Source organism: Pectinophora gossypiella, chromosome 22, assembly GCF_024362695.1.
Source record: "Pectinophora gossypiella chromosome 22, ilPecGoss1.1, whole genome shotgun sequence".
NCBI lineage: Eukaryota > Metazoa > Arthropoda > Insecta > Lepidoptera > Gelechiidae > Pectinophora > Pectinophora gossypiella.
The window spans coordinates 3,958,000-4,085,188 of record NC_065425.1 but is presented as its reverse complement, the minus strand read 5'-3'; the positions used below and the strand labels follow the sequence as shown (position 1 = coordinate 4,085,188).

Genomic DNA, 127,189 nt, shown 5'->3' with positions numbered 1-127,189 from the left:
TAACTCATTGGCGATTTCAACTTTCTACATTTTTTTTCTTAAACATTAACTCTACTTTTGTACTTACTAAAAATATGACTGACGCTTCGTTACCTTTTTTATAAATACTTCCTGACTCCAATTTAAAGTACATATATTTACAATAATTGCATACGAGATGTTGATTTCATTACGTTTGTATTGAAGCCTTATGCTTACTTAGAAGTAATTATTCCCTATTCAGTGCATATTGGAAAGTTAATTAGATGAATTTTGACACACTTTGAAATGTTACGAGATTGAAAGTGAACGGAAAATCATGTAGAATTGGTAGGTACTTGACTAAGTGTATTTTTGGTTTCGAGTAGTTTGATAAAGGGTTGTGTAACATGTGTTTTGGTGGAGTAAGCAATAAGCAACCAGAAGAGAACTTGCCGCCATATTTGATACGAAGTTCTAAGGCGGTTGTGAAGAATCGAGCATTCGATCGAGGGACAGAATACAACGGATCTTCTTCTAAACGGATAATAATGATGAACCGACAATTCAATCGATCATATGGCCACATTAAAGCAATTCATCTAAAAAGCTTGCTTCGATGTGGCCTTCAAACCCCCCAGACCATCGATAATCATGAGATCATTATGTCACTAGGACACCACATGGTTGCGCCACCACCGTCATGTCACATAGACGTCAGGCGTATTTTATCGGCTGTATACCTACAGGGTGCTAGTGACATCGTAAGGAATACTCAGGGGGATGATTCAGACCATGATTCTGAGTTGATATTAAGTTAAATTTTAATTTTTGAACTGATTACAATGGAATGTTCCGTCGCAAAAAAAAAAATGGAACTGAAAATAATTAAAAAAAATACTTTCATTTTAATGAATTTTCCGACAAGAAAATTCGCTTGATGTCAACTCAGAATTATCCCCCTCAGTATTTGTTGTTGTCACCAACACCCATACATATGTACTTGTAAGGGGTCGTTACTAGATGTCACTAACACCCTGTATAATAAAAATAATAAATAATAAAAAAAAAATTGATAAAACCTACGACACATATATACATTTACAACATTAAAATATACACACATCAATATTTAGGTAGAATTAACACATAAAGGTATATGGGTGCTGCAGCTCAAAAAAGGCCAGGGTTCAGTGAAAATTTACCCAGAGGGCAACACTGATTTTTGTTTCTTAAACGCTACGCCGCATACGTGGGCGGCGCGACCGCGGTTTCGATACCATGGTTTCCTAGTGAGATAGGGCCCTAATGGTGCAAAATAACCCTACCCTATGTATAAACCACAAGAGTCTCAAGGGCAGAAAACACCATTGATTTGTAATTATAATAATTATAATTATAGTTAATGATTTAATCGCATTTCTATAGAAATAGAAGTTGTGTTCGTTCTAAGACATGTCTCGGCTTCTACCCACCCGGTTTAAGCTATTAATCAACCATCTTCGTCAAATACAAGTACTAATTAATACTTTGGAATAATTACAAGGTTCTATAGGAAACTATTGGTTGATTTGGCCAAGAGCGATAGAGTTGTGGATGTGTCTTGAAATACTTGCCTATTGATACAATTTTCCCCTGATTGAGAATTAAGATTCTTCTTCTTATCGCGTGGAATGTGAGGTGGAATACCAACCCCATCAATCCTGGTGTCAGGGTTACTATTGAGCCGCCAAAGGCCCCTGACATGGCTCATGTAACGACTACATACTTACGTCAGTAAGTAGTAACCGGGACCAACGGCTTTACGTGCCTTTAGAAGCCAGGGTCATCTTACTTTCGGACAATCAGGTGGTCAGCCTGTAATGTCCTAACCAAACCAGGGATCACAACGTGATTTTTGCGATATGTCCAAATTGGGATTCGAACCGGACCTCCGGATCGTGAGCCCAACGCTCAACCGCTAGACCATGGAGGCCGTTAGGATTAAGATTTATTCTTTTGTACATGTCCAATGGGCGGAAGGCAAGAAAGAAACCACTGTCCTGATAATAATGAGCTGAATCATCTTCCTGAGTATTCGTTACGATGTCACTTACACCCCGTACAAGTCAGGTAGCGGTACAAGTACGTATGTGTGTGGGACACTGTATCGAATATTGAGGGGGGTGATTCTGAGTTATGTTAGGGTTCGTAATATTTATTTTATTATTTAATTATTATTAGATTATATAACTTAATAACAGACGGAATTAAGTCGTGAATCTGTGTCACGACTTTATTATTTTTAATTTGGAACTGGCATAATATTTCTTTTGTTTTTATGTTTGATTTCTTCTCTTTCTTCTCTTTCTTTTTCGAACGGGTTTGTTTTCCCGCCTTTTTAAAAGGCGGTGACGGGAATTTTGTTCGGTTGCGGGAATCTGCTATGAAGAGTTGGAGAGTTAACATTGTTTATGTAAATATAACATTATTCAAGAGAATTGCTGAATTTTTTGATTACGACGAGCACCTCCCTACCTGAGAGAAGTAGTATTATCACAGTTAAAATATCAAGTGGAATGCCTAAAAAGTAGCATGGAGAATGCTATACCGACAAGAGCTTAGCTCTTTAATTAATGATCATGACATATCCAAAGTTTATGGTTTTGTGCAATAAACAATTTTTAATTGATTGATTGAGAAGTAATAGTAAAGAAAAAATAAAGAATGCTTTCAGCTTCTCGATACTCCGGCCATGACGGCCTCTGTGGCTTAGTGGTTCACGTTGATCTCTCGATCTAGTCACGGGTTTGATGCCCGCTACATACATCACAAAAACACTATGGTGAACTCTAGTTTGGCTAATGCAGCATGCTGTTAAGTACCTATGTCCGAAAGTAAGATCGGTCCCGGCTATTAATGTAAATGAAAAGAGTACCTTTTTGAGGGTTTTGGGTAGGTAGGTATTCTTAATAAATTAGCTCATAACCCTTACAGGTTTTGCTAGCTTTTTTATAGCTTTTTTTCATATATGTTTTCCTTTTAACTTTTTTAGTAACTTTTTCATACGTAAGGTTCTTTGTAGGTTATATAAGGTTTTGTAATATGTTCTTTGCTTCTTTTTGAGTTAAGAATTTTAAAAAAAAAACATAGAGAACACGTCGCCACTTGCTGAGAGTCTCTTAAAAGTCGGTTGATCAATTATGTTCTCACCAACATGGCGGAATGATCGTAGTTGAACGATGTCGTATTTAGTAATACCTTTATCATTATATCTTTGTTCTATTAAAATGAAATATCAGATCACGACCATTGATGTGCCTTCCCGGGAAAGTTCCCAAAGTGGGAATGTTCCCGTTATAAAAACTCTTTAATAGTAAAAACTCTTTCTTGTTCTTAGGTCCTACCTGCATTTTAGATACGTTTTTCGCCTTTTTACTGCCGGGAACGTTTCCAAAGTGGGAACATTCCGTCACTGATCACGACTAGATACAAGTTGTAACTTGTAATGGTCGAAGTAAGTAGGTATACTATATTTTGTATAACTATTAAGCTACATTTTATATAACGCTATCGATATGATTCCTTTGAATGTTTTCTGTATTTTTTATATACTTTTTTTCTGTTTTAATGCGACGAATGGGTGCCGAGACAAACCTCTGTGGTTTAACGGCATCACTCATACCATGTATTTAGATTAAGGATATAATGAAAAAAAAAATGGTGATTATCAAAACCTTGCAATTAGGCAAGTATACAGTTAAGTGCTCTAACTAATATATCATTTGGTTGGTAAGTTTGTTTTTTCCTCACATGCGTGTGCCACGTGATTTTGTTCGTATTTTGACAGAACGACATGACGTATTTGGGTTCACGTATTAGCACCAATCGACAAAACGACATAATTATATCGTCAGAATCGATAAAATGTCCGTGACAAAATTTTATCACGTAGAGCATGTTAGCCCTACTGACCTTCCTTATTACTTTTCATTTAAATTATAATATTATATTTATTTATTCAGAGTAACAATATTAAAATTTTCACAATGAAAATACTGTGTCTCATAAACCTATCGACAGGTCGTCGTCTATCGTTACATTTTGTAGGTGTTAAATGTTTTTATACATAAATGATTAAACATAAATGATTTTATTATACCGACATAAATGATTTTATTATTTTTGTATTTTTTTTTCTTAATAATTCAAAGTAAACCGTTCTAAAATTGAAATTAACATTGGTCGCCCAATGTTATTGTTATTTTAATCTTAAAAGGTCCAAATTCGCTTTGACTTAACGTTGTCAAGAAAATTGTATGACAATACCTGGGAGAAGGTGGTTTATTTTGAATGTTTTATGTTATCTTCTGTCTATTTTGTATCTCATCTGTATTTAAAAAGTTTCTGTTGACTGGAGTCTAAACATTATAATACATAACGCCACACGCCTATTTCCCACCAAGGTAAGCAATGGCTAAACATTTCTAAAATCAAACCGTATGTAACATACTTATCAAGTAAATACAAGCAAACTCTTAAGTAAAAGCTAGTAATATCTCTCTCTCTATTTAAGAGCTGCGCTCTTGTCAGTGGAGTAATCGCCATTTCTCTCTTCTTCCCGCCTTCACCTCCCGATACGACACGACCTGCACCTTCTCTTTTATTTGTTTCATAAATGTTATCCTAGGTCTACCTCTTCCTCTCTTCCCTTCAATTTTCCCTTCTATAGTGTTTGTTATAAATGAATCGTGTCGTATCAGGTGGCCAATCATATTTCCTCTCCGGTTCTCTATGGTCTTCAATATGGTTCTCTTTTCTCCAACTCTTTCCAGCACTTCTTCATTTGACACCATTTCAGTCCAGCTTATACCCTCCATCCTTCGCCAACACCACATCTCAAACGCTTCCAATCTCTCTCTGTCCCTCTGTGTCATAGTCCACGTTTCACGTTCCACGTTTCGTGTAGTAATATGTCAAAAGCTATATTTGAAATGTGCGAAATAAGCTATTTCATTTAATAATAATAATAATATCCAACATTGGTCGAGCAGGCGCCATAGTCCCCCATAGCTCCAGTATCCCGGTCCACTAACCCCCAACCCAATAGCCCAGTTCCCTTTGTTCCCATAATCTGCAATAGTCCTACACGAACCGGGGATTGTCTTTGGGTGCACTCCCATAGTGCATACAGGGATAATCGCCGGTTGGTGTCACACCACATTTAGATTAAACTGTCTTAAGGGGCCTCTACGTGTTGGCTTCGGCCCCACGCACGCCTTCCAAAAGTCCGGGCCTCCATAGGCCCGAGATATGAAAAAGACATACAATAATAATAATAATCTTTATTGAACATAGTATTACAATTTTACATTAATAAAAATACAGACAACTATAATATGACCAATTACTTTAGTTATTTGATACCAAACATAATATCATTAAATAATACGTCGTCCTCAGTTTATATCCTCTAGAGGGCGCCACATAGAATTTAGAGTGACGTCACATAGCCCATAACCACCGGACAATCAAGACGCTTCTAGTGACACCTAATTTGTTAAATTCTGACAGGTGGTTTACAAGTTGGGTTGGAACAGACGTGCATACTCATTACATACATAGCGGTCAAACACATAACCCTCCTCTTTGCTTCGCCGCAGTCGGGTAAAAAATAACCAACCTAATAAAATAGACGAAAATGGAATAGTACTACCGTCTATGTTGCTTTTAGAATGGAATTTCCCCCAAAAATCAGAGGATTATATACCGTAAATGTGAAACCTTAAAATAACGATTACAACTAAGTAACTGATACTGTTGGGAAGTATTTCAAAGAAGGATGGCGGCTATTATATTGGGGCAGGTACTATTTACACTTGTAAATAAATAATACACACAGATTTGTCTAACTGGTGTTTACGTACTTACTTACTAAATTTGTCTCTGACTTGGTCATCCACCCAGTTTTTACTAAAAGTACTTAAGTAATTCATAATATTTTGTCTAGATAGTAATGATTGTTTTCATAACGTGTAGGGTAACGTAATTTTTAAATGAATGTGTCCCAAGGGTCCGTCAGACAATGAACCTACGTCTCAGTTTAGTAGACTCCCTTGAGGTCCCACCTTGGACTTGGCATTGTTTTAATAGGGCTTCATTATAATATATTACCCATTTATACATACGTATACATACCTAAACTCACGCCTTCGGAGTAAGCCGAGATGGAATTCCATTTGCTTCGATCGTGTCGTCCGCAGAGGTCCGTGTTGCTCTATGATCCTGACCCATCTGACGGCTTTGTAGTGGTCTTAGTAAGTAACCATACTTACCGTAAGCTAGCACCTTGCTCATTACATATGTCATCCGACATCTCTAAGTAATATTTTGCTATCTGTCATTCTTGGACTCGGATAAGAATCGAATGTAGTACGAAAACGCCTTCAATGTTTTACAGGGTGTTAGTGATATCGAAACGAATACTGAGGGGGATGAGTCAGGCCATGATTCTCAGTTGATATCTATTTTCCGTCGCAAAAGTTTGGAACTGAAAATACTTACAAAAATATGCTCAAATTTTCATGTACATGCAGAATCATGGTTTGAATAATTTCTCTCATTGTTCGTTACGGGTGTCACTGACACGTACTTGTACAGGGTGTAAGTGACATTGTAACGAATACTGAGGGGGGTGATTCAGTTCATTATTCTGAGTTACTATCAAGTGAAATTTTCCATCGTAAAAGTAATTAACACTCTTTTGTGTTTCATGAAAAAAATCCACTTTTTAAACTTTTGTAAACTTTTCACATTTTTAAGTACTATATACATACTTACTTATTATTGCTATCCTTGCTAGGCCCCCCACCATGTTGGAAATTATATTTTTATGTATGGCAACTCAGCCGTAAAAATATCTCTTCCACCGATTTTATACGTGTGCTCTTTTGCAATACATTAATTTAAGTGGATTCGCCGTATTTTTATTGTGAAGAAGCAATACAAACCTCTTCATACTCTATATACGTACACGCACAAGTGTTGTAATAGGCCCTTACTCTCCTCTAGTCTCATCTCATAGTAGGTAAAGTACCTGAATTCTATAACAGTGTGTATCGTGAGAAGATATCACTGAAACCTACTCTAACAAGATCGTTATTTTGTTTTTCTACACATGTAGGTATTGTAGATAGGTATGTGTCAGGTTTCATAAGAATATTGTTGTATATTGAATGAGGGACTTTCCAGGCTACGTTCCTCAAAAAATTAAGTCATCATCATCATCAGCCCATTAACGTCCCCACTGCTGGGGCACGGGCCTTCCCTATGGATGGATAGGGAGATCGGGCCTTAAACCATCAGGCTGGCCCAGTGCGGATTGATGGTTATTAACGACTGCTAATGCAGCCGGGACCAACGGCTTAACGTGCCTTCCGAAGCACGGAGGAGCTCGAGATGAAAACTTTTTTTTGTGGTCACCCATCCTATGACCGGCCTTAGCGAAAGTTGTTTATAATTATTTATTTATTTATTTATTTATTTATTTGTACAAAATAAAACAGATACAAGGAACATACAAAGAAAACAGATAGTACAGGTAAGCTTATCTCTAAACAAAGAGATTTCTGAGATTTTTCTTAATTTTGTTTTTGGGTAACCCAGACACAACATAATATCTTCAATCCATTATTATTCTGATCGAAATAAAGAGAAGCAATATACGTAGCAACATAATTTATACATATCTTTCCAATGATCCAAATATCAATCAAAAAATATTTTTTATTTTTGCTACATTACATTTTTGAATAATTATGTACCCGAGAAATAAAAATATAGATTTTTTTAAATAATAAAAATATGTTTATTACTCTCACATCAACACGATAATTGGTAATTAACAATAAAACAAGATTAAGATGCAGTTGTTGGTGAGAGAGACTGGGGTCTGTGAGAAGCGTGAGCTTGTAGTACAGAACCCGTTATCACTTTAATCTGCACAGCGCCATCTATATTAGAGTATTGGGTAACGTGAACTGGAGATTGTTATGTGTATTGACTACTTCCGTAAGTGACCTAATTCCTATTTTTATAGTAAACTTGTTTACTACTGCTCGCGTTTTAGTATGTGTGGACTCCGGTAAGCTGTCTTGTATCTCTGCGCACCTCATTAGGGATCACGCGCGTGAGGATGACCGCAATTATAAATGTGTCTCTAATAATAATGCAACAAAATACATTGTACAGTTTTCACGTAGTTATTTTATGATACTGGCTTTTAATAACGTCATGTAAAATGAATTTTCATTGTATGTAAGTCGTTATGAGAATAAACAAAGCAGCACTGTAGGGGTCAATAACAAACTCAGAACGTCAGAAACAGTGGCGCTATCTTATCATTTTTATTTTCGGTCTCTCTCTACTAAACGATAACTTAAATACGTCAAAAGAGATAAGTATAAAATGATTTTAGTTCCATATTTTTGCTGTTATCCATTATAAAATAGTCGTGTTATATTACATTCGTTCTTTTAGAATTCGGATACAATTGGGATACAATGACAAAATGCTATTTATTATTCTACTGGGAAACCATTTGAATTAGCCATTGCGTAGATGATATACAAGACATTTATAATAACATCCACGTTTTCTAGTGAACAGTTGTACACTTTCAATCATTAAAAGATTTTTATACGTTAATTTCAAATTAATAATTAATTTAAAAGTCCTCCCGAAACAGACTGCTAACTATAATACTTCTGTATTCGGGCGTACTAATAAATCGTTCTTCATTCACCTGAAGTTAGCTACGACATGGTAAAATGCACGATCACTCATTCATCTCATTCGATCACAAATCGTGAACGCGATTGTAGAAACATGTCTGCCGTTTGTGTTATTTGACGTAAATATTGGCGAAATCCGTATTGTGTTTGCATCTGCCTTGGTGATTTTCGGTGCTAATCGAAGTTTATGATGTGTGTGATAGTGCAGTGATCTGTTCATATGCGGCTGTTATACAAAACTGGTCCAATGGAGTCTCTCAGAAAGTGGTTCTACAAACCAAAGGTATGTCACAACAATTTGTTTTGTAATTTCCTTGGTTGGCCACTTGGCCTCCACTTTACGTATTCTTTCCGTTTTTATTTGTAATCATTGTCGTTTAAGGCGTTATTTGGGGTCAGGTTTGGTTGTTTCTAGGTTTGTAGGACGTATTATTTGAACAGGTTTCGAAGTCTTTGTTGGCATAGATTGTTACTATTCATTCGCTGTTTTCCATTAAGATTTTCCTCGACTGTCCTTTTCCTCGTCGCAGTTGCGTCTGTGGGTGTGTTAAGCAGGAATTAAAATTTATAAAAATGTTGTTTTGATTTGATGGGTGGTTGTACGGGGACGGGACTTACGTGATTCGTGGTCGTTTGTTATTGTTGAGTACGCTTTAGTATTGTCTCATTTCCTCGGGCGTACGTACTCTGATAATTGTATAAATTACTAAGATAAGATACACCTTGTATATTTAACTAGTAACAAGCTGAATTCAAGTAAATTATACTTCATTGCTATTCATTAAGGTGATTCGTTTTCCATACAAAAGTTGATGCAGTGCTACAGAAAAACGGATAGAGGAATATTGTTATAAAACCGATAAATAGTAATATTTTGGTGTATTATATTCGCAAACTAACAAAAATTTAGGGTCCGAATACGAGAAGTACCATATTTCAGACCCTCAATTTTGATCAATTCTACATTTGTAGTGGTGCAGATTATAGTGTATTTGCTGAGCGTGTAGTGGTGTCAATGTTAGTTTGTGTGCGTGATAGTTTTTTTTTTTTCTCTAAAGGCTTTGACGACTTGACAAGTGTAATAGAATGTCAGTGACAATTTATAAAGAGATTTTGTATGAATAAATAAAAAACTAAAAATACTACAATCTGAGAAAAGGAATATTGGAAAAATATTTTTGTTTTAACGCATATTATTTAAACATTTTTAAATAATGGGTAAGTACCGTGTTTTAAAAGAGGACATATATTATAATAAAAAATCAATACATAAAATGAAATGGCTGTATGGGCATAGTTCCCTTTGCCTTACCCTTCGGGGAAAACCAAATCAAAAAAAAAGTTGTTGCATTTGCCGGCCTAAATAGTAGTCATTTATAATTAATTGTTTTTCCATCCAACATACAGATTTATTTATATTCTCTTTGCCGCGGACTTTTTGGTGGGACCGGGAACGGGAAGGTTGCTTTCTTCATTGAATAATCTAAATAATCAATACGAAGTGGTGTTTTGTGTGATCACATTAAGTTAGTCGGAAAACATTCCCGATAGTATTATTAAATCGGAATATTCAATAAACAAAGTGTACCTATCTATTTTCGCTTTGCGCCAACAAGCCGCTTACTTCGTTTGGGGTTCGGAGTAGGAGTCTGTATGGGGGCTTAGGTTTCATCATTTCATTAATCATCATCAAGAAAAAAAAACACAAGACATGGCTGTATGGGCATAGTTCCCTTTGCCTTGCCCTTTGGGAAAAAAAAAAAAGATAAATTTTGAAATTCTTATGTATAATAAACAAACATCACAGACATCACGACAGATCTAAAACTAACGAAAATCTTTTTTCTTTTTTCTATTTGACTTATTTATGAATTTTAATCAAGAAAACGTGATAATAAGTTCGACAGCAACCAGTTCAGGTCCCCGAAACAGCCCATTTCAGGCCGCGTATATATGGAAATACTACTTCAATACGTCCCAGCCTCGTCTTTTTTTAACGTCCTCGTTAAAAAAAGACGTCCTAACATGAACTAACTAACCTAACAATAAACACCACGCGTAAATATAAGTCCAGAAATGCGCTGCAAGTCGTCTGGACTGGGCGCGAAAACAACATAGAATTCGATTAGCTGCTAAGTGTCCCGCATGCTATCACCAGCTGTCACTGACATACGTATGAAGTCCCGCGGATTTTATTGGAACTAAATGACAAGTCATAATAATTATATGCGGATACTGCGACATCAGCGCCGTGCTTGCGGGACGTCCTGAAGCGCTATTACATCTTACAAACGCGATGCGTCAAAGTTTGAACCGACGCAATTTAGGAAAAATCTACCTTATTATTACTGTACTGTGATCGTTATTTGTAAAATCATACAATACATATACACAATTCTTTATACACAATATAATTATTATGACATATTGTGGACTTTTCGGTAGACCTACAAAAAAGAAACAATTCAACCATACGTTGTTTTGTTATATCTCAATGGGCTCAGGCAGCGTTTTCGCCGAAAGCTCCAAGACGGCTATATTTGTAACGATAATTATGTTTGACATTCATCATCATTTTTGAACCATTTTATACAAAAAAAAATACTCGTATAAATTATATACCCTAAAGCACGCCCATGAATCACTCTACTCATTGGTGAAAACCGTATGCAAATCCGTTCAGTAGTTTTTCAGTTAGCCGCATGTTCACTGATGCGATTAATGCCTGTTAGAATTTTACAAAATAAAAAATACGGAAATTACGGAAGGTACTTTAGTGCAAAGCACATTATAGTATAATTATAATATTATTGGTAAAAGTGATACTTTTTGAAAATTCCGTAACAAATAGACGGGTTCGCCAAATTCAATTGTAAAAAAAATACAAAAAGTAAAAACAATTAAAACATGCACTTGGGTTTGAACCGTGAAACTTAAGAATGGCGGCGACTGCTTTACCAAATGCGCCATTTAGAAGTTAGAAGTAGACTTCAAATTATGCATCTCTTTTAATAGCTAACCTAGTTCGCATGTGTGTGTGACAGCTTCGTGTTTGTACACAAATTGAAATGACACCAACTTTTGATGCAATGTTTTAATATTATATCTGCAGTAAATACTTCAAAATTGTAGCTTAACTTAAAGATAATGTATGTAAGATTTCGCCACCTAACATTTCACTGGGTCAGAACTCAACACTAAACGAATAAATGGAAAAAAATACGAAAACTGCAGAAGTAACGCCATCTGCTGACGCAGCGTTACCTAGCTGACTGAAACGCATCACCTTAAAGTTATTATTCTTGCTTATTAAGCTGTATACTTGATGTAGAGCCAGGTTATAGTTAAAATTCATAACTTAGAGCTAGACTTCTTCTAATCCAGTTTCATGTAATAGGTACACTAGACTGCACAAACATATTGTAAAGGGATTAAAAAAGAATTTGGATTGGAACAAACAAAATTGATAACTAAATTGAAACATTAAAGATTAAGCACAACATCGGGCATAATTGCTATAAAGCACACAACCAGTCAAATAGATTGATGTGATGCATTTCCCAAAACACATCATAATAGGTATATTTGGTATAAAATCACAGTAAAAAAGTTAGGTACATACATCTATATTTATGTTGTAATTTAATCTTACTAAGACTTTATCTTTAGTGTAGGTATATATTATTTTATGTTACAGTTGTTTATTTTTTATTATTCATACAAAGTTGATGATTAAATTGGAAGAGATAACTTAGTGTATACAGTCACGAAATCTTTATATAAATAAAGGAATATTAAAATCAGGATTTATATTTTTCAGAAACATTTTAATGAATAGGAAAAAATACTATAACATATTGTAGCCTGTATGTAGTGATGTCATTATTTTATTACTCATTATTCTACTTCTACAGGTAATGATTGCAAAATAAGAGAATATTTTCCTGCACTAGGTAGGTACTTACATATTTTATGAAATTTTATAGTCTGGGAATTTGAAGACATTGAAAACAACATGTTTTACCTATTAAGAGCCGAATGAAGTTATTAAATTATTAATTGATGTTAGTATTTTTTCATGATGGTAATAATATGACTGAAATAATATTGAAGAAATTACACTGTCATACAATTATTATTGATTTCAGAAATTTCTGTTGAAACCATGTAGTAACGATCTCTCATAATCTTTATATATAAAAATAAATTGTTGTTCATTTGTCTCGCTAAAACTTGAGAACGGGTCAATTTGACTGAGTTTGGTTTTGAAATGTCCAGGGAAGGTTTACACGGTGAGAAAATATGGAGAATAGTGATATACGAAGTTAGTTGAGTCATCTAATTAATTTAAGTTTCAAAACTATTGCCTACAATACAAAATTCAATTTGTAGATATATTGTAAACAAAAAAGTCTGTTTTATGCTTGTTTATAAATAAAACATACCATTTATGCTAATGTGGTGCTTACGAATATAGGTAGAATGCTGTGAACTGGCTAAACTGGTTTACATTGGGCTACATTCACATTTTCCTTTTTAATAAATGTAAGGCTCAAAACATGGGATTTTCTACATGTTACTGCATTTTATCTGCTTAAGTATACATAATAGTCGCGCACGTATCCCTTTTGGGGCGGGCAGAGCTACAAACCATCACAGACAACCCTCCTGATATTCATTGTTATTGGATTTCCATTTAATAACACATGAGATAAGCTCAAGACTATATCCCAATTGGGGTAGTCAGAGGAACATCAATCACAAGATGAACTAAGTACCCACAACTCACCGAGCTTTCTCTTTTCAGCTAAAAATAGGCCGTATCGCAGTCTATAATGGTTATAACTAATAATAATGAAATAGACATAGGTTGCTACTGTTTCCAATGTCATCTATGTATAATAACTATTCCATAAAGCTATTGAGGAAAGTTATAGAACAGTAATAGTGGTGGCTCAGTGAGCATTTAAACTTTAAGCAATTCATAAAACTGTTTGACCGAGCTGACCCAATTGTTTATTTATTTCCATTGAAGGGCAGAAGTCCTCTTAGAAGATCACAGCAACATTTAGATATTTTAAGTTCTTGTTCATCGCATGCTAAACTAAAAAAAAAATAATCTTAGTGAATCAAGAAGAAGAATGAATAATTCCATTTTTAATATTATATTTTTTGTGGTTTTTTGGCCTGGCCTAGTAGCAATATGGCAATTGCCTAAAGGTCTACGCCACCAGGCAAGGCCAAAAAACCACAAGGAAAAAAGAAAAGACAAAAATGGCAACAATATTCTGAAAATAAAAAATAAATTATCAAATGAGTGACTACAATTGTTACTTCTTTCCTTTCTTTTTATACCTAAATAGTTGTATAAAAAGTTTTTTGTTGTTGTAAAGTTCTTTTAAGTACAAACAATTCAATAAACAAATTGATAATGGGTATTTGATAATTAATTACTTACAAATTGTGATAAAGATTTCCTGCTAGTTATCACATTTGTGTTATTATTATCTTATCACAAACTGTTATCAGTGACTCATGTCGTATTTGAATCATTATCAGTTTATTTTCATTGATATTTCTTTTTATATATCATGTGACTTGTTCAATTATGTACAATATTTATTTTATCTGTATTTATTTATTTTACGTGCTTACTGGTGAAAAAATAGGTATTGAGAAGAACCTAACAAACATTTCCGAGAAATGCATTTATGAAGTAGTGATCTAACCTGTATTGGGCTGGTTTTCTCTTCACGGGTTGTAAAGTGAGACAGGTTGAGGCATTTGTAAAAAACCGGACCTGTCAAATCATAGGTTATGTAAGTTGACCCTGTATAACGCCCGGGATATTGCTATTAATATCTCCAATGTTTGTTTGTATGTTTATCAGTCACAGCACAGGTCCATAATTAGGTACCTATTTAACAAGAAGATATTCATAGGTTGACGACATTACAGCATTTCTCATACAATTTTTGTTATAGCTGTCTTTCATAAGACAACTACTCCACCTACTCTACTACTCTACTTTCTTTCTTTCTAGTTCTGTGCAATAAAGTATATTTGATTTGATTTGATTTGATAAGACCCCGATACCGACGCCGCCGGCGTGGTTGCCGATTTCCCCCACTCAGCGCCTATTGCTATCGACAACTAGGCTCTGTTAATTCTTCCAATTGTAATCCTCTGAGACGATGCCCTAAGCCGACGTTCGCACCCAACTGGACACCCTCAGGCATGTTGTCTTAAATTTTGCACCAGATGAGAGTCCTGAGCACTCCCCATTTGTCCGGCCAAGCACAGTCAATAAGCCACGTCAAAAAAAATTAAGATATTACGTATCTTCGTTATTCTTCGATATTAACTTTCAAAGTTCGATGCCGAAACCGCATGCTGCGAAATTCCAAAGTTTCTCTATCGACCGATTGCTAAAATATTCCTTTGACATTCGCATTATCGACTTATGACGTCACTCGCTCCGTCCTTTGCCGGCGTCTGCGCCGGTCGAAGCTCTCGCTCGCACACTTTCACTTTTTTTTTCACCGCTTTCCCAATCGCGTCGAAACCCGTTCTGCCAAATGTTGGCGAATTCGAAATTTATTGTTTTACGCTTGCGGTTCTGTGTTGCCATTGTTTACGTTTTTTATAAAGACCTACATAACATATTTACATAAATTCTTGCTAGTAATCTCTTCTGAGATAAGTTACACTTCTAAGTAAATATAAGTGTTTAATAGACAAACTCACTATGAAATGAAAATAAATAAAATTTATTCTAGATTGGTACAAAAGATCTTAAATCATATATTGTAACAAAAAAGTCCAGCGTGCGATATTAAAAAATATATTTAATTAAAGGAACATGCTTTAAATATAATTAAGAAATCACCCAAATACCTAATATTTTCTCTCATCTTTCATTTAATCGAATTACAACACATATAGTATAAACTATCTTATAATTCATGGTAATAAATAAGGTATTTGACTGAGTCAAAGATAAAATAAAACGCTAATCTAGAAATATATATTTTTTTTTGACGTGACTTATTGTAGATTTGCCGCAGATGGCATTAACTACTTGGCTGGACAAATGGGGAGCGCTGAAGGCTCTCACCCGGTAATCTAGAAATAGAAGCCAGTCTAAGATGAGCAAAAATCAATCTCATTTTATTTTTCGACTTATTTTCGAACTTTATGAATTAAGTAACATTGAATACGACGTTTGACCCCTTTTATTAACGACGTCACAGGACAGTATTTCCATACAAACTACAAAGAGAACTTTCGTTATGACGTTTTGGTATATGTATCTCATTTGACTAGGTGGTCAATAAGCCTTTTACTCTTAGCAATAAGGTCGCAGATTGTCCCTCTTCTGTGTCTTATGTGTTGTTTACCTTTGGGTCATAAAGTGTTTTTGAACTTGAATCATTTGTATATTTGTTATATCATTATAATATATATCTCTCTCTTTATTTAAGAGCGGCGTTCTTGTCGGTGGAGTAATCGCCTCCATTTTCCCCTTCTGTTCCGCAGTACACCGACCAATATCATCATAAAAAGAAAAACATTTTTTTTATCATTATATATTTGTTATTTAATCGAATTACATAATTATCGGCCTGTGATTTAGTAAGGCAACCTAATACGGTTGGATTGGAAAAAAATAAGCTTTCATTTGATAATTACCCATAACACCCATACGTACCCTTCCGGTTCATATAGACTAAATGCCATTACAACAATTTCCTATACATGTCTGAAGTCTGAATCTTAATTTACCTCAGTCCCAAAATGACTGAAATCCTAAATGACTGAAACATAAATTCCCTCTTGCCTTCCGCCCATTGGAATAAATCTTAATCCTAATGGCCACTGTGGTCCAATGGTTGTGCGTTGGACTTACGATCCGGAGGCCCCAAGTTCGAATCCCGGTGGGCACATATCGCAAAAATCACTTTGTGATCCCTAGTTTGGTTAGGACATTACAGGCTGATCACCTGATTGTCCAAAAAGTAAGATGATCCGTGCTTCGGAAGGCACGTTAAGCCGTTGGTCCCGGTTACTACTTACTGATGTAAGTAAGTAATCGTTACATGAGCCATGTCAGGGGCCTCTGGCGGCTCAATAATAACCCTGACACCAACCAACCCTGGGGTTGATGAGGTTGGTAATTCGCCTCACAACCCACATGAAGTGACTTCTGAGTCACTGTGTGACTTAGAAGAAGACTTTTGACTCTGTCCACCTCTGAGTTTATGTATTAAATGTAAAATATCACGTCATCAACCTGCATCATCTTTACACATGCACGAGTAAATCATCTTTAAATATACAATATTTGCTTTCTAACGACTATGTTAATATTTACCGCATCCATTGTTTACTGCGCTCAATTACACGGAAACCCTCTGTTTGACAGTGTAATCCTTTATTACTAGTAGGAAAATTTATAATTTACTTCTATTAGAGGGATTAAATATAATCAAATGTATTTCCTCTCGGTGTGTGATGCCGTAAGCCGCTAAGGAGTTAGGGGGAGCACGGAAACAGATATATTATAAGGTTTTATATTTACACCATTATATTAGAAGATAGTACATATTAAGACATTGTAAGAAAAAGGAGAATATAAAATAAAGAATTAAAAATAAAACAAAACAGATTAAAAATAAAAATTAAGCATAGCTCTTGTCAAAAACCCATAATAAACATTTGCGGGCTTAGCACCGTAAGCTATCATGCTAGCTTCATTTCCAGTTCTGCTCATCTAAGTAGCAATAAAAGGCGTGAGGTTATGTAGATAACTAATTAAGTGTGTTATAATAATTTAGAAAGGCGCCGAGCTATCGTATCGTTAACTATTCTGTTTGTGATTCATTATCTAATGACGGCAAAGAAATGTGTTACGATAACAAAGGTCTATAGGAGGGAGACGGGGGCATTTGACATTTGAAATAGGAACATGCAACTTGTGATTTTTTAATATTAGTAAAGACTTTTTTTTAATAAAACGTGTAGGGCCTTGTTCCGAGGTTTTTTGGCGAATTATGGTGGAATGAGGATAAAACCTAGAAGCTCAAATGTTGATACTGAGGAGTGTTCCTAAATTTTGACAGTTCTTCATACTGTTCAGCTATATAAAGTAGAGCAACGTGGAGTGTATACCGTCTGAAGGATGAGTTAAGAAAAAGAAAAGCAGCCAGTTAGAAAAAAGCACATTTGATTGATCTAAATGCACGGTAAACTATATTTTTCTGTAACATCTGTCACACTGCATTTATGGCAAATAAAGAATCTTATCTTATCTTAATATTTTTTTCTAAGTTTTCTTTCCGATCTTTAGGAAATAAATATAACACTATATTTTTGCAGTTAAACGCTGCGCAAAGGGTTATAAATTATAATGTAAAACTAAAAATATGACCAAAACAATACCTATGCTTGTTTAAAAATGTCCGCCATTATGTTTCTTTTTTAAAGGACTGGACCATAGAGTTTTGGCCAAAGGAGTATTTACTTCCATCGACGGCAACGTCCTAGTTAGCGGCATAGCTCAGACACTCCATACAAAATTCTCGTTCTTACCGGGTGCGAGTGAATAAGAATAATAGGTACTTACTTTCACTCTTATTGATTTGACTTATTGATGATTGTGATTGTAGGTACTATGAACAAGTGGCGGAAATAGGTCAAATAGTTGTGGTTAATGGTCACTTACATTGGTTCTGATAAGAACTTTCTTGGTCCTGATATGATTGTTTGTACAATAAGCAATTAATAATAATGTTACATTGTAAATATTTAGTTCATTGAACGGTTTGGGACAAAAGGAAAACTTAGGATGTAGGTACTACGATTGCCATTTCAATTCTTAATAACAGTTTCTGTTAAACACTCTGATAACATATCTGCTGGATAAGTGTCTACAGCAGTGGCACTCTGGCAGCATATCTGCTGGAGTGTGTACAGTCATGAGCAATATAATGTACCCACTTTAGGACTCTGTCGCATTAAAATATTTGACATTTAGTGAGACTTACAGTTCAATTTGTCAAAAAAGTAAATGTGACATTGTACCAAAGTGTATACATATTATTGCTCGTGACCGTACTACACTGCACCGTCAGGTGGGGGTGAAACAGCCCATAATAATTCGGAATATTACCATAAAATAATGGTAAATTGTTGCCAACAGTCACTGTGGTCCTGTGGTGCACCAGCTTGCTTCTCAAACGAGGAACACCGGTACCGGACTTTCATCAATGAGTAATTAATTTATTTTAAGCGCATTTTCAGTAAGACAGTTGGCTCGGCCATTATAGACGGCGATACGGCTCACCACGTATCACGTCGGTCTAACAGAAATCTCGGTGAAGCATAGGTAAACAGGTCATCCTGCGAAGGTGACACCTCTGGCTAGAGAATGCATTCCCGATCTCACACGATTTCGACTAATTTCGGGATCAATCCCGAAGCATAATATGACGAGATCCCAATCGAGGTTGACGGGATAGGACGAATCTCCTTGAGTTATACTTTTTGTTTTGGCTGATTTCCAAATCTCTCTCTCTCTATTTAAGAGCTGCGCTCTTGTCGGTGGAGTAACCGCCATTCCTCTCTTCTTCCCGCCAAAACCTTCACCTCCCGATACGAAACGACCTGCACCTTCTCTTTTATTTGTTCTTTTGTTTGTTGTAAATTTCCAAATAAAACTTAATTATTAAAACTTAGTTAGTAATATTGAAGAATAAGGGTCTTTGTTCTCTTTTAAAAAAAATATAATTAACCTCCAGTTTTCATCGTTTCGATCCTGAACATTTCGTCATGTCGCGCGATTAATATTTCCAATCCCGCCGGATCTCGAATTTGTGATCTCTAGTCAGGAATGCATTCCCTACCTCTTACTATCACTGTAGTTGTGAGCTTATGTTATGGAAACCTACATTTATAAATTCACAAACAACCTATAAATACAAGTTTGCGTATTTGAGTATTTTGACAAATGGGTTCGCAGCTTAGTAACGAGTACTAAGCCTAACTAGGAGTAGCTATAATTATTGAATTTTCTATGAATCAAACAAACAGTCATAGTGCCAAAGGTAACGATGTATTCTAATAACTAAGTATTCGTCTTACGCTATTAAATTGAGCCTACGTTGAATTCTAATAACTATTCGCCGCCAACATTGAATTGAAACAATATTTTATCTTATGTGTTCAATGTTCTTAGAACAAAACAATGATAATATTTTGCATTCATTGCATGTATATCATTTGTACTTTAATGCTGTTATGCATAACAAGTAAGAAAGTTAGTTGGCTAGTAAATATTTAATAGGTAGAGTAGGTATAGAACAAAGAAACCCACATATATTATCGCAGTAAGTACAGTATTTAGATGGGTTTTACTCTTAAATATAACTTGAATAATTAAATTAGACAGCCTATACTGTGACAAGCCATGGTAGCCCAGTTGGTAGAACGTTCGTAGACTTTGAGGTCGCAGGTTCGTATCCAGCATAATGCCTAAACCAATGATTGTCGAATTTGTTTTCGATATCACGTTTGAATCATAAATGATTATCACGTGCTCAGCGGTGAAGGAAAACATCGTGAGGAAACCCACATTCCCGAAAAATGTATTTTCGGAGGTAAGTGACCTAACCTGTATTGGGCTGGTTTTCCCTACGCGGGTTGTATGCTCCAACAAGCAGATTCAGTCGCTTCTGTAAAAAAGCGGACCTGTCAAATCTTCAGGTTAAGTAAGCGGACCCTGTGAAAAAAGAATAATACTACGTAAAGAATGGTAATCTCCGCCCCGCACTAATTCGTATCGATCTCACCCCCTCTGAATCTTACTTTAGTCTTAAATGACGCTAATAACTAAGGGGATAGCGTGGACTGTTTGTCTCTCGACTGACGTTCTCGAGTTATCATCATAATACCAAGAAAAGAAGGGTTTTATATACTTATCTAGACTTACTCTTTATCCCTGGCGAGATAGATAAGACACCCACACAACCAAAATATCTATTCTTGGTACGAATATTTGTTAGATCTTTACATCATCCAATAGATTTAACTTTCACGTAACTTTTAAGTGAAATTCCCAACCAAAAATGTTATTTGAGCTCGAACGTAATCGTTTCGTAATAAATAGCAGATTTATGTTCTAAGTCTACATTCTGAAGTATACGAGTCGACTATCCATACTGATACTTATTGATAATACTGTCTGTTAGCTTTTCACGATTAAACTGCTAAACCGAAAATTTGAGACCCGGGGAATATCATAGCGTGGTTTTTATCCCGGAAATCGATCTTCTTCTCTCGTGTGAGACATCAACCCCTGGTTACTTAAGTAAATAATGGTACGGGATCAACTGCTTAACGTAGAGATCAGCTGAAAATGTGAGTAAAAAAACATCATGTCGCGGGCGATAACCGAAATCCACAGACAGAGTCGCGGCCGGTAAGCTAGTTGATCATAAAATCCAGACCAGCTTTCCTTTCAACTGATGAATCATCATCGTGGTCGTTCGATAATGGTCGTAAAAAACTAATCTCTATTTCAATTGCTACCAATGTCGAGGTCAATTTTACTTGTAGATTGTATTGGTGATTGTAGGTTTCGCTAGCTTTATTGTATCCTTAATACATAAAAAATGTTGTAGCAATAGGTTTTAAGATATATATCTTAAAACCTATTGAATAACAATTCAACAGTCCTTGATTACTGTTTGTGACACCTTTCTTTCGTATATTGCGTAGAAGTCTTCTGTGGGTTGAGAAATCCTTTCACTGAAATAGTAAGACAAACTTCCAAGGGATCCATGTATTTGAATTTGATTCTCTGTTGGTTTTGCATCAGGGGCTCTATTACATCTATCAATCTATCGTCAATCATGTCATTCATGATTCATACTGCAAAGAAAGGTCGGCCTTAGTAGAACTGCTTGATTGACGAAAGATTGATAGATGTAATAGGGCCCAAAAGAAACAAAAACATAAAATGCGGCCAGTTGCTTGTTACCGAGCATGTTGTTACAGTCGTTAGAAGGATTGTGTATTATATCTTCGACGCGAAGTGAGACGTTATAGGGGTCGTAAAATCCAATAAAAAAAAACAAAATTATGGACGAAATCTGCAGAATGTAAACCGGCTTGCGTTTGAGGAAAATGGATTGGATTCTCCTTGAAACACTGACGTCATACGGACATTATTTTTACACGAGTGACAATTTGTATTGATCTCATTATTGGGGTTTTTTTGCTGTTGAGTATTATTTCGCAACGGGCATGTCTGAGATAAAAATGATAGTACTTAAAATGAGTAGATAACACAGGTATTATTTGCCACAAAATGACTCGAACACTTCAATTATGTACAACATATAGAATGTAGTACCGCTCGCTATCATAATAATTACATCTATTAACTGTGTCATGTTAATATTCCACTGTTTTAATTGGTTGTCGACATGTATCGAATTATTTATCATTTGTATTTGAACATTATGAACAAATGGGTTTTCGGTAAATACGGTACTGTCAATTACTGTTACCGTTTTAGTTTTAAATGGATCATTTTGTCCTGCTTTGATTCTTCTAGGTTATTTTATGATTCTTTCAGAATCATTTAATTAAGGTTCCTAATTAACACGGATAAAGTAGTTAAAGGACAATTTTACATTTCGGAAGGTGTTATGGCCGAGGAGAAGATATGATCAGAAATTGCAACAGCAACACATCTTTTAAATCAAATACAAATATACTTTATTGCACCAAAATAAAAGGAAATATTTACAAAAGACTCTTAACTAAGTACATGGCAAATGGCCTTATCGCTTAAAGCGATTTCTTCCAGACAACCATAAGGCGAGGAAATATGTAAAAATTAAAAGTTTGCGGGTGCAAACTGTAAGTACAACTTACCAATAAATACCTACAACGTTACAAGTTATTTAATACTTAGATATTTAAGCACGGCGCTTTTATAATTAAAATTTATGTCTTCCTCTATCGTCTGAGTTCTGAGCACATTGTAACCTTCAAAAGTAAAAATCCCCAAGCAAAACATGTTTCCATTTTCATTTCTTGTTTCACCTTTGTCAGATTTGTTTATGTTTCGATATCCTCCTCGGCTATTGAGACTTCGCTCTTGAGAATCGCCCTTCCTTCACTTTCAATCTGATTGTTTACTTTCAATCACGAGAGATATAAAAAAAAAAACATAGAACATGTTCAGCTTCTTGTCTTCCCGGGCATATTGTAAAATCCGACCGAGGGATTGCGTCTTTTCCAGCATGATGGACTAATATTATGGGTAATATGCTGATCCTTTGTCACCATAACATCCATCATATCCATCTTAAGACTTCGTACCAACAGTCATCATCATCTCCCTAGCGTTATCCCGTTTTTTACAGGGTCCGCTTACCTAACCTGAACATTTGACAGGTCCGGTTTTTGACTGACCTTCCAACCCGCGAAGGGAAAACCAGCCTAGTACAGGTTAGGTCACATATCTCCGAAAATGCATCTCTCGGGAATGTGGGTTTCTTCACGATGTTTTCCTTCACGGCAGAGCACGTGATAATCACAATAAAACAAAACCACTAAGACTTCGTATCAACAGTGGCTGCATTTATTACTTGTGGCTCTGCCCACCTCTATTCGAGATTACGGGCGTGAATTTTTGTTTACTGACATGGTTTGGTAGTTTGAACTTGCTAAGTACTGTACTACTTTAATTACCTAATGGATAATGAATGGAATATTATGATGTTTTTAAACACTTAGGTGATGATACTGACAGTAGGACGCTATTTGTTATTGTCTCTTTCACACAAGGCTGTATTTAGAATTCAGATTATATTTTCTGTCCTTGTTATTTATTTATCGTAGTATAAAATACGACAAGACAGAAAAAAGATTGATTTACAGTACAGCTCAGGAACGTGTGTTTACAAACGAATTTCATGTATGTATTGCCACCAAAACCGTCCTCATTCAACCTTGAATGTGATAATAGATGTTATCAAATCTTTTGTTTTAAAATTACTTATTATCAATCTCCGTGACCTCCAACATGTCGCGTTTGTTATCGCAAATTGAATTGAGCATTGTTTTGTTTTAATGCATCTATAACTGGTTTATTATTTTTTTTCATTTATTTTTTTACTAGCGACCCGCCCCGGCTTCCCACGGGTGCAATGCTGAGGAAAAAATGTAATTATTTACGACGTCACATTAAAAACCTCAAAAATAACAGTATTTCTCCACTATTTAATGGATGTTATTATACATATAAACCTTCCTCTTGAATCACTCTATCTATTAAAAAAACCCGCATCAAAATCCGTTGCGTAGTTTTAAAGATTTAAGCGTACATAGGTATATAGGGACAGAAAAAGCGATTTTGTTTTATACTATGTAGTGTTGATTATTGTAAGAATTTGAACAGTGGTAGCCCTGTTCGGACGAGTGACTTACATCGTAGTATTACAAGTTCGAATCCCAATGAATTCATGTTTGGATCATAGATAATTGATATCACGTGGTTTCGAGGATTTGTGCCCGGTTAATGGAAATAGACTCCTCGCGTGTACTAAACTCCTCTGCTTATCCTTTCGGAGTTACAGGCGTGATGCTATGCTGTGTTATGTTGTAAGAAATTGCATGTCTGTAGATTTTCACTAAATTACGTATTTATAATTTGCACACTCGTGGTAATCGGGTAAGAAAGAACACAAGATTTTTGTACGAAGTTTCAGAGCTGTGCCAGAATGAGATCAGTTTTCGTTGAGATCAGAAGAATTCTTATTATAAAGAGATGCCGCGGGAGCATACTCGGTGGCACCGAAATATGCACAAAACGGGCATATTACATGAGGCGTCGATCGTATTATAAAGTTTTTATTGCATCGCGCAACCTCAACTAGCGCTTGTGTTACTACGCAATGAACGGCGGGTAAGTCGATGTAGCGGTTCAGCCAGAAATGTCTTGGTGCGGCCGCTTCACACGCCGACGTGAGTTAACAGGCGACATGCGGACTCGTGTGATTTAGTGCTGAGGGCATATCTCCCTTGTTTCTATGATCTGCGGTTGAGATCATCGCATTATATTTGTGAAGGTCTATGTATCATCGTAGTTTCAGATCTGCAAGAAAAAGAATGCTCATAGATATTTTTCGCATTTATAAAATTCTACGTGTTATAAATGCGAAGGTAAAACTAATACGTCGGTTTTGAAGAATTCCTGGGAAGGAACAGATAGTTTTTTTATTATTATTTAGAGATTAAATAAACAGTCCCGCGCGCGAGAATCGAAGTCCTCGCAAACGTGTTTTCTACTATCGTGTGGGTTGTGAGGTGGATTAACCTTATCCATTCTGGTCTGATTATTAAACCACCAAAGGCCCTTAACATGACTCTTTTAAAGACATACTCGCGGATGGTAATCTAGTATTACATAATACGTTTCATAATAAATTCGAAACTGTTTTATTTATTTTATATAGAATGAATATAAGTGGAGCCATTGAAGTATATTCTGCAGATATTGGCATTCATCCAAGAAAGAAGGCTTGAAAAGGCAAGGTTGAATCTTATCGAAATGTACGAGGACATATTGTACAAAAATGACGTCAATATGTGATTTATAATCTGAATTATGAATATTCTCTTAATATACCGTTTTTTATGTACCTACTTATCTTTATCTTTATTTAAACCATATTCGAGAATGACAAGTAAGTAAACATGGGTGAAGTTTTCCTCAACAACAATTTTCTTTACGCGAAGCAGTTTTCTTGTCTATAAATTCGTATGAATTTATACATTACTTACTTATATACATAAGCTAACGGTTACATCCCAATTGGCGTAGTCAGAAGTACATTCCATTACATTACATTACAGTCCATTGCAAGATGAAGTAAGTACCCACACCTCATCGAGCTTTCTGTTAGACGCACGTGATGGGAATTTATAAACAATAATAATTGGGTCGTGTACTAAGTTCAAGATAAATTAAAAAAAAAATCTGATTATTAAATAAAGACAGGTCTAAAACTAAGGAAAAACATTTTCGTTTTTCTATTTATTATTTATGAATTTTAATCAATAAAAACGTAATAATAAGTCCGACATTTTATCACGTTTTCCAAGACGTGTGATTTTTCATACAAATTCCATAGTAATTTTATGTTTTGATGTGTAGTAAAAAGTAACTAATTTCACAAGTTGGAAACTAGCCTATTATTATTATTTATTTTATTTTCAGACATTTGACCATAGTTTGTTAGTAACAATTTTCTTACTCTCTAATGTATTAACGACTTCGTAGGTATTAATAATTATTTAATCATAATTTCAAGAGCGTTGGACAAAATTCGTGATCTCAGAATTAGAGACTTGTTATTAAACATAATTGTTTATGTTAAGCGTTTTGATATTTTATGTTTATTGAATCTCTGGGGTGCAAAAAAGAATGTGTTGTCTTGGCAACGTGGAATTTTACCGAATAATACATCACGAAATCTTGAACATAAATAAACAGATTTTGGAAGACTCGTCATAGATCAATTTAATACTTATTTTTTTTTTTTAATTCTCGATGAAAGGTTTTTGTATGATCACATTTCTGCCAATGGCAGTCTTCTGGATCTCAGCATTTGAAATGTTTTAAGAATACGTGTCATCATTATGCACGTGGCGGAAAAACAAAATTAGTTTCTCAAAACATCCGTTCGTCATTGTTAGTCACGAACAAATGCCGTGAAAAATTGGCTTAACATTTTTTTTCTCTGATGATGCATTTTCCTTATGTTTCTAGAATATTGTGTACTTTGTTTCTATGCTCCAAAAAGAAACGTAATAGGTAGTCTAGAAACTTACTACACGGTTGATGAGGTCGATCATTTACTTCACAACATACACGAGAGAACCTTCTCTCGTGTACGGTCACGAGTACTAATATGTATACACTTTGAAACCGTGTCACATTAACTTTTTTGATAAATTAAACCATAAGTCTCATTAAATGTAAAATAAATGCGACAAGGTTCTAAAGTGGGTACATGATATTGCTCATGACTGTAGGTTGTGATCGCAATAATGGTATAAGAAGACCAGGTATGCTCAAAACATTGACAAGCCGCCATTTCTAGCCCTTGATGGCGAAGTGTTACCATTAAATTGGTATCTCCAACATTCCAAGGACGTAAATTTTATTATTGAAAATTAAGTGAATTACTGACTAATGTATTTAATTACTATTATTTGTCACATATATAAAAATCATCAAACCGCGTTAATATTTTACTAAAAGTTCAAAATTTCCTTGCAAGGTAATTTAAAAACATTGGACGTGGGTAATTATTTTGGCAACATCGGGTGGGATGACGTCAGCTGGGCTAACCTTGAAATGCTACCTGTCACTTTCACGGTTGTCACGGTTTTATTATACAATGAGCACAATAACCGATCTCATCTCACTCAGGGTTACTATTAGGTACGCTGCGAAAGGCTCCTAACATGCTCACTTTGCCCTTTGTAGAGTATGCGTAATTGTGTTGCCCAAAAAATGTCTACTGAGTAGTGTAAATGTACCACTAACAATAATAATCGATTATGACTAAAACTCAGCACAAAACCAATTCAAAACTCAGCTCAAAATCGGTATTCTTAAACGGCGTCTCAACCGTAACTCCAGTTTACTCTAGTATGGCATGACGTCACTATTTTGCGTATTATTGTGTTGGTAGTATGATATGCTCGACTCCAGTGAGTAAAGTCCTTAAGACGAAGACGTATATCAACTTATAATAGCAAAATGCTCAGCTGAGGCCGAGTAGAGTGGAGGAAGAGTCGAGTGAATGTCTTAAGGTGGGTACTGACCAATGTTACGAGGTGTAATGTAACATTACACAGCGAGCATTCGTGCTGGTAGTACAGGGAAATAAGACGCTCGTAGCGAGCATCAACACCGATTTAAAGCACATGACGTAACATATCATGCTCGCTTCGAATGGTACAGTCATGAGCAATATAATGTACCCACTTTAGGACTCTGTCGCACTAATATACTTGACATTTAGTGAGACTTACAGTTCAATTTGTCAAAAAAGTTAATGTGATATGGTACCAAAGTGTATACATATTAATGCTCGTGACCGTACAATACGCCTCGTAACACCGGCCAGTACCCACCTTTAGAATGCGGGTGTTAGGATACGGGTGTGAGAGAAAACTGTGTTTGGAGACAATAATTATTCCACTCCTCTAATAATCTTCTCTATTTGTTACAGAGGGACGACCGCTCGCTTCTAGCGCAGTTCTTCTTTGCTGATGATGCGCTCAACATGGTCGCGGCTGAGTTGGACTCGTTCGATGGCCGCAAGGACCCTGAACGGTGCTCCACACTGGTCAACCAACTGCGGCATGCCCAGGTAAGGGTTGTTTATAACTGCCTCTGCTACGCGCCCAGGTAAGGGTTGTTTATAACTGCCTCTGCTACGCGCCCAGGTAAGGGTTGTTTATAACGGCCTCTGCTACGCGCCCAGGTAAGGGTTGTTTATAACGGCCTCTGCTACGCGTTTTGTGTAGCCTTTTTTGGAGCCCCAGTTCGTCTTGCGATGGATAGCTCAATTAGGAATATAATTGTGAAAGTGTTTTTTCTTGCGATGTATTAGGTCCGTATTAAGACTAATAATAGATTTTCCGTTCCGATCAGAATAAGCAAAGGCGTTACAACATCATGACTGGCATTATGTACACATTTATCATGTATTATCCTATCCTCATAACTATAATTTATATCATTATTCGTAAAGTGTATGGAAGATTTCTCAAGAGTATAAATAAATCGTCTGTTGTTATGTTACATATGAAGTAAATTATGCATGTTATATATACGCTTCTTAGATTTAGTAATATGTCTTTCTGAACGTCTGCATAGGTACTGTGTTTTTAAATAATATTTGCCTTTTTTGAAGGGGATTAACGAGTGTGAGTATCTATGCACATTTATTATGTGTGCTTATATAACCATGGGATCAGGAAATTTATAATAAACGGGTTTTAAAACTGCTCAAGCCAGTCGATTTTCTTGATGTCGTAGGGTTGCCATTTCGAAATTTGAAAAGACCTGGCAAAAGGGTTTTACTTAAATAGTGGGTTTTACCACGACAAGCGAACTTTTTACAGAGATAGCGGGCGGGAAATATGGTGTCATATTTTTCCCACATTTAAAATTATATATTTTTTCCCACATGAAAAGAATATACAAATTAAAATGCTTAAATATTTTCAAAAATGTGACACCTAAAGATTAATTGAATGAAGTAAACTGGTCAGTTTTGTACTGTATAAACTAATATTACAAGTTCTTTAATTTATAATTGTATTAATGTTTAATTTGTAATTTAAATAAATTATATTAGTGTGTTTAAAAAAAGTTCTTTAATAGGTATATAATTAATGCAAAAATAAGCAAAGAAGTCAACAACAAGTTCTAACGAAGCTTGTCATAAAAGGTACCCTTTTATTGCTTAAATAAAATAAAAAAAAGCTAACTAATTACATATACCAAAATTATTATATTACTTGTGTATAAATTAAAATTTTGAGGTAGTCAACTCGGGCGGCATGAGATACAAGTCGCGCGCGGCGCGGATTATATCGAGGGTACATGTTCGACTTTGTCGCGGGTGCTGATTACCGCTGTGTGCGAATGTATAGCTAAACAAGCGCCAAGTTTTCGCCGCATTTTTGAATCAAGCGCTGTATCTACGGTAGTGATAAATCAATGAAGAACTGTCACACTGTTGAGGGCAGTCTCGAAGCTGAGATTAGTTTATTAATATCACCCTAAGATATATTTACTAAGGAGATAAAGCCGCCTTTGTCCACTTTTAGTTTTTCCTTGACCTTTTCATGCTTTAATTCCCACACTTTGTACGTTTACTAAATGTTTGAGTATTTACAATTAAGTACATACACACGAAAACTCACACCTATAGTCACAAATGGGATGGCAGACCTATAAACACACAGGGGTATTCGTACACAGCGTATATTATAGGTCTGCCATCCCATTTGTGACTATAGGTGTGAGTTTTCGTGTGTATGTACTTAATTGTAAATACTCAAACATTTTTTAAACGTACAAAGTGTGGGAATCGAAAAGTAGGTATCTCGCTGGTATGCAAAACGTTTGACGTGTGCTGTCAACTTAATTCTGTCGGGTTATTGGCCGATGTAAAATGTTTAGACGGTTGTTTTAGATTTATGCTTGAAATTGACGTGTATTCCATAAATTTTATGCTTGTCGATTACCCGTCCCTTTCCTTTCCGGCGGATAAGAAAATTACAGATATAACTTAAAATAAAATTTATGGTATTTATAGGAATTAGCACCAATACCACCCTATATGACCGTAAGCCTTTAAGGAGTGAGGGAGCGCGCGCAGACTGTCTCGCTCACACTTACGCGTTAGGTGGCACACGGTAAGAACTAGATATTTGTATCTCGATACACACTCTTGTCCGGGCTGTTCCACGATGTAATATGTTGACGATAACATCATCTGATTATGAAACGTTTCACGCTCCGTCTGTTCGCCGGCTGAATTTCATTATTGTGTCGGAAACGAGAAGAAATAAATACATACTTATGAGTTGTGATCTTGATCAGATTAGTTATCTACAAAGGATGCATAATGAATAATTTAATACATACATAAACTTGGCCCTCAATTCTTTTTTGGGTGGGCAGAACAGAAAATAAACTTCTTTTCTTCTTCTATCGTGTGGATTGTGAGGTGGATTACCAACTCCATCAACCCTGGTGTCAGGGTTACAGAAAATAATAAGAAGGTAATTTGCAGCCACTCTTTTGATACTTCTTCTATCGCGTGGGTTGTGAGGTGAATTACCAACCTCAACAACCCGTCTTTTCTAAAACTTAGAGTCAAATTTACTCAAAATTGCTTATCTTTGGTAAATACACAAATACAATAGCATATTGTGAATCAGATCAAGTTATAATTGAATGAGTCATGTGAATCGTAACCTTTGTGCGCTTGTTTGGATTCGATCGTGAGAATTACCTCAGATTTGCGAGTTTTAGACTTTTAGTGTCATTAGTCATAACGGGTCTAGGCCAGAGTTTGATAACTTTTATTTGATGTCTTTTGAATTTAGATATTTAGGTGTTCGAGCCTACGCTTGAACCACTTTGTCACTTTGTGAGATAACACCCTTGTAATCCAGCCTTATTGACTGTCAAATACGTTTCTACTAATGCCACCTGGCGGCAATCGTGTGAATAACTTTCCACCCGACCTCAGCGCCAGGCTGTTGTTTCCTCAGTACGCTTTCGTAATCCAGCCGAGTAACAAGTACACAACGGAACTCTCAAATCTCGCAAGTAAGTTTGTGTACCTACCTACCTTTTATTACGTATTATGTCTACAATAATTCCGCCCGGCGCCCATGGCCCGGCGACGAGACGCAGTTACCTCAATAGGTACCGTCATAACATAATAAGTAATAAGACGTCGTGTCGACTCGGAGAGAACGACATGACGTTTCACGACGTCACCTCGTATGACGTCGCTCCGATTGAGACGACATTGATTCGTAGCGTCGTCTCATTAAAACGACACTGATACGTCGTCTCAAATAACACGACATGAATACGAGTTCTTCAAAATAAATAAAAATAAATGTCATGACTTTAAAATTGAGCTCAAAGTCTTTCGTTTACTTACAGACATGGCATCGTCATCGTCTATGACGACCATGGGTGAGCTGGCGCAGTTTATTCCAGAAGAGAACGTTGAAGCCTTCGGAGCCATAGTAAGAACGATTGATGATAACTTCCCAAACGGTTGGGTCGAGTAGAAAGTAATCAACTACTCATTTGAAGATCTATTCGGTGAAGAACTGTCTCCCAAGACAGACGGCAAACTAAGATTCGGGATCCCAACAATAGATTTAGCGCGGGCTTTTAATCCGAAGGCGACCGATCTTTCAGAAAGAAGCTACCGGGCAATAAGAAGAATCCTACTGGGGTGGCCTTTAGGAAGAGCTCTGCTTTACTCCCCTCACAGCATAATGGAGAAGATTCATGCTCCTTCATACAATGAATTTATGGGCACTATTAGGGGCTTGAAACCGACCCTCCGCAACCGCGAGGCAACAGCTAGACTACTAAAGAGTCAAGGCGAAGGCAGCACTTCATCGTCGTCTAGTAAGAGACGTAAGGAGTCAAGTAGAGACACCACACCCCAAAAGCGCCAAGCTCTCGGCCAAGGCAGTAATGACCATCTGCTAGCGTCTGTATTCCAACAACAGCTAGAGCTATTTAATAAATTACTGGCAGTTTCTAGTGATCAAAGCAAGAGGATTGCCGACCTAGAAGAAAGGCATCATGCAAGCAGCGAAAGTAGAATGGACTTAAATGCGTCGTTTGACTCCATGCCAGACAGTACTCAAGAGGAGGACGAAGACCATCATCCACCACCATCGGCACCGCCTTCATCGGAATGTTCATCCCTGGAACAAGCAATAAAGGCGGAAATAGCAGATGCTGAACGACGTCTATGCGCTTTACAAGCCGCCAAGGACGCAGATAAAAATTCAGCTACTGAGGCTGCTACAATTTGTTACGACTTCACCCCAAATACTACCGAAGTTGAGGCAAAGTTTACTAAAGCAGATCCTGGTTTAGTCAGGCAAGGGGTAAACTGTCAAAGACTAGGTACCGAGAGCTGGAAAAACATTCGATACGCGGATGTTCAAAAACAGTTTCAGGCATCTCCTGTGTTCTGTTCCCTAAAGGTCAATAATCATCTTGCTGGCATCACTCCTAGCTGGAGTTCCGTCTCTCTTTTGGAAAGATTCGATCTCACACTGGGAGCTATATCCAATGGTCTATTGCAACAGCGAAAACATTTCCAGGACCTTTGCGACAAGCTTCCGCAAGATCTGAAACAAAAGGTGGGAGAAGAGTTCCTGGCAAATAACTCCAAGTTTCGTAAGAACTCTGATGCTCTGCTGCAATACGTGTGCGGCCGTCGAGCTGAAGTTATTCAGCAAAGAAGAGACATTTATAAGATGAAAAATAAGGTATTACACGAAGTTATTCATAGCATTCCTCCATGAGAGACGCACCTTTTTATGGAACCGGACCTGTCCCAAGCAGTTAAGGACCAAGGTGGTATACATAAGTTTTTTCCATTCAAGAAAACTTTTACTAAGCCAAAGACAGACTACAAGAGAGACAGAAGGAATATCAAAAAGGAGCCCTACAAGAAGCGTTATAATACCTCCCATAATATGCCAAACACGTCAAACAATAAGCGGACTCCGGCAACAAATGACCGACAAGACAAGAATATCTCCCAAGGGCAGAAATGGAAGGGAAACAAACGATTGTGACTCGAATGCTTTCGAAGCAGGACAATTAAAGTATCACCTGGAAGATTGGTCGCTAATTGGGGCCCCACCATCAATTCTAAAAATAATATCAGGATACAGAATCCCATTTTGGAAAAAACCATTGTTAATAAACCTTGCAATGAACTTGGAAAGATTTCAAACGCGAACTTCGAAACAGATGAAAATGGAAATAGACAACATGCTGGCCTCGGGTGCGCTCATAAAAAGCAAACACGAGACAGGGTTTTTGTCAACAATGTTTCTAAGAATGAAGACCGACGGATCAAGCAGGCCAATCTTCAATTTAAAAAGACTGAATCATTTTGTTTACACTCCCAAATTTCGCCTATTAAACCACTTTCGAATCCCATCAGTTCTGAGCCAAAAAGACTGGTTGGTGAAAATCGACATTTCGCAAGCATATTACCACATACCAATAGTCCCTTCGCATCGCAGATTCCTCTCTCTAGCTTACGAAGGCAAGGTGTTCGAAATGAGCTGCCTGCCGTTCGGCCTATCCAGTGCACCGTCAGCGTTCGCAAAAGTAACCAGCTGGTTAGCACACTGGTTTCGGCAAAACGATGTAAAAATTGTAGTCTACTTGGACGACTTTTTGATGATGCATCAAGATCCAGAAACGCTCAAAAACCAAGCAAGATTTGTTTTGGACAAGCTAGAACAACTAGGATGGTCTGTCAATCGAAAGAAGTCATCACTGGAACCAACAGGATGCCTAGAATACTTAGGTATTATTTGGGACACAATCAACAATCAAAAGATGTTATCGCATGCAAAATGCCAACAGATCGTAAATCTATGCCAAAACTGTCTGAGGCGAAAGTTCTGGAGCTGGCACGACGCAAAAGTCATTTTGGGGAAACTCAATTTCGCAGCATTCGTAATTCCCCTGGGAAGATTACATTGTCGAATCTTGCAAATGGACGCGAACAAACTTCCTCGAGCCAATCCTCACAGAAAAATGCCTATTCCCGGAAGAAGTTTAGAGGAACTGAATTGGTGGTCAAAAAACGCTCGCATGCACTCCTCCATTCATCAACCAGACCCTACAATTTTTATTACTACCGATGCTGCAGATCTCGGTTGGGGAGCCATAGCGAACAGTCAAAAGTTGTGGGGGCAGTGGACCAGTGTTCAGAAAAAATGGCACTCCAACCAAAAGGAACTTTGGGCTGTGTTCGAAACTCTCAAACAACTAAGTCCGCAACTGCATGGGCAGTCGGTAGCCTATATAACAAAACAAGGCGGCACAAGATCCCTGAGACTTCTACGCACTGTAAGGCTGATCCTCGAACTATGCCAGCGTCACGGTTGTCAGATGACGGCTCGTTATATCCCCGGAACATGCAACGGTTTGGCGGACGGTCTATCGAGGGCCAAGAAACTTCCGGAGTGGCATCTGACCAAATCTATTACAAACGCCATATTCGCCAAATTAGGTCGACCAGAGATAGATCTATTTGCATCAGATCGTTCAGCTGTAGTCCAGAAATATGTCAGCGAAGACGCAGCGGATCCCGTCAGTCAGTTCACGGATGCTCTCAGCAGAGCTTGGCATTTCAACCTAGGTTGGATATTTCCCCCTCCAGCTTTAATACCGCGGATACTTCGGCACCTGGACACATCCACAGGGCTTTACCTTCTCATTGTTCCCAATTGGAGCCAGGCGTTCTGGATGCCAGAAGTCAAGAGGCGCGCGATCGAACAACCGTGGATTATACCACACCTCCGAGCGAACTTGATAGATCTGCAGACAAATCTCCCACCACCAGGAGTGGACCAACTCAATTTGCAGGTCTGGAAGGTACGGGCTGGGCCATTGAAACCACAGGATGGAGCGCGTCAGAAGTGAAAATATTAGAAGCTTCTTGGAGAAGTTCAACACTCCGAACATATCGTCCAGCTTGGAAAAGGTGGTGTAATTGGGCAACCAAACTGAATATCGCAATTGATAACCCCAATCCAAACGACTTAGCAAAATATCTTTGTCACCTTTTTGAAGTCCAACGTTTGGCTCCGAGAACAATATTATTACACAAATCAGTAGTGACTACGTTTGCGAACCCGCACAAGTCTTCTTCGTTGGCGTCTCATCCTATTGTTGTTCGTACGCTAAAGGGCATACTTACTCAGAAACCTCCAGCCAAGAAACCATTAAGTTGGAGAATGGAAGAGCTAATATCGTTTCTTCAAGAATATGCCATCAATGAGAACAGTCTTTTCGCTATTTCTCGTCATACCTGCATATTACTATTATTAGCATCAGGCAGAAGAGTTCACGATTTAACTCTTCTCAGCATTGACTCTAATCACTTTGAAGAAAGAGATGAGGAGTTAATCTTTTGGCCAAAATTTGGGTCTAAAACAGATAATTCCAATCATAGGCAATCTGGATGGTGTTTAAGAAACATTTCTGTGAACAGGTTAGATCCAGTATATTGGACGAAAAAACTTATTTCCCTAACTCAAGATCGGCGGAAGGCGAAAAATTTGAAAAGCCTGTTCATTACAACTAGAGGGACTGTTCGAGAAGCATCTCGATCTGTAATCGCAGGATGGGTGAGAATCCTCTTTAAAGAAGCAACTATCTCATCTTCCGCAGGCAGCATCCGAGCCGCCGTTGCTACGGACAATTTGATAAACGCGCGAATAGACATCGACGACGTGGTGAAACGCGGTAATTGGAAATCAAAAAATACTCTTTTTAATCACTACTACCGAGACATCCCACCTAATCCGACTTCACTTGCTCCATCCATGATGACAAATTGTTTCATACCTGTTGATTAATGTTTTCAATTCCATAAATTATGTAACAAATCCCAGAAGGTTTACGAAATAGTGTTTTGTTTTGTTTTTTTTTTTAATTATTATTAAATCAAAATTACATTTGGTACATTCTTGTTTCTTTTAATACCCGACTCAGCGCCGGCAGAAGTCAAACACGTCTCACAAAGTGGTTCAAGCGTAGGCTCGAACACCTAAATAGAACCGTTTTTCCCCCGAAGGGTAAAAAACGGATATTTAGGTTTCAGCCGTAGCTTGAACCACGCCTGAAGGCCTTGCCGGCACTGGTACTGAGGAAACAACAGCCTGGCGCTGAGGTCGGGTGGAAAGTTATTCACACGATTGCCGCCAGGTGGCATTAGTAGAAACGTATTTGACAGTCAATAAGGCTGGATTACAAGGGTGTTATCTCACAAAGTGACAAAGTGGTTCAAGCTACGGCTGAAACCTAAATATCCGTTTTTTACCCTTCGGGGGAAAAACGGTTCTATTTAATAATGTCATACTCACTTCAGAAATGTACCTCTTTAATAATATAAATTGTAAGCATTTTTAGATCTAATATTTCAAATACTTGTCGGTGCAGTATTTTCCATGCTACTTTTTTAGGGAAAAATAGGGCAGTGGTTTCCCTCTTGCCTTCCGCCCCGCAGTACTCTGTCTGAAGCAAGTGGGATGGCGCCCAGAGTAGTCTATTACAAAGCCATACTAGGACTCCTGTCCTCCGCCTCTGAATAGTACTGACAGTTACTGCTGCCCTCTGTCAGGTTCCAGGTTACAATAATAAAAATAATAAACTATATTAAGGACCGTTGCTTCTATGCTGTTCTGGGAGCAAATAAAAAACATAGAACACGTTCAGCTGCTTGTCTTCCCGGGCATGTCGTAAAAACCGACAGAGGGATTGCGTCCTCTAACATGATGGACTAATGTTATGGGCGATAGGCTGATCCCTTATCACCATAAGGTTCATCATATCCATCTTAGGACTTCGTATCAACAGTGGCTGCAAGTTGTCTTTGATTACTTGTGGCTCTGCCCACCCCATTTGGGATTACGGGCGTGAGTTTATGTATGTATGTATGTACCGCTGGGGAGAAGGGCTATTTTCCACCCCGCACCAATACCTGTCCTCTCTCTCTCTCTCTCCCTCCCCCCCATTAAGTTTCGTATGGTGTGTGTGGGCTGTGCCTGTGTTTAGTGGGGAGAGTCCTTAGCACTCTACTTTTGTAAGTAGTAACCGGGACCAACGGCTTAACGTGCCTTCCGAAGCATGGATTATCTTACTTTTTGGACAATCAGGTCTCAAAAGAAGCCAATCAGGTGATCATCGGGGGAGCCTGTAATGTCCTAACCAAACTAGGGATCACAAAGTCATTTTTTTTTCCCACCGGGATTTGAACACGGGACCTCGGGATCGTGGGCCCAACGCTTAACCACTGGACCACGGAGGCCGATGTTCTGTCTCTCTATAAGTTCTTGTGTATAATGGTCTTGTATTTAACCAAAACCATAGGCTAAGGCGAGGCAAATCTACCTATATCAAATTAAAAATAAAATATAACTAATAGTTGCGAAATCAGTAATGTAATTTAAGAAATGCGCTAAGGTTATCGTCTGAGATTAAGATTTTTCCAATGACAATAATCTTACCTCGCCCCGAGGCCGTCGTCACACCGTCACAAGCAAATGAATATTCTTTCGCTTTAATTTGTTTGAGCTTCCTTGAAACGTAACGTAAATGTATGGGTGGAATTGCGCATCTGCTTTGTTTGGTAATTGTCTACTTGTGAAATTGGCCTTGTGTGTTACCTAGTACACATACATGCATAAACTCACGCCTATTTCCCACCGGGGTAAGCAGAGACTATAGTATTCTATTTGCTTCGATCCTGACACACTTCTCTTGCTTCCTCCACATTCGTCAATCGCTTCATACACGCACGCCGGTTATCTAGTCTAGGTACCTTTATTAACCGACGTCAAAAAAAAGGAGGTTATCAATTTGATCCGTATGTAATATTGTTGGGATTGCATAATATTCGTTTATGTATGTTATTTTCGACTTGTTAACGGATAATCCCGCAGGTTCATGAAGCTTGTTAATATAATATAACATGCCTGTATCCTCAAAGACTTAGGCAGAGGTGTGTAGTAATACGTTCACTCCTCGCCAGCTATGTTTATGTTTAAATCCCGTGTAATAGGGGGCTAGGATATTTGGTAAATGTATTTCATTGTTAATTGGGTATTTGACTTGGTCAAAGATAAATTATAAAATGCTAATCCATAAATAGAAATCAGTCTAAGATAATCAAAAATCAAATCTCATTTTATTTTTCGACTTATTTTCGAATTTTATTCATGAATTAAGTAACAATGAGTACGACGTTTGACAGCTTTTATTGATGACGTCACAGGACAGTATTTCCATAAAAACTACAAAGAAAACTTTCGTTTTATCGTTGCGTAAAAAGTATCTCATTTGACTAGGTTGTCAAGTAGCATATTACTACCTAAGTAAAGTTCTCGTACTAACACTGCATATCGAGCAAAGTACACCATTTGTTATTTAATTAAGCTCACTCCAAAACCGGACCTGTCAAATGTTCAGGTTAGGTAAGCGGACCCTATGGAAAACGGGGTTACGCTAGAGAGATACTACAAAATGTGACCCAAATACTTACATTAGGCCCAAGTGACACATTTAAATCGTTTGACTCGGGACCTTGATTGACACCAAATCATTATGATCGATCGGTCAATATAATCGGCTATAGGAGCGATGGTAGCCCAGATGGTAGCTTGCTTCTCACATTGAGGTCGCAGGTTCGAATCCAGCACAGGCCTAAACCAATGATTGTCGAATTTGTTTTCGAATTCATGTTTGGATCATAAATGCCGTCAAAGTCTTCATGCGTGCTCGCTGGTTTAGAGTACTATTGACTTGTTTTTTTTTTTAAATAATAAATGACTTGTAATAAACAAAAACTATTCCAGTAACTGCAGATTATTTTCTGAGTACCATTGGGGTCGCGGGCGTAAAGTTTGTAATGCATGCTGTGAAAAAGAATATGGAACAAAAAAATATCGCCTAAACTGTCCACATATCGATATCTAGTAACGGCCTCCGAGGTCCCGGGTATGATTCCCGGTGGAGATATATCACAAAAATTACTTTGTGGCCCCTGGTTTGGTTAGGACATTACAGGCTGATCACCTGATTGTCCGAAAGTAAGATGATCCGTGCTTCGGAAGGCACGTTAAGCCGTTTGTCCCGGTTACTACTTAATGTTGTAAGTGAGTAGTCGTTACATGAGCCGTGTCAGGAGCCTTTGGCGGCTCAATAGTAACTCTGACACCAGGGTTGATGAGGTTGGTACTCCACCTCACAATCCACACGATAGAAGGAGATTGGGGTCACGGGCGTAACGTTTGTGATGCATGCTGTGAAAAAGAATTTGGAATAAAAAAAAATCGCCTAGGAGGCTGTTCACATATGGACATATCTATTTAAATAATGCCTTCATAAAAACAGTTCTCCGAGGACACAGGTAATCGTTGCACCTTGAACGATATAGTTATAAAATGTTTTGCGTAGTTCTGCGCACAACACAATGAGTCATGCGTAAGGTCGCACGCGCAACGTCACAAATAGTAATAATCCATGTCTGCCAGGTACCGCCTTCAATAAAAAATAAACAAGCGGTGAACGTCTGTTTAAGTATTTTACAGCCAAGCGAAATTGAATCCAATTATCAAATAATTTGATTGAACTTTGTTTGGCACTCTAATATTTACCGCTTATTTTTTTTTTTGTAAGGTGGTGTCTATAAACTTTGACAGTGTCACTACAAAACAAAGACTAAAAGATAAACTAATCCGTATACGAAAGAAGTCCCGAACGCCGCGGCGCTACTGTCGCAGATTCTGCATAGAATTATTATGACTTGCCAAGTTAGTTTCATTAAAATCCGCCGACTTCTTTCGTGGCGCGAAATACTATTTCAAACCTAGTTTTAGTTTGTGTTTTGTAGTAATAGTGAGTTTCTTTTTTGTTTGTTTTAGGTTTTGACTTGTAAGTAATCACCATACATAAAGTTAGCACAGGTCGTACGAAGCTCCTCACTCACTAGTCACTGTGGTCCTGTAAAAAAAAAACCGGCTTGCTTCTCAAACGGGGAACTCCGGTTCGAACCCCTGTTCCGGACTTGCACCAATGAGTTATTAATTTAATCTTAAGTGCAGTTGTCACTAACATGGCTCGACCATTATAGATACGGCTAACCACCTATCACGTTGGTCTAACAGAAAGCTCGGTGAGGTTTGTGGGCACTTAGTTCATCTTACGATGGATGTACCTCGAAATCGTTCGAACTTGTGTGTTACTATTTATTATTGGCATTTGGTATCCATTCCCGTAGCCATAGCCGTGGTAGTCCAGTTGGTAGAACGCTTGCCTCTCACTTTGTGGTCGCAGGTTCGAATCCAGTACAGGCTTAAACTAATGATTGTCGAATTTGTTTTCGAATTCATGTTTGGATCATAAATTACTATCACGTGCTCAACGGTGAAGGAAAACAGCGTGAGGAAACCCGCTTTCCCGAGAAATGCATTTTCGGAGGTATGTGACTTAACCTGTATTACCTGTATTGGGCTGGTATTCCCTTCGCGAGTTGGAAGGTCAGACAGGCAGTCGTTTCTGTAAAAAACCGGACCTGTCAAATCTTCAGGTTAGGCAAGCGGACCCTGTGAAAAACGGGATAATGCTAGGGAGATGATGATTTTGTATCCATGCCAATAACATCCACTTAAGTTGTTGTACCGGGTGAGAACTCTTAGCGCTCCCCATTTGTCCGGCCAAGTAGTTAATGCCATCCAAGGCGAACCTAACAATAAAATACGTCGACAAAAAACCGACGACATCCGTGCATTTTTTGCGATCTAACGCGATTTGCTGGCGGTGATTGGCGTAATGTGGCTTCATGGCTTCATGCCTTTATGGGTATGGTACTAAGTGTAATCTGGTCGTACTTACTGTATGTAGGTATAGTTGTAGCTAGGTGTGTGTCATATCCTATAGTTTGCTTTGTTCTGTGTCTGTGTATATAAAGTATAAAACCATAACAGCAGTGATGTGGGGTTCCGGGGAATGTTCCCAAAGTGGGAAATAGTAAGAACACTGGCTGCTTTTCTTTTTTCAAATTCCCGACCAAGTAAATCGGCAAATCTACAATAAGTCACGTCAAAAAAAAAAACTTTTTTCAAATTGTTCTTTTTTGTACTCTGGTGTTATCTGCATAAAATTTAGGTAGTAAAGCTCTTTTAACATAAGTTTTGCGCCTTTTTCTGCCAAACAGGGAATAGTCCTGGGAATGGCACATGGCTGATCACGCTTGTATCCCCAAAGGGGTAGGCAGTGGTGTATAGTGTGAGCTACGGTGATAGCTGAGATATGAACTCATCTCCCTAGTATTGTCCCGTTTTTCACAGGGGCCGCTTACCTAACCTGAAGATTTGACAGAACCGGTTTTTTACAGAAGCGGTTGCCTGTTTGACCTCCCAACCCGCAAAGGGAAAACCAGCTCAATACAGGTTAGGTCACATACCTCAGAAAATGAATTTCTCTGGAATGTTGGTTTCCTCACGATCACGAAGTATATAAAAACCAACCAAAATACAAAGCGTTGTTAAAAAGAGAAAATATGAAAACATTTAAAAAGGCTATAAATGTCCTGCGAGGAGTTCGCAAATAAATAAACATCTAGTATACAGCTATACACCCTTCGCCAGCTACATAAGTCCCATGTTATACGGCGCCAGCCTATTGCCATTAACCGGGCACAAATCCTAGAAACCACGTGATATTAATTATCTATGATCCAAATATGAAAAAAAAAAATGAAAAATAAAATAAAAAAATAGAAAATAAAATAAAATAAAAAAAATAAAATAATGAAATATGAAATATGTTTTGAGTTTGTTGGGTCGGGTCTTGACTCTAAACTTTAGAGTCCGAACCAGTGACACTACTTCTTTAATTTATGTACAGTTATGAGCAATATCATGTACCCACCTTAGAATCCTGTCGCACTATCATATTTGTCATTTAATGAGACTTACGGGTTTAATTTGTCAAAAAAGTTAATTTGACGTGGTTTCAAAGTGTGTACATATTAGTACTCGTGACCGTACAGATAAGTCTCGAAACCATCTTGCTACTGTACTACTTTCGTGAATAGCTTAGTTCGCTTCTAATACAGGTTTCGAACAAGCACATTTCTTACTATCTCTGATATAGAAAGTTCATTATTTGATAGAAATTGCTCTGTAGAGAAACTCTGTACTGTTGCTATTAAAACGATTTTAATATACAAGATGAAAAGCGAAATTGACTTCAGTTATTGTTTTTTTTTAAACCTAATAATATAAGAGAAAATGAAATCGAAAACCTTTCTAACTCAGTTGGGACTTGGACCCGCAGCAGATCGAAATAATTTCGTATGGACAGGAGGAGGACCCGGTGGTGTAATGGTTAACACGACCCGCCTTGACAAGAGCTGCGGGTTCAAGTCTCGTCCGAGTCAGTTTTTTTTTCGATTTAATCTTCTTATTGTGAGTTTCCCTAAGCACGGGTTACTGCTATAAAAAAAAAACTCAATTAAGAATATACGATTTGACAAGTCCGGGTTTTTACAGAAGCGCTGCCTGTTTGAGCTTCCAACCCACGAAGGAAAACCCAGCCCAATACAGGTTAGGTCACATAGGTACCTCCGAACCGCATTTCTCGGGAAGTGGGTTTCCTCACGATGTTTTCCTTTACCGCTAATATTATAATGTAATTTATTTATTTCGATTAACAGTATGAGACGTATACCTAATATGTATGTAATAAGGTATAGGTGTATGTGGTAAGGTTTTATGTCGGTATCCGTGATTGATATACTTACCATTATGCGTGAAAAAAATCGACCTTATTATCTGCGGATGATAATAAGTATATTATATAAAATGGACCGGCGTTAAGGCGTAGTGTTTTCGCAGCTATAGAGGTCACTTTAATACGCCATTCGATATTTCTATAAAACATTTGACCTATGTTTATAGAGGTAATCGCACTGTCGACCCGACTTCGACCTTCAGACATCGGCTAGATATTTCAATTTTGCGTGACTTGGTGAAAAATGCTGAGTGCTGAGTAGTATCTTCTCTAAGATCTTGTATAAAAGATTTTTCGTGTAATAAATGAGTGATAATACTTCAAGTGTCATAAATTCTGTTTAGGAAAGGCGTCTTTGTCTAACGTGGTATTAAATTGTGAGACAGAAACAAAATATAGCATTTTTGTATAATGCAAGAGTGAGATAAACATTGAATCAGATTTGCCACACTACAGGAGCGCTGCTGTCGCTCGACTGTCGCACGACTTAGTTCTCGATCGAACTATCGATAGTGTCAATAGTTTTTCATTTTTTAACTATCGATAGTATCGTTACTTATCAATAGTATCGCTTAAAAAATAGCAATCGATATTATCGATACTATCGTTGCTTATCAATAGTATCGCCAAAAAAGAGCTATCGATAGGCCTATCGGTTGGGTACATGATTTTGGCTGTTTACTATCGATAGTAAAACTATCGATTTTTGGGCAACACTACTCCATACCTCCTTCGGTTGATTGAGGGATTCCTGTGCCCTGCAGTGGGACATATATAAGCTGTTTATGTTATGTTAGTACTTAGTTTTGCAGGCCAGTGTAATGTTACAGTGTAGTGCAGCCATAAATATATTCCAAGTTCTTTAACCCTGTTGAAACACTAACACAAGTTATCGGCCCGTAACATCTAGGTACGAATAAATTATAAATATCAGAAGTTTCAGGCCAATAGAATGAGTACTTAATTACTCCCATATAATAATAGCATGTTGAACCGAGTCAGTAGGTGACATTTAACCACTGAACCGTAACGGCCTCTGTGGTTGAGCACTGGGCTCACGATCGGAAGGTCCCGGGCTCGAATCCCGGTGGGGACATATCACAAAAATTACTTAGTCAGCCCTAGTTTGGTTAGGACATTACAGGCTGATCACGTGTTTTCAACATCCGTGCCTCGGATGGCATGTAAGTATGTAGTCGTTACATGAGCCATGTCAGGGGCCTTTGACTCAGTAATAACCCTGACACCAGGGTTGATCGTGTTGGTAAATCACCTCATAACCCACACGATTGAAGAAGAATGATATATATCACAAGTTTCAGGCCTATAGAATGAGTAATTACATATATACATACATACATGAACTTTTTTTCCAACTGGGGTAGGCAGAGACTAAGGGATTCCCCATTTTATGAGTAATTACTACCATATAATAATAGCATGCTGAATCGAGTCAGTAGGTGACATGTAACCACTGAACCGTAACCGAACTAAACATGTGACTAGCTCATTACTCATATACAATAGAATAACACAGTATAAATAATGGCTGAGGAACAGGGTCTAGAGTTGCCGTACAGTACGTACATATATGTGGAAAAAGAAAAATACAACAAGGAAAAACATATTCCACACAGAAATAAAACAACCAAAAATATAAAAAGTAAAATAAAAAATTAAAATAATGTTTATTTCTCTCACTAGCTTAGAACTTAAATACAATATCCAATGTATACGGGTACAGATTAATGAAGCAGGCGAAAGACTGGTGTCTGTGATAGGCTTAGGCCTGTGTTACAGATCACCAGATACACATACAGAACAACAGTATTTTTTTAATTTATCAAAACATGTCAATAATCTGGACTTGTCAAATCTTCGGGTTAATGTAATGTTGAAACGTGGAGATAAAGTAGGTTATGTAGATAACATTTCCAGCATTTTTTTGACGTGACTTATTTTAGCCCGACAAATGGGGAGCACTGAGGGCTCTCACCCAGTGCTTAGGGGTCGTCCATTAATCATGTGATGTTTTTTGGCATTTTATCCCCCCCTCCCCCTTTGTGATACATGGTGAGATTCAAGACTACACCCCCCCCCCACTAGCCTATACCACGTGTATTTTTTAGTACCTACCAAAATAATTGCACGAAACGCCGCTTTTCGGTTCAGTACCGCGCGTATGCCGAAAAAATAAATACTCGTGATACTCGGCTCAGGGCGTCGTCTGAGATGTATTTATATTGATGATAGAGAGAAGCGCAGAATGAGGGAAGTCTGCCTTTAGTGATAAAGGCGTAATTGTACGTTATGTTGTTTTAACAATTAATACAGGCTACCTCACAAGTTTAGCTACAAATCTATTAATAAATATATGTGGGCATAAGACAAACATTCTGCGTAAACCATTAGGACGTAGGGTTTACGCATAATAAACGCTTCTTGATGAGCCCTTTACTGTTACTACCCACATACGTACATAAGCAAGTATGTCGACCTGTTAGGTTATTTTTGTTCGAGCTCAGTTGTACAGGACAACGCCTTAGGGCATTTAGTCTTCTTCTATCGTGTGGGTTGTGTGGGTTGTGAAAAGCCCCTGACATGGCTCATATAACGAGACGTACTTACAACAGTAAGTAGTAACCGGGATCAACAGCTTAATGTGTCTTCCGAAGCACGGATCATCTTACTTTCAGAGAATCAGGTGATCATTATGTAATATTCTAACGAAACTAGGGATCACTGGGATTCGAACTCGGGTCCTCCGAATCGTGAGCCTAACGCTCAACCACTGGACTACGGAGGCCGTTTGGGGGGCATTTAGAGAGGCCTGTTTGTATATTATGTAGAATCAGGTATTTTTAATCTTATGCGCATATACTCAATCTAATGGGAGAAGAGCCAACTTGTACAGTCATGAGCAATATCATGTACCCACCTTAGAACCCTGTCGTACTATCATATTTGACATTTAATGAGGCTTACGGTTTAAATTGTCAAAAAAGTTAAAGTGACATGGTTGCAAAGTGTATACATTAGTACTCGTGACCGTACCCACTGTTGATGAGAAGTCCTAAGATAGATATGATGATTCTTGTGGTGACAAGGGATCAGGATATAGAAAGGACACAAACTGTACACTTTATCTTTTAAACTTAGGTAAATACTTCATCTTAATACCTATTCAGACAGAGTACTGCGTGGCGGAAGGCAAGAGAGAAACCACTGCTCTATTTTTCCCTAAAAAGGTAGCATGGAGAATGCTACACCGATAAGAGCGTGGCTTTTAAATGAGTCATGATGTATATTAGTCTTAAATAGTCAGATTCATTATATATGTCTCCTTTGATAGGCGAAGGTCCGGCGAACAAGTACTAAACAATAGAATATAATACATCGTGGTAGAACTCAAATAACGGACAATCATAAAGTCATCTTGTCAATATAACGTCATGTGAATACCATGACAATTCATCGTAATATTCTCTTTGTTTACGGAACTTGAGTGTCTAACCTATAGAATCAGAATCAGAATCAGAATCATTTATTCAACGTAATTATCATGGATAAACTTGTTGAAGGTCAATGTAACATTTTTGAATTTACGTCATTTCGCAAGGTGTTATGGCTGAGGAGAAGAAATGACAAGAAACTGCAACAGCAACACATCTTTTAAATCAATGAGGGTACATTACAAGTTATTTAATAACTAGAGGAACACATTCAATACCAGACATTTTTATCATTTAGGTAATCATTAATCTTATAATAGGCTTTTTTACATAAAGTAAGCTTCACGTGAGCTTTAAATTTGTTCTCTGACAAATTTAAAATATTATCTGGTATTTTATTGTAAAAACGTATACATAACCCCAAAAAAGATGAATTTAATTTACTTAATCTAGAATTTTGAACAACAATTTTATTTTTATTCCTTGTATTGTAAGTATGCCTTTCACAGTTTCTCGGAAGGAGAGATACATTTTTACGCACATACATAATGTTTTCATAAATATATTGACTTGCGACCGTCAGTATATTTATTTCTTTAAACAGCTCCCTTAAAGAGTCCCGACAACGCAGATTATAAATAGCGCGAACTGCCATTTTTTGAATAATGAAAATAGTTTCTACATCAGCGGCTCGACCCCACAATAAAATACCGTAAGACATTATGCTGTGGAAGTAGCTGAAGTAGACAAGTCTAGCAGTGGGTACATCTGTGAGTTGTCGGATTCTTCTGACGGCATATGCTGCTGAACTTAGCTTGCCCGCTAGTGATACAATATGTGGGCCCCATTGAAGTTTTGAATCTACAGTAATTCCTAAGAAAACGGTGTGTTCAACAAAATCTAGTTTCTCGTCGTTAATTTTAATGTTATTATTTACTTTCTTTACGTTTGGTAGAACAAATTTAATACACTTCGTTTTCTTAGCATTTAGAACTAGGTTATTTACTGTAAACCAGCTTAGAACCTGCGACACAGCGCTGTTTGCTTCGTCAAGTTCCTCTAACTTTCTATCGATTTTAAATATAAGAGAAGTATCATCCGCGAACAGTACAATGTCAGCTTGGTTCTGTACTACATAAGGTAAATCATTTATGTACACTAAAAAAAGGAACGGCCCCAAAATGGATCCTTGAGGAACTCCCATTTGAACATGAGAGCCCGAAGAAGTCGTACTATTAATTTGTACCTTTTGTATCCTATCACCTAGATATGAATTTAACAAACTGAGAGCTCCATTATTTAATCCATAGTGCCTCAATTTCAAAAGCAAGGTCTCGTGATCCACGCAGTCGAATGCCTTAGACAAGTCACAGAATACTCCTACGGCATTCTGCAACTTCTCCCAAGCATCGAAAATGTGTCGAACAAATGTGACACTCGCGTCTGTTGTAGACCGACCCTTAGTAAAACCAAACTGCTGGCTGTGAAGTAAGTTATTTAGATTAAAATGACATAGCAGTTGGTCGAGAATAATTTTCTCGAAAATTTTACTAAGTACTGGTAGAATAGAAACCGGTCTATAATTCGTGGGGTCTGATTTTGTGCCCGATTTAAAAAGAGGTATAACTTTACTGATTTTCATTAAACTTGGAAAAGTGCTATTTTCAACACTCATATTAAAAATGTAAGCTAGATATGGTGCTAAGATATCAATAACAGAGCTCATCAATTTGACAGACAATCCCCATAAATCTTTCGAGGTTTTAAGTTTCAGCTGTTTGAATACTTTAACAATACGACTCGGATCAACGCGTTTAAAATCAAATAATTCAGTGCAAGCAGTAACATTACTTTTCAACAATATATCAGCTTGAACAGGAGAGGACCTGAGAGATTCTGTAGTTTTTACAGGGATGTTCGTAAAGAATTTATCAAACACTTCAGCTACATCTTTATCTTGTTTAACTAACCCAGTGCTCGATTCTATATTATATTCTAATTCACGCGGTTTCGAAGCCTTTGTTTCGCTATTTATTACTTGCCAAACTGCCTTTATTTTATTATCCGCGGTCTTTATTTTACTACTAATATGCATCTGTTTGGCTGTATAACACACTCTTCGAAATATTTTAGAATAATTTTTGACGTAGCTTTTAAAACTATCAGTGTGTGTATACGTTTTTTCCTCATATAAAGAATAAAGAGTATTTCTACTTTTGCGAATGCCTACGGTAGCCCAGTCACTGAACTTGAATGATTGACTGTTGGTAACTACCTTTTGAGGAAAATTATTTTCAAATTCTTTATGGATAATAGTAAAGAAATCCCTGTAAAAATCGTCAGGATTGTCTGTATCAAAGTTTGGACAAGGTAAGTTACTTATAAGACTATTTCGATATTTCTCTATCCGAGTATCAGTGATGGGTCGTGTACGAAATTTAATTTTCTGAACATTTTTAAGTACTGGAAAACTGACCAGCTGCCCACTGTGATCTGACTTAAAACAGTTAAGGATACTGTTGTCTTGAAAGTCGCAATTGCAAAAAACGTTATCTAAACATGAGGCAGTTGTTTCTGTAATTCTAGTTGGCTCCATAAATATATTAACAAGGTTAAAAGATGTAAACAAACTTAGAAATCTAGTTGTAATTGAATCTACTTCATATAAATCAACGTTAAAATCTCCACACACTATAATGGCTTTATTACTTTTAGATATGACCTTCAGTACATTTTCCATCACTGATTCAAAAACTGTGAAGTTAGCACTGTATGGGGGTCTGTATACGGCTACAACAATATGTTTCTCTGTTTCTATACATGAAATCTCCATAGTGCCCTCTATCGAAAGTCCAGTAATATCTTTGCGTTCTTTATATTTTAAACTATTTCTGATAAAAATAAGGGAGCCACCACGTAATTTGATCTTTCGACAGAAAGCGCTAGCGAAATGATAATTTTTAAAACCGAATAACAATTCATAATCCTTTAACCAATGCTCTGTAATACATAAAATGTCAATAAAAAATGTCTCTAAAAATAATTCTACGTCTAATTCTTTGCCAGAGAAGCCTTGAATATTTTGGTGAACTAGTTTTAATATTCCAAGCTTCTCTTTTGTCTTATTGTCTAGTTTAAAGATGAAGTACCATTCGTGGTACATGGCTGACTACCGTCAATAAAAAGTTTTGTACTGTAAAAGACAGTACAGTCAATAAGTTTACTGCCTGGTCTGGCAGAAGTGTCTGTAATATACTTAAAACATACATAAAGATACATACTTATATAAGGTCGTAAATTAGCGCTTTTATTGAACGTATGTTAGAGGCCTTTAGCGGCTCAGTCCTCTCAAGTGGGTTGCTGAGATCATATTCAAAAATATCTTTATTCAGTTGGTAACATAGTTATACTTTGAATCGTCATCTACCGAAAGTCTCATCCGCCTAAAACTACTGAAACTTCTCACAACCTGTATAGCCGGGGAAAAGAAACTGCAGGAAAACCTCGACACAGGGCCCTAGGCGTTATTTAAAAAAAAATAGACAACCTCATCAGCCCTGGCGTCGGGGTTACTATTGCGCCGTGATTATGACCCCCAGATATGGCTCATGTAACGACTACATACTTAGTATTGACCCTTAGAAGGAGAATATTGGACGTATTGCAACCACCCTCGATGTTGACCTTTGTAAATGGGTCGTTCTTCTTTTTTATCGACAATGATCTGTCCTTCGTTCTGCTTCTGATAAGTTATGTTTTAGAATTTTGTTTCATGTTTCCATTGTCCAAAAATATAGTTATCTTATTATACTCAAAATACAAGCAAAATACTAATCGGTTCCTCAATTAGTCCTTAAAGCAGCTTGATTGTTTTTCACAAAATTCTGTGACAGAGTGGTAAATTAAAATGCTGTCTCCGATGAAAAGGACCACTCTGTCACAATATTTTTTGGAATGTGTCTACAAAGAAAAGTATGTTACCAAGATAAAGAGAACCTCTAAATGGTCCTCTACAGACACATCTTTATATGATGTTTTAAAATATTTAATGCCGTTATAATTTTAAAGATGTTAAATCCGATAAATTGAGAAAATGTCTTTTTATTGTCGATAAAAAAGAAGAACGACCCATATATAATAATCATGACGAGTAACAACAAAATAAATATATACAAGCGACAAATGTAATGTAATAAGAAAGCATGAAAGAATAAATTGCGTTGCAAAAGAATCACCCGCATAACATAATGATCGTAATTAATTTCATAACTTTTAAAATGTTATTCTCTTGTGGCGCGTTGATGCCTCGTTTACACGCACTATGTAAGTAAATTACACCTGCCTGTTGAGTGACAGCTGTCGACAGGACAACGCCCGGCTAGACTGGTTGCATGTGCTTGCAAGTTCACCAGAGATGAGTTCTCAAGGCTACGTGGTAACAATTTATTATATATTTTTTATTTTATTTTTTATTTATTTACTTAATTAAACTTTGAGTATACAGTTTTGACGCATATCATCGCTAAACCAGGAATGGTTTGTCTCGATGCTAGGTTTCCTGTCATCAATCAATTTATACAACGTTCAAAAACATTATATACATCAAGAACAATTAAAGTACAGAACATAATCAAATAAAAATAATGTTGTGGGTAGTAGGACATTGCAGCTCACCCGGTAGACACGGCAGTACATCGCTCTTACCTATGTGTACCGTGCGCCCCTCCCCGAAACTCCAAACAATACACCAGTCGTACATGTATTTAAAGAGGACAGAACCAGTTCCAGTCCATGTACAATAATAAATAAACTTGTAAATATTCTTTAAGAAACTGGACCTGTCACAACTTCAAGTTAGGTCAGTAACTCTAGGGAGATGTCAATAGGTACAATAAACTTACGCCTGAAATCTTAATAGCAGAGCTAAAGTAATCAAACAACAACTTGTAGCCACTTTTGTTATGATATTCTAAGATGATGGCGATGGATGGTGAACCAAGTCCAGTCTCTGTCGATGTTTAAGACACGCCCGAGAAGACAATGCAATACAAATTAGAATCAGTACTTATACATAAAATACAGGGTGTTAGTGTCATGGTAACGTATACTGAGGGCGATGATTCAGACCATGATTCTCAGTTGATTTCATCTGGAACTTTCTGTCGGAAAATTATTGAAAATTTTAATGTTTATTGTAATTATTTTCAGTTTCATACTATTGCGACGGAAAATTCCACACAAAGTTTTCGTTACGGTGTCACCAACACCCTGTATACTGGAATAAACGGCGGCCCAGCGGCTAAGGCTTCGTATTCATTAAAAACTACGTTAAAGTAGCAAATAACTGTACGTGGATGTACTTTATTGTCAATAGTGATGTGCAGTCAGCTATTTTATTTAAAAACTTATTTATCAATACTTCATCATCATATCCAGCTTACGACATCGTATCAACAGTGGCTGCAAGTTGTCTTTGATTACTTGTGGCTCTGCCCACCCCATTAGGGATTACGGGCGTGTGTTTATGTATGTATGTGTGTTATCAATACTACTTGCAATACTAGTTCTAAATCCAAATGTCAGGTGCAAGTCGCGTTTGATTGTATTTTTCGATAAATAATTCGTCATTTTACTTCCGTATTTTTGTATTCATGTGTCAAACCGCTATCATAGCGGCATAGCTGCAGTACTTAACGTGTTAAATATAGTTTCTGTTATTACCAAGCCTGTCTCTCTATATACCTACTAAAATATAGAACATTATGAATAGTTACAGCTTGCTCGCACTTTCCACCTGCCAGTTTGTTAATTAATATTGATGTGTACCTAATGAAACAATGACAGATGTTCGGAACATAAGTTACTCGAAAACACATTGCTAACTCTTACGGATATACGAATACAGACACCCGATGTGCTAGGTTTTAGTATAAAGTTTTTTTCTATAACGTGTCTGTTTAGTTTTAATGTTGTTTAGTAGTAGATGTATGATTATGGTTGGATTGGATCTATTAATTATAGTTTTGATTATACTACATAATATAAGCTCACAACTCACGCTCACGCTGCGTACCTACACTCAACTAATTGTTGATCTTGGTTAATAATACTTCTTTGTACGTCACGCCAGTGATGATGGCTAGTCCACGTTCAAATGGCCCTCCATTTTGGTGGACAGTAAATTGTATTAGATTAAGGTTGTTATTTTTATTTAATAAAAGAAAAAAAAAAAAAAAAAACTATATGCCGATTGGGGTAATCTGAGATAGATAGATAGATAAAATTCTTTATTGAGCACAATGGACACAAAATACAGAGATAAGGACAACATATACAGAAAAGCACAACAGGCGGCCTTATTGCTCATGCAGCAATTTCTTCCAAGCAACCATTGGGTACAGGAAAATTTTGTACAACATAATAAATAATTAAAAGAACTACCTACACAAAATAAGTACATCACGCCTATTCCCGTCGGCGTAGGCAGAGAGAACGGAATTCCACTTACTATGTATCTGGGTAAACATGTACTAATACAAAGTAAATTAAGTATATTGTACATACATAAACTCACGCCCGTAATCCCAAATGGGGTGGGCAGAGCCACAAGTAATCAAAGACAACTTGCAGCCACTGTTGATACGAAGTCCTAAGATGGATATGATGAACCTTATGGTGATAAGGGATCAGCCTATCGCCCATAACATTAGTCCATCATGTTAGAGGACGCAATCCCTCTGTCGGTTAAGTATATTGTAGCGTGAGTAAAATAATAAGAAACCACTCGTCACGTGATCACAGCAAATATATTTTTTATTGTAGCAAGGTGGCTTAGCAGTTAAGCCATTGACCTGCTTAAGGTTGCGGTAAAGGTTTAAATACCGCGAAGGCAACTTAAATTAGAACCGTCAGGGTTATTTTCGGACACTAGTCTGATACCTGCTTCTTGGATAAATCGGCAAAAGGTATTTTAATAAGGTTGAAATTACCTCAATTGATTAACTAAGTATTTGTGTGAATACGGCCACTTTTAATACGAAGTCCTAAGAAGAATATTTCGCAAGTCAAAAGTCACTCGGTGTGCTATGGAAAGAGCTATGCTCCGAGTTTCTCTCAGTGATAAAATCCAAAATGAAGTGATCCGTATCCGTGGTAGCCCAGTTGGTAGAACGCTTGCCTCTCACTTTGAGGTCGCAGGTTCGAATCCAGCACAGGCCTTAACCAATGATTGTCGAATTTGTTTTCGAATTCATATTTGGATCATAAATGATTATCACGTGCTCAGCGGTGAACGAAAACATCGTGAGGTAACCCACATTCCCGAGAAATTCAATGGAAGGTCAGACAGGCAGTCGCTTCTGTAAAAAACCGGACCTGTCAAATCTTCAGGTTAGGTAAGCGGACCATGTGAAAAACGGGATACCTAATGCTGGGGATGAAGTGATCCGACAGAGAACCAAAGTTATCGACATAGCTTTGGAAGTTAGCAAACTGAAGTGGCAGTGGGTTGTCCACGTTTGTCCCGGTACCGACACGTTACAGATACATTAGTTTATAGTCCTTTATGGTAACTGAAGCGCGGCTGGTTTACGGCGGAAGGCAAGAGGGAAACCACTAGGCTGTTTTTTACTAAAAAGTAGCATGGATAATGCTATACCGACAAGAGCGTGGTTCTTAAATTAGTGGTGATGTTGGTAACTGAAGGCGTCTTATGTCTTTTCTTCACACTCAGTCTCCTCTAAGTTTAATAAGCTGGACTTGTAAATTCTGTTTTATAAACGTATATAATGTTTTATTAATGCATTTTCCAGTTAGATACATACTATTAACTTTACAACACCAATACCCTTTTGCCCTTAAAATGCTAATTGCACATTTACAACTTTACCACTAGGTATCTACATAATATTTACATAATAAGATTTCCTAGTTCTCGCATCGAGGTATGAACATTGTGAAGCAATCAGTTACAATGTACCAAGGCATGTTTATATGACGGTTCTTGGTGTCTTAACCAGAGATCTATGCTTCATAGGCTTTGTAAGGGTACCTGACCCTTGGATGTCTAGCTAGCTAACTAATAACCAAAAGGTCTAACTACCATAGCTTTTGTATCAAAACTTGATCCTCGATAGTGTCCAGGTTGGGTTAGGTTAGAGAGAAGACCGTGGAAGAATGCGAAACCGTACCCATAGTTTTGGTATAACGGTGGTGATACGGATCTCGAGGGGTTTTGGTAACCGTACCGTAGTCTATCTTCAATATAATTTGTATGGTAATTGGGTCTTTGACGACCTTGAATAACAGTAAGGAGCGCGTAGTCTGCCTCGCTCGCACTTACGTGTTAAGAATGAGATTTTTGATTGATAGCTGATAATTTTAAGAAGAATGAGTAAATTAATGTATCTCGCTGGTATGCAAACCGTTTGACGTGTGCTGTCAACTTAATTTTGTCGGGTTATTGGCCAATGTAAAATTGTATAGGGTTGTTTTTTTGTGATTTGTTATAAATTTTATGCTTGTCGATTACCTGTCCCTTTCTTTTTCGTCGGATAAGAAAATAGGTAACTTAAAATAAAATTAGATGGTGTCTACAGGAATTAGCACTATTATCTACATTATTATGTGTAAATAATTACACGTAGGTAATAAGAAAAAAACGCCCGTCCTTTGCAATGTTACTAACACGTACCTATTTATCAGAGCTGTTTATATAAGGAAACTAACACATTCCTGTATTTATAATAGTAAACGCGCTCGTAATCCCTATTGAGGTGGACAGAGCGACTCGTCATCAGAAGACATGTTAACTGTCACAATAGAGCGCCCGCGCACACGCTCTATTGTTAGGCTTTTTCAAAAAAAATCAAATACACACGAGTCTAAAACGAATATCTATCGTTCATGTAACAAACAGATTACCCGTTCGTAATAGTTCACCTATTTGGATACCAAACATAATTATGAACAATCGGTTCGCTAATGAACACATCGTGATTCGGCGTTGCAAATTAAACATGTGTTTAATTATATTGATTACAGTTTCAGTGCCAAATCGGGTCGTTAACCGAGGTATAGTTTTGAGCACAGAGTACTTATTATAGAGAGATGCCGCGAAAGCATAGCCAGTAGGAACGAAATATGCACAAAACGAGCATATTATATGAGACGTCGATCGTGTTATAAAACTATCCATATCATTCATTGCTTCTTTGGTATCGTTACGCGCTTGTGTTAGTACGTAATCTTCTCTTCTATCGTGTGGGTTAGGAGGTGGAGTAACCAACCTCATCAACCCTGGTGTCAGGGTTACTATTGAGCCGCCAAAGGCCCCTGACATGGCTCATGTAACGACTACTTACTTACATCAGTAAGTAGTAACCGGGACCAACGGCTTAACGTGCCTTCCGAAGCACGGATCATTTTACTTTCGGACAATCAGGTAATCAGCCAGTAATGGCCTAACGAAACTAGGGCCCACAAAGTAATTTTTGTGATATGTTCCCACCGGGAATCGAACTCGGGACCTCCGGATCGTGAGCCCAACGCTCAACCACTGGACCACGGAAGTCGTTAGTCGTTAGTAGAGCAGGTAAGTCGATGTAGCGGTCCAGCCAGAAATGTCTTGGTGCGGCCGCTTCCCACGCCGACATGAGTTAACAGGCGACATGCGGACTCGTGTGATTTAGTGCTGAGGGCATATCTCCCTTTTATTCTATGATCTGTGGTTTTTAACTATTTTTGTTCAGTGTACTTATCTAGTGTTAGAAATTGTAACTGACCTAGGTAATAAAATAAAGTGACCTATAAAACTTGGCCACTGCGTCTTATTTTTCTATACATCAACGCAAGGGCTAACAGACAGTCGCCTCGGATGCAGAAGAAACTGCCTCCCATGTAATCTTGGTCTGCACGGGAGCGACAGCAGAACAGGTACAAATCCTCAAAAGAATTAGGTCGCTTCTGGAAGGAGTTAGGTTGGCTTTCATAGTCTACAACAGCACGTACCTATAATGGACCATCTTAAGAGCCTAAATGCGGAAAACTGAGCCCACTAACATAAGGGTGAACACGAACTCAGACAAAGTAAAAAACTGCTACCCAGCTCATTAAAACGTCTTTTTCATTCTTTCCAGGACCGAGTGCTGAACATCACGAGCCAGATAATGGACCAGCTATTGGGCGACGAACGGGTGGCGCGAGGTTTCCGTGTCAAGTTTCCAGAAGACGTGCTGCAGGATAACTTGGCTGGGCAGCTTTGGTTTGGTGCTGAGGTTGGTGCATCATTTACTTATAGAAAGAGTCACTCTCGAAGTCTATTAGGTGTGCGTTCCAAAATACACTAATATTTCTAATCAATTCGAATCGAAATTCGTTGTAAAATGAAATAGTTACAGCCATCCGAAGTCAAGGAGTTAAGACAAAAGGAACGCATGACGTCACATGATCCTAGTGTTGCACAATGATGTTTAAAATAAGAATATAAAAGCCGTTATAAACAATCACTATATAAACGTACCTACTTGTTCAAAGAGTCACCCCTGAAGCCTATTCGGTGGGCGTAAGGATCACAATAGGGTAGTCAACTTTAGTAAGTGATTATTTAGAAGATATGAATGCATGGGATTAACTGTCTGAGAACTGATATTAGGCAGCTAATTTACTCAATTGTATACCAATATTTTGTTTTTTTTTTAAAGAACGTCTAGGGCCCTGTGCCGAGGTTTTTCTTGCAGCTTCTTTTCCCCGGCTATACAGGTTGTGAGAAGCTGCAGTAGTTTTAGGCGGATGAGTGTGTAACTGAAAGTGTAACTATGTTATCTACTGTATAAAGATATTTTTGAATTTGAATTAACAAGTATCAAGAACTAAAAGGTTTTCAATTACGGCCAATCGAAATCAAGGAATTAGAAAGGCAATAGGAACGCGTGACGTCATGTTCCTAGTGCCGAACAATGTTTAAAATAAGAATAAATAGCCGTTCTAAACTTAACACGTTGCGCACCAAACATGTGCAGTTATCTAACAGGTCGCATTCGGCCCAGGTGTCTTATTCAAGTATAATCACGCGTCCACGCACGCACGATACAGACTCGACACTCGTTTATCAATATTTGGACGCACGTGACCGTTCGGCTAGCTTTATCATGTGAGTGTGTGAGCTGTCTTTATAGAACGGTACTGTTGTTGATATATTTGTACCGCCTATACTGACACAACTTCTTCAGATTCGATTTGTGGTTTACAGTAAAACGGTTATTGATATCCGAGTCAATGCCCTGTCCTAAATCGTAGTTACGCGGTTTCGAATCCTAAAATACTGACACTAAGGACTTAACTTTGTGACTGTCAGTTTTGGTGGGGACACTGTAGGCTGGAAGCACCACAAGATTCTGTGTTTCGTAGACTATGTTAAGTATTCTATGATTTCCGACTTTATTATTTACTTCAGTGGGTTTTCAAGACCCAATAATACCTAACCCTGACACCACTTCATACAAGACACCTCGTTTTACACTGACACTACACATTGACGTTATCGTACGTCGGCGTGACGTCTGACGCTCAAACTATTAAATACTAAAGTAAGACCGAGGGGGTGAGGTAAACCTAGTTACGCTGCTGGTGGGAAGCGGAGTGTTTCCGTTTTATACGTACCTTATTCTATGGTTACCGTCTGTCAGGGCGTTTCCTGTTGTTGTTGTGTGTGTGTGTATGAAACACGCAAACATTCAAACCATTTTCAATACTATTCTATGATGACAGCTTACTATGATTGTACAATGCTTTATCGTTACACCACATGTAGATAGGCGATGTATTTACAAATAATGAATGAGTATGACATAACGCCCCTCGTATACGATATCTTGTTTAGATGTTTATGTTTGTCGCGTATTCGTAATGAAGTAAGAGAAAGTGGGAGTGGACAACCGACTAGTAATAATAATATAGTATACACGTGGGAGGGAGGTGGAACAAAAATCACCTTAAACTTCACATGAACCACTACATTTCCTTTTAATGACTTACGGGTTTTACCGGGATCAACTGTTTAACCTGTCTTTCGAAGCAAGGAGTCATCTTACTTTTTCGGGCAAACAGGTGATTCGATTCAAGCCTACAATGTTTTTAGCAAACAAAGACAATGTCCCTGTTGGGAATCGAACCTGGACCTCCAGATCATGAGCCCAACACTCTAACCACATGGATGGCTGATTTTTACAAATCTATAAAAAGACTTATTCCCCAGACTAATCCATTCATGCACTAAGCCTGCATCTTCTCACTATTGGGTGTAAGCCGCTTACATTTTGCCGCATCCTTTTCAGTCCTGCGCTAACCTCATCCACAACTTTCCCGCCGTTGCAACAATGTCTCCTAACCACCGGGCCGCTGATCTCTCCAATGACCTTTTTCCTTACCGAGGACACTGTTATGTGACGGCCTTTGTCCACCGATTTTGACTTCAAGCCTAGTGTCCGACCCATATCCACTTACCCCTGGTTGATATTAATTAAAAGACGAAAGTCTCAGATGTGGGTTGGAGAATCACGAGTGTCATGTAGACCAGACTAATAATTTAATAAGTAAAATCAACTCACGTTTTTTATACGGGATGTAAGTGTAAGTAACGAATACTCAGGGGGATGATTCAGACCATGATTCTGAGCTGATATCAAGTGTTTTTTTTTTTTATTATTTTCCGTTCTATACTTTTGCGGTGGTAAATTCCACTTGATATCATGGCCTGAATCATCCCTTAAAGTTTTCGTTACGATGTCGCTAACACTCTGTATATATTTTTTTGCGAAGGCAAATGCCTGCCGCATACATTCCAGGGGGCAGCGAGAAGGTTATGTCGGGCTCGCATCGACTAAAACCCCTCAGTGTCCGTATCACCGCCATGGTGGTAAAGCCGCGGGTACGCTGTCGCACTTGTCCGCGACTTAAAAAAACCAGCTAACCTAACCTAACTCTCTTCCAGTGCCTCGCAGCCGGTTCATCAATCATGAACCGCGAGGAAGAGTCCGCCGCCATGCGGCCTCTAGCTAAAGCCCTGACCAGAAGCCTGGAGACCGTCAGGTCTTTGCTGAGGGAGCAATGCCTTCGACCACGAGGCCTCGCCTTGTCGCACCGGGATGATATGCTGCACGAGAGCTTGAGGATATTTGACAGGTATGTTTAATTAAACGAACTCGTTTTTTTTATAATGGCCAAGCATTTTGGCTCGACTATGAATCAATTTCGTATCAGTTGCGATTACCATGCTGGCCTCCTTAGTGCTTCTTCACGCTTCGCTTGAAGGACCCCATGTTGTAAGAAGACACAAGGAAGTACACCTGAGCCGGCAACCCTTTCAAGGTCATGTAGCTTAAGTACAATTTTTACATAGGCAACTCGAAATTAAGAGAGCTTGTTGTACTTTTCTAACGTAGTGCCGTCTCATTCTAACACAAGAGAGTCTGTCCCTAATTTGACTAGGATAGTGGATGATGCTGATTGACCGAAAAATATAATAATCATAAGGTACTACTAGTGATTACTTATGATTCCACAACACGACAATCTCATCAACCCTCGTTGCGGGGTTACGAAAAAGAGAGACAGAGAGAGATATATATATATATGATTAGTAGTTATAACAGGAACCAGATTAGGAGACTGGCTGCTCAATACTGATACCAGGGTTGTTGAAGCGAGTCCATAAACCTTGCCAGTAGAAAGAATTTATGCTTTTGTCTTTCATAATAAAATTTCTAGCACTTATGCGGTTTCTAACAATAATATCATAGGAATGAAAGACAGGACACCGAAAGGAGGTTACCGTCACGGCAAGATGCATTCCTATGATATTGTCGCCAAGAAATAACTATTTTGGACATGTTATCATAATTTCTGTTTGCTCATTTGACAATATTTCGTTTTCAGACTATTTGCGGAGTTCGAGCTGTGTTACGTCAGCGCGATGGTGAACGTGAAGACACCACACGAGTTTGAAGCGCAACAGCTGATCTGTGTGCTGTTCTCCGAGAGCCTGCGGAGAGCCCTCAAACAGAATCTATTGACTCAGGAACAGGTAAAATCTACATACATACAAAAACCGACGCGCATTTCCCATCAGGATAAGCAGAGGTTACCTCTCACTTTGTGGTCGCAGGTTCGAATCCAGCATAGGCCTAAACCAATGATTGTCGAATTTGTTTTCGAATTCATGTTTGGATCATAAATGATTATCACGTGCTCAGCGGTGAAGGAAAACATCGTGAGGTAACCCACATTCCCGAGAAATTCAATGGAAGGTCAGATAGGCAGTCGCTTCTGTAAAAAACCGGACCTGTCAAATCTTCAGGTTAGGTAAGCGGACCCTGTGAAAAACGGGATACCTAATGCTGGGGATGAAGTGATCCGACAGAGAACCAAAGTTATCGACATAGCTTTGGAAGTTAGCAAACTGAAGTGGCAGTGGGTTGTCCACGTTTGTCCCGGTACCGACACGTTACAGATACATTAGTTTATAGTCCTTTATGGTAACTGAAGCGCGGCTGGTTTACGGCGGAAGGCAAGAGGGAAACCACTAGGCTGTTTTTTACTAAAAAGTAGCATGGATAATGCTATACCGACAAGAGCGTGGTTCTTAAATTAGTGGTGATGTTGGTAACTGAAGGCGTCTTATGTCTTTTCTTCACACTCAGTCTCCTCTAAGTTTAATAAGCTGGACTTGTAAATTCTGTTTTATAAACGTATATAATGTTTTATTAATGCATTTTCCAGTTAGATACATACTATTAACTTTACAACACCAATACCCTTTTGCCCTTAAAATGCTAATTGCACATTTACAACTTTACCACTAGGTATCTACATAATATTTACATAATAAGATTTCCTAGTTCTCGCATCGAGGTATGAACATTGTGAAGCAATCAGTTACAATGTACCAAGGCATGTTTATATGACGGTTCTTGGTGTCTTAACCAGAGATCTATGCTTCATAGGCTTTGTAAGGGTACCTGACCCTTGGATGTCTAGCTAGCTAACTCATAACCAAAAGGTCTAACTACCATAGCTTTTGTACGAAAACTTGATCCTGAGCTTGAGCCTAATCTGTCGATACCATACACGATAGTGTCTGGTCGAGAGCGTTCTGGCAGACGAGAAAACTTAAATTGTAGGTGGAAGATGGTCATGATGGTTCAAGAACTAAAGATGCACTTAATTTTCCAGGTGGATTCCTACGACCCAGCGCTAATGTTCGCAGTACCCCGCCTGGCCATCGTAAGCGGGCTCCTTATATACTCCTCAGGGCCTCTTAGCATAGACAAGCCTCCAGAAGAGATGTCAGACATGTTCCGTCCCTTTCGCACGTTGTTGCACAAGATACGCTCGCTGCTCTGGACGTTGGACCGGCGGGAGCTCATGGCCCTGGAACGACTGCTTTGCACGAATGAGGATATATCCAGCTTGGCCGGGTTAGATTTGCCGAGTGGTAAGTAAATGGTTTTGACAAAAGTTTTATTCCCTTCTCAAATCAAAATCATATATCGCCGTTGACGTCGCCAACTGACGTAACTGAATTTTTTAGCGAATCTGATTTGCACCCTTTGCTATTGTCAATAAGACACATATTATTTTAGCAAAATAATGCAGTTACGTCAGTTTGCAAAGTCACCCACGATATGATCATAATAATATGATTTTATGCTTTAATGGATGCAAACCCGTCAGATGGATTGCGTCTGTTCTAACATGAAGGATCACTGTGTAGACGATTGGTTGATCCATCTTCGGTTTGCCTAGTGGTTATTTTTGTTAAAAGTTTTAAACTTATTAACCGACTTCAAAAAAGGAGGAGGTTCTCAATTAGTCGGGATCTTTTTTAGGGTTCCGAACCATGAAAGGAAAAACGGAACCCTTATAGGATCACTTTCTTGTTTTTATGTATGTTCCTCGATTACTCAGAGACGCCTGGGGGGTTAAAAAGGCCTCTTGAAAGCAATTCATCTCAGAAAGCAGTATTGCAATTTGACATTTGCGCATATAAAATTAAGTGCGCAATGCACACAAATATCAAATAGCGATATTGCTTTTTTAGATGAATTGCTTCGATGTTGCCTTTTAACCCCCCAGGACTGATTTGGAAAATTATTTTTTTATGTAAGTAATTAAAAAGTTACGGTGTAGAGGAAGGCCAAGACGACGTTAAATTAGATCACTCATATCGGCTTAAAAAGATAAGCAGCTTGGTGATTTATACATACATAAACTCACGCCTATTTCCCACCGGGGTAAGCAGAGACTATAGAATTCCATTTGCTTCGATCCTGACACACTTTTCTTGCTTCCTCCACATTCATCAATCGCTTCATACACGCACGCCGGTTCAGAGTAGATCGTATTGAACCTTTTCTAAGGACATCTCCAATTTGGTCATCGTAAGTCCTTCTCGGTTTTTGGTGATTTATATATTCGCTTACAGTCTAACATTGAAGCGAGGAAAATAGCCTCCACCAAAAATATTTGTAAAAAAATAGACTTTTTAAAAGGAAAGAGCGACGAACGGAATTGGTGATATACACAGATACACTCATTAATTTATTTTCCTTCTACATTTCCTCGGATGTGTTAAGACATATAGACATTTTATACGAAATTTTTCCTTTATAACTTCCAGTGACGGAGCATCCGAGCGACTACCAATATCCTGATATTGGGGAGTTCGTGACTAGGTTCTACGCTGATCACGCGCATTGCCGCGACCTGTATACTCAGCCGAGGTAAGGCAAAGAAATGTAAAAGTTTATTTCCTCCACAAAAGCTTTTGACATACAAAAACACTACTCGTTTGTTTTCCAAGTCGTTGTAATCTGGGAGTCTTCAAGGCTAGAGTGAATAGGAATGTACTAGGTAAGCGTGATCCACCCTAGACCACAACGTCACTTACCATCGGGTGAGATTCTGGTCAAACGCGAGCCTATTTTATTTAAAGAAAAAAGAAACACTCATTTTGAACATACAATTTGTCAAGCCTAAAGTGCCCATCAAGAGTTCATCGACGGGCGTTACGATCCTACCCGCTGTTTATTAATAAATTCGTGTTTTGTTAAGTGTCCAATCATCTGGCCTCTTCTATCCTCAATAACTCTCAATATTTGCCTCTTTTCCCATACTCTCACTAGCACTTCCTCATTAGTAAGACCCTTTCAGTCCAACTTATTCTTTCCATCCTCCTTGGACACAACATTTTAAAATTGGTCTCCTATTAAAAATAAAATAAATAATTGGTAGTAATCTCATGAAAATAAATAAATAAATAAGGTGATAGCAGGTATGAAGTTACTTAAGAGAAGCTTTTTTATCAGATACTCTGTTTCTTTTTCCAGTTCAAGCGAACCAACGATAACAGACAGCGACTACCTCCCTGACAACATCGAAGTGATGACTCCGATCATCGACGGCCTGAGACGTTTGAGCGAAGACACTGAGACTGAGTCCGAGCCTGAGCCTCGCGAGACCCCTGAGACATTCCACGAAGAACGACGCAAGACTAGCAGGGCGGAAGACTTAGCGTCCCTGAGGAACCTCTCCACAAACGGCCTTAACATGTTCGATCCTCTAGTAATCAACGCCGCCGCTTCAACCTCAGACGCTAGACAACTCCCAGACCACGATTTAGTCACGTCTTTAAACGAACAAGTCACGGAAATAGCCGACCGTCTCTCTTCCATAGCCACAAGCGAAGTCGACATAGTAGAACACAGAGATTCCCTACATTCGTTCTCGACTAATGATGTCCCTACTTTGATTTCTACAGAAGACGAAGCGTTCGGCTTCAACGGACCCAGAAACGAACAGCTCAGCTGCATACCTTCCACTAGTCACGGATACCTAATACCAAACGCAATAAGCCAAGAGCCCGTAGTGCTATCCCTCTCACACAACAACTCTGCCGTATTCAACCAAGAGGAAGAGAATATAAACGGCGCGATACTAAACGCTGATCTCCCACTAATAATACCAGACAATATCGATTCGGAAATTGTAAATACTAATATATCTATAGCTAACGCTAATTTAAGTTCTTTACTGCTAACCAATGAGGAATATAGGCATAACTTTGTAGATAATGACGGTGACAATACCAGTTTCCATTCTGCCGCTATGACGATAGACAGAAGTGAGGAGGACAGGGTGAAATTCATGCTTGGTTATGAGAGCGAGCATGAATCGCCGGTCGACTCGGGGGTCAGTACTGAAAACGCTAGCTTAGATAGATCGCCCGATACAGACCAAAGCAAAGACATACAATCTACTCACTATATGGAACAGAACAGGGTACTAAATAGTCCGGACGTCGATAGAAAAGACACGGCACTAGAAGGGTCATTCTCTGTAAATAATGAAAGTGTAAATATTAATTATGTTGAAGAAGATCATCAGAAGAATGAGGCCGGGTCGTCTGTGAGCGAAGCCGCGTCTTCTAGATTGCAAGATTGGGGTGCGAATACCCCAGAACAGGAGTACAGGAGTATAGACGAAGTGATAACAGAATTGAGAAGACAGAGAGAGAGTGATAAGAAATTGAGTTCGTTAGTAGAAGAAGATACTCCAGAGCCGTCGCAGAGTAGTTCTAAGAAGAAGAGTAGGAAGAGCAGTAAGAGTAAGAAAAAGAAGAAATGGTCGCCGGGTATTGTAATATTGGATAACAGGACGCAAACTCAAACCCCGTTGAAGTTGAATTTGGATCATTTTGTTGACGAAAGGTACGAAAACTTTTATATAGTAATTAAATTCAAACTCAAAACATCACGATTTAAAATATCCTATTATTTTTTTTACATACATTAAATTTTCGTAGATATATTGTGATGGCCTACTGTCGCGAGTACGCTATCGTCTGTTGTTAATTGCTTCCATCTTGCGTAAAAAGAATCGAAACTGTGTGCACGGAACGGCAACGTAGCGTTTGCCAATCGCCATGCGCTCGTCTTGCGACGTTGCCGCCGCGTGGACACAGTTTTGTTTCTTTCTACGCAATATGTAAGCAATCAACAACCTCCATCAGCCTCCGTGGTCTAGTGGTTAGAGCGTCAGGCTCACGATCTGGAGGTCCGGGTTCGATTCCCGATGGGGACATTGTCGAAATCACTTTGTGAGACTGTCCTTTGTTAGGTAAGCACTTTTCAGGCGTGAATCACCTGATTTTCCGAAAAAGTGAGATGATTCCGTGCTTCGGAGGGCACGTTAAGTTGTTGGTCCCGGCTATTAGCCGTAAAAACACCTCCACCAACCCGCATTGGAGCAGCGTGGTGGAGTATGCTCCATACCCCCTCCGGTTGATTGAGGGGAGGCCTGTGCCCAGTAGTGGGACGTATATAGGCTGTTTATGTTCTTATGTATGTTAGGAATCGACAATAGAGCAGTTTCCAACTAGTCAAATCAGTTACTTTTTACTAAACGTCAAAACACGAAATTTCTATGGAATTTCTATGAAAAAGCAGCCTTTTTATGTCATAGATCTGTCTTTATTTAGTTATCAGAATTTCATAATTTATCTTTGATGTAGGAAACTGCCCAATTGACGATAAGCAGTCGGCCACCGTTACTACTTATTTACTTAAGTATGTAGTTATTACATGAGGCATGTCAGGCGCCTATGGCGGCTATTTAGATGAAATGCTTAGATGTGATCTTGTTAACCTCCATCTGTATATCTCTGTACTAAACGCTTACGGCATTGTCAGTAGCTTCGTGAAGGTGTGCGTGGTGTGAATAGTGTTATAGGTGTTAGGGCACTTCTTCTATCGTGTGGGTTGTAAGGTGAATTACCAACCTCATCAACCCTGGTGTCAGAGTTATTATTGAGCCGCCAAAGGCCCCTGACATGGCACATGTAACGACTACTTCACACATCAGTAAGTAGTAATCAGGACCAACGGCATAACGTGCCTTCCGAAGCACGGATCATTTACTTTCGGACAATCAGGTGATCAGCCTGTAATGTCCTAACCAAACTAGGGATGACAAAGTGAGGGCACTTAAGACAGCACAAAAGGTGAGCCATAGTTTGTGGTGATACTCCACACTCGCACTCATCGCAATCATCAACCAGGTATCCCCTGCAGAGATTATCCTTGCAGCGGCTAACCTGTGTCCGGGGCCTATTTAAGGACTTCCATGTCGGCCACGGTAGATTGCTTCCAGGCGGGAGGCTTCCCGATGGAGCGATAAAAGGGGTGGGATAACACTTCTGCCGCCAAAGACTTATAATAATGTGTGTACGTGTTTGTATACATCAGCGGCGCGACGTGCGGCGAGGGGTGCGCGGAGGACGAGCAGATCGCGCTGGCGCTGCAGGCGCAGGAGCTGGCGGCGCGGCAGCAGGCGCGGGGGAAGTTCAAGTAAGTGCCGCACGCTTATACCACGCGCCGGATAGTCCATACTAAAATCACGTCCTTACCGTGTTACACTCCGGACATTGCATACGAAGTTTTTTTTTCTAATAATTTTTATTCTTAGTGTTATTTTTTATATTATTTTTCGTGTGGTTTCAGTCCTGTGTTAAATGTAATGTACGTTTCTGTGTCTGTGGTGTCCGAAAATAATAAATGTTTTTTCTTTTAAAATATAATTTATTCTATCACGTTGCTCCATTATTGGGTGCGCTTCATAGCACGATGCAACAACACTCAATTAAAATATACCTATTTTAAAAATCGAAGCAATTCTAAATTTTCGTTCAACAAATCACGAGTTCAAATTTTAAATTTGAATTTGGAACATCAATATTGCTACTAATACCCACTGTGAATTTATTGTCATTTATTTATCGATATTATATATCAAAACAAACTTGCGAGATTGCTAAGTTTTTTTAATAGACGTGTGTTTTTTTAAATTTGCAGATCGAGTGAAGACCTGATCCACAGACTATTCGTCTGCATAGCGGGCGTGGCGGACCAGCTGCAGACCAACTTCGCAGCTGACCTGCGCAACATCCTTAAATCCGTGTTCGTAATGAATCAGACGCCCGAAGCGCCAGACACACCTGACCCGCCGCCCGATGTGTCGCCCGACAAGCCGCAGACCATTGAGTATGAGCCGACCGAGGATCAGGTCATACAGAACGGTAAGATAACATAATATAAGCTCACGACTATATCTCACATAACATAAACTGCCTATATACGTCCCACTGCTGGGCACAGGCCTCCCCTCAATCAACCGGAGGGGGTATGCAGAGGGTGGCATACTCCACCACGCTGCTCCACTGCGGGTTGGTGGAGGTGTTTTTACGGCTAATAGCCGGGACCAACGGCTTAACATCTTACTTTTTCGGACAATCAGGTGATTCAAGCCTGAAAAGTCCTTACCAAACAAAGGACAGTCTCACAAAGTGATTTCGACTATATCTCAATGCGGTCTATCTACTAGAAAGAAAGAAGAAAGAAAAAATATTTATTCGGCATACTTAATACTAATTACAGCCGCCAGAGGCCCCTGACAGGGCTCAAGTAACGAGTACATATTTACTTAGGTAAATTATCACGGATCATCTTACGGACAATCACCCGATTAAAGTGAAATATCAAAATTAAACTTGGAATCACAAAGTGATTTGATCCTCACCGGGATTTGTACCTGGGACCTCCGAATCGTAAGCTCAACGGTCAAGATGACGTTAGTAAGATGATTAATCCACCTTCTCCTTCCAGGAAGCTCATACGACAGCGTGTATTCGGCAGAAGAGGTCTACGCTGACAGCACATCAGACTCGACACCTTCGGAGACGAACACCCGTCTGGTCAGGAGAAACACAGTCAATGCCACCACTATAGAACAACCAGCTCAGAGCGAAGCCAGGAGGAAATCAGTTGATACGAATCTTCAAGCTTCGGTCTCCACTGGGGATCTTACTTTTAGGTAAATATTAGTGTATATTCGGGCTATCACCAACTTAATTTATATAAACAAAAATGAACATAAATATCCAATGTAGGTACGGTCACGAGCATTAATATGTCTACACTTTGGTACCATGTCACATTAACTTTTTGACAAATTGAACTGTAAGTCTCACTAAATGTCAAATAATGTTAGTGCGACAGAGTCCTAAAGTGGGTACATTATGTTGCTCATAACTGGACTGGGCACAGGCCTCCCCTCAATAAACCGGACGGGGTATGGAGCATGCTCCACTACGCTGCTCCAATGCGAGTTGGTGGAGGTGTTTTAACGGCTAACAGGTGGGACCAACGGCTTAACGTGCCCTCCGAAGCACGGAATCATCTTATTTTTCAGACTCAGGTGATTCAAGCCTGTAAAGTCCTTACCAAACAAAGGAAAGAAAAAAATATCACTGACTAATAATTAAGTATGTTGTCCTCTCTATCAGTTGCAATGCCCTTACCGTGTCCAAGTTGATACTAGAATACTAAGTACTTCTATATTTTTATAATTTATAACACCACATTTTGTACGAATACATGGTCTCAATTAAACATTTCTATTTCAAAACGGTCTTCAATCGTGTGGGTTGTGAGGTGCATTACCAACCACATCAACCCTGGTGTCAGGGTTACTATTGAGCCGCCAAAGGTATCTGACATGGCTCATGTAACGATTACTAACTTGCATCAGTATAACCGGGACCAACGGCTTAACGTGCCTTCCGAAGCACGGATAATCTTACTTTCGGACAATCAGGTGATCAGCCTGTAATGTCCTAACCAAACTGGGGATCACAAAGTGATTTTCGTGATATGTCCCCACCGGGATTTGAACCGGGGACCTCCGGATCGTGAGCCGAACGCTCATACCACTGGACCACGGAGGCCGTTATTTTCAAAACGGTTTGTGGTGTTTGCAGACAGGAGCGGTCCCGCTCGTCGTCCCCGGTGGAGCGCGCCCCGGAGTGGGTGCCCGACATCGCGGCGCCCGCCTGCATGCGCTGCGCCGCCGCCTTCACAGCCTTCCGGCGCCGGCACCACTGCAGAAACTGCGGTATGTATACTGTAACGAATAATACTGCGTGTACAATACAATACCTATGGATGGATAGGGAGATCGGGCCTTAAACCATCACGCGGGCCCAGTGCGGATTGATGGTTATTAACGACTGCTACTGCAGCCGGGACCAACGGCTTAACGTGACTTCCGAAGCACGGAGGAGCTCGAGATGAAAGCTTTTTTTTGTGGTCACCCATCCTATGACCCGCCTTTGCGAAAGCCGCAACAATCGCAGACCGAGCGCGTTTACCGCTGCGCCACCGAGCTCCACATTTGTACAATACAATACAATATAATGTACGCTCTATTGCATTGCACATGTACTAAACTTTACAAAAACATTTACAGAGTGACAAGAGGAACTAGGTATTGCTAAATGGAAATTTCCTCCAGGCAACCTTAGGGTAGGACGAAGTCGCGGGCGGCCGCTAGTACGTTCATGATTCCAAGTTCATCTCTCTTTCCAGGCAAGGTCTTCTGCGCGTCGTGCAGTTCAAACTCCCTCCCCCTCCCGCGCTACGGGCAACTGAAGCCAGTACGAGTCTGCGAGGAATGCTTCCAGAGCATCGCGCACCACTGCCGGCGCCCACAACCCTCGCATCACCACCGGTGAAACTTGACCTGTGGGTCCTACTGTACTCCTTTGGCGACTGGGCTCTTCTTAGTCCGGCCTCGACCACCGGTGAAATTTGACCTGTATGTTCTACTGAGTATTGTTCGTGAAAGGGCTCTTCTTAGTTTGGCCATTCAGTAATGTCTTCCACCTCCACGTACTGGACGTCGTCGTCTCTCTAGCGTTGTCCAGTTTTTACGGGGTCCGGTTAACTAACCTGAAGATTTGATAGGTCCGGTTTTTTACAAAAGCGACTGCCTGTCTGCACAATCTCCGAAAGGAAATCTAGACCAATTTCTCGGGAAAATGTGGACGATATTTTCCTTCACCGCTGATCACATGATAATCTCTATGCATTAGATAAATAAGAAAATCTCCTTTGGTCAAAGAAATTACTAATATCATGACATATTAATTTTCCACTGACCACACAACTAACCTATAAATGACGTTATTAACAAAGACTTTATTTGACTTTCTTTATAGACAATAATATTATGTGTGCCCAAAAAATATCTAATCAAAAACTAAGACTGGTTTAGAAAAAGAACTAGAAACTTGACAATTTGTTGGTACAAATTATGGTTCAAGTGCACTAAAGTCCTCCCGTCACAATACACGCATATTATGGCTTTATCTAATGAAGACAACGGTATTCTAAACACTTTGTTTCTTAATAATTATGCCGAAAGTATGCGAAAGATCAATACATGTTCTATTATATTTTATAAGCTACGCGTCCTTGAATGGAATCTGAGCGGATAGGCTATAACCACACCCCGGACACTAATAAATCTCATTGTTACCGTGTGGCGTCTCGCGTAAGTGCGAGCAAGACACTGTCCGCGCTCTCTCTCTTATTACTTAGCAGCCATTTTAGACTAAAGTAAGACCCAGAGGGGAAAAGGTCCGCGCCCGATATGAATGGGTGCGGGCCAGAGAGTTACCATTCTATACGCTGTATTCTTTTTCTGTGAGCATACGGAGCTGTGGCATTTAACCTTTCGTCAGCCGAAGCACGGAACCGTGCTACCTGCCTCGAATGTCTAAGCACGGATCCGATACTCGTCTACCTAAGCCTCTGTTTACTCAATTTTGGACTATTAAAGTTCCCATAGCTACGTCTGGCGCGGATTGGACGATCTAGGAAACACGGTTCTATTGATTACTGAACCAATGAAAAGTAAGAAATTCTGATACTCCGTTCGCTCCGATTCTATTCAAGACGAGTAGTTTTTAAAAGACAAAATCTCGTGGTGCATGTCGTACTAAGAAGAGTCCTACAAGTGTGCTCGGTTTCGAAGTAATATTTCTCTCATAGTCTGCCTAGAGTTTACGTCCAATATATCCTTGTAATTTTCAATTTAAAATTACCCACGTGATATTCGACATGTTATTCCAATTTTACTAGCCCTCCTTAGATTGTTGACTTTAAGATGTTGCTAAATAAATAAAAATATTTTTTCCATTTTGACTGAGTTAGTTTTTTGGGTGGTTCCTCAAGGAATTAGGAAAGAAAGCTTTATGATGTAAGATGTTCCTTCATTTTGATTAAAAGTACCAAATCAATATCTAAAGCAGACCTGAAGGGTTAAAAAGTCTACATGAATCCACATTCAATTGACATTTGCGCATATAAGATTAAGTGTGCAATGCCAACTTTCAAAAGGCAATATTGCTTTTTAGATGAATTGCTTCGATGTGTTTTTTTAACTTCCCTGAAACGCGCTAACGAAGTTTTCTCAAAAAGTTGTATTAAGGCAACTTTGTAGCGATATCATCTAGAAAACTAACATCAGTCGAGAGTTATTTGTTGAAGTTCAGTTTTGATAAATATAGCTCTCTAAATATTAACTATACTTGTTACTGCGTATTGTTTACGATTTTACATTTATAAGAAACTCAATGTGGAGAATTAAATTTTTGAAAATATAGACAAACGGGACTTACGTCTTTGTGTTGACTATGTAAATACTTCGTTGTCGTTTATAAACATGGCTGAAAATCATACTTATTTTTACATAGATATACTTCAAATCAAAAAACTCAAAACACTTCCCAATTTCGGTTCAACATAACACGAATTTCTATCACTTTTAATTAAGAATTAGAAACCTTAAAATACCCACTGTTAAATGTAATTACCTACTTTTTATTCCTTATTAGGTCATAACCTCCCCAGAGTAGGCTACTTGAAAATTTCGTTAAAAGATATTTTTTTACGCAACGTCAAAACGAAAGTTTTCTTTGGAGTTTGTTGAACGAGGTACTAAATTATTAAAAAAATAAAACACTGTTCTTTTTTGACACGTTCTATATGTAATAAATTTCTTAAAAAACAATAGTAATTGTCTAATAGTGAAAATCCAAGCATCCGCATCCAAGTTGTATCTATCATCATCTGTGTTAATTTGTTTTGTATGTTGTGTGCAATAAAGTATATTTGATTTGATTTGATTTGTAAATGTTTGTTTCCTTTTGTTGGTTGCCTGGAAGAAATTGCTCTAGAGCAATAAGGCCGCCCAAATTGTACTGTAATGTATATTGAAATTTTAGTTCGGTGCAATAAAGTATATTTGATTTGATTTGAAAACAACGTAAGCGCCTTTTCGAAAAATTACGTCATTCTGATGTGATTTTCTTAAAAAAAAACCTTGATTTCTTTCTATTAATTCCAACCCAAGTAAAAATTGAGACATTTTTTACTTGGATTAAAACTAGCTTGTCTATTGCAAGGTTTTGTTAACAAAAGTCACATCTAAAAATGATTTTTAAAAAAGGCGTTACCTATGTGACCCTGAAACCACGTATGCGCCTAGGCATATATAGGCATATTTATCTATATTTTTTTAAATCCTCGTTGGGTTTCGTATAAATGTATCGACAAGTGTCTTGTCTTTGCCCCAAAGTTAACAAACCCTTTATTTATAGGTACTTTCAAATAAATCTATTTTTAAGATTACATTATAACGAATGATTATATTTTTAACATAAATACTACCTTGTTATCATAAGTGAATAAAATAAACCAATAAATAAAAATATCCTTTGAAAAGATTCCATAATTTTTATATTCAAATTGTTAGTATAGGTCACGTTTTATTGTTAAGTGTATAAAATGATAAAAAATGTATGTAAATTTTGTAAAGGTTACGTATTGTTAGTTCTCCGTACCCATTTTAGTTGTCGATAGAAATTTTAGCCTAGATTTTTTGTATGTTATGGTAAATACAAAATTGGTTATTGATATATGTAATTGTAGACCATCACAATGTGTGTGATACGACACTGTTGCAGGTTTTGTGTAAATAAATACCATATTATTAGCTCATTTGTTGTTTTGTTTAAGCGGGGATCGCCGGGTTGAATCTCATTACCGGAATGACTTATTAATTAATGTATCAATATGCAGTTTTTACCCACGACGGAACGGAGCAGGTATATGTGTTTAGGGTGAGATGTTTGTGTGTGCGTTTGTGCAAAGTAATGTTACCACCTATCTTTTAAACTAATGATCCGATTTTGAGGCGGTTTTCAATAGCGGGATTGTGTTTGATGAGTTCATGTTCTTAGACAGGTGTCATGGCTGTAACTCACTAGGGGGCGCCACAATATTATCACTTACAAAGTTGGCTCGAACATTATAGACGGCGGTACGGCTCGCCAACTATCACGTATGTCTATCAGGAAGCTCGGTGGTGCGTAAGTATTTGAACGTAAAAACATTTCTTTCTTTCTTTATTTAGTTCATCTTGCCACGGATGAACCTCTGATTACCCCAATTGGGAGCATATTAGCTATACAGGGTGTTAGTGACATCGTAACGAATACTGAGGGAGATGATTCAGACCATGATTCTGAGTTGATATCAAGTGGAATTTCCTGTCGGAAAATTTATGAATATTTTAGGGTTTTTTTAATTATTTTCAGTTCCATACTTTTGCGACGGAAAATTCCACTTCATATTAACTCAGAGTCATGATCTGAATCATCTCCCGCAGTATTCGTTACGATGTCACTAACACCTGTATAGCTACTATGCTCCCAATTGAGGTAATGATGTATACCTATAAAAATAATAAATACATAGTTATTTTTTTCTGTCTTCGTTATGATGCTTGTGGTAATAAACCAAGTGTATATTATTTATCATGCTACTGCTACTGAATTGCACCCATGTTGGTGGTGGGTGCCTGCTATAAGTAACTGCTGTTTTTGCAATTAAAGTCACAAGGACACTACCAATTTAGATAGGCAGTCGACCGAAGAATTCCATACGAAATTATTTTATATTGCCTATTTGTGGGTATGGGGTCTGGCCGGTGTTAAGAAATGCTTTTTTTCAAGTCTATTCCTGTGATTATTGTGTCTATAGTATTGAGAGGTAAGTATAGACTTTTTATTCTTTTTTAATATTATGGTAAGCACTATTATTTCGCGATTGTCCACAATCTCACTTACTGGTAAGTGACCATACGGCCTAAGGTGCGTGGGACACGCTTGCCTGGTAAATGCCTATTCGCTCTAGCATTTAAAACTTCCAACACAGTCTGCGATAAAAAGTTCTAGTTAGGCACTCCCAGGCGTATCGGGTGAAAGTCCTCAGCGCTCCCCATTTGTCCGATCAAGTGAGGAATGCCATCAAACGCCACAAAAGATCCGTTCCAGTCCCTCTCTGATCTTTATAAGAACTAATATTCACTTGCAGAATTTTAGTTAGATGTTAAATATTTAAAAAAATAACTTATTATTTTTTTCAGCCACCAACTCGCAACGAAGAATAAAAGATGGAATAGATATCGAAGGCGATATGAATTACGTGGTAGGTAACTACTTCCTAATTCAGTAATTCCTAATGGGGTGACAGAGACATAAGTTAGGTATATATCTCATATTTATTATCTAATCTGTGACACTTGTAGATAATTCAGAAGACGATTTGCAGTCTTCTTGTATAGTGTGGGTTGTGAGATGGATGACTAACGGCATCAACCCTAGTATCAGGGTTCGTCAGTAAGTGTAACCAGGACCAACGAATGAACGTGCTTTCCGAAGCACGGATCATAAGATGATCAGCCTGTAATGTCTAACCAAACTAGGGATCCAAAGTGATATTTTTATGACATGTCCCTACCGGGAGTCGAACCCGGGACCTCCGGATCTTGAGACCACTCAACCATTGGACCACGAAGGCCGTTGCAGTGCAGGATTTGCAGTTTAGCTCCTTGTGAAGCAAAATTATAAGAAACATGGGTAATTAATTAACCGTATGGTGATAGCTTATTAATTAAAGTAGGCAAATAAAATAATATATTTATATTTTTGAGTTTTCCAGTAGGTATAATAATTTCAGTAATTTCAATAAGAAGAAATGGCGCTCAAATCACTTTTGGAAGTTTATTCAAGTGAATAAATGAAAATAAACGTCAATTTATTTGCATCATTCGCTATAATTTATGCTACTTATTAATAAGAAATAAAACTACCTAAAAATAATTTAGTAGTTTCAAATTGACTCATATAGTTCAAATTGACATTTAATCGGTATCGGATAATTTTCCTTGAATAATGCCATACAAAGTTTTCCCAAAGCGATGTGATGTGCTGATTCCAGTACAAACCATTTTAAATTTATTTTAAGTTATACCTGTCATTTTCTAATCCGCGAAAAGGAAAGGGATGGATAATCGACAGGCATAAAATCTATGGAACACACGTAAATTTTAGGCAGAAATTTAAAAATCCCTCTCAGAATATTGTATATTGGCTAATTAACCAACAGAATTAGGTTGACAGCACACGTCAAACGGGTTGCATATCAGAAAAGAACATTCATTCAATCATTTTAAAACTCCGGTCCGCGGAGGTCCGTGTTGCTCTATCTTTTAAAATTAACAGTTGTAAATCATTCTCTCAATGGTCCCGTTCCTTTTAGGTGGATGAGAAAATGACGGGTATAACTTAAAATAAAATTTGGAGGTGTCTGCAGTCGGGACAATTATTTGTATATTTTCCAGGCTTATTTGATCAAAGCACCGCATGCGCCTGTTATATATGATGCGTGGGTGTGCGGTGGAGCTATAGTACATCCTGAGTTCATCATAACTTCAGCAGCCTGCATAGAGGATGTCCAGTTCATGTACGCTATAGCTGGCTACAAGAAGTATGTAAATTTTAAGGACATCGATAATGATCCATGTACCAAAGCGTCTAAGAAGAAGATAGTTATCTCTTGTGTACCTAAAAGTAAGTAAAAGTGTTGCCAAAACCTTTCTTTGAATACTTCATAAAATATTTCCCTTTATGCTAAATAATAATATGTATTTACACCATAGACAAGATAGTTTTATGTTCCTGGCTAACAAACAGCCTCCAAACAGGTTAGACCGCAAGGCTCATGATCTAGAATTCCGGGTTTGATTCCAGATGGAAACAATGTCAAAATCACTTTGTGAGACTGTCCTTTATTTAGTAAGGACATTACATGCTTGAATCACCTGATTGTCCGAAAAAGTAAGACGATTCCGTGCGTCAGAGGGCACATTAAGCCGTTAGTCCCGGCTATTAACCGTAAAAACACCTCCATCAACCCGCAGTAGAGCAGCGTGGCGGAGAATGCTCCATACCCCTTCCAGTTGATTGAGGGGAGGCCTGTGCCCAGCAGTGGGACGTATATAGGCTGTTTAAATTGAAGTAAGACAACTTATTTTACGGTAAAAGTTTCTATTAACACATTTGTGTTACAAAAACACAACATAACAATAATATTATGGTCTTGATAGAAAATACTTTCTAAGATACACGTCTGAAAATATTTTTTTGGTGGCCAAGGTATTTAGCATCTATTACACAGCTCAGCAGAAATACTGAATACTTGCTTAGTCATCATCATCATCATCAGCCCATTAACGTCCCCACTGCAGGGGCACGGGCCTTCCCTATGGATGGATACGAGTAGGGAGAACGGGCCTTAAACCATCACGCGGGCCCAGTGCGGATTGATGGTTATTAACGACTGCTAATGCAGCCGGGACCAACGGCTTAACGTGCCTTCCGAAGCAAAGAGGAGCTCGAGCTGAAAACTTTTTTTTTTGTGGTCACCCATCCTATGACCGGCCTTTGCGAAAGTTGCTTAACTTCAACAATCGCAGATCGAGCGTGTTTACCGCTGCGCCACCGAGCTCCTCATGTACTTAGTAAGTAAGTTTTAATATAAGTACTTATAATATTTTTTTAGGTTACAATTTTGCGTACGAGAAAGTTACTAAGTGGGCGTACATAGATATTGGCGTGGTCAGAGTCGACACGCCGTATGACTTCAGTCTTAAAAGTCCCCTACCATCATGTTCGTGGGTTCCGCGTAAGATTGCTATTAACTATGACGTCAAATATCAGCAGCCAGGAACAGATACTATAGTCATGGGCTGGGGCCATGATTTAAAATGGCGACGGGTAAGCTTCTTCATGGCTTTATTATTTTATTACGATATTTTCTGTGGACGATGTAGGTATTACTATCGAATTTGTTTTCGAATTCATGTTTGGATCATAAACGATTAGTCACGTGCTCAGTGGTAAAGGAAAACATCGTGAGAAAACCCACATTCCCGAGAAATGCATTTTCGGAGGTATTTGACCTAGCCTGTACTGGGCTGGTCTTTCCCTCGCGGGTCGGAAGGTCAGACAGGCAGTCGTTTCTGTAGAAAATCGGAGCTGTCAAATCTTTAGGTTAGATAAGCGGACCCTGTGAAAAACGGGATAATACTAGGGGGATGATGATGACTCTTGCGACGAAAAATTCCACTCATCTATGATTTTGAGATAAATCGTCCCTCAAAGTTTTTGTTGCGGTGTCATTATATTACTTTATATCATTGTATACTTTAGCCGGATGACACAAAGGACTATAATCAAGCAACATTGAAGTACAGTCCCCTTCTAATACAAGACAAGGAAAAGTGTAAGGATTTCTATACCAATATAGATGGTATGGATAAGGTGATAGAAAAGTACATGATATGCGGTTTGGACGAAGGCAATATCAATTCAAAGGGTGATCAGATCGCGAGAAGCCACGCCTTGATAGATGGTTGTGCCAACAACTACATCAGAGTTGGTGGAATTGTAAGTTTTACATCGTACTTATAGGTATTATAACATAAGTTCACGACTACAGGGTATTAGTGACATCGTAACGAAAACTTTGAGGAATGATTCAGATCATGTTTCTGAGTTGATATCAAGTGAAATTTTCCGTCACAAAAGTATAGAACTGAAAATAATTAATAAAAACACTAAAATTTTCATGAATTTTCCGACAAGAAATTCCACTTGATATTAACTCAGAATCATGGTCTGAATCGTCCCCCTCAGTGTTCGTTACAATGCCCATAACTACTTGTATGGCTACCTGTATGTACTTGTACGGGGTGTATGTAAGTGACATCGTAACGAATACTGAGAGGGAGATGTCACTCTATTGCCCATATCTACTTGTATGGCTACCTGTATGTACTTGTACGGGGTGTAAGTGACATCGTAACGAATACTGAGAGTGATGATTCAGCTCATTATTCTGAGCTAATATGAAGTGGAATTTTCCATCGCAAAAGTATAAGATTTGAAAATAATTAAAAAAAAAACTAAACAGAATCATGAATTTTGCGACGGATAATTTCACTTAATATTAATTCAGAATCATGGTCTGAAACATCCCCTCAGTATTCGTTACGATGTCACTACCATCTTGTATTCCAAATTGGGTTAATGTGACATACATCCATCGCAAGATAAACTAGGTATTCGCGCTTCGCCGGCCTTTCTGTTAGACCAACGTGATAGATAGGTGGTGAACCGTAGCGCCGTCTATAATGGTCGATACAGTTGGATTGCTAGTGAAAACCGTACTTACAATAAATTAATAACTCATTGATGCAAATCCGATACCGGGGTTTGAACCGGCGCTTCCTGTTTGAGAAGCAAGCCAGTGTACAACACAGTGACTCAGATAAGAAAATCAAATAAAATAATATTTTAAAAACTTACCTAAGTATAATTATGTTAACGACAAATATCACACGTCACAAAATGTAAGGTTGTGAGAAGCTGCAGTAGTTTTAGGCGGATGAGACGTTCGTTATGTAACAATTGACGATTCAAAGTGTAACTATGTTACCTACTGAATAAAATAAAATTAAATTAAATATATCTTTATTTCAGGCTCAGACCCATAGAATTACAATTAAAATGATAAAGAAAATAAGAGATACAGTAAAATTGTAAAAATAAAATAAAATAAAATTGTTAAAACTAAAATACCTACTCAACTGTAAATTTTAAATTACAAGGTCAAATCAGCTTCAAAATCTTAAGTTGTCATTCTGAGTAAATAAAGATATTTTTGAATTTGAATAAGGTCTCTTTCAATGAACAATATGTCTTCTCATTTAAGTATTTTGTTTTTACGATATGTCTTAAGTTGTCATTCTGAGTAAATAAAGATATTTTTGAATTTGAATAAGTTCTCTTTCAATGAACAATAGGTCTTCTCATTTAAGTATTATGTTTTTACGATACCTATTACTTTTACTCATCATCATTATCACTATCAGCCGTACGACGCCCACTGCTGGGCATAGGCCTCCCCCAAGGATCTCCACGACGATCGGTCCTGCGCTGCCCGCATCCAGCGGCTTCCCGCGACCTTCACTAGATCGCCGTTCCACTTTGTAGCGGGCCTACCCACTGAGCGTTACTTTTACTAGCTTAATTATTTTTTTCGTGTTAACAGTGCCAAAGTCCACAATCGTTAAATATCACAATATGGCCGGTCGAAACTGAGAAGCCAATAACACCACCACCTCCAAAATATTATACTCCTACTCAACCACCAGCATCAGACGCACCCTCTATTGATAATATCCCTTCCGACGTCGGCAATGGATCTGAAGACGATGCCACCATCACATTTGATGATATTGCATTCAGTTTCCGAAGAACAGAGATGGGAAGGAAACTGACCAATTTCTCAAGAAGGACAGGAATATGTCAGGTATACTTAGATTAATTGAATTGTTTCCTGTTGTGAACGGTAGAATTTAGAGCTCCCGAACTATACCTACGTCACGAACCTGACACTGCTTAAATAGTTTCGTTTTTTTAACATGTGGAACGAAACTTAAAAACAAATTAATATTTCAAATCAAATGATTTATTCGCATAGGATTCATGGTCTTGTCAAACAGTTGGTAGGTTTTATGTTCTAAGTATCACATAATCCGCTAATCCGAATCCCGGTGGGGACAACACAAAAATCACTTTGTGATTGATCCCTTGTTTTTGGTTAGGACATTACAGGCTGATCACCTGATTGTCCAAAAAGTAAGATGATCCGTGTTCGGAAGGCACGTTTAGTCACGGTTACTACTTACTGATGTAAGTAAGTAGTCGTTACATGAGCCATGTCAGGGGGCTTTGGTGGCTCAATAATAACCCTGACACCAGGGTTGATAAGGTTGGTAATTCACCTCACAATCCACACGATAGAAGATGATCCGCTAGATATAAGCATGCGAAAATTTACGAGGTAAGTAGGTACTCAATTAACTAATATAAATCTGCTTACTAACTTAACTAACCTAATATAAGATAAGATAACATTACCTACTGTATTACCTGAGCATCACCAGAAAGAATTAAAAAATAAACATTACTTACAACATAACATAAGCTCTAAAACATTGAACGGGAAAATAATTGTTACAAATATTCTGTCAAAAAAATTAAATGGAAGATTTTATTATAAAAGTCGGAGATACCAGTGGCGAAGATTCTTTAAGTTTTTGTAGCGATACGTTAGATGATTCAGATGAATAAATATTAACTTAAATGAAAACGTAGTATTGCCATGTCGACCTGTCGTCTACATTACAACGGTCGAGCTAACTGTGTTAGTGAAAACTGCATACAAAAATATTACATTTCTTTGATAATGGAGGATGAATATTTTTTCAGAACGATCATGGAGGCCCTCTAGTGACTTGGGTCGGTAAAAATGAGGTCCTTATAGGCGTGGCCTCTGTGTTCAGAGTATCTCAGAGGTTTGATTGCATTGGACCCTTCCTCTTCACCAGCACTCAGTGCAACGGAGCGTTCTTGAACTGTATCATCAACAATATGACTAGGTAAGGTTTCCCCATGATATAAGAAGACCAGGTAAGCTCAAAAGTGACAGCTAACATTTCAAGGTTAGCCCAGCTGACGTCATCCCACCATGCGTTGCCATTTTGTAAAAAATAAATTATCCACGACCAATGTTTTTATATTTACTTTGCAAGGAAATTTTGAACTTTTAGTAAAAGATTTACTTACAGTTATAATGTTTTTTATATATGTGACAAGCAATAGTAATTAAATACATTAGTCAGTTATTCACTTAATTTTCTATAATAGAATTGACGTCCTTGGAATGTTGGAGACACCAACGGCGGATAAGAAATGACAAATATAACTTAAAATAAAATTAGATGGTGTTTACAGGAATTAGCACCAATGTATAGAAGTAATGATAGCATATTACTTGACAACATTTACAGCACCCGAAGAGACCCAGTCTGCGAACAACCGGCAGAAGAAAGAGGCTTCGAAATAGTGGAACGAAGAATATCATGGAAACATCATCCTGACGGGTAAGAAATCATTTTGTCAGATACTATTTTAAGTAACGGGTAGGTGAACTCCATTTCATCGCATTATGGTTGTTCTTCGAACACCTGAAGTCAATACCATTATCGTAAAAGCAAAAAAATATCCTGGAATCCTTTTGTCTTTTTACAAATATCCATTTAGGACTTATCTATGTAGCCAACTTACGTAAGTTTTAACTGGATATTTTCAAACGTATACAGGGTGTTAGTGACGTCGTAACGAATACTGAGGGGGATGATTCAGACAATGATTCTGAGTATCTGAGTTGACATGAAGTGGATTTTTCTGTCGAATAATTCATGAAAATTTAAGTGTCTTTTTAAATTATTTTCCGTTCCATAAATTAATAATGAATTAAGAAAATTCCACTTGATATCAACTCAGAATCATGGTCTGAATCATCCCTCAAAGTTTTCGTTACGACGTCACTAACACCCTGTATAGTTTATATACCCACTCCTCGTCAGCGTTTGAGTCCCACGGAATTCGAGCCGAGCCTAATAACCGGCACAAATCCTGAAACGACGTGATATCAATTATCTTGACCCAAACATGAATTCAAACTCATAATGTCGAATTCAGTGGTACTGAGCCGATAACAAAATAATCAAGTCACCTATTGTAGATTTGCCGCATATGGCATTAACTATTTGGCCGGACAAATGGGTAGCTGCGGGCTTTCACCTAGTACAAAATTTAAGACGATAACCTCGAGGGTGTCCAGATGGGCGCGAACCTCAGCTCAGAGCCATCGGAATAATACTACGTATAGAACGGCAACTCTCCGCTCCCCACCAGCGGCTGAGCTAGGTTTACCTCACCCCTTTAGGTCTTACTTTAGTCATTAGTCTTCAATTGTATGGCGTCAGATGTCACACACACACACACACACACACACAAATGCGCGTGTACGATAACGTCAATGTGTAGCGTCTGTGTAAAACGAGGTTTTTTCTATGAAGTGACCGGGCGTCATATGTGAGGTTTATTTTTGTGAAGTATTAATTTTATTGTAACTGTTACTTATAGACCGGCTGCAAATGAACATGCGGACGACGTTTTTGATAGTCGATATCCTATTCATTATTAAATTCTAAATGGGCCATGATGCGGTTATAAAGTACCTATTTGAGACACCCTAGAAGTCTCAATGTGTCATACTACTGAAGAACTCGATAAACCAAGAGAGAACGAAGAATGAATAAGCGATAGTTATTTTCCTATTAAAACTCAGTTAATAAATAATTGTTTATTGAACAACTTCTGTAATAATAATAATTTATTTTAAGTATCTTAAGATTTATTTACACTGATGTTAGTAAATCTTATAATTATCTAGGTATTAATAAAATAGTACATAATACATTAATCAATGGATTTTTTTTTCACGCAACAACCTTAGTTAAGTAATTGTATTTAAACAATAATTTACTTTTTGTTGGGTATGAAACTACGTCTGGGTTATTAAGAAGGGCACATCGAACCAATTTAACTAAAAAAGCAATATTGCAATTTGACGTTTGCGCATGTAGAAGTAAGTGCGCAATGCAAAACTTTGATGTAGCCTTTTTGACCCTTCTGGTATTTCTGGTATTGGTATTTCCAATATACGAGTACCACGAATTTATTTAAATTTACTTGAATAAACCTACTTATTCCGTCAGTCATTGCTATTACATGACAGTGTAATATTAAGCTGCGCGTCCACTTTACCGGATCGGTGTGGATCGCAGCGGACGATTTCACATAGGTCAGGATTTACATACATTATACAAACTCAGACCTATTTCCCACCAGGGTAGGCAGTGACTATGTTAGTCCATTGGCGTCAGAATCTCTTTCTTTGTATTATTTCCTATTGAAGTGTGTTCACACATCAGCAAATTCGCGCTGAACGTTACCATGACAACTTAAATAGTCATTAAATACCATTCTTATTGGACTTGTTTCCAGGCCATAAACATAAAACAGTCGGGTAAAAACAGATGTGCTAGATCTTCACCAGTGGACATGCGCAGCTTTGAAAGGAAGAATAACATTGATTTAAATTAGCTAGTAAATTAGTAAGTATGTCCATAAATCAAAGCGTCATTACTTATACTTTTTTGGATTTCTTCAGAAATTGTGCACCATGGTAGCAATATCCTTGAATTTTTTATTATAAAAACGAATTACAAACCATTCAAGGCTCTCTGAATTCTTCATTTCGAGGTTATTTACACGGCCATAATGGTACTTTCTTAATTATTTTTATCTATCTACTGCGTTTAGCGTATATCCGCGCATATCACTGTTTGTTTCTCAAATATTTTGTGACTGTGGTGTGTAGATATTGAAGTAAGTTTCTCACACTGAAGTCAGTTTCTTATTTTCTCCTCTTATCTTCACCCATAACATGTTCGGATATGATAGTAGATAGAGTTGAAGAGAAAAACTGTTTACTTTAATTATGACATTTGATAAGCGAACCCTGGGCGTTTTGAAAAAAAAAATGATTGAAGGTAAGGTATAATACGCGACTTTGCAAGGCTTTTCCGACTGTATACGTTACCATTTTGCAATAAAATTCACATTGATATTACCAATTTAGATAGGCAGTCAACCGAAAATTCAATATCAAAAATTTTATTTTATACTCCCTATTTGTGGCGATGGGGTAAGGGCGGTGTTAAAATGCTTATCTCCATCTGTGCGTTTTTTGTGTTTATAATATTAAGAAGTAAGTACCTTAATTATATTTTTATTTCTGTTTCAAAATAAGTACTTCGTCATATGTGTCCATGAACTTCAAAGACAACAAGGTCACACGACTACTTGGTAAAAAAAAATTCAAATGTATTTATTGCATTGCTACAGGTCAAGAAGGTCTTAAACAATATTACATACATCCACTGCAGCATACCAGTCTAGGTGTACAATTTTAATTCTAATATATTTAATAATAATAAAAACACTTTATTGCACACAAATTCACAAAACATTTACAGGATAAACTTATTTAAATTACAATTTCAATTAGATACTTGGTGCTTTTTTGGTACTTGGTGATATGGACCTACCAATGTGATGCACGCGCGTTGTATCTATATCTTAGGGACTTTATGGATAGAACAGGAATCTAGTTGGACTTTTAAAGAGCTGGGGGTCTAAAATGGTCACACTCATCAATTCATCTAAGAAGCAATATTGCAATTTGACATTTGCGCATATCAAAGTAAATGTCAATAACTTATGTCAAATAGCAATATTGCTTTTTAGGTGAATTGCTCCTATGTGGCTTTCTTAGCCCTCCTAGACGCACTCCATACTTTTTTATTTTACTCCAGCTGAGAAATGTTGATGAAATGAGATTTAAAATGAATACTATTATGTTTTCAGCAACCGATTCGCAACGAAGAATAAAGAATGGATTGGATGTTAACAATGAAGTTAAATATATAGTGAGAATAAGATAATAACTAGAATCGCTTCTTTCTTAAGTATGGTTTCTGGCTATAGTTATTGGCCGAGTGCTTATTTGAATGCTGTAACATATTTGATGACATTTTATGGTTATATTTTGTTACAAAATTTCTGTGAAGGGCAGTAGGGTATCAAAAGTTCTCTTTTTAAAAATACTCTACAGAATTGGGTAGTTTCCTAGGTCACAGATAAATTATGTAAGATTACTAAATAAAGACAGATCTAAAGGGGAAAAAAACGTTTTCATTTTTCTATTTAACTTATTCATGAATTTTAATAATACTATTTGACAGGTTGCTTTTCAAATTAGATCCAGCTTACGACATGGTATCAACAGTGGCGGCAAGTTGTCTTTGATTGCTTGTGGCTCTGCCTACCCCATATATATATATATGCTTTTCAAATTCCATAGTCATTTCGTGTTTTGACGTTTAGTGAAAAGTAACTGATTTGACTAGTTGGAAACTACCCAATTAATAGAATAAAATAAATAACACAACATAGCATCTCGCCTGTACTCTTTGCTAGCTATGTTTAACTCCCTTATAATACAGGGCGAGCCTATTGCCACTAATAAAATAAATAATTGAAAATTTCCAGGCTTATTTGATCAAAGCTCCGCACGCGCCAGTTATATATGATGCGTGGGTGTGCGGTGGAGCTATAGTACATCCAGAATTCATCATAACTTCAGCAGCGTGCATAGAGGATGTTCATTTCATGTACGCTATAGCTGGTTACAAGAACTATGTAAATTTTAAGGAGATCGATAATGATGCGTGTGCGAAGGCAGCTAGGAAAAAAGTCGTTATGTCTTGTGTATCGAAAGGTAATTCATTATTATATTTATTTATGTACACGATCTACACGAGCTCATTCCACCATCCCCCTTTTATCTTCGGACTTTCAGACGTACGGCCGGGTTCCATCCCTATTTGGTGGATATCCCAACTATTCGCACAAAGCGCTTCGCATCGTCCTTCATTATGCGCACTGCTAGGGAGTGGAATTCTCTGCCGTCTTCTGTATTTCCGAATCAAAGCCAGAGTGAGCACCTTCTGGGCGAGCTCGCTCCATCTTAGGCCTCGTCATTGCCTTCGGGCAAGTCTGGGGCCAAGAGCAAACCCATCAAAGGTAAAAAAAATCTTTTTTAGATTACAAATTCGCATACGATAAGGTCAATGTGTGGTCATACATAGACATTGGTGCTGTCAGAGTGGAGTCGCCGTACGATTTCAGTGTGACTGAGCCCCTCCCATCATGTTCCTGGGCTCCCGGCATGATTGACATAAACTATGACGTCAAATACCAACAGCCAGAAACGGACGCTATTGTCATGGGATGGGGACATAAAGATAAATGGCGTGTGGTATGTATGTGTTTATATGGATATTTTTTATTTCTTTACCAACTTCTCTTCTGTATGTATGGAGAACTGGGGAGTTAAAATGGCAACATCGAAGCAATTCACCTAAGAAAGCAATATTGCTATTTGACATTTGTTTGCACTGCGCACTTACTTTTATATGCGCAAATGTCGAATTGCAATATTGCTTCGATGTGGCCATTTTAACCCCCTGTTATCATCATCTCCTTAGCATTATCGCGTTTTTCACATTGTCCGCTTACCTAACCTGAAGATTTGACAGGTCCGGTTTTTTACAGAAGCGACTGCCTGTCTGACCTTTCAACCCGCGAAGGGAAAACTAGCCCAATATAGGCTAGGTCACATACCTCCGAAAAAGCATTTCTCGGGAATGTTGGTTTTCTCACGATGTTTTCCTTTACCACTGAGCACGTGATAATCATTTATGATAAACACATGAATTCGAAAACAAATTCGACAATGATCGGTTTATGGAGAGTTGTTATGTGCATTAAAAAATTACAAAGAATTCAATGACGATAAAAACTAGAAGCTCAAATGTAGGTGGCAGCACTGTTGAGTGTTTCTAAATTTTGATAGTTCTCCATACTGTCCAGTTAAAATTCGTGATATATTCCTATAAAATGTGGAGCAAAGTCTGAAGAAGTTACGAAAAAAAGCCGTCAGTTGGAAAAAGGCAGTTTTTATTGAAAATTACACTTCTTCTTTCCAATCTTTAGGGAATAAATATAATACTATGATTTTGTAAACGCTGCGCAAAGGGTTATAATATGACCAAAATAGACAGTTTTTATGCTCATTGTACCGAACTCACTTTTTAAGTTTAACTGTTGACTACGTAGGTACTTCTTAATAACAGTGGTTGATAGAACTTGTATCTACCACTATTTTTTATTCTTTTGACGTGGTTTATCGTAGATTTACCGTATATGATGTTAACTACTTGGCCGGAGTAAAAACATACTTTGGTTGTAACGATTAGTTGCCAACTTTGAACACGCAGGTTGTGCTGATGTTTTTGGTTACTTAGAGTGTTACAATCTATACAGCCGCTTTGAACGTTCCTAATTATTGGACATTCTGGATGTTGCTGACTATATGTATACCTTGACTGTCACTATTTGCTCCTGACTGTACCGTCTCTATTTTGAAAGCATCCAGGGGGGTTAAAATGGCCACGTTGACGCAATTCATCTAAGAAAGCAATATTGCAATTTCACATTTGCGCATATAAAAGTAAGTGCGCAATGCAAACAAATGTCAAATAGCAATATTGCTTTCTTAGATGAATTGCTTCAAAGTGGCCATTTTAACCCCCCAGATCGTCTCCAAATCTAAATATAAATGGTCTGTCTTAGCCGGGTGACACAGTGGACTATAATCAGCCAACACTGAAGTACAGCTCTGTACTTTTGCAAAAAAAAGAAGATTGTAAGGAATACTATAGAAATATAGATGGAATGGATGAAGTGATAGACAAATACATGTTATGTGCGACTAAGGCTGGCGGTATTGATGCGAAGGGAAACCTGTTCGTGCGGAGTCCACCGTTGGCTGATGGTTGCGCCAATAACTACGTCAGAATCGGCGGACTTGTGAGTTTTCTGTTTATTTAACCAGTACTTTCATAAGGTAAATACGGTACGGTAGGTAAATTAAGAAATAAGCATGTGAGCGCTACTCGCCATCAAACTTCATAAGTTTGGCGGGGGTGATTTGTAAATCTACCGTTTAAGTTTTTCATTGAAATAAATTGAAAAAAAAAATAATGTTGCTAATTTCTGTAGACGCCATCTAATTTAACTAAAACTCAACAACAAACTAAACTTTTTTTTTATTTTAAGTTATACCTGTCATTCTTCTCTCTTCTTCTATATTAACCGCTGAAAAGGAAAGGGACGGATGACTAACAGCTGTTAATTTTGTGTTGTGTCCGTTTGACGTGTGCTGTCGACTTAATTCTCTCGGGTTATTGGCCAATGTAAAATTAGATGTATGTATTTTAGAGGGTTGTTTTTGATTTCTGCTTAAAATGTACGTGTGTTCAATAAATTTTATGGCCGTCGATTACCCGTCCCTTTTCTTTTCGGTGGATAAGAAAATGACAGGTATAATTTAAACTAAAATTAGATGGTGCATAAAGCAAGACGAATATTTCTTTTTATTTTAACGTGACTTGTTGTAAATTTGCAACAAATAGCATTAATTACTTGGACGGAACGAAGACTTCAGTACTAAATCATCATCGTCTCCCTAGCATTATCGCGTTTTACACAGGATCCGCTTACCCAACCTGAAGATTTGACAGGCCCGGTCTGTACGGGTATTTCAGTACTAAATTATATATTTTTATATATTTTTCCTGTTCAAATTCAAATTCAAAAATATCTTTATTCAGTAGGTAACATAGTTACACTTTGAATCGTCAATTTTTACATAACGAACGCCTCATCCGCCTAAAACTACTGCAGCTTTTCACAACCTGTATATCCGGGGAAAAGAAGCTGCAAAAAAAAAAGCCTTGGCACAGGGCCCTAACCGTTCTTTTTTTTAAAATAAACATATAATATTGTTATACAATTGATTAATTTAGCTGCCTAATATCAGTTCTCAGACAGTTAATCCCATGCATTCATATCTTCTATATGTTTTAACAGTGCCAAAGTCCGGAAGTGTTGAAACATCTCACAATATTGACGGATGAAGAAACAGAGAAGCCAATAACTCCACCACCGCCTCCAAACAACTATCAAAATCCTTCACACGAGCCAACACCTGCAGAAGCCCTTGTACCCGATGTGACTTACAAAAGTTACAGTGCCAGCGACAGTGTCAACGTCAAAGGAACTGATGACGACACAACTATCACATTTGATGACATTGCATTCAGATTCCGAAGGACCCAAATGGGGACGACACTTACCAACTTCTCAAGAAGAGTAGGAATATGTCAGGTAGAAAATTTCGTCATATCTTAGCAAAAGTAGCTTACGTAGCCCTGGCGACAAAGTGGCAAACACTTGATGAGTCAATGCTACTCAAAAATAACCTCTCACGACTTTAGAAGCACCATAACACAGCATTAACACCTTCACACGGTCAATGTGAATCATAACATTGTTAGACAGATTATTTACGTAAAAAGAATCCCATTTCAGCATTCCAAACAAACTCTCTCGGCGCTTTTTTAAAAAATTTCATTCTCATGTGATTTACTTACAAAGAGTTCAGGAAAAATCATTATAGATACGGCTAACCAACTATCACGTTGGTCTATCAGAAAGCTCGGTGAGGTGTGAGTACTTAGTTCATCTTGCAGTGGATGTATCTCTGACTACCCGAATTGGTATGTTATATTATGTATGTTAGTAACGGTTGTTATTGTTACAGAACGATCATGGCGGCCCTCTTGTGACCTGGGTCGGTAAACATGAGGTTCTAATTGGCGTAGCCTCTGCGTTCAGAGTATCTCAACATTACGAATGTATTGGACCCTACCTCTTTACTAGCACGCAGTGCAATGGAGCCTTCTTAAACTGTATCATCAATAATATGACTAGGTATATCATCATTAGGCCTTGTCCATCTTGTCTCTTCTTCTTCTATCGTGTGGGTTGTGAGGCAAATTACCAACCTCATCGACCCTGGTGTCAGGGTTATTATTGAGCCGCCAAAGGCCCCTGACATGGCTCATGTAACGATTACTCACGTACATCAGTAAGTAGTAACCGGGACCACTGCCGAAGCACGGATTACCTTACTTTCAGACAATCAAGTGATCAGCCTTTAATGTCCTAAGCAAACTGGGAATCTCAAAGATGATTTTTGTGATATGTCCCCACCGGGATTCGAACCCGGGACCTTCGGATCGTGAGCTCAACGCTCAATCACTGGTAGACCTGTCCACTAGAGCGGGCTCGAGAAGAGAAAAAAAAGATTATTTTCAGATAATTGCAAATCTATAGGTTGTTAGTAAAAAAAGTGCTTAGAAAACTATATTAGTACAACCTGACAACATAAATACAATAAAATATTAGCCAATATAAGCAATGTAACGACAACTCGAAGCAATTGATGAATACTCACGCTCTGATTGGTTCACTTCGGAGTCGCATTTCTAGGACCATATGTATCACTACCAACTTAATTGCTGTCAATGTTATTGATAATTGTAGTATTTATACAAATATTTTGAGTATCTAAGACAAATATACGTACACTAGCCTGTTCGCCCACGACTTTCAACCCCTTTTTTAACCCCTTAGGGGTTGAATTTCACAATATCCCGTCTTAGTGAGTATTTACGTCTTAAACGGAACCCACATGCAATGTTTGAGACTCCCAGAATTTGTAGTTTCGGAGATTTCGTGATTAATCAGCGAGTGGTATTTCGCTTTTGTATAGAAGATTCAACTTTAATTTTCCGCTTATTTCATCATCATCAATTTAAGAGCTACGCTCTTGCCGGTGTAGCATTTTCCATTCCAGTTTATCAAAGGCAAATTCCTTGACTTCCCTATAAGATACGACGTTAACCTTTTCTTTAATCTGTTCCATGTAAGCTCTTCCTGGTCTTCCACTTCCCCTCTTTCCTTTTAGCTTTCCGCTTATTTATATACTTAATTTTATCTTTATACTTCTATTATCTTCTAGTACCCGAAGAGATCCCGTCTGTGATCTACCGCCAGGAGAACGAGGGTACGAGATAGTGGAACGAAGAATTTCATGGAAACACCATCCTGACGGGTAAGGAACTATAAAATATTAATAGTGTGGTAAGACGTAAATGTGGTGTAAAAGACGATACAGTGACTAATATGGATGTAATTTTTTGATTCGAAATAAATAATTGTATTTAGTTATTTATTTACTAAGATTGAGAAGGGAATGTTAGGTTGGTTTAGACACGTAGAGCGGATGAAGGATAATAGAATTGCAAAAGCGGTATATAAAGCGAAAGTTGATGGTAGGGCTGGCAGATGAAGACTTACTTACATTGAGCAAACTGGAGATGTCCTTAGGAAAGGTTTAATACGATCTACTCTGAACCGGCGTGCGTGTATGAAGCGATTTATGAATGTAGAGGAAGCAAGAGAAGTGTATCAGGATCGAAGCAAATGGAATTCTATAGTCTCTGCTTACCCCGGTCAACTATAATATTTAACTAGGAAAACAATAAAAAAATATTCAGCAATAGACAATAATACCTAACGTCAGAGTTCTTAAAGTCGACCATCGACTTTGCCTGAACGAAAAGAAGAAGAGTAAAAAATATATTTTGGAAGCTGTTTTTATAAAGTAGATCCCTATGCATGTTTTAGGCGAGCTCCACTGTAAACCTTAAAAATTGGTCATTGTGACTTAATAATCTATAAAGTGATAGTTTGATTGGCGCACTGTAACAGATTCCATATGGCCAATATTTATTAATTATTAATATTTATTTATATTTATTTTTGTAAAATTTAATCATTTTTATTACAGGCCGGCTGCGAATGAACCTCCAGAGGACTTCTTCGAGAGACCACAAAATCCTATAAATAATTATTAAATTAAATAAGGACATTTTCGACCAGTCATTATATTTTGGAAACCTCATAACTGTCATAATTATCATCGTAGGAGACTAGAAACCCAAAATGTGAAGAGGAATTTTATTATATTTAAGGGAAAGAAAACTAAAAGTACTTATTTTCCTATTAAAAGAACTTTGTTAAATAATTGTTTATTGAACAAAGTCTGCTTAGGTATGTAATTTATTTTAAGTATCATGCATAAGACTCATACAATCTTGATGTTAGTAAATCTTAGATCTGGGTTTTAGTAAAATAGTACATAATTAATATTTGTTTTCTTTTAACAACATAATACCAGAGTAGTTGAAATTGTCGTCAGAAATCTTTTACATCTGGCTTGATATATAGCTACCTATTTGACTGGGTCAAAGTTAAATTATCAAATGCTAACGTAGAAATATCTTATTTTTCTGTTTGAATTATTTTCAAACTATTACGACGTTTGATCGCTTCTGTTGATGACGTCACAATACAGTATTTCCATAAAAAACTTCAAAGAAAACTTTCGATTTGACGTTTCGTAAAAAGTATCTCATTTGACTTTGTTAAGTACCTAGCCTTTTCATCAACATAAAATACCAACAATAAAATCGTACCCTTGGTAGAAAAGAGTCGTATGTTATATACGACTTTCGTCGTAGGTTACAGTTAGGATCTATGTTTTATACGCGAATAGATCGTACCTTTTTACTTTAGAGCATTTGCGTGTAGTCTGTCAAAGATGACAACAAAATACAGATTCAATGACAACAAGATTCAGTGAAATGTTTTCTACTACATCTACTTGAGCAGATCAAAGCGAAAGGCCAGAAAAAATTCGTGCTGTGGATTCCTAAAATAATTAAATCCACTCCGATCATAGTAAAACAATTAAACTAGCAATTTTTGGAATGGATTTAGCGATCAAAGCTCCATTTGCTTTAGGATTATATCAAAGGACCAGGTGTTTTATAGACCACGTTTTGTATAAATTTTCAATTACTCGCTAAAATTATCCAATTTTTCAATCATTTTACCTAATACGATTTTTGTTTCTCATTGAAATATTACGGCCCTGATATTTTATTTATTAAATAATAAAACATCATTAGTATTCCAAAGTGAGCATTATAAAAGACCCAAAAACGCAGGGTAATTAAACTTGAAACGGTTTTAGTAATAGTAGGTATAATACGGCCGAATTAACAATGTCGTATCACCTGCCTAACACACAACACGTTAAATGTGTTTTGAAATTAGTCGCTAGCGCAAGTCGATTTCACTGCATTGGGCGCCCAGCTTAATAATATTTTGTCCTTATACGTCTATTGTCATTCCTTCAAATATTTAACCATGAGTGGCTTTAGTATGTTCATTGATCCAAGTAAATTCAGATTGCGTACTTATTTTATATTATTCTCTTTGAGTAGTGCTATGTCTATTTGTGAATTTATTTATTTATTACATGGAAAACCAACAGCTTACAAAACAAAATAGACTTTAACAGAAAGCCAATTACAGGTTTTCACCAATAAAATCAGTATAGATCAAATCAGCCAATGTGAAGCGACTATTATAATGACGCAGATTCATTTTGAGTGTAATATTTGTGTATTATTCTGCCAGACAATTATTACTTTCATCGTCTGATTCCGTTTATAGTATGATTCCGTGTTTCGCTGTCGTTGAGGATTAATCCTTTCAAATATTTTTCCTCTCAGACGACGCCCTGAGCCGAGGTTCGCGCCCAACTGGGCACCTTCAGACTGTTGTCTTAAACGTTGTACCGGGTGAGAGTCTTCAGCGCTCCCCATTTGTCCGGCCAAGTAGTTAATGCCATCTGCGGCAAATCTACAATAAGTCACGTCACAAAACGTACAATAAGTCACGTGACAAAATTTTATCACGTTGCGTATGGACTAACGTCCTACTGGGCTCACAAAGTAATTTTTGTGACAGTAGTTATAACAGAGGATTGGTGCTGAGGGTTTTCCTGAACGTGAATTTGTATGTTACTAGTTTTCAATTAAATTCACACGGATACTACCAATTTAGATAGGCAGCCGACCGAAAATTCAATATGAAACGATTTTATTTTATACTACCTATTTGTGGCGATGGGGTAAGGACGGTGTTAAAATGCTTATCTGTATCGGTGTGATTTTTGTATCTGTAGTATTAAGAAGTAAGTACAATTTTGTTTCAAAAAGTTACAAATAACGTAAAATTTACATTTTCAAATAGATTTTAATTCGGATCTTCTTCTATCGTGTGGGTTGTGAGATGGAGTACCAACCTCATCAACCCTGGTGTCAGGGTTACTATTGAGCCGCCAAAAACCCTTGACATGGCTGATGTAACAATTACTAACTTACATGAGTAATTAAGTAGTAACCGGGACCAATGGCTTAACGTCCAACAACAACATAACAACAACAACCCAGCGACCTAATAGCAATTGAAGTCCATAGACTTGGGACTATAGGGGGTACTACTACTAGATCTTTGTACTATTAGGTCTTTGGAATATAACTCGACAGTCACGTGGTATTGACGTCCTAGGATGGGTAATATGAATCTATATCAAGAAGCATGGTGACGGGGTTAGGACTTTAGGACATAAACCGTGATTCGACTTTTGCGACGTGATGCGGTGGTTAAAAAGCCCACATTGAGACAATTCATCATCATCATCATCAATTTAAGAGCCACGCTCTTGTCGGTGTAGCATTTTCCATTCCAGTCTATCAAAGGCCAATTCCTTGACTTCCCTATAAAACACGACGTTAACCTTTTCTTTAATCTGTTCCATGTAAGCTCTTCTTGGTCTTCCCCTTCCTCTCTTTCCTTCTAGCTTTCCTTCTATGATGTTTTTAATGAATTCGTCGTGTCTTATTAGGTGTCCAATCATCTTGCCTCTTCTGTCCTCAATAATTCTCAGTATTAGAAACAATGCATCAGAAAATCAATATTTAAATTTGACATTTATGGATATAAAACTAAGTGTGCAATGCCAATAAATGTAAAATAGCAATAAGTATTGCTTTCTTTGATAAATTACTGTGCCTCTTTTAACCCCTGTTTTAAATTAATAATATTACAAACAAAATGAAACAAAAATTTACGAAACAAGATTTAAAATATTTAATGTTTCAGCTTCTAATTCGGAACGAAGAATAAAGAATGGAATGGACGTAGATAGTGATGTTAATTATATGGTGAGTGTTACAATAAGATGGTAAAAAAGTCATGTCAGAAAACGGGGACCTCAGGTTCTCAAACTCAAAAATATTTTTTTTCATTAGGTATTACTTTGAATCGTCATTTTTACATCATCATCAGCCCATTAACGTCCCCACTGCTGGGGAACAGGCCTTCTCTATGTATGGATAGGGAGGTCACCCATCTTATGACCGGCCTCGAAAGTTGCTTAACTTCAACAATCGCAGACCGAGCGCGTTTACCGCTGCGCCAGCGAGCTCCTCGTCATTTTTACATACCTAATAAATTGTATTTTTTGTCGAACGTCGCATCCGCCTAAAACTACTGCAGCTTCTTACATTTTTTCTGTCATGTCGTCGAATGTGGCTAGCAAAGCTGAACTTGGTTTTGAATAGCCTATCACATTAGATGCAAAAAAAATGTCGTCCCACAAAATGAAGTAATAAACATTTATTAATTAAAATAAACATCTATTAACTTAAATAAACGTTTATTAATTTTAAATAAACATTTATTAAATTAATTTACGTTTATACATTTAAATAAACATTTATTCCTGTTTCAGGCTTACTTGATCAAAGCACCGCACGCGCCTGTAGCGTATGATGCGTGGGTGTGCGGTGGGGCTATAGTACATCCAGAATTCATCATAACTTCAGCAGCGTGCATAGAGGATGTCCAGTTCATGTACGCTATAGCTGGTTACAAGAAGTATGTCAATGTTAATGAAGTAGAAAAAGATGAATGCGCGAAGGCAGCTAGGAAGAAAATCGTTGTGTCGTGTGTGCCTAAAAGTGAGTACCTATTATTCGTTAAAAAAAAAACGGCCAAGTGCGAATCGGACTCGCCCATGAAGCAAGTACGTTCCATAGCAGCAAGTAACAATATAAAAGTTCTTGTAGTTTGTTGTAACTTTGATCGATGTGTGTGTGTTTTGTCGGTGTGATGTGTGTGTTGTGTCTTTGTGTGTGTGTTTGTGTTTTGTGTTGTGTGTGTGATATTGTGTATTTTATTCATATCCCCATACCAACCGTATCAGCTGATCGCGATTTTTTTTTATATTTTGACCCATGTTCCTTGATCTTGACCCTGACCATGACCCTAGTAGGGCGATAGCGATAAGCGCTGAATGAGGGAAATCGTCGACCACGGTAGCGGGTTCGGTATCGGGGTTCTGGAGTGTTTGTTGTCGCGAGCTGATTAGCCGCCTCTGTGGCTAGAAGAATCGGGTTATCGGGATCGTATATTACGTTCTTCGGACGGGTATTTGACTTGTCGTACATACATACATACATAAACTCACGCCCGTAATCCCTAATGGGGTGGGCAGAGCCACAAGTAATCAAAGACAACTTGCAGCCACTGTTGATACGATGTCGTAAGCTGGATATGATGAACCTTATGGTGATAAGGGATCAGCCTATCGCCCATAACATTAGTCCATCATGTTAAAGGACACAATCCCTCTGTCGGTTTTTACGACATGCCCGGGAAGACAAGCAGCTGAACGTTTTCTATGTTTTTTATTTGCTCCCAGAACAGCATAGAAGCAACTGACTTGTCGTCAGCGGAAACAATGATGACGTCTGCCTGTCTTGTTAAAGAGGTATTATATATGGTATTTAATAATTTTATTTTTTGTTTAGATTACGAGTTCGCATACGACAAGATGGAGAAATGGTCCTACATAGACATTGGGGTTGTTAGAGTGGAGTCGCCGTACGATTTCGAAAATACTTTAGCCCTTCCGTCATGTTCGTGGGCTCCACGGAGCATCGAAATCAACTATGACGTCAAATATCAACAGCCAGGAACCGATACTATGGTTTTGGGCTGGGGACACACTGAGAAATGGCGTACTGTAAGCGTTTTTTCTATTTGACTTTTTATGGCGTCGTAATCGAAATTCAAATACGTTCTTCCCGATATCTTCCGTTAATTTTAACACCTCATGTAACTTATTCGTCAACTACCTACCTCGTTTTATTTTTATAGTAGAAAATAGAAATATTGTAATTCGTACGCTTGTCTCAAACATATATTATATTAAAATATTTTTAAGTTTCTCATGTAAGTGAATTGTAAAATTCTTATGAGAATAAAATTTTCTTAAACCTGAATTTTAATATTCAAATCAATAACATACATTTTGAATCATTCATAATCAATCATGATAAAACCACCCTTACACAGAACAGAACAGTCACCTTTAGTTTAAATCTTTTGTCTCTTTCATACTTCACGGTTTCATCCTCTTATTCTCTCGCACACGCTCATACGTCATCCTAATGTCGTTCCGTGTCTACATAAACTTCTTCTAGATTTGGAAAATTGTTTCATTATGATTTCGCTTTTTCTCAGCTGTAACTACCATTGTTACACTTTCCATGTCAAGCGTCCCGTTTCCAAAATGTAAATGTAAATGTTTTGCCTTAGCCGGGTGACCCAAAGGATTATAATCAGCCAACATTGAAGTACAGCCCCCTTCTTTTACAAGACAAAGAAATTTGTAAGGAATCCTACAAAAATATCGCAGGCATGGACGACGTAATTGACAACTACATGATTTGTGGAAACAGTGCGGGCAATATAGATGCAAAGGGTAATATCATGGTCAGAACTCTTCCCACGGCTGACGGTTGTGCTAACAACTACGTCAGGATCGGTGGACTTGTAAGTGTTAAGTTTGTTTACTAGCTTTTACATATTTATAATACAATTATCATTCGAACAAGGGTTAAATTGGGAGTTAAAAAAACATGTAATCATCCGAGCAAGTTCTATACATCGACTAAGGGACTGGGGAGCCGAGCCTCGCTCCCAACTGGGCACTCTCAGGCTTGTTGTCTTAAATTTTTTTACGGGTGAGCCCTCAGCGCTTCTGATTTTTCCCTCTTCAAAATAAAAAAGTCACGTCAAAATAGCCAAGGGACTTGACCTCTCCAAAAGATGGTCTATCTATATGGGCAATGGGTTGGTAACCAGTCCCCCAACGGTTCATCATACTGATATGGTCAAAAAAATGTGGGTGTATCAAGGATTTCTGGGTTTACATGCTAACTCCCAGTACTCCCACAGTTCTACAGAAATATATAACATAACAAAAATATAACAGAAATATATATAGCTTATGTACGTATAATTGCTGGGCACAAGCCTCCCCACAATCAACCAGAGGGGGTATGGAGCATACTACATCACACTTCTCCAGTGCGGGTTGACAGACATGTATAATTAAGTTTATATATCTTTTGGATACCTAATAAAACCAAGCATGTTTAAGTTTATAGTTAAAACTTTAAGTTAATTAATAGTTAAGCAGTTATTATCTCTTTCCCGGAAGAGATTTCTACTACAAATAAGCTGAATAATTGAATTAACTGATTGTATTTATATCCTGGTGCTTCAACAACTCAATTCATCTAAAAAGCAATATTCCAATTTGACATTTGTGCATGTAAAAGTAAGTATGCAATGACAATAAATGTCGAATAGCAATATTGCTCTCCTAGATATATTGCTTTTTAACACCCTCCCCCCCGTTCTCTGTACAATGAACTGTAAAAGAAGAATATGGGTTGAATCGATATTTTTTCCTGTGTTAACAGTGTCAAAGTGCAGAAATGTTAAAAAATCTCACAATGTTGCCGGATGACCTGGTAGAGGCGCCCATGAATCCACTGGTTGCAAAAAAAATACCTTCATTAAACCCACGGCCCGCAATAGCTCCCACTGCAAATTTTCCTAAGAATTTTAACGCCAAGGGAGCTGATGATGACACGACTATCACATTCGATGACATCGCGTTTCACTTCCGAAGGACTCAGACGGGAAAGAAAATGACCAATTTCTCGAGAAGGATAGGAATATGTCAGGTATTCTTCATCATGTCTCATTCTTCCGAATATTAATGTCAAGGAGATAGCCGTGGTTGAATGCCAATCTGTCCTGAGAGTTTGCTTACCAGGGCGTACGACCACGGTTATTTCCGGAAGTATTTCAGAGAAAATTTTCTTGTTTCAAATTCTTATATTTTAATAAAAATAGTACGTAGTCGGTACGTGAGTCAGGGGCTTTTAACGGCTCCATAATAACCCTGACATTTGGTTTGATGAAGTTGGTAATCTTACAACCCACACGATAGAGGAAGAAGTTTAAATGCCCTAAGGTATTGTCCTGTACAACTGAACTCGATTTACGCAGAATGTTTGTCTTATGCCCACATATTTATTAATAGTTTTGAAGCTAAACTTGTGAGGTAGCCTGTATTTATTGTAAATACAACATAACAAAACACCTGTTTCCTCGAAGGCAGATTTCCCCCATTCAGCATTAGTGAGAAGCATCTATATCATCATATAAATATAAGCCTCTCAGACGACGCCTGTGTTTTCTCTCCCTTTCCCCACATCCGATGTTAAGAATTTTATGATGACTGTTTTTTTTCAGAACGACCACGGTGGTCCTCTAGTGACATGGGTTGGTAAGAACGAGGTCCTTATCGGCGTGGCTTCTGTGTTCAGAATATCTCAGCAGTACGAATGCATTGGACCCTTCCTCTTTACCAGCACGCAGTGCAACGGAGCGTTTTTGAACTGCGTCATCAATAACATGACTACGTAAGACAGTGGTTTATCTGCTTACTTTCAAAATGATTTTTCTGCTATTAACAGTTTTAGAAATTCTCGTCAATGCATCAACAAACACATGACCAAGGCAACCGTCTCAGTACGAACACCAAGTATTCTTAAGTTCATGTTGATGTGCCACTAGACTGTAGATGCTATGCTAGTTTCAGTGCGGATGTAGCATTAAGTAAATCCTGCAACACTGCAGCATCAACTCTGCATCTGCTCTGTGCTGCTCTGTAGCATTGGTGCCTATTCGATCGGGCACAAACTTAACCTACTTTTACTTTGACAGCTTTTAAGTTATAGCCGTCTTTTACTTACAATAACTGCATACATACATACATAAACTCACGCCCGCAATCCCTGATGGGGTGGGCAGAGCCACAAGTAATCAAAGACAACTTGCAGCCACTGTTGATACGATGTCGTAAGCTGGATATGACAAACCTTATGGTGATAAGGGATCAGCCTATCGCCCATAACATTAGTCTACCATGTTACCATCCCTCTGTCGGTTTTTACGACATGCCCGGGAAGACAAGCAGCTGAACGTGTTTTATGTTTTTTATTTGCTCCCAGAACAGCATCGAAGCAGCATACAATAACTGCAAATTAAGTTAAAACTAAATTGGTGGTTTGCCTAACCTGCACCATAACTTGCTGGCCAAAGGGGGAGCATTGAGGGCTCTCACATGGTACAAAACTTAAGGCCTGTGGGTGCTCAGTTGGGCGCGGGGTAGGCATCGGGTTCGTGAAGTGTTTGATGTCGCGAGCTGTTTGGCCGCCTCTATGGCTAAAGTTATCGGATCATCATATATTACGTACTTCGAAATAAATGAACAAACTTTAGAACCACATGTTAATTGTTGATTATAGCCCCCCGAACGTACCCAACGGCCGAAGAAACCCATTTTGCGAATTACCGGCAAAAGAAAAAGGTTTCGATATAATTGAACGAAGAATTTCGTGGAGACATCATCCGGACGGGTAAGGGTTATGATCCTTATAATTAACAAGACCTATGTTACAAGTAACACCTAATATAAACAACATGAGCTATCACAAATACAATTTGTGTTTGTACAGAAGACAATGACGTATGCAAGTTATTTGCGTTTTATTTTTATGGGCATCGCCTGAAATAAATGCTTTTTATTTTATTTTATTTATTTTTTTTATTTTTATTTTATTTTACTGTTTAATAAATGTTTTGATAATAATACCGGACTTGCACCAATGAGTTTATTTTATCTTAAGTGCAGTTTTCACTAACACAGTTGACTCATCACCTATCACGTTGGTTTAACAGAAAGCTCGGTGAGGTGTGGGCACTTAGTTCATCTTGCGATGGATGTACCGGGATGTGTAATGTTTATTAACACTTTCAAGGACAGAACGTCTAATAACGTTCCGATTCCAAGGTGTCATACTATCTATTATGAACCATCAATGACCCATGGTCTCTGCCCGTGAAAGGGTTAATAATCAATTTTTAACTTTATTGTTTGTTCTGTTTTGTGTTTATTGTTTGTTATTGTGTTTGTTTGTTGATAATTTATTATTTTTACAGGCCGGCTGCTAATGAACTCCGCGACGATTTATTCCATAGACCGCAATATCCTCTGCATTCGTTAATAAATAAAAGTAAATTTTAATTATAAATATTTTTTGGGAATCACCACATGGCTAAAGCACACAAAGCTCTGTGTACACATGGCTGTTTTACACAGAGCTGGCACCGAGAGAGTTCTAGGTCGGGAATATTTTGTAATTTTGTAAGTCACTGTGGTCTTGTTTCTTCTCAAACGGGGAGCGCCGGCTCGATCCCCAGTACCGAACTTGCACCAATGAGTTATTAATTTGTATTACACGCAATTTTACAAACACAGTTGGCTTGAAATATAATCGTGAGCATTATGTTATGTTTACTTCAATTTGGGTGAGCATCATAAAATCCATTTTCGAAAATATTCCATGTGTCCAAAATATCCCTTTTTCAAAATGTTCCTTCCTTAAAATCCATTTGGCCAAACCATTCAAACATATTGGGAAAGGGATTTTTTTGGGGCTGGAACATTTTGCTTAAGGGAAATTTTGGGGAACGGATATTTTGGGAAATGTGACATTTTGCGGAAGGGTCATTTTCGGGGAAGGGATATCTTAGGAAAGGGACATTTTGCGCAAGGGACATTTTGGATTTCAAGGTCAAATTTATATGCACGTGTTTATATAATTTTTCACTACAAAATCCCGTTCCTCGGCCCACAATTCTGACGTGTACAGCCTCTATGTGGAAAGCTTAAGCATTTCACCGCAGGACATCAAAACCCTAGAACTAAGACTTACATTTATAGATTATTAAATAATAAAAATAATGTTTTATTTTTGTTATTATTCCTTTATTTGTGTTTTTCAATTAACCCAGCTGTTAAGAGGAAAATATATGAAAAATAAAAACATAATTACTTTACTAAGTACAAGTATAGTTAATTATGTTTTAGAGGTTACTCTTGAAATTAGGTAAGAAGTAGTATTTGAATTTTAAATTATTTTAGCAATAATAACCCAGACACAAGGGTTGATGAGATTCCTCCTGCCCGGAAATATATTTACAAGAGGAATATATTTAATATGTGTATAGTTATATATAATAAACTTCCCACCGCATTAAAAAATATGACCAAAGCTGCATTTAAAGTTAATTTGACAAAATGGATGCTACAACATTGCTTTTATAGAATTAATGAATTTCTAAATTATAAAAACTAAATTTTGACATTGTTAATTAGAGTTTTATTATTTTATTTTATGATTGATTCTTATGTAATTGTAGATGCATGTGTAGCTGAAAACACGGACTACTGTATACAATAACATCTGTAAACACTGTTTTTTGGCAAATAAATTATTCTATTCTATTCTATTGTTGGTAATCCACCTTACAAGCCACACGGTAGAGAGTACGGAGCATACCAACATAACTGGAAATATTCGTGGAAAACTCATACAAAAACACGTGATAATTAAGCATTGACTTAGTAGGTATATCAATTCAGTCTTTATGTTCAAATTCACTGAACCAAGTAATTTAAAACAAGAATTTAATAACTAAAATGTGACTCGGTTATAAACTTGTTTTCTATTTTCAGAGAGATGTAATTTCTATATTTTTTATAAGATGAAATCTTCCACAATAGCGCAATTGATATTACTTTTAAGTAGATTACACTGTAAGTATTATTTGTGCTAAGATTTATTTAATAATATTTAATTAAGTGTGATTAATTCAGTGTGAAATTAATACATTAATAAAAAAGATTACAAACCTTTTTTATGTAAGGTATAATTTTTGGAAAACTTTGCTAAAATAGTGTTACAGTTTATAAAAAATAATGTGTAGTTATAAAGTGATCGAAATTTGAAATCTAATTTTTATTTTCTAACCAGCCATTACTTTTTTGTGAAGTAATACTTAGTGATACGGATGGACGAACTCTGTGAAAACGGAATAACGCTAGGGAGACAATGAATACTTAGTGATATTGGATACTTGGATTTGTTATTTCAGTGTACAGAAGTCAACGTAGGATAGTGGAAGGAGCTGTTGTCGACAGTGACAAGCGGTACATGGTAAGTATTCTACACTTAAAATAATTTTACATTAAGTATATTAGATTCAGATTTAATCTGAAATGAAACTTCTAGGGGGATGAAGTAAATCAAGAGTCCGAATCGATCCATTAGTAAACAGTTCTTCGGCGACCACAGCGCGGTGCGAAACGGCCTATTTATTAGACCTCCTAGAACGAAACGACTAAAGTTCCATCTGGGATACTTTTTACGAAACATTAGAATGAGAATTTTTATGAAAACACCTAATTATGACGTCATTTTAATGGAAAATCCATGCGGATTGAGTCGCTGTCAGAAAGTTTTTGTTTTAAGAACATCTAGGGCCCTGTGCCGAGGTGTTTCTTGCAGCTACTTTTCCTCGGATATACATGACAATGAGAAGCTGCAGTAGTTTAGGCGGATGAGACGTTCGTTATATAAAAATTGACGATTTTAAGTGTTACCTATGTAAGCTATATGAAAGCTTATACAACTGTGATGTATAGGTAATATATTTTAATTTTCAGGCGTATCTAGTAAAAGCCCCGTTGTCTCCTCAAGAATATGATTCATGGATATGCGGCGCTGCTATAGTCAATCCCATTTTCTTAGTCACTTCAGCTGCATGCGTTGAAGACATCCATTACATGTATGCGGTAGTCGGCTACAACAAATATGTGCCCGCCGACAAAATAAATGACGACCCTTGCACGAAAAATTCAAAGAAGAAAATTGTCTTCACCTGTACTCCTAAGAGTAAGTAAAAGCAACCTTGTCTATTATACAAGATGTTAGTGATACTGTACCTACCGAAAATTTTGAGAGATGATTCAGACTATGTTTCTGAATTGATATCAAGTTGAATTTCCAGTTAGAAAATTCATAGAAATATAAACTTTGCCTCGGTGTCATGCTTCGGAGGAGTTTTTCTTTTTGTAGATATCTGTATGTTGTTTTGTGTTTAATCATTTTTTTAATTCTAAAACTTTTTAAAAAAAAGTCATAAATGTTATAGCATGTGTAAATAAATATGTAATTTGTAGATTACGACTTTGACTACGATAAAACGGAGAAGTGGTCGAACATTGACATAGCGGTTGTGAGAGTCGAGTCTCCGTTCGACTTTAATGCGCCGGCGCCGGCTGAAGGATGCACTTGGGTGCCTGACATGATCGAAATCAACTACGACGGCAAGTATCAAAGCCCCGGCACCGATGCCCTTGTACTTGGATGGGGACACAAAGACAAATGGAGGAAAGTAAGTTGGTTCTGGGTTCATCATTGGCCACAACGTCTGTAGTAGATGGTTGTTCAGGACTTGTGAGTTTATGGTTTCCCGCAACGCTGCCGATGACTATAGAGACTGCAGAGCCCTAGCCCCAGAGCGAATAAAAATCAGCACCCGTTCAGCTGCTTGCACGTGGGCGTGTCGTAAAGACTGGCAGAGGAATTGAGTCCTTTCTAATTTGATGAAATGTTAAAAGGATGAGGGGCAGATCATCTTTATGACTTCGAATCAAAACTGACAAAACTGGTTGCAAGTTGTGTTCTGATTATTTGTTAATCTGCTTGTCTACCCCATTAGGGATCATAGCCTGAGTTTTTGAGAACTATATAGGATGTAAGTGACATCATAACGAATACTGAGAGGGTGATTTAGACCATAATTCTTAGATAATATCAAGTGGAATTTCCTGTCAGTGTTTTTTTTAAATATAGTGTTTTTAAATTATTTTCCGTTCCATACGTTTGCGACGAAAAATTCTACTTGATATCAACTTAGAATCATTGTCTGAATCATTCCTCGAAGTTTTTGTTACGATGTCTCTAACACCCTACACACACATTACATAAACACATTATGGTACATAATTATGTAGATTTAGTTATTCAGAAACAAATCTTGAGGCGATTTTAGCCCCCGACTGTATTTTATTACATTTTTAGCTAGGTCAAACATGGCCGTAGAAAGAAAACCCCGGGACAGAATCTGATAGAACTTTGCCAGAATAATAGGGAAAGCATAAGTTTTCATTAGATATAAGTCTCATTAATGGAGGTTCTTGGACCAAGTTTCATACAAATGTGCCCATTGTCATTTCTGTATTGTGATTGCTTCGAGTAAACAATTGAAATACCCGCTGTTTGTGCACGGCGCTCGCTTGACCGTGAGTAGCGAGTGTTGCTGGATGGCTCGCAGAGATGGCGCTAGTTACACCATTTTCCAATGAAACCTCGTGCTGATTGGTCGTGATCGATGCGGTCTCTCGAATTGTTCGTGTGGGTTAAGAGGTAGAACTATAATTATGGTGACAGATAATCAGCTCAATGTCCATATTGAATGGATCTTTGCTGCATCGAGTTGTACTGTAAAACCTTGACTCGTGAGGTTATGTATCAGGGTTGTCTTCGAGAGAATATGATCTGGGTGGATCAAGAGCAATAACTGCTGCAGAACAAATACTTTCCATTCAAAAGTAATCATTAATTATTTCCATGGTCATGGTTAGAGCGTTGGGCTCACAATCCGGAGGTCCGGGTTCAATTCCTGATGGGGACATTATCGAAATCACTTTGTGAGCTTGTCGGAGAAAGTAAGATGATTCCCTATTGGTCCAGGGCTACTTAGACACTTCCGCCAACTTGCACCGGAGCAGCGTGGTGGAGTATGCGGTTAATTAAGGGGAGACCTGTGCCTAGCAATGGGACGATTATTGGCTATTTATATTTATGTATGTACCCACTTTAGGACTCTGTCGCACTAACATATTTGACATTTAGTGAGACTTACAGTTAAATTTGTCAAAAAAGTTAATGTGACATGGTACCAAAGTGTATACATAATTAATGCTCGTGACCGTACTGCGAAATTAATACACACTTTATTTCAGACCGACGACACAACAGATTACAACCAAGATAAACTAAACTACGGCTCCACGCTTATCCAAGACAAAGACGAATGCAAGGAATCATACCAGAACATACCAAATCTCTTGCCTATAATTGATAAGTACATGATATGTACTTTAAAGGACGGGAATATTGACGGTAATGGGAGACAAAAAATGAAAGCACCACCACTATTTGAAGGGTGCGGAAACACTATGTCGAATAAAAATGTAAGTAGTGTTAAATAAAGCAGAATCGATTGGACCAATCTCAACTTATACATCACTATGCGAATAAACGTCACAACACTGGCTTATCAGCATTAATATGTATACACTTTGGTACCATGTCACATTAACTTTTTTGACAAATTGAACTGTAAGTCTCACTAAATGTCAAATATGTTAGTGCGACAGAGTCCTAAAGTGGGTACATTATATTGCTCATGACTGTACCTTGATAGATCTACCTTGTACCGCGGATTGAAGCGAAATGTTATATAGGGTATTAGTGACATCGTAACGAATACTGAGAGAGATGACTCAGACCATGCTTCTATGTTAATCATTATCATCAGCCCATTAACGTCCCCACTGCTGGGGCACGGGCCTTCCCTATGGATGGGTAGGGAGATCGGGCCTTAAACCATCACGCGGGCCCAGTGCGGATAATATCAAGTGGAATTTTCCGTCGCAAAACTCATGTTTTTTTTTAGTTTTTTAAAATTATTTTCAATTCTATACTTTTGCCATCGAAAATTCCACTTGATATTAACTCAGAATAATGAACTGAATCAACTCTCTCAGTATTCGTAACGATGTAACTTACACAGTATACAAGTAGATAGAGTGTTAGTGACATTGTAACAAATACTGGGTTTTTTAAATTATTTTCCGTTCCATACTTTTGCGACGGAAAATTCCACTTGATATTATTTTATTTATTTTTCTTTATTAAGGATGTTTCCTTAATAAACAGCTTACACAATATATACTTAAAGATATAAACTTATAATTAAACACATTAAGCCAAACAAGTTTCCACCGATGTATCTAACATATATTATATTCCGTTGCAAATTGCGGTGAACTAGTCTATAAATTATATTAAGTTATCCTGTTAGGCCCAAGAATTAAATTAATAGGTACAAAAAGAAACCTCTGTAAACAATCCAACTCAGAATCATGGTCAAAATCATTCACCAAAGTATTCGTTACGATGACACTAACAGCCTGCATATGCCCCGCTGCCATTAGGTACATTATATTTTTAAATAATTACATACCGGAGCAATGGAAAAATAGGTAATTATCACGTTCAAACTATACAACGCATCTTTATTTTTTAGGGAACGTAGCCTGGGAAGTCTTTCCCTCCGTTCCCTGAGTCATAAGTTTATGCTATGTTTACAGTGCACAGATCCAAACTCGGTGCCAGTGGCTTCACCAGAACGGTCAGGTCCAGATCGTCCAAGTCCCTCATATGCGCGTGCGCCCGAACCATCTATGAAAAGAGCATCCTACAGTTTCGGCTCCTCTAGAAACCTTAATTTTAGAAAATCTATGAACACCTCTTCTGATAATCATACCCTTGAGTTTGGAAGCACTCGGAGAAGTGGTATTTGTCAGGTAATAGTCATAATAAAAAAATATATGTATTTTTAAGTGAAAGTGACCCGCAGTGGATCAGCGTAGTGGAGTATGCTCCATATATCCTCCGGTTGATTGAGGGGAAGCCTATGCCTAGCAGTAGGGCGTACTTATATAGGCTTTTATTGTTTTTGTATGTATATTTTTAAGGTTCCGAGCCCCAAAAGGAAAAACGGCATCTTTATAGGATCACTTTGTTGTTCGTCCGTCTGTCCGTCTGTCAATATCCATTTTCTCGGAAACGCGTAGAGGTTAGCGATATTTCATAGCGATATTTGCGATTTATTATTGAAGCTGAAAAAACACCAAGCATTTAAATAAATGTAATCCGTTTTAACCACTTTAAGCCTTATTTCCCTATGAAATGCATTAATTTCATAGGGAAATGAAAGCCTATGGGTACGAGTAGGTTGTTGTAGTTATATATAGTGTCTAAAATGTGTTGTATAAGTAACTAAATGTCAAATAAATGAATCTAAACTAATCTAATCTATACTCCTTACTGCAATGTCATTAGGTATTTGAATTTTTGATTCCTCCTCTGTTTGTACGTAGAACGTGTCACTTCTTATTTTCATCACAATAAACGACAACTCAAAAATAACTTATTATTTCTTATTTAATTCAATAACTTTCCATTCGCCTAGAATGATAATATTTATCAAGAAAAAGGATGAGGGTCAAACGACTAAAGGAAGGAAATAAAAATCGGTTGTTTCATCACAAAAATAAAATGTTTTTATGTTGAAAGAGAGTAGTACCCTTGATGTGCAGGATGCGTGGAAGCGGAAACAGCTTCCTAACAATTGTAGCGGTCTGCGCCCAGGGTTCATTTTTTGAGCACTGGACAAGGCTCATATATTGCCGAAACCCAGTTCTTATTTATAAGTATATTGTTAAGATAACATTAGCTATTAAGTTGCCGTTCAAACTAACTTCTATGGATGTGTTAATGTCTGAAATAAATATATTTGAATTGTTTGACGAGCAATGAATATTTTTTAATTGTTTTAGAACGATCATGGCGGACCTTTGGTGACCTGGGTTGGGTCTTATGAGGTCCTTATTGGAGTAGCATCTGTGTTTCTTGTCTCGGGAAGAGACAGTAAGTGTGTCGGTCCCTTTCTATACACAAGTACACAGTGTAACGGGGCGTTTTTATGTTGTGTGCTGTCAATATTCGACAATTCGACTGCTGATCACTCTTTGAGGGTATGTTCGTTTTTTATGATTATCTATATGGGCAGTAAGCTGGTGATATACATTGTTTTAAGTGTTTGTGGGTTAGGAGCTCAGTGGCGCAGCGGTTAACGCGCTCGGTCTGCGATTGTTGAAGTTAAGCAACTTTCGCAAAGGCCGGTCATAAGATGGTTGACCACAAAAAAAAAAGTCTTCATCTCGAGCTTCTCCGTGCTTCTGAAGGCACGTTAAGCCGTTGGTCCCGGCTGCATTCGCAGTCGTTAATAACCGTCAATCCGCACTGGACCCGCGTGATGGTTTAAGGCCCGATCTCCCTATCCATCCATAGGGAAGGCCTATGCCCCAGCAGTGGGGACGTTAATGGGCTGATGATGATGATGAAGTTTACGCGGTTATTATCATAATTAAAACACATAATTGCGGGCGGTGCAGTTTGTCGTAGTGAGTTTGGTGCGAGTTCAGATGGTTCCAAACATTCCGACATCAAATACATAAACAAGCGGCAAAGAAAGAGGGTAGACAGGTATGCCTGCCCGTAGAAAATTATGGATCTACCTACTCCACTCCAATCTCATCAGTCATCCCGTGATCATGGCACTTGCAACAGTGTCGAAATATCGGGAGTCTCATATCCCTGCTTTAAACGCGGTAAGAACCCGTTCATCATCATCATCATCAGCCCATTAACGTCCCCACTGCTGGGGCACGGGCCTTCCCTATGACCGGCCTTTGCGAAAGTTGCTTTACTTTAACAATCGCAGACCGAGCGCGTTAACCGCTGCGCCACCGAGCTCCCCCCGAAGAACCCGTTATTATGTGTTTTAATTATGGTGATATACAGTCACTATTAGGGTGCCTTCATATCGTCGCCGATGTCGCTAACTGACGTATCTGATTTTTTAGCAAAAAATTGCAGATACGTTAGTTTGCAAAGTTAGAAACGATATTAGCTGCAACGTGACTTAGCCACGCGAAACACTATGTATAGATTATCAAGCTCATGATGCGCACCACAGTGCCTATGTAGGAACTCGAATAATTTGAAAGTCCATCGTAATATTCATCTTAGGACTTCCTATAGGTACCGAGTGTGGTGATGTTTTGTTTGTATGGTAATCCCGAACCTAACTCGATAGAGGGTACAATATATACAAGAATGTATGTTATGCCTGGGAAGATAAACATTTGAACACTGTGAGAAGGATTAAGGATTATGTCCTTACTAACGTAATTACCTAACTGTTTAAATTATGGCCGATTAATTGGTGACCACCGATGATAAACGGTCCACCACCTTAAAACTTACGGGGGTGAGTTTATGTAATAATGTATGTGTGTATGTATGTAAATAGAAAAATTAATGGGTTAAAAAAAACGAATTTCATTTTTAATTTTGGTCGGTTTTCCCTACGCGGGTTGGAAGGTCAAATCTTCAGGTTAGGTAAGCAAACCCTGTGAAAAACGGGATAATTCTAGGTGGATGAATGGGTTAAAAATTAAATGTTTCATTGGCTTGCTTCTAAAGCCGGGTTCGCCGGCTTGAGCCCCGGTACCAATTTTCAATTAACACAGGTGGCTTGATCATTATAGACAGCGATACGGCTCACAACCAGACCAATCACGTTGGTTTAATAGAAAGTTCGGTTCTTCTTCTATCGTGTGGGTTATGAGGTGAATTACCAACCTCATCAACCCTGGTGTCAGGGTTATTATGGAGCCACCAATGGCCCCTGACATGGCTCATGTAAAGATTACTAACTTACATCAGTAAGTAGTAACCGGGACCACCGATTAAAGTGCATTTCAAAGCACGGATCATCTTACTTTGAGACAATCAGGTGATCAGCCTGTAATGTCCTAACCAAACTGGAGATCACAAAGATGATTTTTGTGATATGTCCCCACCGGGATTCGAACCCGTGACCTCCGGATCGTGAGGTCGACGCTCAACCACTTGGCCACAGAGGCCGTTGAAAGTTCGGTGACGCGTGGATACTTAGTTCATCTTGCGATGTATGTGCCTCTGACTGTTATATATCTTTTGTACTTATTGGTTTTAATAAGGTGTTTTTTTTAACCCTCGACGCAAAAACGACGGGGTCTTATAAGTTTGACGTGTCTGTGTGTGTGTATGTAAATGTGTATGTGTCTGTCTGTGGCATCGTAGCTCCTAAACGGATGATCTGATTAAATGCGGTTTTTTTTGTTTGAAAGGTATATCAGTCGAGAGTGTTCTTAGCTATGTTTGGTGGAAATTGGTTCAGGTCTTCAAGGTCATCAGGTCGTTTGTTTGTGATAGGAATGTTAAACGCTCAGTCTGCTTGCAAGCATATGTGGGATAAATTATTTTTTGCTTTTTATAGGGTTTAGCATTTTTAACCTTTTGTCATAATAATAGAGTGCTTTTTGTTGGTCGGGATTTTTTTTAATTTTTAATTTACTTAATTTTTTTTTTGCAGTCAGTTTCGTACGGTCGATCACCTGAAATAGACAAGAGACGGGAGATTTTAATGAGGTACCAATTTAGATATCAAATGGCGAAGAAAATGTGCGACATGCCGCCTGAAGAACGAGGGTTTGAGATGGTACAGAGAAGAATATCGTGGATGCACCATCCTGATGGGTAAGTCTTAGTAACGACCTCCGTGGTCCAGTGGTTGAGCGATGGGCTCACGGTGTTGGGTTCGTGTCCCGGTGGGGACATAACACAAAAATTACTTTGTGGTCCCTAGTTTGGTTAGGACATTACAGGCTGATCACCTGATTGTCCGAAGGTAAGATGATCTGTGCTTCGGAAGGCACGTTAGGCCGTTGGTCCCGGTTGCTTTACTAATGTAAGTAAGTAGTCGATACATGGGCCATGTCAGGGGCCTTTGGCGGCTCAATAGTAACCCTGACACCAGCGTTGATGAGGTTGGTACTCCGCCTCACAACCCACACGATAGAAGAAGAGCCTTAATAAACCCTACTTCCCTAGTTATAAATGCGAAGGTAACCATTTACCTATTACTGGTAACGATGTCTCGTGATAATAATAGTTACCAGAACAGAAGAGGTATTTATTGGGTTAACAGCTCGGAAAATTTTGATACCGCGTTTTAGAACTAATTAAATAACAGCGCCGTCTATTATGAGAGACAATATTATACACGACAATGGAATGTACAGTCATGAGCAATATAATGTACCCACTTTAGGACTCTGTCGCACTAACATATTTGACATTTAGTGAGACTTACAGTTCAATTTGTCAAAAAAGTTAATGTGACATGGTACCAAAGTGTATACATATTAATGCTCGTGACCATACACGAAGTTGTGGCGGATCGCATATTATTCAGTATATAAAAGAAGTACAGTCATAAGCAATATAATGTACCCACTTTAGGACTGTCACACTAACATATTTGACATTTAGTGAGACTTACAGTTCAATATGTCGAAAAAGTTAATGTGACATGGTACCAAAGTGTATACATATTAATGCTCGGGACCGTACATTATTCTGCTCATACAGAATCAATTATACTCGTTATCAATTAATATTAAATTCTAAAGTAGTTTTAATGAATAGTTTATTTCCCTAAAAAAGTAGCATTAATGCTACACCGACAAGAGCGTGGCTCTTAAATTGATGATGATGATGAATAATTGTTTGCAGGCCCGCGGCTAGTGAGCTGGACGAAGATCTGATCGCAAGACCACAGATACCTTTAAATAAATATCGGTACTTTAACTAAAAAATACTACACACAAACGAATTTCATAATAAAATAAAAAAAAGTATGTAACAGTTTGTTTCAAATTATTTCTAAACACAATAGAGCTAACGTACCTTCATTTAACAGTATAGGTAATATTCATCATAGTTAAAAGATTAGGGTTTTAAGCCGTTTCGAACCACAAGCGGCCCGGACCGTTTCGGCGACCGGATTACTCTAGCCATAGACGCGGCCAATCAGCTCGCGACAACAAATACTCCGAAACCCCGACACCGACCCCACCAGCGTGGTCGGCGATTTCCCTCACACAGCGCCTATTGCTATCGATCCACTAGAGTCGATTAATTCTTTCAAATATTTACCTCTCAAACGACGCCCTGAGCCGAGGTTCACTCCCAACTGGGCACCCTCAGGCCTGTTGTCTTAAATTTAGTATCGGGTGAGAGCTCTCAGGGCTCCCCATTTGTCTGACCGAGTAGTCAATAAAAAAGGCCCGCACCGCGGTGTGAATCGACTGATTTTGTCATCCTTATTTGCTCTTTTTGAATGGGTTGCTCGGACCGTCCTTGTGAGATAGGGCCCTTAGTGATAAACTTATTTGCTAGAAGTTCAATAACCTAAATGTCTTATCGAATAGCGTTATTCCGTTTTCTTTTTTCTATTGAAATAAAATGAAATTTATTCTGTGCATTTATTTATTGTGTGTATTTAACTTATTTATGAATTTTAATCAAGAAAAACTTATTAATAAGTCCGACATTTTATCACATTTTTTTATGACGTCACAGTGTGCTTATTCATATAAATTTCATAGTCATTTCGTGTTTTGACGTTTATTAAAAAGTAACTGATTGGACTATTTGGCAACTAGCCTACCTATTTTAATAGTTACTGGTAAGTTTAAGCTATATCTGTCTGTCTGAAACACAGAGCCATAATAAATGTTCATCCATTACAATTATAACGGAATAACTGGGAAGGTGAGAGTGATTTAGGTTTGACAGGCCGTCCAACCTATATTTTATTAGCCGCCATGAATTAAGATAAATCGTTTAATTAAGGAATTGAAGATTAAAACCGCGGTTTGGTGCCACCGTCTTCATTAATGCAAACAGTTATTTAAATTATTATGAGCCAGGTTCAATTCTAAACACGGCCCTATACTAATTTTCGAATACATTTTTGGATCATAAATAATTATGACGTGCTCACGTGAAGGAAAACATCGTGAGGAAACCCACATCCCCGATAAATGCGTTTCGGAGGTGACCTAACCTGTATTGGCCTGCTTTTCCGTTCGCGGATTGGAAGGTAAAACAGGCAGTCGCTTCCGTAAAAAACTGGACCTGTCAAATCTTCAGGTTAGGTAAGTGGACCCTGTGAAAAATGCTGTGGAGATGATATTTGAATTTGATTTTTTCAAAAAGGTTTTTACATGGTCTTCACTACGATGTAATATAGTATAAAATAAATATTAAAAAAAGTATACTCTTCAATGTTGAAAACTGTTAATTTGTGCATTTTTCAGCAGCTGGTGTAGATATACTTTCCGTTGAATACAGCTAATGGGCGGAGCAGGGTAAACAGACAGTGTTCGACTCGTCTACAGTAAACATAGAGCGGGATTATTTATAGGCCGTATTCGATAATAAGTACTACACACTGTTTATTCTATTCTATGTTTTTTCAATTCCAAAATCCTCCGTGGGTTAGTAGTTAGAGCATTAAGCTCACACTCTGAAAGTTTTGGTTCCATTCCCGATGGGGGCACTGTCGAAAATCACTTTGTAAGTCTGTCTTTTTGGCTAGCACAGGCTGAATTACATGATTGTTGAAAAAAGTATGATGATTCAGAGCTGCGGAAGGCAAGTTAAGCCATTGGTCCCAGGCTACTAACCCAAACGCCACCACCAACCGGCACTGGAGCAGCGTAGTAGATTATGCTCCATACCGCTTCAGGTTGATTCAGGGGGAGTTCTGTGCACAAAGTGGTTTTATTTGACCATGTCCATCCGAGAATCGAATCCTCCAGTCGAGAAAACGACGCTCTAAACTGTTACCCTGTTACCCGCGACTTCGTTCGCGTGAAGCCCCACCATTGAGATTATAAAAGTTCATACAAATTTTACCACTTCTTTTTACCCCCTTAGGGGACGAATTTCGCAAAATCCAGTCTTAACGAGCACCAGTGTCTTAAAAGGAACTCCCATGCAAAATTTGAAGCTCCTTGTAGTTTCTGAGATTTCGTGATTAATTAGTGAGTGGAATTTCGTGTTTATATTATGTTACCTATGTACAGTCATGAGCAATATAATGTACCCACTTTAGGACTCTGTCGCACTAACATATTTGACATTTAGTGAGACTTACAGTTCAATTTGTCAAAAAAGTTAATGTGACATGGTACCAAAGTGTATACATATTAAAACTCGTGACCGTACGTACCCTTTTTTTAAAATAAAAGTTAACTTGTGCAGTTTTCGCTGTGTTCTGTCGAATGCAGTGGATAAGCGGAGTAAGGTAAACAGACATAGTTTGTACGTCTCTGCTGCAGTAAACATAGACTGGGAAGATTTATAGACAGCTACGAGTACAATTGTTGGCAATTTAAGAGTTCTTTTTTAATCTGTTCCATGTAAGCTATTCTAAATTAGTTCGAGAGTTTTTTTTTAATTTAGTGTTTCATCCCGTACCACGCTAAATGTTATAAATAACGAGATTAAAACAATATGTTGATCAACTACACATACCTAAAATAACCATTATATCTACAGTGAGCTACGACGCTAAGATGGATATGTTGAAACATAAAAGATACAGGTTATCAGCTGATTGCAGGCGCAGCTAGTAAGGCCACAATGAAGCCACATATTCAGTCCCTTTAGTTTCGCGTTTTTTACTATTTTGTCGACCAAACGGCTCCCCATTTGGCCGCTGCGGAATTTCAGAAAAAATGGGTTTGAATTGATTGCTCTGCCATCTCTTTTAGTCATGCGTGGAACGGTGCGCTTTTATCTCTTTTTCTGTCTAAAATTGAATGAACTCTACTTTCAATTTACACAGACAACAGCCACCAAAACTACCGCTTTGCAAGGGATTACAGACGCCAGCAAATGTTTAAAAGTTGTCTCCGCATATTTTGAATACGGCGGCTGTATTTTAAATAAATAAGTTTCATATGGAAACTCAAGCCCGTAATTACCATTGGGGTGGGCAGGTCCACATAAAACGACTCTGACATTAGGGTGACGAGATCGATGATTGACCTACAACCGACAAGAAAGAATAAGTTAGTCTTGTCTCATTTTACTTGAACTTGCCGGTAAATAGATTATTTGACAGTTTATTAGAAAGTTAAGTTAGTTAGTCAGTTACAGTTTTTTTTATTTACACACTTGAACACTTCTAAACACGAAATGACTTATCAATAATTAACAAAAATAATGCTATTTACTGCACTCGTCAAAAAGCCCGCCCCTGACTAATCCGTTAGTTAGTTAGGTAAGGATGTGAAGGAATTGGTCTTTGATAGACAAGAATGGACAAGAATGGAGAATGTTAAAGTAGTGATGCGATCAGCAAGTTGTGAAACAGATTTAGGTAGGTAATTTGGACCATTCGTAATATGGAATAGCTTATATACGTCCCACTGCTGGGCATAAGTATACCTTCAATCAACCGGAGAGTATTCAACGGCGCCACAATGCGACTTAGTGGTCGTAATTTGGAACATTATAAAATTTTCCGTCCCTTATCAAATATTCTCTGAGCGATTGAAAAGTATAAATAGCGTAAAAATAATCAGTAAAAAAATAAAAGGATTCCAAATATGAATAAAGTCAGAAAATGGAATTTACAAAAATCCGCTTTCATTCAAACGCCAATTTAGAAACGAGGTTATAAATTGAAAGTGTCGAAATTCAAATATTCAGTGACACTGGCTAAGCTGAAATCTGCAACAGGAAAATGATAAAACTGTTTCCAATTTTGAATGAATATTATTTTTTAGCCTTTCTATGGTGTGAGGGACACGTGCTAACGAATCTAAAAGGTAAAGAGTAGAGTTCAGTGGAAAATCACATCGTATCTCGATTGAGTGAAGTTTTGTTTTTCCCTCCGTCGTTATTTGAGATTTAACACTTCTCTGCTAAACTGTAGATTGAGGAAATTAAAAAGAGCATGCTGTTAAAAATGACCGAGAGATTTTCAGTCACATTTGGTGTGTGACTGAATAATGACAGACCACAAAAAACTCATTTTGATGTTGGAGAGGTTATAGGTAATTGAGTAGTTTCCTAGGTCAAAGATACATACATACATACATAAACTCACGCCCGTAATCCCTAATGGGGTGGGCAGAGCCACAAGTAATCAAAGACAACTTGCAGCCACTGTTGATACGAAGTCCTAAGCTAAATCTAGGTCAAAGATAAATTATGAAATTCTGATTACTAAATAAAAGCAGATCTAAAGGTGACAAAAAATGTTTTCTTTTTTCTATTTAACTTATTTATGAATTTAATAAAGAAGTTTTTCTATGTAACAGGTTGTTTTTTCATACAAATTCCTTAGCAATTTCGTGTTTTGACGTTTAGTAAACACTAACTGACTTGACTAATTGGAAACTAGTCTATTTCTTTGTCGGAAACATGGTCTTACCCCTTCGGAAATATAGGTATGATGCTATGCTGTATATTATGTATTTGTTTATTCAAATGCCTGACACATGTGGGTTGCAATAACGCGTATACAGGGTGTTAGTGAAATCGTAACGAAAACTTTGAGGGATGATTCAATGTATTAAGAGGAATATTACATCGCAAAACTATAGAACTGAAAATAATTATAAAATACACAAAAAAGTTCATGACATTTCCGACAGGAAATTCCACTTGATATCAACTCAGAATCATGGTTTGATTCATCCCATCAGTATTCGTTATGATGTCACCAACATCCATACGTTCTTGTTCGGGATGTAAGTGACATCGTAACAAATACTGAAAGGGTGATTCAGCTCATTATTCTGAATTAATATCTAGTGGTTCTTTTTCATCGAAAATGTACAGAATTGAAACTAATTAAAAACACACACAAAAAACGTTATGAATTTGGCGACGGAAAATTCCACTTGATATTAACTCAAAATAATGGTCTGAATCATCCACCTCAGTATTCGTTACGATGTCACTAACACTCTGCATATTGGTATACGTATACAAGACCTGTGGGCTGGATATTATAATTTGTGGCTGCTCGAGACACGACACGGCGATGTTATGTTTGTACAACAATACATACTGCGCATTGGATATAGTTCTCCTGACTACTGGGTATTAAGTAACATAACATAAGCTCACTTCTTTATCACAACCTTATGTACTTACCTACGACTAAATAATGACAGACCATGAAAAACGCATTTTGATGTTGGAGAGGTCATAATTGGGTAGTTTCTTAGAGTTAAATAAAGACAGATCTAATAACAAAAAACATTTTCTTTTTTATATTTACCTTATTTAAGAATTTTAACCTCTTAACACCGAGATTTCCAGACACAATAGTTAAACAATGGGGTTTGGATTTATAAAGAACATTCGGTCTTAGGAGGTTAATCCGACAATATAAGATTCTATTATTTTTATAGTTAAATAAAGACAGATCTAAAAATAACAAAAAACATTTTCTTTTTTATATTTACCTTATTTAAGAATTTTAACCTCTTAAGACCGAGATATCCAGACACAATAGGTAAACAATGGGGTTTGGATTTATAAAGAACATTCGGTCTTAGGAGGTTAATCCGACAATACAAGATTCTATTATTTTTATGAGTCCGACATTTTATCACGATTTCTATGACGTTACAGTGTGCTTTTTGATACAATTACCTTAGCGAAATTACTAAGGGTGGAATTAATAAACTAATCTCAGCTTCGAGACTGCCCTCGAGATTATGTCAATGTCACAGTTCTTATATAAAAACAGGGACATGAACATGATCTTTATTAATACCACCCTAGGACGTTTTTTTTGACGTTTAGTAAAAAGTAACTGATTTGACTAGTTGGCAACTAGCCTATTGGGATATAGTTCTGAGCTTGTGTTCTGTTTTCATCCAATCCGAGGCCAGCGTAATCCTCTTACATTTTACAAAGACACACCATCTTCTTACCAGTGAAACAGGCTCGGCAGATAGACTGGCGCGCACCACCGAATGCATACAAACGGTATAATTTCCGCTACTCAGTATCGCACTCACGCTCACGTTGTAACTTGGATGTAATCGGGAATCAGTACTAGGTTTGTTAAATGCATTTCCGTGTCTTTTTAGTGTTCAGTAACATTGGTTGAAGTATTGTTTATAGAATTAGGAAAAACGGACTTCCCACTTTCAGCGCTTACTTGTCGATTCTTCTTTTTTCAAATATAATCTCAGGCCACGCCCTGAGGCGAGATTCGCTCCCAACTGGCTACCATCAGGTATGTTTTCTTTAATTTTCTATATGCCGAGTGATAGCCCTCAGCACTGCCTATTTGTTCGGCAAGTAGTCAATGCCACACGTTATATAATAAGTCAAGTAAAAAAAAATCTAGCATAAAACTCACAGAAGCGTGGTAACAACTTGCTTGACATCATCACTAATTTAAGAGCCACGCTCTTATCGGTGTAGTATTCCTCTCTATGCTACTTTTTAGGGAAAAATAGGGCAGTTGTTTCCCTCTTGCCTTCTGCCACTTGATTGACACAGAACACAGATATGGAAACTTCTGAACTATGAAAATTACGTAACAATCCTCCAAAGTAATTTCAATATCGAATAACTGCCAATAGCCGAGATCCGGACGCGAATTCACATCAAACTGTTTAATTAAAACTTATCTAGAGTACTTGAAAGTTTGTCAATCTATCGGTTATGATTAAGGGTACTCGACTCAAACTTATAAGGATGCGCTGGTTGGATCTGACAGATCCATATGACCAGAATTAATGTAACACAACAGAGCATCACGTCTGTATCTCCAAAGGGGTAGGTTAGCCACAACTCGCCTGCTATTATTAACCCTTAACCACCTACCAGCGGTCTCTGTGACCGCAACGTTTTTTTAATTTAAAATATTTCGATATGTGTGTGACGTACGACAGCGCGCGTTTATATACCTTTTCTACGCATCCATTAGAACCCCGCTTGCGCTCGGCGAGTGTAGAGGTACGTGCGTTCGAGCAAGGTAAGTAAAAATATTTCGTCAGCGGTCTGTGTGACCGCTTGTAGGTGGTTCCGTGACTTTTTTTCACACGTACGCTTTTGTTTGTTTTAGTGAAAAATGGATGAAAATGACGAAATTATACAAAGATGGTTGCAGCAGGAGATGTCAGATGACGAGGTTATGCCAGACGAAGATCATAGCGACGTGGAACCCGATTCGGTTGAGTATGCTGTTCAGGTTGAAGACTGTGAATCCGAATCTGAGATCGAGTGTGATGATGATGAAATTTCAGTGCAAGACAGTTTATCTCAGCCTCAACCAACAGATACAATTACTTCAAGACCAAGATCTTCCTCTAGGGGCTCTAGGGGGACTTATGTATTATGTGCAAGGTGCCAGTTTGTTTGGAGTGTGCGAAAAAAATATGCCGCAAATGCCGCGAAAAATTGTGAATCTTTGGGGGTTGCAATTTTGTTAAATTTTATAATTAATGTTTAGTTTTTTTATTTTATTTTGTAGTTAATATCCTAACCTTAAAGAAATAAAATCGAAGAAGTTCATTCTTTAAGTTCCTTACCTACCAGGTCTCATTACTTAAGAAGATTATATTTTTGTGTTATAACTACCTAGTCTTGAAAGATTGTAATTAATCTCAAGATTTTATTATAGTTTATGTGATTTGAAAGTCTAATATAAAAGTTTAAAGTATAAATAAGTATTTCACTCATTTAAATCCTTTGTTAATGCTATATACCCCGAATTCAGGGAGGTTATTCATGAGCGGTCTCCAGGACCGCACGCAGGTGGTTAAGTTACAGAAATAGGTGGTAGGTGGTCAAGGGTTAAGTCACATGTTATGGGGGTACGCTCCACACTACCTCCGGTTGATTGCAGGGAGGCCTGTGCCCAGCAGTGGGTTGCATATAGGATGTTTATGTTATGAATATTCACTAATAGGGGGTGAATCTTTGTTTCTTCGCCCAAAATCGATTTTGTTTATTATTTTTATTGACATATTTTTTTGAGCAGCTTGTGGGCCAATTATACTCAAAAAGTTAGTATATTGATAAACCGGTTATGCATAAGCTACGATTTGACATCTTTACGTATTTTTTTGAGTATATTATTACATAGTCAATTCAATGCATTTCAAATCTAGCATAAATATTCCGAGCTGTTTCCAGTGAGATCAAAGTTTGTCACCAGCTGTGTCTACGAATCAAGAACTGACTGAGTTAAGAACTTCAATGTATTGCGCTAGGGTGCGCTTGAGTGCGCTAGAGTGCGCTTAATGAATTCAAAGCATTGTTGTGTCGTAAGTAACGTTCCCTGTTCGATGAAGTTGCTACGTCGTAGCATTTGCTACGCCGTAGAATTAACTACGTGCGTCCGCGTATTATCTGCTATTCATGGTGCTCACAATCAGTGATTTTATTTCAAGACCAAATCAATTTTATTTTGTTCCATTTTAAGTCTACATAGAAATTTATGCCGTAAAACAAGTCCTTGTTTTGTAAAAAACTACGAAAACTAAAAATAGTCCGAAACTTTTTGCAGTTTTTCACTAGGAACACATTTTTTGCTTGCAAAGCTAATTGCACAGCACTAAGAGGTTCAAACAACATGCCAAAAATGCAGATTTACATTGCAGAACACATAATAAACATAGCATCACACTTGTATCCCTAAAAAGGTAGGCAGAGGCACAGAGAAGGTGGGAGGCGGGGGAGCAGGAGTTCATAACTCGCAGAATTATGATAGAATTTCATGTATGGTAAATTGGTATTAAAACTGTAATATTCTTGCAAATGAAAACGACTTTAACTTGTCATTATTTAATTCAAATCTAAAACAAGCGTCAAAAATTTTTGCGTACCAGCGGGATACCTTTTTGATTCGTCCGGGTTATTCATTCATTTACTCATTTTTCCTAAAATTATGAGCTGTCAATCATCCGTTCCTTTCCTTTTCGGCGGATAAGAAAATGACAGGTATAACTTAAAGTAGAATTAGAAGTTGTCTGCAGTAATTGGGGCCATTAATTACTTATTTAGTTTCATCATAATTTAAATTGTTATAGATTCCCAACCCTATGAAACTACGTAAGGTAAGTCATATGTAATGTAATTCAAGTAGATATCATACCCTACAAGAAGGAATGAAAACAATATTTAATAATATGTATAATCCCATTCTTATATTGACTATGTATTTCAATTTCAATATTTATTAATTTTAACCGGTTCATAGCACCTTAAAGGGATAAGAAGGCATTCTTTTATGCGCATGATCGAATTTATTTTCAATTTTCTTTCATAAAGATTGTTATTTATTCCTTTCAACACATCGTCGTGTTGTAAATATCATTCAAGACTAGATAACAGACAGTCAAAAAATCAAATCCATTTGTATCGCCTTTCTATGTAAGTGTGAGATGGACAGTACATGCTTGCTCACGTGTGGACAGTTCATGTGCAACTTTGACGGATGATACAGACCATGATTCTGAGTTAATATCAAGTGGAATTTTCGGTCGCCAAATGTAACTATTACTATTATAATAAAAAAGAACACAAATAAAAATAATGAATTTTGCGATAGGAAATTCCACTTGATATTAACTCAGAAACATGGTCTGAATCATCCCACTCAGTAATCGGTACGATGCTACTAACATCCTGTATACTGTGTACCTATTTTTTATTTTTTTTTATTTCTTTCTTTCGCCCATGGAGTTATTCGTCATCCGTGTCAAAACCTACGACAACCACATCAAAAAAAAAGAACTGGAGTTCAAAGGAAAAGCACTAAATACGTGCCCGACCCAGGTCTAACTTTGTCATTCGAATGCAGTTTTCAGCAAAAAGCGGCAAATTCCCGATAGCGCTAAGCTCTGTTTGTTAACTTTCAGTTCACGATTTTGATGAAAAAGCAATTTGACATTTGCGTAAGTATATAAACAGTTGCAAACAAATGTCAAATAGCAATATTGCTTTCTTAGAAGAATTTCTTCGATGTGGCCATTTTAACCCCCCAGTTCTTTTTCATGTGTAGCGAGCTTGTTTTCTTCTTATCGTGTGAGTTGTGCGGTGGAATACCAACCTCATCAACCATGGTGTCAGGGTTATGATTGAGCCTCCAAAGGCCCCTGACATGGCTCATGTAACGATTACTTACTTACTTCAATAAATAGTAACCGGGACCAACGGCTTAACGTACATTCCGAAGCACGGATCACCTTACTTTCGGACAATCAGGTGATCAGCGCATAATGTCCTAACCAAACTAGGGATCGCAAAATGAGTTTTGTGATATCTCCTCACCGGGACCTCCGGGTCGTGAGTTCATCGCTCAACCACTGACCCAAAGAGGCCGTGTAGTTAGTTTGAGTGTATAATACACATACGGTCATAGTTTGGAGAAATTGGCATAGTATTTGTGTGAGTATGAAATAATAATCACTGTGGTCTTGTGGTGAACCACTGCACCAATGAATTATTAAGTTAGTGTAGTTTTCACACAGTTGGTTCGACCATTATAGACGGCGATACGGCTCACCACCCATTGGTCTAACAAAAAGCTCGAATAGGTGTGAGTACTTAGTTCATCTTACGATGGATGACTACTTCTACCACAATTGGGTAACAGTGAGCCGTCGCAGCCCACTTGGTTTGCCCGAATGCTTGCCTCTCACTTTGAGGTCGCAGGTTCGAATCCAGCACATGCCTAAACCAATGATAGTTACTGTTGCAGTTTCTTGTCATTCCTTCTCCTCAGCCATAACACCTTGCGAAATGACGTAGATTCAAAAATGTTAAATTGTCCTTCATTTTATCTATGATAATTACGTTGAATAAATGAAAACATTAGTTTCAAGATTTATTATAGTAATGTATTATACATCAATGATGGTACGGGTTCGATTCCAGTTGGAGATATTATTAAAATCACTTTGTAAGACCGTCCTTTGTTTGGTAAGGATATTGCAGGCTTGAATCACACGATTGTCCGAAAAAGTAAGATGATTCCCTGCTTTGGAGAGCACGTTAAGCCGTTGGCTCGGGCTATTAGCCGTAAATCTCCACCAACCCGCAATGGAGCAGCGTGGTGGAGTATGCTTCATACCCCCTCCGGTTGACAGAGGGTAGGTCAGTGTGTATATAGGCTGTTTATGTATTATGTTATGTTGGGTACATTGATATAAATTCCATTCGCTAACGTTACGTGTTTGGATGGCGAATCAAATAGCTCAAACACACTCGTGCTCGAGTGAATGCGACAATGCGAGTACTATAATGATCAATATAGAGCACCGTTCAGTAACAAACTAGTGGTAAACTAACTTTTACCAACCGAAATTCTTACTTTCTACTAATACTTAGGTGTACGGTCACGATACTAATATGTCATCATCATCAGCCCATTAATGTCCCCACTGCTGGGCCACGGGCCTTCCCTATGGATGGATAGGGAGAACGGGCCTTACCATCACGCGGGCCCAGTGCGGATTGATGGTTATTAACGACTGCTAATGTAGCCGGGACCAACGGCTTAACGTGCCTTCCGAAGCACGGAGGAGCTCGAGATGAAAACTTTTTTTTTGTGGTCACCCATCCTATGACCGGCCTTTGCGAAAGTTGCTTAACTTCAACAATCGCAGACCGAGCGCGTTTACCGCTGCGCCACCGAGCTCCTCCAACTAATATGTATACACTTTGAAACCATGTCACATTAACTTTTTTGACAAATTAAACCGTAAGTCTCATTAAATGTCAAATATGATAGCGCAACAGGGTTCTAAAGTACATAATATTACTCACGAATGTACTTACTTTTTCATAAAAACTAATCCATCTCACAACCCACACGAAAAAAGAAGATAATAAGTCAAATCACTTCCGAATTCTTGATTAAAAAATACGATTATAATTAAATATTAAGTTTGAATTTGGAACATTGAGAATTAATAAGCTTACTAGTACTGTTTGTTTTCTTTTGTGTTTCTTTTCTATTGTATATAAATATATAAATACCTCACAAAGAGAAAATTAAATCGAAAAAAAATCTGACTAGGACGGACTGACGTAATTTTCTCTTTGTGAGTTTCCCTAAGCATGGATGAGTGTTATTAAAACAAAAATCAAATAAAAACCTTTTTACACACTAATAATTTGCATTTAAATTTTTATTTTCTTTAACATTTTTCTGAAAATCCTTACGGAACATAAACTTGTGAGGTGTCTAGAACACGTATCTCATTAAAAAATTAAATTCATAATCAGAAGTGTAAGTATTTCTATATTTTCTACTGGGGCTATAAGAGGCCACATTGTTGCAATTTAAGTATCTAAAAAAAACATATTGCCTTTCGACATTTATATTTTCATATCATCATCACCAGCCCATTAACGTCCCCACTGCTGGGGCACGGGCCTTCCCTATGGATGGTTAGGGAGATCGGGTCTTAAACCACCACGCGGGCCCAGTGCGGATTGGTGGTTTATTTATTTATTAATTTATTTATTTAATAAACACACGTAACAGGTTACAGACACAAATCTTATGAAATAATATACTAACAACTATTTATTTAGTTATTAACGACTGCTAATGCAGCCGGGACCAACGGCTTAACGTGCCTTCTGAAGCACGGAGGAGCTCGAGATGAAAACTTATTTATTTACTTACTTTTATATATTTTCATGTAATTGCGCAACAAAATGTTAAGTTTACTTAAAAATTATGGCAAACCTGCGATACTGAATTATTCATCATTTTAGCAAGGGACGCGGCTGATGAAGCAAAACCAACGGGAAATTGTGTAAACAAACCAATAGTTTGTGTTTCCGTGTATCCTGTTAACTCTTCATTTGGGTATTATGTTACAATGCAAGCCTCCATGGTCTAGTGGTTAGAGCGTTGAGCTCACGATCCGGGTTCGATTCCCGATGGGGACTTTGTTAAAATCACTTTGTGTGTGCTTCCTTTCATGTCCTTTTTTGTGTGTTTTTGTGTCATTTTTTATGTGTTATTGTTCCATAGACCCTGCTTACCCCGATGGGAAGTAGGTTTACTCTTGATTTGGGTATTATGTTGTGTCTAGGTTAGAGCGTTGAGTTCACTATCGGAGTTTGATTCCCGATGGGGACTTTGTTAAAATCACTTTATGTGTGCTTCCTTTCTTGTCCTTTTATGTTTATTATTGTGTTTTTTTGTTTGTGGAAATGGAATTCCATAGACTATGCTTACCTCGATGGGAAGTAGACGTGAGTTTATGTATGTATGAGGCTATCCTTTGTTTGGTTGTCGCTTTACCACGTACTGTGCGCGCGCGCTTCTTACCCTGACTTCTTAACGGCTTACGGCCATTTGGAGTAAAGTAATATTCAGAGGGGTGAGGTAAATCTCGGAGGAGCTCGGCGGCGCAGCGGTTAACGCGCTTGGTCTGCGATTGTTGAAGTTAAGCGTTATTCTATCAAAAATCTCAGTGAGATGTGGGTTCCTAGTTCATCTTGTGATAGATGCAAGATAAGCTACAAAAGTCCAATCAGTTTCGTGCAAAGTAACAAATTAACTGGTTGCACTTAAGACCTCCTGGTTACATGTCGTTTCTGTAATAGACCAAAAACATCTACAAAAACTTTTTTTTTATAATTATGACAACTAATCGAGGAGCTCGGTGGCGCAGCGGTAAACGCGCTCGGTCTGCGATTGTTGAAGTTAAGCATAGGATGGGTGACCACAAAAAAAAGTTTTCATCTCGAGCTCCTCCGTGCTTCGGAAGGCACGTTAAGCCGTTGGTCCCGACTGCATTAGCAGTCGTTAATAACCACCAATCCGCACTGGGCCCGCGTGATGGTTTAAGGCCCGATCTCCCTATCCATCCATAGGGAAGGCCCGTGCCCCAGCAGTGGGGACGTTAATGGGCTGGTGATGA

At 37.9% G+C, this 127,189-nt stretch overlaps 3 protein-coding genes across 3 annotated transcripts; all 3 read left to right on the top strand.

The window, feature by feature from the left end:
- The first annotated feature begins 8,782 nt into the window (after positions 1 to 8,782).
- LOC126377002 (lateral signaling target protein 2 homolog) lies at positions 8,783 to 73,336 on the top strand. The gene is made up of 13 exons (XM_050024578.1): positions 8,783 to 9,012; positions 28,049 to 28,189; positions 56,519 to 56,656; positions 59,371 to 59,561; positions 60,315 to 60,462; positions 61,611 to 61,872; positions 63,058 to 63,160; positions 63,767 to 65,146; positions 66,683 to 66,784; positions 67,289 to 67,512; positions 68,099 to 68,306; positions 69,253 to 69,386; positions 69,860 to 73,336. The coding sequence occupies exons 1-13, from the start codon at positions 8,950 to 8,952 to the stop codon at positions 70,003 to 70,005; spliced, it is 3,240 nt and encodes a 1,079-aa protein (XP_049880535.1). The 5' UTR covers positions 8,783 to 8,949; the 3' UTR covers positions 70,006 to 73,336.
- Positions 73,337 to 74,815: 1,479 nt separating this feature from the next.
- On the top strand, positions 74,816 to 82,862 carry LOC126376948 (uncharacterized). The gene is made up of 8 exons (XM_050024498.1): positions 74,816 to 74,827; positions 76,023 to 76,251; positions 77,243 to 77,457; positions 77,893 to 78,129; positions 79,796 to 80,056; positions 81,019 to 81,188; positions 81,600 to 81,692; positions 82,741 to 82,862. Exons 1-8 carry the CDS (start codon positions 74,816 to 74,818, stop codon positions 82,799 to 82,801), a joined length of 1,278 nt encoding a protein of 425 aa, XP_049880455.1. The 3' UTR covers positions 82,802 to 82,862.
- Positions 82,863 to 84,202: 1,340 nt separating this feature from the next.
- LOC126376947 (uncharacterized) lies at positions 84,203 to 92,118 on the top strand. Its single transcript, XM_050024497.1, has 9 exons — positions 84,203 to 84,212; positions 85,090 to 85,151; positions 85,774 to 85,923; positions 86,489 to 86,542; positions 87,919 to 88,155; positions 89,218 to 89,514; positions 89,951 to 90,120; positions 91,214 to 91,306; positions 92,045 to 92,118. Exons 1-9 carry the CDS (start codon positions 84,203 to 84,205, stop codon positions 92,109 to 92,111), a joined length of 1,140 nt encoding a protein of 379 aa, XP_049880454.1. The 3' UTR covers positions 92,112 to 92,118.
- Positions 92,119 to 127,189: the final 35,071 nt, after the last annotated feature.

Excerpts from the sequence above, each read along its gene's own strand:
- LOC126376948 (XM_050024498.1), top strand. Across the intron at positions 78,130-79,795 it reads ACATCAGAGTTGGTGGAATT|TGCCAAAGTCCACAATCGTT; the intron begins GTAAGTTTTACA and ends TCGTGTTAACAG. Across the intron at positions 81,189-81,599 it reads ATCATCAACAATATGACTAG|CACCCGAAGAGACCCAGTCT; the intron begins GTAAGGTTTCCC and ends CAACATTTACAG.
- LOC126376947 (XM_050024497.1), top strand. Across the intron at positions 85,924-86,488 it reads TAGCTGGTTACAAGAACTAT|CCAGAAACGGACGCTATTGT; the intron begins GTAAATTTTAAG and ends AAATACCAACAG. Across the intron at positions 89,515-89,950 it reads GAAGAGTAGGAATATGTCAG|AACGATCATGGCGGCCCTCT; the intron begins GTAGAAAATTTC and ends TTATTGTTACAG.
- LOC126377002 (XM_050024578.1), top strand. The coding sequence starts at position 8,950 with ATGCGGCTGTTATACAAAACTGGTCCAATGGAGTCTCTCAGAAAGTGG. Across the intron at positions 67,513-68,098 it reads GGATCAGGTCATACAGAACG|GAAGCTCATACGACAGCGTG; the intron begins GTAAGATAACAT and ends TTCTCCTTCCAG. Across the intron at positions 68,307-69,252 it reads ACTGGGGATCTTACTTTTAG|ACAGGAGCGGTCCCGCTCGT; the intron begins GTAAATATTAGT and ends TGGTGTTTGCAG.